The sequence below is a fragment of the Pipistrellus kuhlii genome, unplaced genomic scaffold (genome assembly GCF_014108245.1).
Source record: "Pipistrellus kuhlii isolate mPipKuh1 unplaced genomic scaffold, mPipKuh1.p scaffold_m20_p_3, whole genome shotgun sequence".
In the NCBI taxonomy this organism is placed as follows: Eukaryota; Metazoa; Chordata; class Mammalia; order Chiroptera; family Vespertilionidae; genus Pipistrellus; species Pipistrellus kuhlii.
The window spans coordinates 7,953,845-8,075,740 of NW_023425529.1; the positions used below are offsets into that span (position 1 = coordinate 7,953,845).

The following is a 121,896-nucleotide window of genomic DNA, read 5'->3' on the forward strand; positions in this document are numbered from 1 at the left end:
TGGTGAAGAGCCAAACTATTAAAATAGAAGGAAAAGTTTATAAACTTGCCCATATAGACTTTATACACTACATGTAAGAATTTACTGTATAAACTAAACTCAACTTTGCCATCACCATCTCTGTTTACTGAATAGTCCTATGACTTCACTTAATCTCTACAGATTTCCCACTTATTCTGGATTTTGTTTTTAACTAAAATCTTTTGCAACCTGCTAAACTGTTCCTAACATCTAAAGACCTTTGTGAGTTTCTTTTACTGTAGCATGAAAAGTTTCTTAAATGGAATACCTTCAATCTGAAACTTTTCAACTTTAGCTGGGTAAAGAATTGAAAATTATTGAAACTGGTTAAAGTCTACCTTTTAACACTTAGCCAACCTGGCATAAAAGAGAAACATGAGATGTATGTGGCGGTATTATCTCATCTTCCTCACAATCTTAAAAATGTAATACCTCAGAAAAGGAATATCAATCAGACTTCACCGAGGACAATGTCTGCTGCTATTTAAAAGGCTCGTGTGTCATCTCCAGCATAACATTTAACAGGCACCCACTGCCCTGGCTAGGTGCTCAGATGGTTGAAACATGGTCCCGTACACCAAAAGATTGCAGGTTCGATCCCCAGTCTTTGTTTCTTGTTCGGGGGGAGAACATGAGGCAACTAATTGATGTTTCTCTCTCCCCCTTGCTCCTTCTTTAAAAATCAATGAAAATATACCCTCAGGTGAGGATTAAAATAAAATAAAAGGCACTCAATTATTGTTTTAGTTCGACTCATGTTTGCAAATGGCATCTCAGTTATTTCTGACATTCAACACTGCAAACTAATGATCCTTCCCCAGGATTAGGATTTTAAGTTAATCGTATAGTTTTTTTTATATGAAAATAGCAAGCAACAGAAAGATAAAGAAGGTACAAAGGCAAGAGGGAAAAAAAGTCTTCATTTGGGATGCACGGAGAGGGGCCAATAATAATCATACTTCCAATTCCTTGCCTAATGTGCATGCAAATATTTCTTAAGATAGAGTCCATATACCTTATTAAAGGGACTCTAAAAAGGTTAATATGATATACTGTTTTAAAGTATTTAATTTTGAGGGGGGAAAATATTTTCAATTTTGGCCTGGCTGGCATGGCTCAGTAGTTAAGCGTCAACCTATGAACCAGGAGGTTGATGGTCAATTCCCGGTCAGGACACGTGCCCTGGTTGCATGCTTGATCCCCAGTGTGGGGCGTGCACCAGGTAGCTGATCAATGATTCTCTATTATCATTGATGTTTCTCCCCCTTCCCTTCCTCTCTGAAATCAATAAAAGTATATTTTTAAAAATTATACCTATTATGGTAATTCTGAACATAAACATCCAGGGGAAGTAAATTTTTGAAATTATATTTATTGTTTTATTATACATATTGTATTCTATTAGAACTGAGGAAAGGGAAGGCCCCACTCAAGTAACAAATTTGCCATCTTTTACAAAATGTAATTAGCACTGACAGTGTTATGGTTAGCATTTAATTCCTGAGATTTTGAACATTATGAAGTTTTCTGTGAAATTACAACAAATGCTCACACTAATTTTAAATTACAGTATGTCTGAAAAAAGTGAAAATAGCATTAATATGTTAGCAAAGAAAACCATCATCCAAATGTGTATATTAGGTATGAAACTCAAGCCCTGTTAACTCAGCACTTTAGTACCACGCTCTAACCAACTGAGCTAACCGGCCGGTGGTAACTCAGCACTTTAATAACATTTAAATATACTAATCTTTTCAGAGATTTTATTTCAGCTATGTGCACTTACTATAATTTATCCAGACTGTAGTGACACTATTCTGACAAAAGGCAAATAATAGCCTATCTCTTTCTTCTCAACTGCCAGTCCCCATAGTTAGCATGTGAATTCTACCTAGGATCGATAAAATAACTGACACGTGTGGAGATAATGAACAAAGATACCTGATTCTCTTGTAATTACATTTTCTATCCCTTTTAAATTCTATCCTTTTTAAAGGAGATGATTTTAGGGAAGTTAGAGGGGAAAAAACAGAAAAGCAATACTTTGCTAACGAAATGGTGACAAATTAAGTAGAATCCAATGCAAGATCATTCATATAAACATTTACAACAATGAAAATATAAATTATTAATTATGCAGCATGCTTTAGGGCCATTTCTACAGTTAGAATGAATTACAAATATTAAATGCCTTTAGTCCATTCACTGTCCATAATTCAGTAAGTCACCTTTATACAATTAAAAAAAATATTTCCTACCTATTCGTTTCTTCTGACTTTTAACGAGAAAGCGTTTATCTTGGGCTGGGAAAATGACCCTGACTATAACCATAAATACGGAGAGGGCATTGTACACCTTTTCCAAAAGCTGGAAATCAAACAACAACGTTAGAATTACTTACAGGATTTACCTGAAGAAATGCTTCATAGGCAAGTGCAATGGAAAAAAATATTTCCCAAAATGACGTTAGTATTACATTGTAAAGTTTTAAACTTCCTTGTTTTGATTGTAAATGTATGTGTTTTATATTAAAAGATTATAGGCCATGATTAATAACCATTTAACTATTAACTGACAGAAGCTTTACAAAAATAAATCTAGTAGCTTGCTAGGAGCTAAATTTACCCAAAATCTTTCTATACATTTTAAAGCAGTAAATGATTTATTAGAAACTTTATTATCACAGTGGTAATTTTTTTAAAGTCTACACAGTGCTTAATCTGATGTCTTAGATTATACTTGGTTTAAAGAAAAAGTCTGCCCAAGCCATCACCAAGATTTCAGTTCAACCCAAAGAAGAAGAAACCTGAGTTTGGATGTAAAATAAGCAATCATTCATTTTTCTCAGGTATAATACATAGTGTCTTCAACCCAAAGTGAAGCTTCAAGCAGAACTCTATGGCTTTATCTGAATTTTTTTTCATCCTGTGTATGAAGTAAATCTTAAATTTAAAGCGGCTGTTAGAGGTTAAATGTTCTCAAAGCAATGTAAACTAGTATAAAATGTCTCACCAAGACATCAGTAGCTCTTGTGAATCCCATGAAATTAACAATAAAATCAGTTTATACTGTACATAAAGGATATATAACACACTGTGCCTCGTCTCCAGTATCAAATCCATCTTGATACAGTCCTTTTAAAATATTAATATGTATGCTTCATAAATTTCAGGCTCAATTCCTTTTGTTTAAAATGTATTTACTGGCTGTACATAGCATATGCATTGAATTTCCAATGACTGGACAAATATGCAAATACAAATTCTAAACATTCATGTAGATTACAAGAGATCTGAGATGGCAGTTTAGGAATCTGGATTGGCCCTTTTATAGCTCCACTTCCTAGGCACATCTGGCCTAAAGTCCAGGCAAAAATTCAACTTTAAAGTCTCATTCTCAATTTGAGAAGTTGAGCCTTTGGAAGAATGGACTCCTCTTTAGAGCACTGCCTAGAGTTCCAAAGTATTGCCCAGCGGTGTGGCCCAGGAAACACCTCGTTAGCTTACTGACATCCATGTCACTGGCACTGGTAAGGACACATTCCGATGCTGTCACGGGCACGCATACCATCGGTATCATTTGACAACACGATCTGCAGGCCCAGTGCTGTCAGACAGGTCTCCATTGCTTGTTTTAATCTCTTCTGGAAGCATAAGTGAAAGTAACAATGGTCATATTTATGTTCATAAAAATTAAGTAAATAAAAATTGAGAAGAGCTGTATTGCTAAATTTCATATTAAGAAAATGCTGCATCTATCAAATATTTCTCTAAGATCACAAATTATATCCAGATTGCCTTAATTTTTTTTTACTGCTTCTTAGAGTATAGATTATGAGAAACAAGAACAGCATGGGGGGGAGGGGGTTCTCCACATTGCATGTATGAACTGCTATTACAGTGTAGGCTATTACACAAACATGGCTGCAAATTCATATATAATACTATCCAAACTAGATAACTTTTCATTAGTTAAATTTACTTTTAAAATCAATTATTTATTATGATTGTAATAAAATAAGTTCCTGGCTTCTTGTGTAAAATATCACATGCACATATTTCTGTAACAGTGAAAAACTGTGTGACTAATGTATTCAGCAACTATGACTTCATCCCTGAGCAACCTTTAACTAAAATAGAACAATCTAGCCACGTGAGTTATGTACATCAACCAGAAAGAACTCAGAGTTCCTTAAGTCCAAAGCAAGGTGTTCCACGGAGACAGAAGGTTTGTTTGTTTTGTGTTAATGCTTTAGGCCTTGGAGATGATGTTCTAGAAAAGCTGACTAAATTCTTCCAAATGGTTGGTAAACATTATCTTAGAACCGAAACATAACATATACATATTTTCATTTAATAAATACTATCTTCCAGGTAACAGCCTGAAATGATTTTTTAAAACACAATTATTTACTCGGTCTAGATTCCAAAAGTGCCTACATATGCTCCTTACCAAATAACTATTATTTAACTTATGGGAATAAGATTGTTGGTATGATTGGTCTATCCAATTCAATCACCTCTATTCAATTTTTTTTTAAATTATAAAATTTGACAAGATTAATAAAAACATTTTGATTAAATATGTTTTGATTTATGAAATACAAATAAAAAGTAAAGAGCATACATGAAAACTTTCAACTCAGTTACTTACTAATTTTGAGCTTCCAAGTGAAAAGGAAAACCTAAATTACTTTATTTCCATGAAAGAAAAAGGAAACATCCATTCCTCAGGGAAGACAACTGTTCCTAAATTTCAAATCTGAGAGAAATGTATCATGGTGGGTGGTGTTGGGGAGAGCGGGGAGAGACAGTGTCCTTAAGGGTGAAACACTGAGCAATATTCTTAAACAATAAAATATACAGATTGAGAAAAAAAGGGGGGGAAAAAAACCTCATGGATATGAACAACAAGGGGTTGAAGGAACATATGGGTGGGATAAATGGTAATGAAAGATTTGACTAGAAGTGGTGAACATACAAGACAGTATACAAATCATGTGTTGTGAAATTGTACATGAAACCTCTATTATATGTTAACCAGTATCACCCCAATAAGTTCAATGAAAAGGAAAAAAATTAAAATATATAAATACTTTCCCTCAGTCCTACATAGAACACAATGGACAGAATCCTTTCCTTCATGACTTGAGCTCATTACTATGACTACCGGTTATTATGGCTGCATTACACTCTGACTCCAAGGCTGGCTATGGAGAGCAGGAAGCTGTGCCCAAGTCACTAAATGGCCCTGTCACTTTATAACTGCCTCATCACCCATCTCATTCAATGTCTAGTTATCAGCAACTCTCGGACTCCAGCAACATTTAGTGTTTCCCTCCAAATTGTTCCTTCTCACTGATACAGGGAAGGGGTGAAAGATAAACAATGTTTGTTAATTTTATTTAAATTAAGAGATGAATGAAACTGAATATTGAGTTATTCCAGAATGAAATGCATTACTATGTCACTTTCTTTTCAGTTCCACAAATGACCCATGTAGGTTTTATATTTTAAAAAGACATTTCTAGTCTGAGTTATTTTTCAAAAGGTAAAAGGAGTTGGAAGTCTGACCAGATAAAATGGGGGATTAGTGTCTACTATTAAGGAAAGATTTATTGGTTTTTCCAAATTTAAGCCACTCACTGACCTTCCTTCTCTTTCTTTTCTTGGTTTTCTTCAGCTGCAGTCTTGTCAGCTCTGAAGAAAATTCTTGCACTGCTCAGTGAGAAATAGAGCAACTCAAATTCCTATGTAAATAAAAAAAACTTTGAAATGAAAGCTGAAAATGCTTATTATAAGCAAAATATCCAAATCATATTTAATGTTTCTGTTTTATTATTTCTAAAAAGCTCCAGTAGATATCATAAACAAGAAACTGAAATAACCCATCCACTTTTAAGATGAGTCAAATGGCTTCCAAATACCATTCATTTTAAAATATATTCTAATTACCTCTATTCATCTCACTTATTAAAATGGAGGTTTTCATATGATTTATGTTTTTTTCAGGTATCAAAAGGTCAAAGCAGATTTAACTATTACTCTTGTCTAACCTGTAGATAGACATCCAGTCGCTTCTGGGTGAGGTTCATGGTTTGTAGCAGTTTTTCATCTTGACTAGCTGACTGCACATTCTGTTGTTTGGCAACTGCTCTTATCTCCTTCAGGTACTTCTCTCTAACAGACTGGAACCAGTGAAGTGAGTCAAATTCCCGGTACTGATCCAAAAGCTTTAGAATGTAAGCCACACCTGCAGCCATGAGCAAGACCAAAGCAAAAAATAATGAGTATAGGAGTTGTGTTCTACCCTACCAATAACTACTGCTAACATTAAGCTAAACATTTTGAATTAATTCTCTTTTAAACTACATTTTAAGTGAATAATTCTAGAAATGAGGCTTAATTTCTCCTTTAAAAAAAAAAGGGCAAGTATAAAAAAATGAAAAGCAGGTCAAGCAAGAAGAAAAAATAAATGAGATGGCCATGAAAATCACCTGGAGACAACATATGGCTGTAGGGATGGGAAAGTTCCACTGCTAACTAGACCATGAAGGAAACCACTGGGAAACCAGGAAAACTAAACACAAGATGCTAAAACTGTAAATAAAGCCTATCTGTTAGTCCAACTACACTACGTGGTTAGCAATACTAAGGGAGCATGAATGACAGTTACAAACTACGAATGGCAGCTAAAAAAATAAACCATAAATACTGCTCATGAAAAACAAATTTACAAAGAGAACACAGATCTATTCTCTAGCAAATCATCTTAGGAGAACATAAAACAAGGGGAAAACAATTCCATTAAACTTACCCATGGCAAAGCCATCATCAGTAAAAGCAGCTCCAATTTTATTTTTTTTATTCAATTTCTCCTTGCAGCTAATGGAATGCTCTACAAAGTTGAGGGTCTAAAAAGATATGACAACATATTAGAAAAACAACTGTGCTAAAATATCTTCAGAACTCAGTTACCAAAACAGAGAATTCAAAAAGTATAAATAGGGTCTCTTCTAGATTTGAAACATTTGCCTCTTGGAGAGGTCTCAATCTGTGCAAGCATTTTTTCTAAGTTCTTTAACCAAGAGCCCTCCCCCTCAATCACTGTCTCCCCAAGCACAGTGCCATTAGAGTCACCATACAATATCATGCAGATTTCACACATGAGGACTCTGAGGCTTGAGAGGTTCAGTAACTGGTTGTCACTGAAAATTAGGCCTGTCTTACTTCAAAGCGTAAAGCGCTCATAACCATGGTGGTTCTTCTGCCCACCCAATTCATTCCAAAATACAATTATCATATTCTTAGGTGAAAAGGATGATAAAGAACATTATAAACTGAAGAACCAAAAGATAGATAACATTATAAACTGAAGAACCAAAAGATAGATATAGAGGCAGTTAAGCAACAAGCAGACTGTCAAATTACAGTGGGGAGGTTAGGGAGATCTGGGGGAGATAAGAGATCAACCGAAAGACTTATATACACGCATATAAGTACAACCAATGGACACTAAACTCTGGGGAGGGAGGGCATGTATAGGAGGGGGGAGGGGCAATGGTATATGTACAAAGATAATGATTTAATTTAAAAAAATTTAAAAAATAAAAATAAAAAGGATTAGTAGTCATTTGGGTAAACGAATGCCTAAAAGAGCGCTTCCCTAAATATTCAGCTCTAATCCCTCTCTAATCTTATCATTTATTCAACAAAGATTTGCTGATGCTTACTATATTAAGCACTTACGATTACAAAATGAATACCATCAAAAAGTTCATGCTCTCTAGCAGCGCTCTCAGCAGTGGCAGACATGCTATGGATCATGTATTGCCCAATACAGTAAGCCCCTAGATCACAGAACCAATGAGAGCACTTGAAATGTAGCTAGTAAAACTGAGGAACTGGATTTTTTATTTGATGAAATTCTAATTAGTTTAATTGGTTTAAGTAGCCACTTATGTCTACCTACATATAGTAGCACAGCTCTAAAAGGATAGAGATCTGTTTAAAATTATGATACAGTGTGATAAGTACTGTAATAGCTTAGACTGGAAACAAAGAATCAAGTTTCACTTTTATTGCTTATAAAACTTAGTTGGCAATTAACTACATATTTGTGAAACCTTTATCAACTGTTAATTTAGCGATCTTATTTATGTTTGTCTTTTTTCTGGAATGGATCATAAACTCAAGCACAGGAAGTGCCCTATACTTCTTTGCAGTGCTCTTAATCCACCTGGTTTTCTCCATCACTAAATTCTGACAGCTGCCCTGAAAACTCTCTTCCCCAGAGTCACAATGATTCCCCATTACTGTTTTCTACGTACAGCTGGAATATACTGCCTTCAAATTTAAAAAAATAATGTTTGAACTCATCCTAAGGTAATTTACACTGTTATCAAAGTATAACTAAGACAGGCTCCTCCAGTTTGACACTAACGTAAAGTTGGAAAGATAACACTTATCAGGTAAATATGTATATTTTGCTATATGATAATTATTGTGATAAAATAATAAATGTATAAAAGAAACAGAAAATTCATGAAGAAAAAAGCTGTCAATAGACCATCAGCTACTTTCAATGGCTATGACATGCAAGAAGATATGTTTAATTCAGGCAGCAATATAAAAGTCATTCCTCTTAAAGTTAATCAAAAGCTACTAGTACATCTGCTTAGTGATATTTATATTATAGATCTATTCATTTTAAAAGCAGCTTTATATAGAAACCTTTAGGGAAAAATAACACCACTAAAATATACTTCTCTAATTTAATTCCATTTTCCCCACTGAAACAATTGCTTTTATAATCCAATTCTGGGTAACTTGAGCTATTTTAGATGGAAACTATAGAATTAGAGCAGAATACATTATATGCCAGGGATCACCAACTGGTGATCCACAGACCACTTGGCAGTCCGTGAGGTTCAAAAGGTTTGCGACCACTGCTATATACTATTAGGAAGCACTAAAAATTTGTCGAGATGTTAGTATTTACTACTGAATAGTGAGGAGCTGTCCTCTAACACAATGCTAAAGAGATGTGGTAGAGCCCAGCTGGTGTGGCTCAGCAGTTGAACGTGGACCCATGAACCAGGAGGTCCTGGTATAATTCCCAGTCAGGGCACATGCCCCAGTTGCAGGCTAGAACCCCAGTAGGGGACATGCAGGAAGCAGCTGATCAATGATTCTCTCTCATCATTGATGTTTCTATCCCTCTCTCTCTCTCCCTTCCTCTCTCTAAAATCAATTAAAAACATTTTTAGGAGAGGTGTTAGACATAACTTCATGCTGTAACATAATGTGATTAAAGTTAGTCTACATTAATCACTTAAAATCCTTATGTGATATAATTCAGCCCCAAAATGATATATATGTAATGGTATACACTCAAGTAATTTAAATCACACTAGATTTCTCTAGCAGTTGTATATATATATATATAACTCAACACATGAGCTGCTGAGCTGCAGTGACTTGGCAGCTGTGGTTCTCAGGTGACACACCCGAAACCAGAGAGGAGAGAGCCGAATTCTGGGTTGTATCACCTGAAAACCCCTCACAATCCAGAAACCTCAGGGGATGTTAGAGAACATGTTTTGGCCCGATCCCCACAGGCCAGGCCAAGGGACCTCACTGGTGCATGAATCCAGGCGCCCGGCCTCTAGTTAACAAATAAGAATCTATCTTAACTATAAATAAATCTCATTCTGCATAGCTAGTAAGTAAAAATTCTGGCCACATTCACTGAAATCACATTTAGTTTTATCTACAACCAGAAAGACAATAGTAATACAATCTGTGTGAATTCTCTGCTGCAAAGACATTAGATCCACTTATTAATATTTTTAAAAATTCATTTTGAATACTAAAAATACTCACCAGGGGGGGAACAATGATATAGAAATTTCGGAGATGTATATTCTTTGGCCTTCGAAATTCTGGTGCAAAAACATCTACAAGCATTTTGAAATACTCTGTGCCTTCAGCAGAATTTCGTGTGTGATCACTAAGGACTGAATCCAAATGCCTAAAATGCAAAAAAATTATTTACTTGGTTCCTTTCTCAAAAAAAGGTGTGACTTTTTAACTCCATCTCTCATCACCTTAAATAAGAGCATATAAAAGTACAAAACATTATAAGACAATTTCTAAGTAAATTTTCTTAAAGGAGTTCAGAACAACTCATTTTCTCACTGACAGAAGCTGATCAGTATTACTTAATTAAACTTAGTCCTTAAAATAGATTATGTAGGGCATCTTGCACTTAAAATATTTTGAGTTTTGTATTTCTTCTTCAGACAAGGAGCCCTATAGAACTCCATTTCATTTCAATAGAATGCTCTTCATCTTAAATCCTTTCACTATTGCTTCTTCCCTACAATTCCTTACCGAAACTGAAATCTTGTTCTTTTTCAAGGACTTAGAATCAATCCCTTTCAACCTTCAAAAACATCAGCTGTTTTTCTACTGCATCCCTAATGTATAGCCACTACCACTTTCAAATTATTATCCCCCCAGCACTAGCAGGTAGAAGTCTCCTGAGACTCACATAATCCAACTACAGTATACCCAACTACTACCTAACTACTTCCTCCTATAAGCAGGCATCTTTACTAACCTTTTAACCACTACCCTACATTAATTTATCTTGGACTCTGAAACCTACTCCAGTTTCCCTCATGATTCTGGAAGATTCACTCCCCATTCAGATCATCGATTCATCATTATAGCCCCACAGAACTTAACTTCACCTGCCATGAACTTCCCTTCACTTAATGTTAGTCATCCATTCCTTTGCACAGATCTGGAGATCTTTTTTTTTTTTTTTTTTTTTTTTTTTTAATATATTTTATTGATTTTGTACAGAGAGGAAGGGAGAGAGATAGAAAGCTAGAAACATCGATGAGAGAGAGTCATCGATCAGCTGCCTCTTGCACACCCCCTACTGGGGATATGCCCGCAACCAAGGTACATGCCCTTGACCGGAATCGAACCCGGGTCCCTTCAGTCCCCAATCCGACGCTCTATCCATTGAGCCAAACTGGTCTCGGCCAGATCTGGAGATCTTAAAAGACAATATCCCACTCTGCCCTCAACGAACTGCTTCAAATATTTTTTAAAGGTCATCAATTTTGAAAAGAATAATATCACTTAGTAAGAGGTAAAAATGGTCTGATTTTCTTTGATATACAAGCCACAAACTTTTAATTATTTTAGGACATGTGATTTCAAATAGCTTGTTAACTGCTCTTGGCTTCTTTAATTTGAGAAGTAAGCTATCTAGCAGGATATTTCAGAGCAAATCTTTTGTATGTGTTGGGATCTTATTCTCATAAAAATGCACATATGCATTTTCCAGCATATTTTCTATTTTTATTTTTTAAAAATTAAGCCTATCAAAAAGTTAAAGTATAGTATAATGGGCACTAGTATACCTTTCACTAGTTCACTATTTAACATTCTGTCAACATTTGTTTTCTTTTATCATGAAATATTTAGAATGCAGACCTCATGTCACTTAGCCTACAAACACTTTCATGTGAATCTATTAAGAAATAAGACATTTCCCTACAAAGCCATATTATACCCAAAAATAAATATATAATACATGTACAAATTTCCCCAATTCCTCCTCAAATGTTCTTCCTTTGTCACTATTTTTTTTTTCCTTATCTATGATATGATTAAAGATCATTCACTGCATTTGGTCATTAGGTCTCTTTAGTCTCCCAACCTAGAATAGTCTTCTTGTCTTTTTTGTCTTTCATGACATGTGAAATTTGAGTCAAGCCTAGGTGTTTGGTAGAATGCCCAACATTCTGGATGACTCCAATGGTTTCCTCAGAATACATTCAGAATACTAAGCATTTCTGGCAAGAATACAACATAGGTACTTGCTACAAGTATTACATTTGCAGCAAGATGCCACACAATGTCAGTATGTACTGTTATTGGTGATGCTAAGTTTGATCATCTCTTGATGAACGTGAAATATAGCAATCTCTCCATTGTAAAGATAATTTTCCTCTTTGTTATTAATAAGCAATTTATGGGATAGTTTTTTGATGAAATACTCTATTCTCCAAAAAATATTTTAGAATTCACTGGTTTTTGTCTGCTTTCAAGTGATACAGTAGTGATAGCAAAATAGTGATTTCCTCCCCTAAATTTCCTCATCCCTTCTTTTTTAGTTAGCATTCTTCTGTGAAAAGGAACTTTCCCTCTGCTCCAACCTTTATTATCTCTATGACTCACGGTTTCTATTTTTTACTCAATGTATTAATGTATTTTATTCAACATATTACAATAGATTTTTATCATTATTTCTAAAATTCAAATTGTCTCCATCTTGCCTTTTCATGCCTAACTCAATAAACTGTTATAATCCTATATACTAAAAAGCTAATATGCAAATAGACCAAATAGCCAATCCATGATTCTCTCTAATAACTGATGTTTTTCTCTCGCCCCCTCTCCCTTCCTTTCTGAAATCAATAAAGGGTGTGTGTGTGTGTGTGTGTGTGTGTGTGTGTGTGTATCCTATATAATAAAAGGCTAATATGCAAATTGACCAAATGGCAGGACAACCGGTCACTATGACGCGCAATGACCACCAGGGGACAGACGCTCAATGCAGGAGCTGCCCCCTGGTGATCAGTGCACTCCCACAGGGGGAGCACCGCTCAGCCAGAAGCCAGACTCATGGCTGGCAAGTGCAGTGGTGGTAGCAGGAGCCTCTCCCATCTCTGCAGCAATGCTAAGGATGTCTGACTGCTGGCTCCAAGGGGAACAGGCCTAAACCATCAATTGGACATCCCCCAAGGACTCCCAGACTGTGAGAGGGCACAGTCTGGGCTGAGGGGACCCCCCTCCCAGTGCACAAATCTCGTGCATCAGGCCTCTAGTTATTAATAACAAAGCTTAGTTTTCTAAAGTATTTCTCAGTTCTGCATTCCCATCTCTCAAGTTTTAAATTATGTTCCAAAATCACAACTGACCCAAGTCTATAGATCTGCAAAGTCCAATAAGACAGCCATTAGCTATTTATTTACTTTTTAGTATATTTTTATTGTATTTAGAGAGGAAGGGAAAGGGAGAGAAAGGAAGGGAGAGGAAAAGAGAGAAACACCGATGGTGAGAGAGAATCACTGATCAACTGCCCCCTGCATGCCACCAGTGGGGATGGAGGCTACACCTGGGCTTGTGCCCTGACATGATCTGCTGGTTCATAGGTTGAAGCTCAACCACTGAGCCACACCAGCACCAGCAGGGCCCATTAGCTATTTAAATGTAAATGAAATAAAATTTAAAATTCAGTTCCCCAGTCCTGAATTATCTACATGACTCAAAATAGCCCTACTTCAAGTGTTCAAAAGTCATAAGTTTCACAGCTACCATACTGGACAGTGCTGGTCTAGGTTCAGGAAATGAAGGACTGGTATTCTACAACAGTGTAAGCAAATAAAAATACAAAAAAGTAAAGAAAAACAAAAAAAACAGGTGAAATTAATTTTATTAACCAGCTATTTGACATTTATTTCATACTTTACTCTTTGGCACATTTCCATTTGGACTAGCTATATTTCAGGTGTTCAACTATAGCTAGTGGCTACTATATTAAATAGTATGTTCTAGAACAGCCAACCGGTGGTCCATGGATCTCTGGTGGTCTGTGAGGTCCGAAAGGTTGGAGATCACTGGTTTAAGGAAAACTTTGGAGCAGCGGTCGCCAACCAGTGGTCCGGAGACCACTGGTGATCCATGAGGTCTGAAAGGTTGGTGACCGCTGTTCTAGAAGATTCCTTTTTATTGAAGTTGGAAAGGTCTCAAAATAGTGTAGTCCTAATAACAAACATTATATAAACTGAGGCCATAACTTATACAATAAAAAGTTACATGTTTATATATTAACCTCTAGTCTTTCTTCTTAAGTTTTATATAAACATATACTTTATAAATCTCCAAATATAGATTATTCCAAAATAAGATTACCTTGCCGCTTTTATTGTTTCTTCTGCAAGACCTTCTTCTTTTACTAATTCTTCAAAATTTATAATATCTTCAAGATCAGGCACAAATCTACATAAGAATTTAGGAAAGACTTTATGAAAGCAAGATAAATAGGTACAATTAAAACATACAATAGTACTGTGAGAATCTAAATTTTTCACAAGCCGGTTTGGCTCAGTGAAGAGAGCATCGGCCTGCGATTCCGGTCAAGGGCACATGCCTGGGTTGTGGGCTCAATCCCCAGTGGGTGATTTGCAGGAAGCAGCCGATCCATGATTCATGGATGTTTCCATCTCTCTCTCCCTCTTCCTTCCTCTCTGAAATTAATAAAAATATATTTTAAAAAATTTTTTTCAACTACATATTTGAAAAGAACTTTGCATTTCAATTATATTATGAATTTGTGAATCAGTGGGATCCCTCTGCCTGGCCTGGGGGATCGGGTCAAAACCAGCTTTCCAACATCCCCTGAGGGGTCCTGATTGCGAGAGGGTGCAGGCCAGGCCAAGGGACCCCACCAATGCAAGATCGAGGCCAAGGAGAGAGATACGGGAGGTTGGCCAGCCGGGAGGGACCATAGGAGGGCTCCATGCATGTCCGTTCCATCTCGTTCAATCCCCATCAGCCGGATCCCAGCAATAAGCTAACCTACAGGTCAGCTAACCTACCTAATGCCCACTGATGATCAATGCACATCATAGCAACTGGTCAACCAGTTGACTTTCTGCCCCCTGGGTGGTCAGTGCACATCACAGCAAGCAGTTGAGCAGCATTTGCATATCATAAGCATATCGTGCTTTGATTGGTTGACCAGCAGACCCATAACTGGGCACTTAGCATATTAAGCTTTTATTATATAGGATAATCAAATTTTAATTGTTAAAATAATGTAATCTTTAGAACCATTCATAAACTGTACTGATAAAATAAATTAACTATAAAAAATAACTATAACTTTAAGAGAAATAAAGATTTTCAAAAGTCTGTTGTAATCTCAAATTTTAAAACCTGTTAACTGAGCGGGACCTATAAATACATCAAACGTAAACAATATCGGGAACGGGTAGAACATATGAATACTTCCTGGAAATATATGTTGTGCCCTGAGAGGGACGGTATATATTTTTTGTAATCTTTATAATTGTTTGTAAAATTTATAATTTTTTAATTCAATGTTTCCATTTTTTTGTTGGTATTCTTTTCTATTTGTTTGTAATTTTGTATTTTCCTTTGTGCTTTATATATAAATAAACGAAAAAATATATATATCACTTATTTTAATTAAGTAGAAACAAAACTAATAATAATATGAAATTATGTCCTCCGGGCATGACGTACTGACACGTCCTAGTGAAAGAGTATGTGCCCATTACAGGTTGCGTAATTAAAAAGGGAACTCCCCGGTTAACAGGTTAAGAAGAAAAATATTGTAACTAGTAGAATTAATAGTTTTCTTCCATTTTTTTATAACAAATTACATCAACAAGAAAAAAACCTGTACAATTTTAGAATAGATTTAAGTAACATAAAAATTTTAAATGGAATAAACAAGGCAAAAGTGATGTTTTATCCATACCTTATGGCATTGCTGCTACAATGAAGGCCACCAGATCTTATCATTCGTACATAGCCCATAGCATTACCTTAAAAATTGCACACACACACAAAAAAATCAGATATTTATACAAATAACTCTGAACTCTATTCACCAGGAATATAGTTACATGTAGTAGTCAATTACAAGGTGTCCACTCCTTGATATCAAAAGATTCAGCCATATTTTGTTTCAGTTCTTGTTCCATAAAAATGAAACTTACATATTTGTACAATTAAAATATAAATATGCATACTTATATACATCTATATTAAATCCTTTAAAAATAAATATAACTCATTTGATAAACTAAATGCTGTTTACATCAAAAAGTTTTTACTATAATTTCTTCACTCTCATATTAAGTCAGCCTAACAATTATTTCTGTACCAACAGTCTAATCATGCTTGAAAAACTTTTGATAAGAAAATTACTCCAGTGAAAGAAAGCTAAGCTCACTCACAAATTAAGTTATTTGTATAAAATATTTAATATATGAGATAGATTCTTGGATCTGTACTTTATTTCCCAACACTGTGATTATAACTTACCAATTTGGCTGATGAGTTGCCTGAACTGATCAAGGTAGCTTTGCCCTTCTGGGGTTATTCCAAGTTTTCTGATGCCTCGATTGAATTTTTCTGCCCTTTCAAATGGATACTAGAGAGATCATTTAAAGACTAACTTTAGTAATAAAGACCCCTAAAGTATAAAATGCCTACCAAGTCAACCATGCCAATACCACTTTCCTGTCTAATTTTGTATTTCCATTGTGCTTAACAAATCACTCAAGTCTGATAAGAAATTTTATAGCACAAAGACTACCAATGTTCAAAGTCAGTATAAAATAATTTTTTTACATAAGCTAAGGGGAATAGTTATTAACATCATCAAACTCAAGTTTATCACCACCAATATTAGTCTCCCAACACCCAACTATTCTATCAAATAAATAAAGGAAACCAACTCCTTCCTAGAAACATTTGTTCAGAGATGTGTGACTGCATTTCTGTGGGCTGAATAGGTATTAGAGACTTAAATAAACACACTCTTCCCAAATAACACATATTGGCCAAGCTAAAATTTCTGATAGCTATCAGCAATAGGAAATTATTTTTCAAGTCTTTGGTGATTTGAAGATATAGGAAATGACTCATTTTATTAATAACAAAGGAAACAATTCTTATACAATAATAGCATGGTTATTTCTTTGTCTGAATACTAGTAATTTCTATTCCAATAAAAAATGAAAGTTAATATAATTATTGGATAACTATAATTTTATCAGTTTACAAGAAAGCAGTATTTTTCTGCTCTGACATTGAAGAAAATTACAACTAGTATATAAGACAGTTGGAACTCAGTAATGCTTAAGAAGGGTAATTAAAATAGTTCTGGATGTGGCAAATCAAATGTATGACCCAACTAAGGCTACTGATTCTCTATCCAAGTGGCTATGTGGCTCTGTATTGTTACCACTTACAATTCTTTACTTCACTGAGAAAACTCAGCCTGGAGGATGAAGAGAAAACAGCATACCTATAAATTGCTAGAGGCCTGGTGCACGAAATTCATGGTGGTAGGGTCCCTAGGCCTGGCCGATGATCAGGGCCAATCAGGGCCTTCCAGCTGCTGACTGCCGCCCCCTGGTGGTCAGTGCACGCCATAGCGAGCAACAGAACTCCCAGTCTCCTGGTTGAACTCCCGTGGAGACTTTGCATTTTGGCCTTTTATAGCTATAGGTAGGTTGGGATGTCAATTGGTATAGTATGTATCCAAATATTAAATACACATATTCTTTGCCCTAAAAATTTCTCTTCAAGGAATATGTCTTACAGATAAGGATGCTACCTATAGCAGTGTTTGTAACACTGAAAAATGATTAAAAAACAAAACACAAAATATTCATTAGTGGGAAAAAGTTTAATAAGTTTCGATATACATCTTTACTATCAACACTTAAAAAGAATGTGGTAGATTTTTATATGCATTGACATGTAATAAGCACACTGTAAAACATTATGTGTAGTATTACTCCATTTTTGTTAACCATTTGCTATACACACAAACAGTTGAACTGAACTGCCTTAAAAAGATTATGTAAAATACCTTATGATCATTTTGGTCCTTGATTTCTCTGAAAAATCGAATGTCTTTAATCAATCTGGATTTGATATGTTCATCATACATAAACTGGCTAAATATATAGAACTTCTTTTTCAAAAACTGGTATGTGAAGTTAACCTATAAAATTGGAAAAAATAATATAAAAATTAATTTAAAATCAATATTACTGAATCACAATTATTTATATCAAAGTCTAAAATTTATAAAGTCTAATTTACATTGGACCTGAAATATTTAAATAAAAAATTTTATTCCCTAACTTTATAGAGCTTCCTATGAATTCCCCTTAAATATGTTTACTACAAAAGGAAAAGAAATGGAAAATACTTTCATAATAGAACTAAGAGCTTTAGAAAGAATCACAGTATCAGGTTCAATACTCTTGTTTTTAAGTAACACACCAGTCAGAAGTTTCTGTTTCTCCATTTATAAGATTCCTTATTACTAACATTCATATCTAAAATGATACTGAAGACAGTAAACATGCAATTATTTATCATTCTGAGCATTCTTACATGCAAGTTATGTAAGACACAGTTCTCATCACGAAGCTTATAGTCTAACAGGAGTGACAGACATTTTAAACAAGTATACGTTAAAGAAATTATTAAACCTCAACTGCAATAATTTCTAAACTAAGAAGAGTAGGTACTTTGAGAATGAGTAACAAAAGGCATCAACTAAAACCCTGAAAAATTAAAATGTGAGCTGAGATTAAAGGCAAAATAGCATAAATAATTCTGACCTACAGATGGAAGTCCGGTACTAAATTCCGTCCCTACCACCTTCAAATACTAATATGTATGCCATTTTTAAGAGTCTTCATTTTCCCTTTTATAGAAATGGGTGCTTTCTCAGACCTTCTCATGGCTTAATTGCCTTTTCTCTTGATTGCATTAGTAGTAGCAATGTTAGTAGAAATAGTCTCTTCTTTATCTTCCTCACTCTTAACACTGGGCAACTACCGGTATGCCAGCCTCTAATCTTAATTCTTCTTTGGTAACTATATCATTATCAGACACCATTAATGTGATTAACTGATTAACAACTATCAATATATCCCCTGCCAGACTGTAATTACTAGGAAGTAGGAAATGTCTGCTTTTGTTACCCTAATGCCTAGCACAGTGCCTTACATGTAAAATATGTGCATAATTATATCTGTTATATGAACATTTGATAAAGAGTTTATTTATCCTTAACCTATTAACCGGGGAGTTCCCTTTTTAATTACGCAATGTACAACGAGTGCATACTCTTTCACTAGGACGTGTCAGTACGTCACGCCCAGCAGATGTAATTTGATATTATTATTTTATTTATTTATACTTAATAAAAATAAATGAAATATATATTTTTTCATTTATTTATATATTAAGCACTAAGGAAAATACAAAATTACAAACAAATAGAAAAGAATACCAACAAAAAAATGGAAACATCGAATTAAAAAATTACAGCCGAAACTGGTTTGGCTCAGTGGATAGAGCGTCAGCCTGCAGACTGAAAGGTTCTGGGTTCGATTCCAGTCAGAGGCATGTCCTTGGTTGCAGGCGCATCCCCAGTAGGGGGTGTGCAAGAGGCAGCTGATCGATGATTCTCTCTCATCGATGTTTCTAACTCTCTATCCCTCTCTCTTCCTCTTGTAAAATATCAATAAAATATAAAAAATTATAAATTTTACAAACAATTATAAAGATTACAAAAAATATATACCGTCCCTCTAAGCCTTAGGGCACAACATATATTTCAAGGATGTATTCATATGTCCTACCCGTTCCCGATAGTGTTTATGTTTAACGTATTTATAGGTCCCGCTCGGTTAACAGGTAAAATATTCAGACATGACCCTTACATGGATGAGTCCCTTATTTTAAATTTGAAACTCTGACTTTCTGGCTCATTTCCATACTAGTACACCACTAACATAGAGCTCCAATTGTATCACTTACCAACTAAATACTTCAATGGCTCCCCCACTATAGACTACAAAGGTCCCTATATAATTTTCTAGTTACATAACTTCAACCCCTTACTCCCAAATATGTTTATAACATTTTACTACTGAAGCATTCACATTCTTTTTTCCTCAAAAAGAAATAAATATGCCCTGAAAACCAGGCAAATTAAAAGGCTTCTCTTCTTCCACAGAAGGAAAAACAGCATACAAGTTCAAGTGATTTCTTCAAGTGACTGATGCCCATTTCGAAGATTCAAAATACTTTGAGTAATTGCTATTCTTATGGATATCAAATAATTAGTAAGCGCCCCCCCCAAAAAAAAATTACAGCAGCATGAATGATACTGTTATCAATGATTCCCTTTCCAAAGCAACTTTGAGAAAATATCAGACAATCCACGCAGACATATAAATTTATGCTGATGCTCTCAAATCTCTATTGCTTTTATGATGACCCTGAGATGGTAACATATTGTAAAGTGCATTTTGTGTCACAGAGCTTCTATCATATCCAACACAACTTTAGTGCCATATATTTTAATTATACCAACCAGAAAAATGGAAATTCCAATATAATATAAATAGGTGGTAGTGTATACTGACCAGAATATTCTATGAAAAAACTATTTTCCAAAATAACAAACTGAACAGTGGTCTATTACCCATCCAACCCCCAAAAAAGATTCTTACTGTTGTATTCATGATTCCTGTGCCATGTGTTCGAATTGAATTAGCAATATGCCGAATATTAATAGTGTTCAAATGTTTGTTATTGCTTGTTCGTTCAATAAAAATCTGCAATGAAACAAATTTATGCTAAATAACAACACAATACATAGCAATCCCTGATCAGTTATCAAAAATATTTCAGAATCTATTTCGTTAAATTTAATTGGAAACTTATTCAAGATAATACAATCAAAGCAAAGGAATAAGCAAGATGATCTCTAAACAATTATTTTTTGCTTTATTTAACCAATTTTCACAATTGGGAATCAATTCTTTACCCTTCAGCCTTCCTATTGTGTATCCACACACATTAAAAAAAAAAAAAAAAATTCTAAGACCAACTCACCTGATTGTTGAGATTATAGAGGTATCGAGACACAAATATATGAATGTTTCTCATAATTTCTAAAACATCCAGGCCCTGCAAAACAATCCACAAAGAAGCTCTATTATTATTAATTTAAGATAATAAGTAACACTTGTATTACTAGAGTGACTTACTATTTGTATTCATTTCCCAATATACACTATATATATACACTATATACATACACTACATATATACACTATATATATACACTATATATATACACTACATATATACACTACATATATACACTATATATATACTATATATATACACTATATATATACACTACATATATACACTATATATACACTATATATATACACTATATATATACACTATATATACACTTGTGCAAGGGGCTCAGCCCTCGCAGCTGTGGCGGCTTGCCTCGGCCTTCGCAGCCCTGGCTTCATCCAGAAGGTCGTCCAGAAAGACATCCGAACAGTCATTCCACTGTTCAGCCATTCGATTGATATACATATTATGCTTTTATTATTATTATAGATATTTTAATCATCACCCCAGGATTTTTTTTTTAAGAGGAAAGAGAGAGAGAGACAGAGAAAGAGAGAAACATAGATGTGAGAGAGAAAAATTGATCAGTAGCTTCTTGTACGCACCAAACCAGGGATCAAACCCACAACCTGGGTATGTGTCCGGACTGGAAATCAAACCTATGACCTCTCAGTCTATGAGACAACACTCCAACCAACTGAGCCACACCAGCCAGGGCTCCAATATCTTTTAATTATTTTAAAAAACAACTATGCAAAAGTATGAGCAAAGATTAAAAGAGCCTTCTAACATGTACACTCAGGACTATCTCCTGGCAGAAACCTGGCTGGTTATTATCTTATCCCTTTTATATACACAGAATCAGGTAAGTTTAAATATTCCAAGATCCATGACTCACAATTTCCCCACCATTCTTGAGAATATTTCTGTCTCCCCGGGATCTCTTTTTTTTTTTTTTTTTTTTTACAAAATAAACTCATGACCAGATTCTAAAAGGTAGTTAGGACATGTGATATTTATAAAATATGTACTACTTTTCAGATACTGTACAAGGTTCTTTATATATAATTCTCAAAAAAATAAGGTATTCTAAATTCCACACCTGAATAAAATGAAGCCAGGGAGTTCATCAAGGTCAAATAGCTTGGAAAAGGCAGAAGCCAGGGATTTTAGAAAGTCTAGTTCCAAATCCTTATGCTTCCTTTAATTACACTAGACCAGTGGTCGGCAAACTACGGCAATCTAATGAGTTTGCCGACCACTGACCTATACTCTCAATTCCAATAATTACAGGCTGTTGTTGTTCCTTGTGATTAAGCTCCTATCCTACTGGTCGGCAAACTCATTAGCCAATAGAGTGGCAAACCTCAGCTCTCCAGCCGCAGTTTGCTAATCACTGCACTAGGCCACCTTTAATGAACCCTTCGTTAAGAACGATTAAGAAACCTTCAGTCTCAGTTACTCCTCTAACACCACTCTAACACCGGATGGTATCTCATAAATTGTTTTAAGCCTTTCTAATTAGGGCTCAAAATAGCCCTCTGATCAAGTTTTCATTATAGCTTTCCTCATGTTTTAAGTTAAAACTGTGTTTCTGCATTCTTTTTCTGCTTGTTTGCTCATTGCTTCTCCCACTAGGCTGTAAGTACATAAGCTGAGGCTATTTCTATTTATTTTTTTTATCCCTAAACACAATTCAGTGCCAGCATGTATTCAGTAAATATTAAACATAAATACATGAATGAAAAGATATACCTACTAATTCCAGAAATGGTTCCTATATGTAGTGGGATGAAGGAAAAATTATGATCCTTAAATTTTGGAATAAATGTTTTTGGTACATATTATCTGGATTATCTTAGAAAAAATACATGTTAATTAACTGAAAGAAAACCTCATAAGATAACTGCCATATTAAAATTTGCTCACTGAATCAGTGAAGCTAAATGCTTCGGAGCACTCATTTTAAGAACGAATACATTTATAATTGTACTAGAGGCCCAATGCATGAAATTTGTGCAAGGGTAGGCCTTTGCAGCCCTGGCTGCTTCACGGGCCCCCCCTCTCACCCCCCACTCACCCGCACCTGCCTTCGCCTGGCGCTGCTCGCATCAGCAGCACCACCACCACCACCCCTCCTCCCTCCCCCCCCCCCCCCCTCAATAGATTGCCCTGCTGGCCAGTGGCCTCTTTCTGGGATGATTGTGGGGCAATGGTGCCCCCCCACCACCACCACCAATCACGTCACAGCTGTCTTGGCTGGCCTTGCATCAGTGCGTGTCATAGCGTGGTTGTCCAGACAGTCATTCTGCTATTTGGCCGTTTGGTCAATTTGCATATTACACTTTTATTATAAATAAACTTAAGCATTTTTCCTAAGATTAAAGTTTATGTATTATATCTTGGTTTATAATCAGTTGTGTGTCCTTGACTAAACTTTTTATAATTCTGCAGAAATCACCTGGATATCCCAGTATGCTTCTGGAAAGCTATATCAAAACCTACATGAACATTTACTGTGCTTCGCTTTATTGCACTTTCTACATTCTGCATTTTTACAAACTAAATGTCTGTGGCAACCTGCTTGGTCAAGTAGGTCGACCAGTGTCATTTTCCAACAAACTCAGATGATAGCTTATTATAGCAAAAAGTATTTTAAATTAAGGTATATACATTGTTTTCTTAAGACATATGCTATTACACACTTAGATTACAGTACAATGTACACATAACTTGTATATACATTAAGAAACCAAAAAAATGTGTGTGACTTGCTTTCCTGGGATATTCACTTTTATTGCAATGGTCTAGAATCAAACCTGCATATCTCCAAGGAATGCCTGTATTTCAAATGTTCACCAAAGGTTGAAGTGTAAACAGGAAGCCTATGGTAATTTCTCTCATAAAGCAAGTTACCATCTTAATTTTTATTCTTATGTATGAGATTTTATAAAGCAAATATTTTCTTAAAAAATAAAGATGTAATAATAAAGTTAAAAAAAGATTTCTTAAAGAAATGTTATGCTACAATCAGACTCTGCTAGAAACATTTTATACCATACCTGTTCCAGAGTCTGACTAGGAAGATGTGCCTCTGTCATAACCAATCCATAGCGCTGAGTAGCTAAATTTCTCATTTCACTGTAAGTGGCCCAATCATGAAGAGCTACTGTTGTAAGATTGTAGAATGTTTTATCTAGGTAGTGAGTTACATAAGCTAAAAGAAAAAAAAAAAAGTATGTTTTTTTCCCAAAAAATTTTAGATTCATGAAATGATAGAAAAGGAAGAGAAATGAAATTAAAAAAACAACCACCTGTCTTTGAACATTAAATTTCCTCTTTCTAAATAAGATGCTAGGAAAATAAAAGTACACAAACAAAAAGGAATTAAAGAATGGACTAATACTAAAAAGGATATAAGATCTAAGTTTCATTTTTGTTATTTTTTTTTTTTTATAGTGAGGGCAAAAAGATATAGAATATGACTTTCAGAAGGAAAGCAGAACACTCACCTCGAATGTCAATGAAACGATTGAAAAACCGAATTGGATTCAGAGAGAAAAAAAGGGCCAGGTCTTTCATTCCAACTTTGAAAGGGTTTCGGTCATCCAGCTTTAAATGAGTATGCACAGAAAGTCGCAGATCCTTCTCTATTTCTTTGCACAACTTGTCCAGCAAGTGCTATTCACAAAATAATCAATATCTTAATTTTTCAAAATAATTCAATTATACTGCTTGCCTATGCTTTAACCATTAGCATTTTATAATCAATGCAATGTTGAAAAATTTGTCAAAATGGTTTAAGGATCCAAGTACTCTATGGTAAAATACTATTTTTATTGGGAATGTGAAAATTACATTGCTCTCCATTTTAAACCAATTAGTTTTCTGCCCAGGAAGCAGTAAAACTCTTAAGTTTTTATTTTCACTAATACCTTAACACCCTTGAAAAAAAATCAAAAGCTAATGCCAATGGCTTCATTACAAGAAACATGAATGTATACTATAAAGTAGGGGTGTCGAACTCAATCAGAGAAGGGGCCAAAATCTAAAATCCAGCCTAAATCGCGGGCCGAATGGTTTACTGAACAGTCATAAACTGTCATTGTGATGGAAACGCAGCGGAGTGCAGTGATGACAGCGCGGTGTGGGCCACATTGCAAGGCCTGGCGGGACAGATTTGGCCCACGGGCCTTGTGTTTGACACATGTGCTATAAAGCATAAGATTTATGGGAACAAACAACAACAAAAAAATCTTGAGAAAATGGAAAAGAAATATTTCTAAAGCTTCCTTATAATAATCATTAAAAATCACAAAACACACTGAGCTAAAAGTAATGAATTAATAATCTTTTCTGGTCTTCTATGGAGTTCTAAATACTGTCATGTCCCATTTTATTTGCTAAATAATATTTAATAGAAGAAATTATGAAAAATTTCCCTAACTTTATCAAATCTGAATATGGTTTATATTGTGAAGTTTACTCATTTTTAATTACTTCCAAATAAAAATATCAATAGATGGAACTTTAATTTTAAAGATAACAGTGTTTATAATACTTCATTCAAACAGGGGAGGATATACTATATTGCATTTGAATTATTTCTACTACACAAATCTTTCAAATATATAATGTCCCCTTTTAGTCAGTAGCTCTCCAAATTAATTTAATAAAATATTGACAGCTGTCTTAAGTGTATTATTAGTAGCATTCAATATTCAAACTAATTTTGTATTTGCATTCTTCTAATAAACAGAATTTTAAATATAAATGTACTATTTACTAAAGTGAAGAAAATTTTCCAAATTTCTACTCTATATAAAAAATTAGAAAATAAAGACCAATTGAGCACAATAGTGACATTATAACTAAAAATGGTTTCTTTGCTCTAGAAAGTGATTTATAAATGATTTTAAGTATCTGAAAGCCTGCTTCAATCCAAAATGTTTTTCCAAACATTGCATTCCAAATACATAGTCTAAGTTTTTCAATCTCAAATATGATGTTACCTCATTTAAAATTTCCATAATTTCCTTGTCATAGCAATCCAGAAGTATTTCATAGGACTCTAAATGTCTTGAATGCATCATAGCAGGTACACAGTCCCGTAAAGCACTGAACATGTACTAAGAAGAAAATGAGAATGTGCATGAATTCATAAAAGCCAGGTCTCTAATCTAAATATTACAAAAGTTAATTATCTATCTTGAAAGACAAAACCTCACTCTGAAAGCTAATTGCTTTCTCTTTTTATACATGACTGTCTTCCTTTCCTAAATGAGTCAGCTTTTAGTCTCTAAAGTATACAAAAAATTCACATTCACTTATTCTTTCCTATTTTGAGCATTCAAATACATTTCTTTCCATACAGAAACACAAAGGTCTAAATAATTGTGACATAAACTAAAATTTTAAAAAATGAGAATGATTAGGAATATGAGGGGAAGTGTTAAATATATTAAAATTAATTTACTAAGTATTATATGAAATTTAACTATAGCCTGTATAAATGCTATTGAATATGCACACCAATGTATAAAACAGCATTAACAGTTAATTTTAAAATGATTTATTAAATCAACTGATCTATTTTAAAACTAATTAGAATAGTTTGTACAGTGATTAAAAAGTGATGGGTTTATTCTTCATTATCCTGTACTTACATGTAATCTGGCTGCATCAACGGCATTTTCATATACGTCATCTAAATAAATTGGGAAGACAGCTCGATGCCAGTATAAAAAACAACAGTCGCACTGTGCTTGCACTCTACAATGTAAAGGGATAATTAATGGGACCAAAATTGAAGTAGTCCCCCAAAACTAACTCCTTACTCGTTTTTGTGTCCCCCTACACACTTAACCCAGCGTTTTTCAACCGCTGTTCCGCGGCACACTAGTGTGCCGCGAGATGTTGCCTGGTGTGCAGTAGGTGCAGACAAGACAAGAATTTTATAATTTTTCACTATTTTGTTTACTTAATATTTCATAATAAAGTAATTATAAAATACTTTCTTTGTGTTTATTTGATTCCTATTCAAGAGAATTACTTTATATATAGTCAATAGAGGCACAGAGTTAAATTTTTTAACATTTTCTAATGGTGGTGTGCCTCGTGATTTTTTTCATGAAACAAGTGTGCCTTTGCCCAAAAAAGGTTGAAAAACACTGACTTAACCCAAAGTTAGTACAGAAAAGCTACAAAATGTTTCAAATTGAACAAAGGTAAAAAAATACTCTAATACTGGCAGTTTCAGAATTCTACACACATGCTTTATCTTTAAAAAATATGTGAAATACAATATAATTTTTAAATGGAAGATTTTAAAATACATTTTCAATGTCATCTTATGTCTACACTTACAATACTTGAATCACATGCACCTTTTACCTGCCTCAAAACTGAACAGCAAAGCCTTTTTAAAAACTGTGGCCAAAAGAAAAACAGAAACTAGTGATAGTTAATATGTCTACAATATTTGCAACTGACCAGTTCATACCTTATGGGGCAACAAAATGATCATTAAATATCTTATAAAGTAACCAATTCAGTATTTTTTCCTGCCAGAAGCCAGTTCCAGCATGTCATAATTGCAAGAGTTTCATCGAAAGGTTGATGGAACTTGGGGACTCAACAAGGGCTGAGACACATATTTTATCACCAGTTGGGAATGGCTAAAGGCATTTCCCCAAACCTGAAAAGGATGATTGCTTGCTGCCAAAGCTAAGAGCATCTTAATCTACATGTTATTGCCTCCTACTGGCCAAACACCTGAACAGCCGCAGGCTATTCCCCAAACTGACAATGAATTCTGTACCTAACCCTGGCCTTTGATGTGTATATTTCCATCTTGCCTTAGGACAAATTGTGTTAATAAAAAGCAAGGGGTCCTGAGATAAGGAGAACTTGGTTTCTTTAGCCAGGCTCCTCTAACCCCCAAAATGCCTTTCAAAATTATGTTAGTCTCTGGACTCTTATTTATTTTACACACAGCCCCTTCTAGATGCTGGATCAAGACCACCAGTGTTACAGAGATGGAATGTTAAATGCCACTAACTACAAAAATTTCTGCTTCTCAGAATAAAACTATTGTTGTAAATATGAACATTAAATGGAAATTGTGCTATAACCTTAATATGGCTGGGAATTAAAATTCAAAAGACTTTTCCCTTACTCTTTAGTTAAAAATAAATAAATCAAGCCACAGGAATTAAAAAATAAGCCTTCCCAAAATTAGTAACTGGCTACCAACAATGCAATTCAAATTCAGATCTCAAAATAAAATTACAGAAGACTATTTGACATGGATCTCTAAGCCTCTCACAAACAGATGAAGCCTTATGAAAAAGCAACTATTTTAAACGTCCACTATAGGTACCCATCACAACAATCACAATGAGCACCAGGGTCCTCCAAATGCTCTCACAGCTACAACATGTGGTCTCCTGTGAGTTCTTCCAGGAGCTATACCCTTACTATAGGACAAAGCTAAGGAAATATGATCCCTGGTAACAGTCTAATTCTAGTTATGCTCAAGAAATTGCAAAGAGGAACTAATGGTCTATCTGGGTTACATTTCTCCTCTTGATATGCTAAAAAGACAATTGATGTTTCATTAGCCCCACCATTTTTTCTTTTAAGATTTTTATAATTGACTAGTAGCCCAGTGCACGAATTTGTGCACACTGAAATTAGAAGAAACATTTTATTTTATTTTATTTTATTATTATTTTTTTTTAAATACACTCCATTGATTTTACACAGAGAGGAATTGAGAGGGACAGAGAGCCAGAAACATCGATGAGAGAGAATCATCAATCAGCTGCCTCTTGCACACCCCCCACTGGGGACGTGCCTGCAACCAAGGTACACGCCCTTGACCGGAATCGAACCCAGGACCTTTCAGTCCGCAGGCCGACGCTCTATCCACTGAGCCAAACTGGTCCCGGCAGAAGAAACATTTTAATATTGCTGTTTGCCCTTTGTCTATAAGAGGAGTCAACCAAATTCACGATTGGCAATGACAGATCAAAACACACAGGTGTGATTGGAACTAGCGAGAGAGTCAACTTAGCCTTTTATAGATACAGAAAAAATTTGCTTAATTAGATCTGCTTTCTGACTTAGCTAAATTTTTTCCAACCCAGTGAAGCACCACAACTTCTCTTTCAGGTAATTGTCAGAAACACAATAGTAAATATCAACACGAAGCAGATTATTATTGTAGATCACACAAGGAGAACAAAGAGTAAAATATTTCACTGCAGCAGCATTTGACCATATTCTGCATAGTGAGAAAACCTGAGGTCATTTTCAAGACCACCATTTCCTACTTTTTTTCAGTCGGGTCAAGCTTCTAAGCTTTCTAAACCTCCATTTTTCAGCTAATGAAAAGAAAATAGGATTCTACCGTGTTTCCTATCTACCTACTCTAGGACTTCTTTGAGGATCAAATGAGATGAGGCTTGGAAAACTCTTCCAGAAGTTTGGTTATTGTGTAAAGTGTTTGCACCTGGCTATCAAAAAGCAAGTCCCATTCCTGGACTGAAGAAACTGCAAGGAGGCTAGTCATTGCTAGGAAAAGAAAGCCAGGCATTGCTATGTGACATCATTACCCAGACAGAGATAAGGACACTTAGCACATTAGCCTTATATATATATATATATATATATATATATAGAGAGAGAGAGAGAGAGAGAGAGAGAGAGAGAGAGACAGACAGACACACACACAGTTTTTGAGAGAAAGAGAAACACAGATGTGAGTGAGAAACGATCTGCTGCCTCCAGCATGCTCCCAGTCATGTGCCCTGACCAGGAATCAAACTGGCAACTTTTTGGTGCACAGGACGACACTCAACCAACTGAGCTACACAGGCCAGGGCATTAACCCCATCTTTTGAGTATCATCATAAATCCCTACTTACCTTTCTCTAAGTTCACTGATAAGATCCAGCTTTTTCAAGACTACTTGAAGTGGAAAGAGTTCTTCATCTTTAAATGTTTTCTAAAGGAAGAGGAAAAAAGGCAGAGAAGTTGCAAAGTAAAAACAGGGTCAATGAGACGAAAACTATGAAATCTCAAAGCTCATTTTTATTACATAACTATTAGCAATACACTTACCAATTGTGTGCCAACACTGAGTGCCAAAGAAACAATAAGGCGCCTCTGCTTTGTGCTTGGTCCATTTAGAGTGTTTTCAGCCAAAACTAAAGCAGAGAGCACATCAAGACGCTGTTCGCTATATTTTTTGTCAGAAATTACTCTTTTCTTAAAGAGAAAAGAGGACATATTAGCTTTACTTCTGAGGCAATTAACAAAAATTCAAAAGGAAATCTCCTCAATAATCTTTTCCATGATTCACTTTAAGAGAGCTTCAACAATACTTTCCCTGTTGAGCGTCTCCTGACATTGTTGTGTGCTTATTTCTTATGTAACATTATTGATTAGCACTGTTAGAGACAGCAAATCTGTATCAGACATACTTTAAGATTTCCATTGTTAATTTAATAAGGAAATATTTTATTTTAAAAAGATACATCATAATTTAAAACTACATACAATATCATTTTTTAATGTGTTACTTTATTACAAGTTCAGAGAAAGATAACTCTGAGCACTCTAGTAAAAACCACAAAATACTGTGGAGATAAATAAACAAGAATATTATGTTTGAAGGAATGGAGTAACAAGCTGAACCAGAAAACACATAAAAAGCAACAGAAGAATAAATTAAACAGCTAATTATGCTGAATATATAACAACTTTCATACCTTGGCCACAGAAATGGAATTTAGAGCCTGATGTTGAAGGTGCTGTGTTATATGTGAAACTGAATCAGCCACAACCATGCTTCTCCTGTAGAACATATGCTCTATGGCCTAAAAAAGACCAGAAGTAGTCTTAAAAATTAACTTAAAACTTTTAGGCAAAATTACAGAATATTTTTATTACCTCGGGCTAGGTAAAGAACTTACGAGATGCAAAAAGCACTACCATAAAGGGTAAGACTGATAAATTTAAGTATAATACAATTAAGAATTTCTGTTCATCAAAAACCACTATAAAGAAAATAAAAAGGCAAGCCAAAGTATGAGAAAGTATTTGCCAAACACAAGAGATTAGTAGTTAGAATATTGAAGACCCCAAGTGCATGAAATATTAAAGACATGTAATTCAATATAAAACTGAACGAAAGACATGAACAGATTTTTCACAAAAGAAACAGTTAATTAAATTTTGAAAAGATACTATCATTAATAATCAGAAAACATTAAAATCATAATCAATATCATTTATATACACTAATTTGCCAAAAATAAATGTGCCTTATAATACCAATATTACTCAGTTGGGGAGCAATGGGAAGTCTAATATATTTTGGGAAGTAGCATGTAAAGTGATGTGATATAACTACTTTGGAAAATAATTCGGCATCATCTTGGAAAGTTGATCAGGTACATAACACAATCCACTCCTATATAATACCTCAGAAAAACTCTGGCACAAGTAAACCAAAAAACATATACAAAAATGACAGCAACCCAAAAATTCATCCACAGGAAAACTACACAGCAATGGAAAGGTCAGAACTACAACTATTCATCTCAGTATGGATAAGTTCAAATTCAAAATTTTGAGTAAAAAAAAAAAAAAGGAAATCTGTTTTTGTTCATCAGTTTATGTTCATCACTATATACCACAAATGAGTGAGATCATGTGATATTTATCTTTCTCTGACTGGCTTAGCATCAATCAGACCATCAAATCTCAGAGGGAAGGTAGGGGAGGGTAAGGAAAGGAGGAGATATCAACCAAAGGACTTGTATGGATGTACATAAGCCTAACCAATGGATACAGACAACAGGGGGGTGAGGGCATGAGTAAGAGGGGTTGGGGGTAGGAAAAACGAGGATAAGGACACATATGTAATACTTTGAGTTGTTTTTTATTTTTTTTATTTTTTCTTTAAAAAAGTCAAGTCAAAGAATACATGAAGAATTATTCCATTAATATAAACTTCAAAAACATATATTAACTGTACAATGAATGGTATATAGATTCATTCTTATGTGATAAACTAAAAAAACAAGGGAATGATAAGCATAAAATTCAGGACAATGGTTTCCTGAGGGGACAGGATAAGATGCAATCAAGAAAGACAACACAGGGGGCTTTGAAAATATAGATAATATTCTATTTCTTAATTGGGATGATAGTCTTTTAATATTTATTTTTAATTATGCTGATATAAACTTCTGTATTTATACTTCTTAAAAATTAAATATAGCTGATAACATTTTCTTAGAGGGAAAAAAAACTAAAAATCCAAAGGCACAATCTCAAAAAAAATCTCTATTTCCTAAGCTAACCTAAAAGGCATTACTAGCAGAAACTTACTAGTGTCTCTTAATTTCAATTTTTAAAAGAGGTTACGTAGACTCCTGCTTACAGGGGCTTTTATTTTAATTATATAGAGTAAGCTAAGAAATACTTTATCATATTTCCAGAAGTATACTCTGGTTCTAAATTTATTTGACCACTCCTATAAATAGACAGCTATTCAAATCACAAGATTACAGCACTTTCTCTAAATTACAAAATAAACAGCCACATCTTGGCTATCCTCGTGTGCATTTGAACACCACAAAATAATGGCTAATGCTCCATGGGTATTATTTTTTTAACTCATACAACATGCTTAAACTTCCACAAGTAAATCTTTACTAATACTTAGGCTATCTTTTCATTTTCCTTCTTTTCTGTCTCATTACATGTTAACTTTTAATATAGTTTCAATATATTGGCCATTCACAAAATATTAATCATGAATTTCTTTCAATGGCTAGTTCCTTTATTCAACTGAGAGATAAGTATACTTTCCCATAACTTGTTATTCTCATATAATCAGAATGTCAAATTTTAGAGAATCATCATAATTTAAGACTGAGGTCATTTCTAAATTATAATGGCAAAGTAAAATAATCTAAAACCTACCTTGAGAAGTTCAACAAGCCTGCATAATGCCTTAACTGAGGTTTTGGTCATTGGCTTTTGCATGGACATGTAGAGATTCATTGTGGTTTTAATAATATTACTAATACTGTATGCATATAAGAAGCCCTATAAAAATAAAACAGTGATTATAATCACACAAAAATATTTCATTTCTTCACAATTTCCATCTCTATGTAATAATTATTCATTAATTTACCAGTAACTAGTATTTCTAAAGTTCATTTTTTTTTTTTTTCCCACAGAGAAGGAGAGAGATAGAGAGTCAGAAACATCGATGAGAGAGAGTCATCGATCAGCTGCCTCTTGCATACCCCCTACTGGGGATATGCCCACAACCAAGGTACATGCCCTTGACTGGAATCAAACCCGGGACCTCTCAATCCCCAAGCCGACGCTCTATCCATTGAGCCAAACCGGTCTCGGCTCTAAAGTTCATTTTAAAGTCAACTCATGTGATTTCTAAATACTCTTCCCCACACAATGTTATACATTGTGGTTAAGTTTCAAGCAGCCCTTAAAAGATTTTTAATCTAACACATGCCAGAAGTTTAGTACTGTTGAAATTATAGTGTATAATCACAGTTAAAAGAATCCTTACATTAAAAAAAAAAATACTTTCAGGAAAATTCTTAGAATGTCAAGAAGATACCACTTCACCGTACCTTATCTGCCACACAAGAAGATAAAGACTCCTTCTGATTTTTCACAATCTTGGGTCTTATTCATTTCCCATTAGGAAATGGAACTGGTCATATCTATTGATTTATATCCTGAATTTGTGGTAACTTATGTATTTGGAATGTCCTACTATAAGACTGATGAATGTAAAAAATTAATTTCAGAGAATCATTATGCCTTAATCGTTTTAAAAAATAAACTGTTTTTAAAAATTAAAAAAAAAAAAAGACTTCTATCTGTCCGAGGCTTAAGACAAGAGCTGAGGACTCTCCAGAACTAAGAATTTCAAAATGTCCTCTGGCCAATAAAGAAATACAAATGTATTTCCCAGTTTGAAACCACTGCCCTTTCCTTTTCACCTGGCCAATACCCACAATCCACCTGCCACCATGTTCCCTGCCTACGCTGGTGCTAATCAGGACTTTCTCTCCTCCCAGCCCAGTAAGAACAAACTCTTGCCTACCCTTCTATTCATGAAGGAAGCACATGGGTCTTTTGAGGCTTAGAAAAAAAAAAAAAAAAAAAAAAGTGCTTATAAATCCTGGGAAACAGTAGGGCATAAGAAAATGGGACAAATATCATTTACATTTAGACCCAAAAAGGACACAGAAATAATAATGGAGTCTCTTTGACATAAAGGACCAAAAAAGATACACTTACAAGTCAGAGATGAACCTAAACTAGGCCATGTCCAAGGAGCTTGGCTGAAGCTGCATGCCAGTGATTCTGAACCTCTGTCTCCTGCCCTACCATATGTGAGAGATCAAGTATTCTCCCATCAGTAACAGTGGCTCACTAAAGGAGTGACTCTCAATGTTGGGTGGGGGCTTCACTGAACCAATAAATAGCTATGTGGTAAAAGGATGTGCTAAATTAAGAGAACTCCATATAATAAAGAAGTAATATGCAAATTAACCCTTACACCCTCACAAGATGGCTACCTACGACCAGGCCGGCAGGGGGGGTTAGTGAAGGATGGCAGAGGGGGTTAGTGAGGAACGACCAAACGACTGAACAGCAGGCTGCATGGGACAACCAGGCTGGCTGAGGGGTGCAGTTGGGAGTGACCAGGCCAGCAGGGGGGGCAGTTGGGGGCGACCAGGCTGGCAGGGGGGCCAGTAAGGGGTGATCAGGCAGGCAGTCAGGTGAGCAATCAGAAGCCAGCAGTCCAAGATTGAAAAATATCTTCAGGTGAGTATTAACAACTGCCGATTTTCGCCTGATCCCTGGGATCAGGGCCTAAACTGGCAGTGGAAGTTTCCTGGTGGGTCCCAGATTAGAGAGGGTGCAGGCTGGGCTGAGGGGACACCCCCTTCCATGCACAAATTTTGTGCACCGTGCCTCTAGTTAAGAAATGAGAGGCCTAAGAAAGTTGGCAATAAGACCAAAGCTTAGGGATTCATTCAGGAAAGAGCCATAACCTTTCCTTGTCAGCTATAAGACTATAACACCAGACTCTGCCCTAGAGCAACAGTGGAAAAGGTTAAAAGGCAGAAACAAGAAACAGCAAAAGCATAATTCTAAGGCAGAGAGAAAAAGGAGGGGCTATCTTTTTGGGGGTAAACAGAATACAGAATTCTCATGAGCTGTATCACACCACTCCCAGATGGTTAATAATTTGTGAAGGATCTATTCTATACACACACACACACACACACACACACACACACACCCAGCAACCAGAACAGCAGAATGACCAGAACGACCAGTGGCTATGATGTGCACTCTGGCAGCTAACCAGCCTGATCCAGGCCCTGATAGGGCCCCAACACCCCAAATGGGGGCGGGGTTGGCCAGCCAACTGCTGAGCCCCTCCACCCCCTCACTGGCCTGGCCTGATGGGCCCCCATCAGGATAGGCCAGCCAGACCCCACACGAATTCATGAAACTGGCCTCTAGTGTGTGTGTGTGTGTGTGTGTGTGTGTGTGTGTGTGTGTGTATATATATATATATATATATATATATATATATATATATATATATAAAGGATGTACAGTATTTTAAAAGTCTAAATGGGGAGGGAGATGTCTTGGGTCTGGTTTCTGTAAAAATCCAGGAAAAACATTTTTTAAAAACTTCTTGGAAGGCATTAAAGCTATCAAGAAAATAAGAATATAAGACCAAAATCTGGGAGAATAAAGTGAGATAAAATACGGAAATTATTTTAGTACTGCTAAAATCAATAAAAAGATAAATAGGAAACCCTCATATATTTAGAAATTAACAAATCTCTTTCCGAATAAGCCAGAGGTCAAAAAGGGAATCACAGCTCTAGCCGGTTTGGCTCGGTAGCACTGGCCCACAGACTGAAGGGCCCCGGGTTCAATTCCAAACAAGGGCATGTACCTAAGCTTGCAGGCTTGATCCCTGGCCCTGGCTGGGTCTCATGTGGGAAGCAACCAATTGATGTGTCTCTCTTTCTGTCTCTCCCCTCCCTTCAACTGTCTCTAAAAATCAATGGAAAAATATCTTCAGGTGAGTATTAACAACAACAAATCACAATAAAAAAGTTGAAATATTTTGAACTAAAGGATAATGTAAACACATACACTGAAACATATATACAGCAAAAAAAGTCACACTTTAAAGAAAATGTAAAGATTGAAATGCATACATTAGAAAATCTAGATTAATAAATTACAAAATAAATTAGTTAAACAGATCAAATGTAACCTAATCTATTTCAATTTAAAAAAACACACACACAAACGTATCCTCTCCTTTCCAATTTTTTTGAAGTGTAACTTCTGTGCATTACATTAACAAATAAATGAGACCCAAAATATTCCAAGTAAAAGGATGCAGCTACCTGTATAAAAACATTACATCTACTGGTGAGGTCTTCAGCAAATTTATCCATTCTCTGCTCTTTAGATAAAATAGATTCCATTTTCATCATCCATGAGCTCACAAAGACGTAGTAAGACTGTACATCTCTAACAAAGGAAAATATTGGGGTTACTCAGCATAGAAAATAAAATTTACTTCCATTTCTTCATATTGGTTGTAATATTTCCTTACAGCAGCCATTTCATCTTTCTGGTTTTCAAAATACAGATTAATTCATTCATTCAACAAATGTTTATTGAATGCCTATACAAGCCTATCCTAATAACAAAAATCAGCAATAAAGAAAATAGGCAAAAATCCCTACCCTCATGAAGCTTATATTCTAAAAAGGTGAACTGTATAATAAAGAAATCAATAATTAAACTCTCTAAAATGTCAAATGAGATGTGCTATAGAAAATATACAACTGTGAAACAGATAGGGACTGGGATAGTGGGTACAATTTTAAATACAGTGATCAAAGAGGGTCCATTGAAAAGGTGATTTTAAGGAAGATTTGAAGATGAATGGGTAATCCATGCAAATATATAAAAGAAAATTCTAGTGAAGTAACCAATGCAAAACATGTTAAAACAGGAAGTGTGTCTGGCATGTTCAAATAATGCCAAAGAAGTCAGTGGAGCACAGAGAGCCTGAATGAAAAGAAAAGGAGATCAGAGAGGTACAGGGTGGGGCTTGGGGGAGCAGGAAGAGTGGAGAGTGGAGCAGGCCTTATAAAGAGTGAGGACTTCAGTGAAAACTCACCAAAGGATCTGAGCAGAGTGACTTAACTTTGAAGAGAATCAATACACATTGGCTGATTTGTTAAAAGAAAACTATAAAGGGAATGGTGATAAAAGCAGGAAAACCACTTAGGATGCTACTGTGATAATGCAGAAGGGGATGGCAGCTTGAATCAGAATGGGAGTGGAAATGGTCAGAATCTATACTAATAAAAGGGTAAAATGCATATAGAGCCTCTTCAGTGAGTCTTCAGAGAGCATGGCTCTCAGATCTTCTGACTTCCTGTTCAGCTTCATCCAAGAATGCTGCAGTATGTGACCCTCTTAAAATGTGGCACCACCAAACTACAACTATGATCTGATCAATTAAGAATTTCGATGGAACTACTAATTCCTGTGGTCCAGATATTATAACTACTACTTACCATAACCTGAGTATAGTTACTAATGTATTCTAAGTATGTATTGGCATTTTTAGCAACTGAATCAAACTGTTAAAGAATATTAAGCCTCTGATAACTAAAACATTCACATTTTTTTTAATAACTGCTACTAAAGTTGATCCCTGTCTCCCCATCTTATTGAATTCATCTCTTTAATCTAAATTCCAAATTAGGTCTTTTTCCCTTCTCAACTGTTTCACAATGTATTAGAGCTCTGAAGACTCTGCCATTAGTAGTCCTGTCTGAATTGAGTTGCTATCATTTTCCACTGCCTTAATCACAGATTATGGGAGTACTAAGAGATGCTTTACATGATCTTCTAAATTTGATATACTCCTCCTTTCCCCATTGTACAGCACTGGCCCAATTTTTCCTCAATAGTCAAGCTCATCAGAAATTCAAGATCAACAAAAAGTGTGTAAGTATCCCTATTATCTTATAAACATGTCACAGAAAGAAGCTGTGTCTAACACATGGGCAGGTGGCAGAGTTCTATGTCACTTCACTTAAAATCTCCACCCAGGTCAGCATGGGATTTTAGCACTTGTGCTCAAGCAAGAATGTGCAGTAAATTTAATTGTTGATGCTGGATGATGAAAACACCAGAGTGCTTTATAATATTCTATTTTGTGTATATTGAAAATTTATAAAATTAAAAATAAGAGGTAAATACACAAGAAACTAAAAGTTTAAAGCATTCTTTTAGGGAAGACTAAGATATAGGGGGCTACCAGGCCCGGAGCAGCGGTTGCCAGGCTGGGAGCGGCCAGGCCCGGAGCAGCGGCTGCCAGGCTGGGAGCGGCCAGGCCCGGAGCAGCGTCTGCCAGGCTGGGAACGGCCAGGCCCGGAGCAGCAGCTGCCAGGCTGGGAGCGGCCAGGCCCAGAGCAGCCGGGTCTGGTGCGGCCAGGCCCGGAGCAGCAGCTGCCAGGCTGGGAGCGGCCAGACCCGGAGCAGCCGGGTCAGGTGTGGCCAGGCCCGGAGCAGCGGCTGCCCGGCTGGGAGCAGCCAGGCCCGGAGCAGCAGCAGCCAAGTCCAGAGCAACTAGGTCAGGAGTGGCAGTGACCAGACCTGGAGCAGCTGGTTGTGGAACAAACCAGAGCAACAGAGGCCAGGCCCGGAACACCTCGCTCCTCGCCTGCCCCTGCCCCACGGCTGCCTCTCAGACATGGCTGGAAACTTTTGCGGGAACTTGAGGGTCTGCTGAATCAAGTGATGAAGGCTTAGATCTGGATGTGTTGAGTTAGTATAGCACTGGGGTGTTGATCTGTGAGTGCCTTGAGTGGGGCCTGGATGAGGCTGGTTGACCTATTTGGAAATGTCTTTTGTGTGAAGTGTTATCATTAGGCATGTGGAGGTATTATTGATATGAGAAAATGCTAAGTATTAATAACTGATTTACTATCTGAAAAGGGATTTACTATCAGGGAAAGGGAGGGAGGAAGAGACTGAACATAAACTGTGCACCTATGGATGAGGACAATGGGGGATACAGAGGGGGCGGAGGGTGGGGTGGGAACCTGGTGGAGGGGGGAAGAAATGAGGAACCTTTGTAATAATATGAACAATAAAGATTGATTTAAAAAAAAAAAAAAGATACAGGGGCTAATTGTTTTTCCCCTTAAACCTTTAGTTTTAAACTTTTTAAATATGTACAGACATTACTTTAATAAGGAAAAGGAGTGTATCAAATTAAAGTCGACGCCTCCAAAAATCATCATTGAATCATGGACATAGAATATTTTAATGTCATCAAATGACATATACTCTAGATTGCACTTTAAACAAAAACTATTTAATGATCTGATAAAAAGTATGTGTACATATATATGTACACATGTATATACATGTATATATATATACATTTATACAAACACTTGTAACTCCAAAAAGCATAATTTGCCTAAATCTTAAAACTGACTTTAAGCCTAAAACCAAACTAAACAAACAAACAAAAAAACCTCCTATAAACTGCCCAACCTTTTCTCTGATAATGATTAAATATGTTTGATTTTATAATTGAAGTGGTTTAGATATATTTGGAATCATATAAGATTTTAAAATATAAACTAAATATTTCCATTATGGGTATACTTATTACACCTACTTGGTAAGTGATTGAGCTTTCTGCTGTAGGAAAGTATCTCTGTGTATTTTAATGGCTTGAAGACTTTTTCTATCTAGAAGTTTGGCAGCTGCTGGTATTTTCTGGATCAAAAAATTATCAGGAAACCAAATAATATTAGCAGTTAAAGTGATGGCTGGTACCTGAAATAGTAAGTATAAGGGAAAACAAATCATTAAGTGCAGTCTAAACAAGTTATTTAATAGTTCTACAATACACAATGAAAGATAATTATTTATTTTAAGGAAAAGTAACCATGAAAAATACTCATTAATACATTATGAAACAACTTATCTTACTATGGTACAGAGTTAAGACGTTCCTATATCTGGTACAGAGCATGACAAGGATTTTATCCTGCCTAAATATTAAACAACACACATATATACACACATACACACATTCTCTTTGATTTTAAGATGAATATATGCAAAAAAAAACAAATAGAAATCTTCATGATCTTCACTTTCACTCTATATTAGAAAAATATAAAACAAATAGGCAAGATGGTTGGGTTCTCATGGTCACATATTACTTGATTCTTAACATAAACTAAATTTTCAGATTTTAAGTCAGGTGCCACATCATGGAAATAACAAAGATACAAAAAAAAAAATTTATTTTTGATTCAATAATGAAAATGAGTGGCAACAAGAGGAAGAGAAAGAGGGTAGAAGGGCCCAATTTGGGGAAGGGAGGGAGGAGTGGGACATCTGTAATGCTTTCATCAATAAAAATAAAATTTAAAAATAAATAAAACAAAGAGCAAATGTAAAAGAGAGAAAATAGTTGTAACAGTAAGTTAATGTGTAGAAGAAAATGTGGAATAAAACCACTAATATATATTTATATTAAGTGGAATTATAAGTTATTTTCATTTACTATGTTACTTATTTCTGGAATGCTTGGAGATTTTAAATGAATATGTAAACAGAAATAGAATACATTTTAAAATATCCACTCTTATCCAAAATCTTTTTAATCTACTCAAATTGAAAAAAATAAAAGTTCCAAGTTCTTACCTTCTTACAAATGTCCAATAATGACTTATAAAACTTTTTATCAATAGTTCGAAAAATTTGAAAATGTAGTACAAACAGTCCACAAATTCCAATATACTTGTCTCTCTGGTCAATTTCAGAAGGCTCTCCTTATAAAATGATAACATGAGAGAAAAACAGAAAAACTATATTTAAAATCTACTTTCAAGAAAGTTCAACCTTTATAAACAAAAAAACAAAAAATGCACTTTACATTACCAAGTCTGGCTTCAACATTTGCAAAAATTGAGCGAATACTATGTGCAAATTCTTCTGCAAAAGTGCTATTTTTTGACACAGATACTCCTCCATTGAGAGAATCAAACTGCTGCTCTATACAGGCCTAGAGAAGAAGCATTAAAGAAAAGTTTACTCTTAATAATAAGTTATTAAACAGATTAAATACCCTGTGTGCAAAAAACATATATATTAATCTTTTTAATTTTACAAACACTGAAGTTCAGGTTTTTACTTTAATCTAGTATCTAAATCCTTCTGAATGCAAAATTCACCTGTACAATCTCACACACCCTGGAGCCCTCCCTCGGTCCCTCCTCAGCCCCAATCACCCCGACTGGGACTGGGTGAGACAAAGCCTTCCCAGCCGGCCAGCCCTGATCGGGATTGGGTGAGACGGCCCCCATCGGCACAATTGCGCCTGGGCAAGATGAGTCAAACAGGCCCTGGAGCCCTCCCTTGGTCCCTTCCAGGCCCCAATCATGCATCGGTGGGGTCCCTCGGCCTGGCCTGCACTCTCTAGCAATCCGGGACCCCTCGGGGAATGTTGGAGAGTAGATTTCGGCCCGATCCCTACAGACTAGGCCGAGGGACCCCACTGATGCACAAATCTGTGCACTGGGCCTCTAGTCCTATAATATAAGCCCATTTATTCTACTCTAATTCAGCTCTCATACCTGAAATATCATTCCATCAAGTAACTGCCCTTCTAGCTTCAGCAAGAACTTTTCAAATGGCTTTAGTTTTTCTTCCTGAATTCCAAATTTTGAAGGATTGTGATGGACAGATTTCAGTAACCTTGTGGAAAGTCAGAAGACCATAAGTTTGCCTAATAAATTTTTAAATTAAAATTTTTTCCAGAAATCAAAATTTTATATTTTATTTCTCTTTTGGTTGTATACATTTGAAAATCTGAACCAAAAAACATCCCAATACATTTATTTTTTAATCATGCTTTTTTTTATATTATCTTAAATTAAGACATCTGGTGTTCTCTAGATACCAGACATTTAGTAATACTAATAGATGGAATAAAATAAAATGTCTTGACTTAAAAAAAAATCCTGGAAGTATACAATGAAATAAAACCAAACTCAGGAAAAACAACTGTCACTTACATAGAACCCAAGGGAAAAATAATATGAGTCCTAAGGTAGTCAAGACTTAGGATGCCTGCCTGGCTGGTGTGGCTCAATTGGTTGAGCATCATCCCATGCACCGAAAGGTCGCCAGTTCAATTTCCCATCACGGCACATGCCTGGGTTTCTGGTTCCATCTATGTCAGGGCACATGCCAGAGGCAACCAATTGATATTTCTCTCTCCTCTCCCCTTCCTCTCTCTCTAAAATCAATAAAATATATTTGTTAAAAAAAGACTTAGAATGCTTTATACAAGTGTATCATACTTTCAAATAAACCCATCTGAAATTAAAGAATGGTTACTATCTTCATAAAAAACATCTGACCTGAGATCCTTCTAAATATATACCTTCAGGTCTTTTAAAGGATCTATACTATTTATATTTGTTTACTTTTACTAATACAAAGAGAATATTTTATTTTTTTTAATAAATCTTTATTGTTCATATTATTACAAATGTTCCTCATTCCCCACCCCCATTGCTCCCCTCCACCAGGTTCCTACCCCTCCCTCTGCCCTTTCCCCACCCCCCATTGTCCTCATCCATAGGTGCACAGTTTATGTTCAGTCACAAAGGGAATATTTTAATTGGCTCACCTTTTGTACATAGTCCAGTGGTCTTTTAATGTGATATGATTATCAATAATTTCATCCAGGGTAAGCAAAACTGTTAACAGTTCTCCCAAATGCTCATACATAGTCTGTCAAAAGACCTTTAATAATTACCATTTAATCACTAGTTAGAAGTTAAGGTTCATGTGGATTTTTAAAGTTCAACACATTTTAGCTACTTATTAAATTAGTTAAAGCAGTGGGTAAACCAGTTTTACTAAGCTACAGATGAAACTACAGATCCTCAGATGGAATAATTAGCTTTAAATATATAAACATTTTGCCCAATATCTCATCCTTAACTGTGGTATCATAGATTTGTTTCAATCTCCACTCAATTTGAAGAACTTACTCTGGGCTACTACTGGGAAAAACCAGGAGTTACACTAATGGTGGGTCAGTGATGCCTCATCAGCTTCACAAATGAAAGAGAACAAATTCAAGAAATAATCCTTTAAGAGTCTTGCTATACTTGTACTCTCCGATCATACAAACTCCAAAGTAAAATACAGTAAAAAGTAGTTTTACAGATCAAGTTAAATTACTTTTACCTGAAAATGAACTCCAGTTGTCTCTATAATTTTGGGTGCAACCCTATAATAAAATACACTGAAGTTAAAAAAATATGTCCTTTTTTGTCATAGTTCATTTTTATTTTAAGGAAAAGATACAGCAGCAAAAGCTCTTTGGATTTTAATATAAACTTATCTTTATTTAGACTTTAGTCCATAAAATTTAAGAGATCCAAGAAATTACTACCTTTTCTACTTTACCAAGAAGGAACTAACTTACTTATACATAAAGAGTCTGGGCTATACCCATCTCAGTGGGTAGGGATATGACAATATGTGGTCCATGTATAATCTTAGTCATTTAAACCAAGCCTAAGAGAGAGAGAGAGAAATAACAAAACTGATATTCATTTCTTTCTAAACTATTAGAATTCCCCAATTCCCAACATGTTATCCTACCAAACTGGCACTGAGGAATTAGTCTTCTATTCAGACAGATTTATTTCTGAGTTGTTATCCCTACTGAAAAAACAGTACATACAAGGATTACATCAAAATCAGAAGTCCCAGAATAATTCAATTTTACTTCCTACAATTTACTCAACAATAAATAATTTGAAGCAGTACTTATAGCCCTGATTGGTATAGCTCAGTTGGTAGGATATCATCCCATGCACCAAAAAGTTGCCAGTTAGATTCTTGGTCAGGGCACATGCCTGGGTTGTGGGCTCTATGCCCAGCAGAGGGCAGGCAGGAGGCACCCAGTTGATGTCTCGCTCTCACACGGACATTTCTTTCTCCCTTCCTCTCTCTCTCTAAAAGTCAACTAAAAATATGTTTTTAAAATAATGCTTGTATATCAAAGCACATATATTCCACAAGACATACTATCTTAAGATTAAACAATCAAATTTCATCTTTCTTGAGCAGGGCTGTGGCGGGGCCTTACAAACCAGGTCCTGAGTACACAGTAGGTACTGCAGGGATTGGGGAATCCACGCTCTCATTCCCCTGAGCCATGATGAGTTTCAATGAAAGGACAGAACAGAAATACCTGGCTGAGGGGAAACATGAGAATGAAAAACAGCTAACACTGTCTTGCAGTTTATACAAGAGAGCTAGGATGTAGCACGCTATGTAAGAACAATTAATGGATTAGGGGACAAAAGAATGGTACCTAAATAGTGATGAAACCTTGGCAAGTAATTCCTCTAGGCCTCAGTTATCTCTTCTCACAACTGAGAATCCCTAGTCACATGCCTAAACAAAGTTTATTGTAAGGTTTAATTAAGTAGTCATGTGCTTAAGCACAGAAATACAGTCTGGGAAAGGCATCGTTAGGCAACTTCGTCATTGTGCAAACATCACAGATTGCACTTACACAAACCGAGGTGATGGTATAACCAACTATACACTTAGACTATATGGTATTGCCTACTTCTCTGTAGAGGAGAAAAAATAATTTTCCCTCTATCTCTGGGTTCTTGGATGAAACATTCCTACAATTAAAAAACAAACAAACAGCCGGCACTGGTTTGGCTCAGTGGATAGAGCATCGGCCTGCGGACTGAAAGGTCCCAGGTTCGATTCCGGTCAAGGGCATGTACCTTGGTTCCGGGCACATCCCCAGTAGGGGGTGTGCAAGAGGCAGCTGGTCGATGATTCTCTCTCATCGATGTTTCTAACTCTCTATCCCTCTCTCTTCCTCTCTGTGAAAAATCAATAAAATATATTAAAAAATAAATAAATAAATAAATAAATAAATAAATAAATAAATAAATAAAAAACAGGTTTTATTTTAGTACAGGGAGCAAGACACTTACAAATGGAGATTCCCTTACAAATATAAATGCCTTTTACAAAGAGTAACTTTTTCTTGGTTTTCAGAGCTTCTCCCATGTCTGTTGTTTTTTTAAAAAATAATGAGCCTAAAATAATCCTTATGTCAAACAGACATACTTCAGGGCAGTGGTTCCCAATGTGGGGCACATGCCCCACAAGGGGGTAATTTTATTTTTAAGGGGGGGCAATTCAAGAATAAGTTATTAACAGTGAATCTTTTGCATTTCTTATGGTCCTAGGGGCCTCATATATAGAATATAAGTATATATTGAGACATATTTATACATTTCAGTTATTACGTTTTGAAACTTTGCTATTTTTTTCATATCACTTCACTTTTTTTTTTTTTTTTTTTTTACAATTTCTTCCTCTGTATTTCAACTGTCCTTTCGTTCTTTTATTTTTTTCTTGCAAGGATGCCATGTTCTTTGGAAGCTTGTTTAGACCAAGCTAAAGGCCTTTTAGGCTTCCTCCAAGTGACTAGGAGTTCACTTTTTTAATAATAAGAATTATATCCAAGGAAGACATCAGGATTTTAGAGATGCTTAGGCAGGGCATGGCCAAAAAAAGGATGGGAACCACTGATTTAGGGTGACAAATCATTCTTCTACAAACCTAGGATGTTATGTTCTGAATACTATAGGCAACTATAACACAATGGTAAATACTTGTGTAATACATTGTGCTATAACATTACTACAGCTACGTCACTAGTTTATAGGAATTTTCAGTTCCCTTATAAGTTTATGGGACCCATCATCATATATGCAGTCCATTGGTAACCAAATGTCATTATGCAGCAAATAACTATAGTAAGTGTGGAAATTTTTAAGTATAAATTATTAATCATGCAAAATAACTATTTTATGATATTAACAACGGTGAGGACTATGAGAATTTAATCATTTTTCTTTATTTAGGGCAGTAGTCCCTAAACTTGGAAGATCATTAGATTTACTCATTTTTTTCATATGGATTCCCACTCCCAAAGATTCTGTAATGAGTTAGGGAACCTTCAATGTAAAGGAGGGAGAAAAGGAGTAAGAAGAGAAAAGGTGGTATGTTGCATTTTTCAATATAATCAAATTTCTTTATAATTATTCTGTCCACATTCTCATTCAGACAGATAATGGGTTCATTCACAATGATAGGAACTGTCTCATTAACCTATCATTTTTCTATTAAACACATCAAGTAGTATTTAAAGAGTGTTCAAAGAATGCTAAGTGAATGAAGGAATGAATGAGTGAACAAAACACTAATTAAGGTAATTAGCTACTTTTAGAAAAACATTTCCTATATCTCTATTATAAGTGCAAAAAATATTTCTAAAATCCATTACTTGTTATTGATATAGAGGACAGCCAACTGATGGACTACATTCATCACCACTTCATAGCACCTCGTAACAAAACAAGACAGTTCCTGAAATGACAAGTTGGGTATATGTTAGAAAGTTGCTTTTTAAAGTCACCATTTCTGACTGAATTTTAGGCTAACAATGTTAAAAACAAAATAGTTTTCAAACTTTAGTTTCAGCCAACTTTAAGTATCCATCAAGCAATCAATTTTTAACTCATCTCTTACATCCCAAGGTCATTTCTACCTATCTGACCCATTTCATTTATAATTCTATTTTAAGTCTTATGTTTTACTCATGTAATTCCTAAATAACAGAGACAGTCTCATTCCTTCTTTGAATATCCACTGCCTAGCACAGTGGCTAACTCTCACCTGCTTCTTAACCCTTTGCACTCCGCTGTCCCCTCTCAGGGGACATCGGACATCGGAATTCTAGCATATCACTCGGATGTCCCCTCTCAGGGGGGACATTGCAGTTTATTAGTGATTATGGGGAATTGAGTTAATTCAACGCACGTGTCCGCCGCAAAGTAGCGTCAAGTAGCTGGTAGCCAATGTCCAGAATGGTTCAGAGTGCAAAGGGTTAATATATATCTGTTCTATCAAATGAAGAAATGAATGAACATCTGAATGAATGAAAAAGCACAAAAGCTGCCAGTTTTAGAAAGTATGAAAATGAGGAAAAGGAGTCTCCAGAAATCACTCTGATATAACTTCAAATGTTTACCTTTAACCTTAGTTACAAACAGACGCAGCACTCAGCAAGTGAAACAGTATATATCCCGGGAATACGTTTGTGATTAAATAACTAACTTGCATCTACCATGTCTCACACCTCCTAAAAATTTTTCAGAATCTCTCAACTTTTAAATCTATAGAAACAGATTGTATCCTAACATACTTAAAACTGATTAAACCTGTAACTGTTCTAAATGAACATGAGGGCAGGAATTTCTGTTGGTTTTGTGCACTGCTGTATCCCAGCACCAAGAATGGTTTGTAACATATGCTACACTCATAAAACATTTGTTGAATGTTTAAAAACAGAATTTTATGCCATTAAGATCTAAAAACAGTAACATTTTTTAAAATGAAAATAACGCATTTCAATTTTACTTAAACAGTCTAACTTTACATTTCTTAATAAATTTCTAAACATTTAATAAAAGCAGAGGAAATAGAAAATGTAAGACAATGAGCATAAAATAAGAAGGCAAAAACAAGTCCAGATATATAACAGACTATATAAAATAGAAATAGAATAAATTCGCCAATTAAAAGACAAAGATTTTCAAATTGTATTAAAAAAACAAAAATCCAGACAGATACAAGCAGCTTTAAAGAAACACAACTAGCCCTGGCCAAGAGCTCAACTGGTTAGAGCATCTTCCCAATACACCAAGATTGTGGGTTCAATCCCAGTCAGGGAACAAACAAGAATCAATCAATGAATGTTATGTATAGATAAGAGGAACAAATCAATGTTTCTCTTTATCTCTGCCTTCCTCTCTCTCAAAAATAAATAAATAATTTTTAATCACCTAAAACATAATGACACTGAAAGATTGAATGAAGAAAGATAAATCAAGAAAATGTTAACTCATACAGCTGGGGCAGTGGTATTAATATCAGACAAAATAGACTGTTTGCATTATTTCAGCTAATTACTATATATATTACTTATATATTATAATTACATATTATATACATAATAATTATCATCATAGTTTAAGAAAGTCACTATATGATAATTAAAAGATTCAATTTAGCCCAGCTGTTGTGGCTCAATAGTTGAGCATTGACCTATGACCGGGAATCAAACCTCTTGGTTCATAAGTTAACGCTCAATCACTGAGTCCTCCAACTCTTACATAACCAATTGTCGACATTAAATCTCCTCTTTTGATGTATCTTGTGTGAACTCTTTTCTGGACTAGACCTTGACTGACCCATAACATAATACAGGATAATTTCAACAAAATGCTCTCAAAATTAGGCCAAGTAGACCAAAAGATATAGTAAAGATACAAAAGATCTGAACGTTATACTAGCATTTTTGATTCAATGAAATAATCAAATCTGGTATCTAACCATCAGAACGTAGGTGGAATTTGGGGTATTTTTACCTCAGCTCCAATTTTTGCTTTTATCAGATTGTACAAGCATTTCTCTTTAATGGAGAAGAAATGTAAGTTATTTCATTCTTCTGAAAAAATTTAAGCCAAAAGACCTAGAATAACTAAAACTTTGCAGTAATATCTAAATTGAAACATTTGGTTAGCAAGTGAAGTTGCTTTAAACACCTCGCCATTGCTCATGTAACAGCTTAATCATCTCCATGAACAACTTTTCCTGGCATAAATGATCTCTTCTTACTTGGTACAAAGTTTAAATTATTTTAAAAGGTACAATCTCCTAAATTACAATACAATGTCAACTAAGTATCTTACCCTCACAGTACAAATTTTTAGCATTTGAAGGTTTTAGAAATTTTTTAATTATGTGTAATTCAAACTTTTCAAAGAAAAACCTCAATAAAAAGTAAAAAATCCATTACCTGTAAGAATGAAATAAATCTCCCCATTTGAATTTGGCAATCACCTTCCACCATACTAGAATCTGTGGCTTTAAAAGGCAACACGAAGAATTGTATTTCAATTGTTTATATATAAACTCAATCAACACCCAGAACTAAAACTATGATTTTTATACATTAGTACATTTTCTAATCTGTATAGCATTAACAGAATTTTTACATTGAAGAGAAAAATTAGAAAATCATTAATTACACAATTAAAACTAACCATCTGTTTCACTATTTAATAAATTCAAAGAAAATCCTTATATAGTTACAGTGCTTTATCCTATATAATAAAAGCATAGTATGCTAATCGTCCCCTCTACCAGTTCTTCCGGGAGTTCGATCAGGGAGTGGGAGGGAGACCAGGGGAAGGGAGGGAGACCCCAGCCTGGGGCAGCAGCAGGCAGCTGGGGAAGGAGTATCCAGCCAGCAGCTGCTAGGGACCTCTACCAGTACACGAATTTCATGCACTGGGCCTCCAGTAATTTATTAAAAAATAACAAATAGACTTTAGAGAACTTGCTGCTGCCTCATCACTCAGGTTATCTTATCACCTGTTCACCAAACAAACCAACAAAAAAATCTGTATGCTTATTTTCTCATACTAATAATTATGGTAGTCCTACAATTGTTAACTTTTTTGTTCATTTCAGAATCACAACACTACAATGTGAAATTTTAAAACTCACCTCCTTCTCCATAGAACAAGAGACCATTATAAAATTTAGTTTCAGCCTGTTTTAAAAAAATTAAAATAATTTTACAAGTTGCTCTTTTGTTTTTAAATTACTAGGCTCTCTTAGTTATCCAATTTATAATAAGCAGAGGACTACATCACTTATACACAATTTCACTCAAAAACTGCTTACAATTCAGATACACTCAGTTTATCTTTGGAGTACCAAAAGCATTATTTATAGTCAAAGTTATTTCTGGATTTCTTTACCCTTTACTTTGTACCACATCCTCACATTATTTCATGGAAGAATAGAAAGCAAACACATTATCAAAACGGTAGAGAAAAAAAAAAGATGAAAGTTTACCAAAACAGTAGAGAAAAAACAGATGAAAGTTTACCAGAGTTTTGATTGCTCAGGGGCAAGGAAACACAAGATATTTTTAAAATTCAAAGCTTTTTTTAAAAATTAGCCCCAGCCGAGCTGGTATGTCTCAGTGGCTGAGCATCGACCTATGAACCAGGAGGACACGGTTCAATTCCCAGTCAGGGCATATGCCAGCGGGTTGCAGGGCTCGACTCCCAGTGTGGGGCGTGAAGGAGTCAGCTGATCAATGATTCTCTCTCATCAATGATGTTTCTCTCTCTCCCTTCCTCTCTGAAACCAATAAAATATATATATATTTAAAAAGTAATTTTAAAAAATCAGTTCTATCTAGAAAGCAATTATATATGTCAGGTAATACAGACTTTGAAGGTATGCTCAAAGTGTTATTATCAGTAAAACGTTAGGCATTTTACCCAATTTCCCCATATATTCCTCACATATCTCCCCAGGTTGTTATACTAGTATTAACAGGGTTAACATGGTGTTTGGTACATAGTAAGTACTCCGACATTATTACTACTTTAAGTAAATAATTCATTCAACATTCAATAAATATTCAGGCACAATGTACACATATAAGCACATATTTGCTTTTAAAACATGTTTTTAACATCTTACAAATACAAATAATTACCTCATATTTTAATTTCTTGATTTCACAACAAAGTGCAGCATAAACTGTGATGACTTTGTTTAAGACCTAGTTTCATGAGTAAAGAAATTAAAAAATTATAAAAGTAAATTATAGTAGATAAATAAAGCATTTAAAAAAAAAAAGATTTTTAGGTTTAGAATTCTGTACCTTGTTTTCAGTCTTTATAAGTTCCAAAAGGGAAGATTGTTCATAAGGCAAAAGCTATATAAATAAGGAAAAGAACATTTCTTTTTAATGTGAAAAAAAAAACACTGAAATCTTAAATACACAAATTAAGACTAGCTCTATTCTATTTTATCTTGTGTTAGACCCTATACTCTATAATAGCACCATATCAGATAGGGAGTGACTACTAATGGGTAAGGGATTTCTTTTGGAAGTGGTGAAAATGTTCTAAAATTGGCTCTAATGCTGGTTGCACAATCTTGTGAATGCACTAAAAACCAAAGAATTGAATGATTTGTGAATTATATCTCAACAACTCTATTTGAAAAGTCAATGTGTGTCTTAGAACAATGTCTAGCACATAATAAAGGCTCAGTAAATTTTAGTTATTAAGTAGTAACAGCCTACAGTTACCACCTAGTAACTAAAATGAGAAATAACTACCTTGAAATGGAATAGAGGAGTGACCTATTTCATACATTAAAAAATTACTCCCACATTTAAGATTCCCTAAATAACATGAAGAGATTTTTAGAAAATGATGAAACTATTCTGTATCTTGATTAGGTATGAGTTACTTGGGTATATGTGTTTGGCAAAACCCATTGAAAAGTATATTTTAAATCTATGCATTTCACTGTATTAGTACATAAAAAAAAAATCTCATCTGAATATTCTATCCCAACCCTCTTCATTTTCTTATTGATGAGAGGGAAAAAAGCTACATCAAAGAGTTGGGAGTCCGTGTCATTTTGACACTAAAGGCTTTGAGTTTGTGTCACCCTTTAACCAGTTAACTGCCACAATATTTTGAATTTAATTTATAAGGTTCCGCCGCTTATGGCGTACAAATGGTTAAAACACACACACACACACACACACACACACACACACACACAAAAATACCTGTATGGCTTAGAGAAAAGGAAACTAACAATTTTTCTCCATGTTTCTTTTACTTCTCTAGATCCTAAATAATATATGCTCCATTTTTAGCAATTAAGTTTTCAAGATATAGCATGTCCTGAAAATGAATGCATAAATTTTTTTTAAAAATCAAACCTTTAATGCTATAGGATCAAGATTGAAATCCCAGACATCTCCAATTGAATCATCCAGTGCATCCTCAATTCTTCTCAATTGAGACGTATACTCCTCAAGAAATTTCCCATAATTCTTAAGCTGAACTTCAGCATGAATTTCTAAATTTAAATTTTAAAACAGTATGTGAGAAGCACAAAATTACAGTACATTTACTTCAAATAGTCTCTAAAGTCACAGCAAAGTAGATACTAAGCATTGTGAAATGTATTATTTTGGAACATCTTAACTTCTTGGAAATAAAGTTTCAAAGCTAAACAATAATTCAGTTTTCAATATTTTCCAGACAGATAATTTTAAATGCAGACGTTGCTATATAAAGAGATATATATCACTTTTTTAAAATTTTTTTTATTGATTTCATAGAGGAATGGAGAGAGAAAGAAACATCAATGAGAAACATTGATTGGCTGCCTCATGCATGCACCCTACTGGGGACTGGGCACTCAACCTGGGCATGTGCCCTTGACCAGAATCCAATCTGAAACTGTTCAGTCCACTGGCTAATGCTCTATCCACTGAGCTAAACCGGCCAGGGCAAAGAGATATATATCATTTTAAATTTAACTTGAAAGTATTATGAAAAAGTCATTGTTTTGTTTGCTCTATAATTTAGGGCTTTTACACATAAAATAATTCCTCAGACAAATCAATGTCCTGACTCTATGTTTTAGTCACAAACAACATTGGGGGAGGGAGGATGAATAAAATTCATGACCTGAATCAAGTGCAAAAATGTGTGTTGTCATTCGAGCAAAATTTAAAAGCGTAATTCTTAATTCTATACACAGTACATTGTTTAAAAATACACCAATATATTGTTTTTACAATGCATGTAGACCTGCTTCATCATCATATTATTCTGTAGTGTCCCAAATTCACCAAGATATTTTATTTTACTGTCATAATCGAGTTGTAAAAGCCAGTAAAGAACAGTTAGTATAGAATATTTTGTTGATATTACAAAATTTACAGACTAACAGATTCTAAAGAATCACTGGAATAAACTGAATAAAGGTATACGTCAATATTAATGCAAGTGAATATTCCACCCTACACATAAGAATCGATTACCTACTTATTACAAAGGCAGCAAATTCGATTCCAACTGTTTTTTAATATAAATAACTTTATTCAATCTCTGTATTCTAATAAAGGTAAAAATTTTCCCTCCTCAAATTAGCAATGCAAAGCAAACTTTAAGATAAAGTATCTTCCAATTTATAAAGGATAAAGATGTAGCTCCCCATCCTCCCTTATTTTGCAACTAATGCAGTCAGGTGGATCAATTTAGTTCATTAAGGTTCCCATCTCATTACAGCATTAACCTAGTCCTAGGCAATTTTGAAAAACAATTAGTCTAGATACGATTCACAGTCCAAAACTTAATGAAAGTCAGGCACGGAGATGAGAAGTCATTTCCCTACAGCTTAAATTAAAAACTGCGTAAGGTTCTCAAAGTCCCAAGCACACGTCTAAACTCTGTTACGTGGGAAATTACGGTAGCTGTATTCAACCAGCAAATGGGTTCTTAATGACAAAACTACAAAAACATGCCAATAAATTCCTCATGTAGTCTGCTTGGGAATTCACAAAGTTGCAGGCAACAGAAAACCTGTAATTAACGTTTAAGTTCCTTGTTGGTAAAATAAGGAATCGTTGTAAAAATCAGTAAAAGTTAAAAAGATGTGAGAGAACTGCATGGTGAGTCTTCAGAATGAAATTTTCAAAAACTCACTTACATGCTTATCTCTTGGAAAAGACTGCATTCTTCCTTTTATCTCTACAGCCCTAACACCTAGCACAGTGCCTGGGACATAGAAAATGTCTGCTGGATAAATCTGATCACTCTACTCTAAGGTGAACCATTTTTTCAAGCCCAATAACATTATTTTTATTCCAAGTCTTTGGAGGACGCAAGATTCCACCTGACACATAAGAATTCATTATTTATTCCCAAGGCAGAGTAGGGGACCTTTGTCCTTACAATTTCGTACGTGACCAGGTGCAGTTCCCTTTATTCCAGCCAATACAGAATCCTCTCCAACTTGTATTAATCTCAAGTGGAGTTTCACTAGCATCATTAGTTTGGCTTCTAAATTCTGCAGCATGGACTTTAATGGGGGGTAAGGGGCTGGTTGGGTGGGTGGGTGGGTGGGTGTGTGTGGGTGTTTTGCTGCACTTCTAACTTAAATCAGACAACTCGATTTTTCTGAAGCAACATTTGAAGCAGATTTGCTGCAGCATGGACTTGAACGTGAGGTGTGGGTGTGTGTGTGTGTGTGTGTGTGTGTGTGTGTGTGTTGCTGCACTTCTAACTTAAATCAGACAATTCGATTTTCTGAAGCAACATTTGAAGCAGATTTGCTGTAACTTGTGAAACCTTTCTAGCTGCCATGGAAACTGCAGGACATCACTTTCATCGAACGTAAGAAATGGCATGGGAGAGGATACATTGGCATTCACGTGGGGTTTTGTTTTTTTCATGTGAATTCTTTTTCTCTATACTGTATGATTATAAAAATAAAAAGGAAACACTCAAACTTCCAAAAAGTTGGCTTCGGGGGGGGGGGGGGGGAGAAAAAAAAAGAAAGAAAGAAAAAGAAAAAGAGGAAACCGAAACAGGAACCGGGACCTCAGCCTCTTCCAGAAGCGAAGGCTCCGAGGACCAGGCGAAAGCCCGGAGCGCCAGCCGCAGCCGCAGCCGCAGCCTCCGCTCGGGGCGCAGGGCCTCCCCCCGGACCCGCCCTCGGGCTGCAGGCGGCGGGCGCCGCTCGCCGGGGCACCGCGCGTTTCCCGGGAGAGTCACCGCCCGAACCCCAACCAAGCCCGGGCCGGGCCGGGCCGGCCAGGCCTGCCATTGCTAGGACCCCCCCACCCACCACCCAAACCCCGAAAGTAACGCTCGGGAGCGCTTCCTCTCACACCCCAAGGGGCAGAAAGTGCCCGCAACCACCGGGCTCCGCAGCAACCACGACGCAGAGCCCTCCCGCAGCAGCCCGCCGGGGCTGAGGACGGCGCGGGAGCGTCCACGCGCTGCTCTCTTACTCTGCGAGCCGTCATCCACGCGGTCGAACTCCCAGTCCGGGGACAGAGTCTCCACCGCCATCCCCGCGGCACCTCCCTCAGTCAGAGTCCGGAGCCGCCAGGATGACTACGGCGGCCTCACCCAAAGCCGCTGTCACGGCACGTGACTTCCGGCACTAGTCCCGCCCCCTGCCTGCGAGAGCCGGGAGGCTGAGGCCCCTGCGGCCGCGGGGGCCGCTGGGAAAGCGAGTCCTCCGCGGTGGCCGCTGGGAAAGCGAGTCCTCCGCCGTGGCCGGGGCAGCTTGCCCTGGCGGCGGTGGTCTTCGGAGGATGGATGCTGTGCTTACATGGGTCTCGCCACTGTTTACTTCTCGTCTCATGCCACACCGGTGCCCTCAGATTCGCCCTGCTGCGTCCTGGCCTTTTTAATACCTGGGGAGTTGTCCCTCAGTCTACCGTAGGAAGGGCAGAATGGATGGGTATGCGGGGGCTTCCCAGGAAGGCTTGGTCCTCTGGGAAGTCGCGGTGCAGGCACTTCTTCCAAGAAACCAGTATTTCCAACCCTCTCCCTGTTGCCACCATCAAAGAGCTTCCTGCTTTCTTCCTGCACATGCGGTGCGATTGCTCTTGAGAAAAAACTGCTGTGCAAGAGGAGTGACTTGACCAACACCAGAACGAGGAATTTTACTATTCTGCCCACATTGCATTCGCCCGCTCTCCACACCCTCTTCTCAAAAAGGCTGAGGATGGAAGATGGAGAAAAGCGCTGTTCAACGGGTGTGCTGTTTTGTTTTCAGAGAGGAAGGAGGAGAAAGAGGGAGGAAGGGAGGGAGGGAGAGAGACCAATAATGAGAATCATTAATCGGCTCTCTCCTGCACGCCCCCTACTGGGGATTGAGCCCGCAACCGAAGCATGTGCCCCAGACTGAGATCTAAATTTCGACTATAAACTCTGCCAAACCCCTGACTGACCACTAAACTATTGTACATTCAGAGAGTCTGCTGATATAGAAGTCAGGAGTCCTTGAGAAACATTTGCGCTGGTTACTGTATGTCATTTTTTAATCTAGTGGCGAAATTGGCCTTCATACCCATCAAGCTTCAGAATACAAATGATGTCAGGTCTTAGATTTTACTCTTTCTTTTCTGTCTTCACAATTTTTGCTACATTCTTTAGGTTCTGTATGGTAGGCCTTGGCAGCTTCAGGCTCATCTGCACACCAAATCTAGCATGAGAGAGAAAAGAAGCACACTTAACTGATAGTTCAAACAGAAGTCCCAGAATTACGTCTTGCTGGCCTTGATTAGCCTCACTGGGACGTTGTGCACACCGTAGAATCAATCATTGTAATTGAGAGGATGGGAGATGTGCACCAGTTGGCTAACTCTAGGTCCTGGGCTCCACCCCTGGGTCCCGAGGGATGGGAGATCTGAAGTAGTGGGCTGGTTTTACAGGAGTTCTTCATTTACTGCAATTTCTGGTATATTTAAGCATAAATCTAACATCCTACTAATTTCCTTCTATGTGTTTTTCTCCCCCCCCCCCCCCACCTATTCCATGTTCCTTTTTTCTCAGCTTTCTTGCCTGCTTTTGGATTGATTTGTTTTTTTTAAAAAAAATCATTGTTTTCTTGATAGTTTTATATTCTATTAATTTGGTAGCTATACATAGTATTACTATTCTTTTAGAGGTTATATTAGAAATTATAATATGGATCCTTAACTTATTAAAGTCTAACATAAATTAGTATGTTTATTATTTTTAAGACATTGCTATAGCTTTAGGACACTTTAAGTCCGCCTTCCCTCCCTAACACTCAGATACTATTGTTGTCATATGTTTTAATTATATGTATTTTTGAACTCTATAAAACATGTTAGAATTATTTTAGACAATATTAACTTGAATTGTCCTCATATTTACCCTTTCTATTGCTCTTCATGTCTTTATCTCTGAACTTCTATCTAGGATTATTTCCTTTCTGCCTAATGACCACTCATTCCTCCTAGGTCCCCAAACTTACCCAACAATTTTTATTGTTGTTTGTATGTTTTCATAAGATTTTATTATTGTTGTTGTTTTTCATATGGCTAATGCTCACTTAAATTCACTCGCATATTTGCCTTTTTTTTTTTCCCATTCCTTCCTGCATTTCCAGGCTTCCATATGGGTAATTTTCCTCCTGCTTAAAGGATGCTCTCTAATATTTCTTTTATAGTGTGTCTGCTGATGGCAAATTCTCTCAAGCTTTTGTTTCTAAAATGACTTTATTTCGTCTTCATTTTTTTCTGGTTATATAAATCTAGATTGGCAGTGCTTTTTTGTTTGTGAAACTCTCTAATTGCATCTGGTCTAACCTCTGATTATCAAGAGAACTGTACTTTTGATTCTTACAGAAGAAAATCTTAGTCATCATATTTCATTATATCTAGGTGAATGTAAACTCATTTTCTAAAGTTGGTGTATAGAACTATGGAACACCCATTCGAGAAAAATCCACACTCCTTGCCCACTCCTCCAAGTTTATACAGATCAGAACAAATAAAATGAATATCAGTATTTAGAAGTTTAAAAAGGCAAGAAATCACAAAACACTGCCGGGGAAATGGGTTGAATTGGCAGGGGACAGTTCCCAAAGCAAAACCCTGGATGTTTGCTGCAATTCTCCAAGCTTTAAGGAGGGTTCTTTTTCTTTCCCTCTTACCTTCCTAAATACACTCACTCATTTATTCTCTCTTTCAACAGCTACTTTTAAAGCTCTTCTTAATGATAGATACTGTAAGTCCTTATAAATCAGAACAGGGCCCAGTTTTCAAGGAGCTGCCAGTAGAAAAGATAACACGTACATAAATACCAGGAACCAATTGAGATGTCATAAGAGATGCAAAGGTGCAAAAATCCTTCCCAGTGCAGAGGAGTAAAGGATTACTTTGGGGAATAAGGATGTTAGGGAGAAAAGAATCAGGAAGAAAATGCCTCCAGGAGGCTGTATTTGAGCTATCCCTTTAAGAAGAGAAGGAATTTGGTGATGCAGAGTTGGAGACAAGTGACAAAAGCAGGTGACAAGCTCTTCTAGGAAGCATTATCCAAGGAGGAATTGGCAAGGGCTATGGTTAGGCAGGGTTACATGTGCAAAAGAGCAGTAAGAAATAAGAGCAATACGGGATTGCAGGTGGCTTTGCAGGCATCAGCTAAGCATGTCTGAATAGCAAAGGAATCTATCTACCTACCTACCTTTTAACTGACAATCATCTATTGGAGACTAGCTCTGTGCCAGGTCTTTAGCCATGCACTTTATACACAGACTTTAATTAAATTTTCCTATTCGACTGTGAGATAGGTATCAGGATCCTTACATAGCAAAGGTGCTCCCATGCCTTCAATTCCGTAACCCGATGCACACTGGCATGCCTGTTGCCTCCTCAGGCTTGTGTATGGATGTGACTTGGGAGTGCCCCATTGAACATGGAGCTGGATCCCTGTATACCTCAGAGGGTCTGAGTTCATTGGTAGAGGGCTTCACAGCCAGTGAGTACCTGGAACACCACTGAACCGAGCTAGCGGCCAGCGCAGGCCCCGCCCACTCTCACGGGATTGGCCACCGAGCCCTGCCAGCTGGAGGGGGCGGGGCTGTGGCAGCTGGGAGGGCGGGGCCGGAGCCGGGGCGGTCCAGGGGCTTAACCTTGCCAACCAGCAGCCAGCGCTGCCGCCGGGGGCTTAGAAGCTGCAGGCCGCGCCCGCTGAGCCACCCGCCCGCCTCCCGCGGAGCCGCCCTGCCAGCGCCAGGGACCAGAATGCTGCGGCGGGGCAGCCAGGCGCTCCGGCGCTTCTCCACCGGCCGGGTGAGTCCCGCCCGGGCCAGCCCCCCTGCTCCCACTCCGGACTGGTCGCCAGACTCCGGGCTGGCGCGCCGGGCGGCGGGGCTGGGGGTGGGCAGCGATGTTTCGATAACTAGAAGCCAAGATCATGTGTTTTTTTTTTAACTGGGAGAATACAGAAGAGAGTGGGAGGTGGGAGGAAGGAAGGGTCCCCCATATGGGGCTTGGCAAGCATGCCATTGTCTTCTATGAAGAAGGGCTTTGGAACTTCTAAGGTCTGGCTGGGATTGACGGCTGGGAACAGTTACTTGGCAAGGGGCAGAGTCTGGGGCTTCCTTTCTTTTAACCCCTTTCAATCACGAGGTCCCTGGTAAGGAACTGGACGGAGACCATCTGCGGGAGGAGAGCACTGTCAGGTCAGCCAGGTCCTCCCCCGGCGGCCTGGGAGGCGTGAGAGCTGCCAATGGGCTCGCAGGGCCCATTCAGAGAGTGGCACTCGCTGCTCGTGGCACTCACTGCTGATGGCTGCCAGCTCTGCATTCCCCAGCTGCAAGATTTCTAGGATTACTAAGCGCTGCAGAAGCAGCCACCCTGGGACACTCGTACGTTGTAGCAAGAAGCAAGCGCTGGCCCAGCCTTGGGCCTTGGAATTGCATCAGCACCTCCAGAAATGGAAGCAGAGCTGACACGTTGCATGGGGCACTCACTGCCTTCAGCCCTTTTTTTTTTTTTTTTTTTTTTTGAGGGGGGGTGGGGGGAAGCGGGAGTTCCAGAGAGATGCCACCTTGTATCTAAGTAGACTACAAGCTGTTTAGAGAAGAGAGGAGGGAAAAAACCATCCATCCCACTTACAGTATCTCTTATTAGGAAGGGCGTGTTCGCTGTGTTTACAAGAATTTGCTTTCGATTCATCTCCTTTGCCAAAGCCATAATTGCGTGTGTGCAGATTCAAATGGAAACAGTTGGGAGCTGGGGGGACGACTCCAGTAGCACCAAGAACTGATCCAAAGTGGCTCAAGTGGAAAAGCGTTTTCCTCCAGGCAACACCAAATAATGAGCATTCGCTCTACCCCAGGCAGGCAGCTCTAGTTACTTTTGGAAACATTCATCTTTTTAAAAATACAGAAAGAGAATGTGCTCTGACAGAGCTTTTGCTTGTTCTCTACAGCAGGGCACTGGATTCATCCTTAACTTTCTCTGGCCACGTGGCACATGGGGGATCCAGGTTGGATGTTAAGAGAGCAAGGGCCCTGTGCCACCAGCCGGTTTTATTGGCCTCCTCTGTCAACACCTTTCATTGAATTATATTTTTTGGAGAGCAAAAAAAAAAAAAAAAAAGCCTTGAAGAACGAAAATATTATTACAATAACTAGTGGCCTGGTGCACGAAATTTGTGTGTGGGGTGGGGGTCCCTCAGCCCAACCTGCACCTGCACCCTCTCCAATCTGGAACCCTTTAAGTGCAGGCGTCCTCAAACTTTTTAAAGTGGGGGCCAGATCACGGTCCCTCAGAGAGCTGGAGGGCCGGACTATATGAACTACTAATTCCTACTGTAACACCTCGGCTGCGCTCACTGCCCAAAAAACCTGGCGGGCCGGATCAGACTCCTCTGCGGGCTGCATGTGGCCCTCGGGCCATAGTTTGAAGACCCCTGCAAGGGATAATCGGCAGTTGGACATCCCTCTCACAATCCAGAACTGCTGGCTCCTAACCCCTCGCCTTCCTGCCTGATTGCCCCTAAACTGCTTCTGCCTGCAAGCCTGTTTGCCCCTAATTGCTCCCCTACTGGCTTGATTGCCTCTAACCACCTCTCCCTTGGCCCTGCATCTGGAACCCAGGATTTCCTCCTCCAGCCGACCACAGGCATCCAGCATCTGGGCTTCCCATCCTCTGGTCAGCCAAAGGTGCCCAGGCAGGCTGCAGCCTCAGGGGATAGTGGGCAGGTGCGGGGTGAACGGCTTCTCCATCTCCTAGGCCACAGCCAGCTGCAGGTGCTGATGCCTGGGGCTGTGGGGTGGGCGGCTTCTCCGTCTTCCCTGGGATGCAGTGTAGGCGATTCTCTGGCTGGCTGCGGCCTGGGATCATGGGGCAGGCAACTTCTTCATCTCTCAGGCTGCAGTCAGCCTCAGGTGCTGGGGCCCAGTTTCTCCAACTCCCACAGGCCCAGAGTGGCTGGGGGGGGGGAGGGGGGAGGGATGCCGCCATCTTTTCAGGGTAATTTGCATACTCACTCTAATTGGCTGTTGGGTGTAGTGGAGTGATGGTAATTTGCATGTTTCTCTTTTATTAGTGTAGATAGGGTTTTCATAAGATTTGACTAGTAAAATCTGAACATCCCAGGTGGCAAATAAAAACAAAATCATGTGTGTGGGGAAGCACCAGGCTCGGTGAGGGGTCAGGGGCCTGAGTCTGACTCTACCCAGGAATACACATGGTAGAACAGTGACATGTGGCTGGGGAGAAGGCAGTTTTGTGGAGGGTTTTTTGTTTTGTTTTTTTATTGATTTTTTTATAGAGAGGAAGGGAGAGGGATAGACAGTTAGAAACACCAATGAGAGAGAAACATTTATCAGCTGCCTCCTGCACACCCACAACCAAGGCACTTGCCCTTGACTGGAATTGAACCTGGGACCCTTGAGTCCACAGGCTCTATCCACTGAGCCAAATTAGTTAGGGCGAGAAGGCAGTTTCTTCAATGGGCCAAAAGGAAGACATGGGATAAGTGAAGAATTCAGTGTTTCTTGCTCCATAGAAAGTGAGAATTGTTCAGAATCAAGGGCAGGTGGTGGGAGTGTAAAATGGTACAGCCATTTTTGGAAAACTGGCAGTTTTTTAATCAAGTTAGACATTTTTATGGCTCAGCAATTGCACTCCTTGGTATTTACCCATGAAAACTTTTATAAACACTAATGACTTTATGAATGGTTATAGAGTCCTTGTTTGTAGTCACTAAAAATGGGAAATAACTTAAATGTCCTTCAGTTGGTGACAGATAAACAAACTGTGATATATTCATCCAAACAATGGAATCCTACCCAGAAAAAAAAGGTGAAAGGGGAATGGACTACTGATACATACAACATGGATGAAACTCAAATATGTATGCTCAGTGTAAGAAGGCAGACCCTATGGGCTTCCTATTATATAATTCCATTTAGTTAACATTTGAAATGAGTAACACTTAGTGATAGGCAAAAGGTCAATGATTGTTGGGGGCTGGAGATGGGGGAAGGATTGACTACAAAGGGACATAAAGGACTCTTGATTGTGGTTACATGGCCGTATGTTTGTCTAAACCAACAGAACTACTAGTATATGCTCAAAATGGCATATTCTGTATGTAAATTACACTATCATTTAGAAAAAAAGAAGAAAAAACACAACTTTTTAAAGCAAAATGGAGGAGAGAATCTTTCAGATGTGGCAAAATCCAAGGGGAAAATTACTTTATAACATTTCCTGTTGGAATACTTTTCCATTCTTTGTGGTTTTTTTTTAAATTAATTTTTAAACTATATTTTATTGATTTTTTTACAGAGAGGAAAAGAGAGGGATAGAGAGAAACATCGATGAGAGAGAAACATCGATCAGCTGCCTCCTGCACACCCCCTCCTGGGGATGTGCATGCAACCAAGGTACATGCCCTTGACTGGAATCAAACCCGGGACCTTTCAGTCTGCAGGCCGATGCTCTATCCACTGAGCCAAACCATCCTCGGTGCATTCTCTGTTTTAAAGAAATGAATTTAGAGCCCTAGCCAGTTTTGCTCAGTAGATAGAGCATCAGCCTATGGACCAAAGGGTCTCAGGTTTGACTCCGGTCAAGTGCATGTACCTTGGTTGCAGGTTCCTTCCCTGCTCGGGCCCTGGTCTGGGCTCATGCAGGAGGCAAACAAGCAATGTGTTTCTCTCACATCAGTATTTCTCTCTGTCTTGCCCTCTCTCTCCCACTCTCCCTAAAAAATCAATGGAAAAATATCTTCAGGTGAGGATTAAGAAGAAGAAAAAAGAGAGAGAAAGAAAGAAAGAAATGGACTTAGACATATTTATTGATTTCAGTTTAGTGAAATGACTGGATCTTTTTTAACTAGTGCAACTACCTATATATATAGAAGCCTAAGCAACTGTTCCAACCGAATGGCCAGAATCACCTGAATGACTAGTCAACCAGTTGCTATGATGCACACTGACCACCAGGGGGCAGGTGCTTAATCCAGGAGCTTAAGTCAGTGCACTCCTGCAGCTCCTTGTGCCCCCCTCTCCCCGGCCAGCCGGCCTTCCCTATTGGCCCTGATTGAGGGGGGTAGGGGAGAAGGCAGGGGCAGCCAACCAACCTCCTGCAGTCCCTCCTAACTTCCCTTCCCACCAGCCAATCTCCCATACCCCACACCCTCCCTGTTGGCAGCAGCCCCTTCCCCCCAGCCAGCTGGCCAACCTTCCTGGGTCCTCCCCCACTCTTCCAACCCAACCAACCAACCTCCCACAGCCCCTCCCCCTGGCCAACTAGCTCCCCCAATAGGCTTCTATCACTGGCCAGGCTGAGGGACTCCACCTGTGCACAAATTCATGCACCAGGCTCCTATCATAGTAATAAAACCCTTTGTCAGTTACTATTGTCCACTCTGCTACCTGGCTCACTGCTCCTTAATTTCTCCTCATGGTAGGGATTAGTTGTTAGCCCTCATATTTATTTTACTTCCTCTGCCAGTGTCTGGAACAAGTTTGGCTGGTGGCTGTGGGTTCATGGCCTGATTCCAGGACCTGAGGTGATCTTATGAATCAGTGAGAGGTTGGACCCTTCTCCGCCTCCTGGAACCAAGTACTGGTTTTATACTCTTAGTTCTAGTAACCACGTCCTTAACTTATTTCCTTATTTCCTGACCCCCGCTTTGGTGTCCAGTTCGTTTTTAGAACCTCCACATCCAACCTCAAACCCTGTTAGATGATGTATTATATCCTGAGCACTAAATGCCGAGGAAATTATAATGACAATGTTGATATAGCACTTCGTATGCTATTTGACTCTGAACTGCATCTTAACTTCTCTGCTTTCATTTCTTTATCTTGTAAAAATAGCTTAGTAATGCTTATCTCCAAGAATCACTGGGCAATCAAAAGGAAGTGATATATATGAAACACCTGGCATATCTTAGGAGCCTGTCAAACTGTTGGTGAATATTTACACCCCTTTTTTTGGATCCAAATGCCCCAGGGCGAAATCTTTTTTCTAGCTGGCAGACACACACCCTCCATAAATCAGAGATCCTCGGACACTGTGTGCCTGTGAGTCACTGGAGAGCTTGTTAAAATGCAGCTTCCGCCGAGACCGGTTTGGCTCAATGGATAGAGCTTCGGCTTGGGGACTGAAGGGTCCCGGGTTGGCCCTCCATTCTGGGCATCAGCATTCTGTTTCAAGCCACAGCATTCATTATAGGGTTTGATTCCGGTCAAGGGCATGTACCTTGGTTGCGGGCATACCCCCAGTAGGGGGTGTACAAGAGGCAGCTGATCGATGACTCTCTCTCATTGATGTTTCTAGCTCTCTAGCTCTATCCCTTCTTCTCTGTTCAAAATCAATAAAAATATATATTTTTTAAAATGCAGCTTCCAGGGCCTGAAATCTCAGTACATCTGGGGTGGGGTCTCAGAATCCACATTTTTAACATACTCGCCCAGCTGGTTCTGCCTACACTGTCCGTCAGTCTTCAGATTATACTTGGAGAAATAAGAGTAAGGTAAAATATCCTAGTCCGGTTTTCTTTGGAATTATGCTAACTCATTATAAACACATTTAAAATATGAACCATTTCTCAGTGTTGGAAACTCACCTTTGTAACTTCAGCTTTAGCACTGAGCTCAGACAGTGATTTGGTGAATGCAGTCTTTCCAAAGAAACTGGCATGGTTTCCTTAAACACTGTCTCTCTGGAGGCGTGTTGAATCTGAATCTGAACTCCAAATAGTGGATGACAGCTGACATTTGAGTCAGCTCAGGTTCTTGGCTCCTTTGCTTTAAGAGTAGTATTTGAGATGCTTCAAAATATCTGGCATTGGTATAGCCACCTTTTGTAAGATAGCCAAATGTAAGTTCTGTTTCAAGCCACAGCATTCATTATAGGATTTAAAGACACAACGTTTACAGAACATTCAGATTTTTTGATGTGAGAAAATGAAATAGTCACACGGGTTCCGTAGCAGAGCTAATGTTTGTTTGTGAATATCTGTTAGATGTTGAAGCTCTAGGCTTTTTGGGGATAGAAACTTCCGCTGGCCCTGGAAGAGGATTTTTAAAACCTCAATTGCTTAATTATCAGCTCAATTACAGGGAAGGTGTGAGCTTGTACACTGTTAAGTTCATGCCTAAAAAGGCGACCTATGAACCAGGAGGTCACTGTTGGATTCCAGTCAGGGCACATGCCTGGGTTACGGGCTCAATCCCCAGTGTGGGGCATGCAGGAAGCAGCAATCAATGATTCTCTCTCTTCATTGATGTTTCTCTCTCTCTCCCTCTCCTTTCCTCTCTAAAATCTATCTATCTATCTATATTATTGTTGTTATTATTATTATTATTATTATTATTAAAGAATGTTCCATTAGATCAATCCAGGTTTTAAGCACAAATGAATTGGATCCACTTACCAAGGATTTTGGAATTCTGGGCTTATGAAAAAACAAACATACACATAAAACAGTTTCAAAAGCACATAAGTAGTAAAAGCTTTAAAACATTATTAAAGCTTTTACTTAAAAGCACTTGGTGTCAGACACTGCCCTGAGCCTACTGCATATTAAAGTCGATGTACCTCAAAATGGTATGATGTTGGTGACATTATTATTCTCATTTTACAGATGAGGAAAAAGAAGCAAACAGAAGTTAGTTACTTGCGTAAGGCCACACAACTAGTTAGGGGTGGGTAACACTAGGTTTGGATCTCAGGTAGTCTAGGTTCAGTGCATGTCAGTAAAAAATGTATTTAGTAGATTGTTGAGCCTTTTGCTGTCCTCAAGTCATCTTAAATGATTAAAAAAATTACCCACATGTCTTCCGTCCATGCTCACATCTGTCATCACTGAATTATTTCACAGGTTTATTTCAAAAACCAGCTGAAATTGGCCCTTATAGGTCAGAGCCTCTTTGGACAAGAAGTCTACAGCCACCTCTGCAAAGAGGGCCACCGGGTGGTGGGCGTGTTCACAGTTCCAGACAAGGATGGAAAGGCTGACCCACTGGGTGAGTGTATCTTGGAACAGCTGGATCAAGGACTCTGAACTAGACTTTCAACTGTTCAGCCTGGGACCCACTCAGAGCCATCATCTCTCATTAGCATTTTTTTTATTATTGATTAAGGTATCACATAATTGTCCTCATTCCCCCATTCCCATTCCAAACCCCTCCCCACATATGCCCCCACCCCCCTGTTGTCCATGACCACTGGTTAGGCTCATATGCATGCACAAAAGTCCTTTGGTTGATCTCTCTCCCTTACCCCCACCTTCCCTTACCTTCCCTCTGAGGTTTGAGAGTCTGATCGCTGCTTCTCTTTCTCTGGGTCTGTTTTTGTTCATCAGTTTATGTTGTTCATTATTTCCTCTAGATGTGTGAGATCATGTGATTCAAGAAATACCTTGTAAGAACCGAAACTGAGACAAGCCATAATGGTTATGCTGAGAGGCAAATGAATCAGTCTGTAGTGAGTTCCTTTCTGGGCCAACAGTTCTTTTGAGTCCCAATCTCAATGTCAAACACTTCCTTATGTGTACATGTCAGCCATGATAGTTCAGATCTGGTTGGTGGACAAATGGTGGTGATGCAGGTCCGACCGTCTCTGGTTTGGTCCTGGGCATCCTTCAGCGACACGCAGCTGTTTTTCTATACTTCACTTACTTGTCACAGGCCCGGAAGACCCAGATTGCATGCCTACCTTCAATAGGCTTCCACAGGACCTATTGAAAGCCTTGACTGGCCAAGTCTATTGACATGGTGGACATAGAGTCAAAAATTCTCCCTGCTCTGTGGGTCCCAATACAAAGAAATTCTGTTGTACTGAATTTCTCCACGTATCTCCATAGTAATCATCAGAGGAATTTCCAGGCCTATATTTTTTCTGAGTTTACACTTGTGACTTTTCAAAGAATAATACTTGATGCAGAGATGCCAAAAGGAATACAAGGAAGACCACACCCAATCATAGATACTATTGTGGGATCATAAAAAGGCATTTATTTACCTCAGAACAAATTATGGCTAGGGCTGCTGCTTGGTGATTAAGGTGGATAAAGAAGTTAGCCATCCTCAGAACAAACCTGCAGTGTGTTTCTTTGTTGTTGTTGTTGTTGTTGTTGTTGTTAATCTTCACCCAAGGATTTTCCATTGATATATATTTTAGAGAGAGTGGAAGAGAAAGGGAAGCATCGAAGTGAGAGAAACACAGATTGGTTGCTTCATGCAGCACCCCAGGCCCTTGACTGGGTGCTGATGTATTGGCACCTGGCTTCAAATATTTAAAAAGAACAAGCAAGTGTTCCTTAAATGGCAGGATCAGTAAGGGAAGTACAAATTTTGAACCATAAAAAAAAAAAGGCCTCAGTTAAAATCTCAAAATGTTATCTAGCCACAAACATTTGAGTTTACACATTTGCGTTAACTATATAGATAAAAATCACATTAGAAAAATGAATGGTTCATAGTAAAATTGTAGCAGGTCAAATCCTGGCCAGAATCTAAGTTGTTCTTCCGCCATGTTTTATTTGTACATGTTTCACAAAGCTATAAAATTACAATGTGTAACTCTACAGCAGTATGAGATTACAACTACAATTATTTTTAGTGAAGACAATCTTCTCTTTCATGCTCAGCTATGGCTGCAGAGAAAGATGGGACCCCAGTGTTCAAGTTCCCTAGATGGAGAGTCAAGGGCAAGACCATAAAGGAGGTGGCCGAGGCCTACAGATCCGTGGGTGCCGAGCTAAATGTGCTTCCGTTCTGCACCCAGTTCATCCCCATGGATGTCATCGACAGCCCAAAGCACGGCTCCATCATTTACCACCCGTCCATCCTTCCCAGGCACAGAGGAGCCTCTGCTATCAACTGGTGAGATGTTTTATTTTACTTGTATTCTTTTTATTTTTAATTGATTTCAGAGAAGAAGGGACAGGGAGAGAGAGAGAAACGGAAACATCAATGATGAGAGAATCATTGACCAGCTGCCTCCTGCACGCCCCACAATGGGGATCAAGCCCACAACCCAGGCATGTGCTCTGACGGGGAATTGAACCATGACCTCCTGATTTATGGGTTGCGTGCTCAACCACTGAGCCATACCAGCCAGGATGGGGAGATGTTTTTGATAACAGAGAAGATGGGCCTATTCCTATTGCACACAATCTTTCTGTTTTTTACCTAAGTGTCCCTTCTTGCCCAGGTGATCAAGGAAGTAGGTATGCTTAAACAATTGTGAGGTCCTGTGTGATTGCTACTGTTGCATGAACGCCCCTGAGAGTTAGAGGTACTGCATAAGACAAAACAGCATTTCCCAAGAGTGGTCTGTAACCAGGTTACAAGAATGGGCTTCAACTAGGTTTAAACAAAGGTGCTAAGATCAGACAAGCTTGGTTATGCTGGATTTCCTTATAGCAGGACTTGTTAGAGCTTGTAATGTTGGCATCATAATCTCCCGGAGGGAATCTGAGTACACAGTGTTCCCAAACTTATTTGATCATAGAGCTTTTTTTATTTTGCATTGACATCTCAAGTACATCTCAGGAAATGCTGAGTTTCCTGAAATTATCTTTATTGCCTGTCTTCCCCCACTCAACTTTAAGCTTCTTGAGGGAGAGACTATGGTCTGACTGTTTTATTGCTGTACTTCCCAGAATCAAGAACAAAGCCTGGTACACTGAAGGTACCCAATACCATGGGTACATCATGTTGTGGGCCTTGCCCACTTTCTCTGCCTTCTTTCCTTTACCTGCACATCTCCCAGATATCTCTCAGTTTGATGTTATTGAATAGACAGAAAATCTATACTTAGTATAAGTGTGATGAACATTTCATTGTATTTAAAGTCTAATTACATACATTGATTTCTTTTTGCTCTTTAAATAGTACTGTAATGCATATCTGTGTATTTAAACTTGTTTTTTTTTTTTAAAAAAAAAACTTATTTTATTGATTTTTTACAGAAAGGAAGGGAGAGACATAGAAAGCAGAAACATCGATGAAAGAGAAACATCAATCAGCTGCCTCCTGCACACCCCCAACTGGGGATGTGCCCGCAACCAAGGTACATGCCCTTGACTGGAATTGAATATGGTACCTTTCAGTCCACAGGCTGACGCTTTATCCACTGAGCAAAACCAGTTTCGGCCTTAAACTTGTTTTTTGTGTTTTGTTTTGTTTTTTTCATTTTACATTGCTTCTACACAGAGAATCATGGGGTCAAAATATATGAATATTTTCAAGGATCTTGGTAACATAAAGCCAATTCCACAACATTTCTGAAAAAAGTGATTGATTGGTTGATTTATTTAGGTCTGGCTTGATTAATTGCTCAGAGAAGTAAAAATTATTTTGATCATGGACATGGCTGATCTACCACTTCATGCTCAGTCTATATTAGCCTGCTCTCTGATATGATTCTATTTGTCCACAAGCCCAGTTCATATGTATTATGAACTCCCATAGGGATGGCATTTTCTCTTAAGCTAGGCTTTATAGAGCCCAAAATACAAATCCTAGTTGAATTAATCAACCATCTTTTACTAGAATTTATGCAGACTTCTAGCTTATTCCTGTGTTGCACAACTTAAATTAACAATCAGTTCTCCTCTTCACACTGCACTAAGCATCCTTAGTTTTATCTTCCATTATTTTATTCTGCCTAATAAAGGGTCAAGTACAATGTAAGAATTGAACCCCAGTGGGTAAAATTACTTGATGCTGCTGTAGAAAGCCGACACCAGGTAGTCAGTGAGTGGTAGTAATGATGGTCTCTAATACCTTTTTTAGTAGACTGTAAGTCATTAGTATGTGTTAACAAGACTAGAGATGTATGGATGTATAAAATAGCAGTGCCATTAAATATTGCTTTTTATAAATAAATAAAAATTGTTAATATCTTACAGCCCAGTGGTGTGGCTTAGTGGTTGAGCATTGACCTAGGAACCAGGAGGTCATGGTTCAATTCCTGATCAGGGCACATGCCCGGGTTTCGGGCTTGATCATCCGCAAAGTGAGGTGTACAGGAGGCAGCTGATCAATGAATTATCTCTCATCGTTGATGTTTCTTTCTCTCTCTCCTTCTCCCTTCCTCTCTGAAATCAATAAAAAAAATTTTTTTTTTAAATCTCACAGTAGCTTCATTCACCATCAACTCTCCATTGTAACTACCTTGTGCTTTACTATCACTAATTCAACATTTTATGATACAATTGACCAAACTTTTCATTTGAGACTCTTTATTTTCACAGGACTCTAATTATGGGAGATAAGAAGGCTGGATTTTCTGTATTCTGGGCTGATGATGGTTTAGACACAGGACCCATCCTTCTTCAGAGGTCATGTGATGTTGAACCCAATGATACAGTGGATGCAATATATAATAGATTTCTTTTTCCTGAAGGAATCAAAGCCATGGTCAGTACGTTTACGCCATCAAGAAGAATTTAGTAAACCTTTAAATTTTGAAGTATTTTTCTTTTTAGGAATTTTTACTAAAAATGCAAATCCAAGTATAATTAAATTTTATATTTACCAGTAGGATAGTGTATTTAGAGTGGATATCTGAACTTTAAAATTTCTAGTCAATGAAGCGGATTTGCTTTTCTGAATGCAATGATCAAATGGATGAACTAGCAATCAAACTGTCTCAATTATTTTGCCAAATACTTGAATCTCCAACTCTGTTTATAACACTAATTGTAAAGAAGTACAAAGAATCTTAAGAAATTTTGCTAAGTAATTTGAACTTCCTGTAAAAGTATCTGAAATCACTCTACATAATGAGGTGAAATTTGGTGTTGCTCTATTGTTCAGATGTGGTCAGAACAGGTACCTCACAAAGAAAAACTATGTTAGCCTGTAAAAGTATTGAACGATAATTTTACTGTTATTTAATGTTTTCCAGAGTTTGATATGGTAGAAGTAGCAACACAGAGGTGGACAGTAAGATGATGTAAAGCATCAGCCCTTGATTTCAGAGGGAGGAGAGCAGTATTCTGTTTGTATCATTTAATGATTTATTGATACCAAAGTTCTCATTCTATCACTTATTTATTGTGTGACAATGGGCAGGTCACTTGGCTTCCTTATCTATAAAATCTAGATAATACTACCTGATGGATAGTTGTTGTGAAAATTAAATGGCATTTGTGTAAAGAACCTGGCATATGATAGGTGCTCAAAGATAATAATTACATAATACAATCAAAATAGTGTTGTATGTGTTCAGTTGCATTTTTTCAAATCTGGCTCCTGTACCCAAGCCCAGGTGATATTACAGCCTGAAGTGGGCAGAATGAGTGAGCTGTAAACTTGTCCTTATTCCCAGGTGGTTTGCTCCATGTGCTCTTGGGGAGGTTGGTCAGCAGCTCTGAGTGGTTAGAGTGAAATCTGAGAACGTGAGCTCACATAGGCCTCCCAGTGAAAGAGCGAGGCTCTCCACTCAAGACAAACATAAATGTAAATATAACGTGGAAGAGCATGTAGGACACATCCCAAATGCAATCAAACGCATGGGTAGATGTTAACTTTTTAAACTTCCAGGTGTCCTAAACTAGAAAACGAGTTGAATTACTTACATATAGCAGTGTATCGCTGTCTGGAATCACCAAGAAGAGAAGAAATAACCCATCATGACTTATTGTACAATAATATACCTGAAATCTCCATTGAATCACTTAGGGGAGGTTGAAATTTGTTTAAAGAGGAAGTACAGAGTTGATATGGGCAGTAGACAGACTTGAATGCAGATCTTTCTTCTGACACCCATAGGCCATCTCTGCAATCTTGAGCTAGCTGCTTAACTTTTCTAAGACTCCGTTTCCTCATCTGTGAGAAAGGAATACTAGTATCCACTTTGCAGGATGGGTGTGAAGTTGCCAGGGTTATTTCACATGAAGCAACTACCACACTGCCTGGCACATAGACAGATCTGCAGAAATGCTAGTTATTATCATAGTCTGACTCTCTGGACAGATTAATAAGCAGTACTTCTGCAGAGCAGAAACTTCAGCTAAACAGATCGCGCTGTTGTTGCCCATTGGGCTGTAACACAGGTCACGTTTCCGGCTTTAGGTGGAAGCTGTTCAACTCATAGCCGATGGAAAAGCTCCTCGGATTCCCCAGCCGGAAGAAGGGGCAACGTATGAAGGCATCCAGAAAAAGGAAAATGCTGAGGTATGTATACCAACAAAACTCAACCACTTATATGGCCCTCAACCTTTGGCTCCCAGTGTACTATTTTTTGGGGTCCAAAGGCAGATCTCCAAGCCAGCCAGCCCAACCACCCCTACTTCTACTTCTGAGGGACAGAAATGTTTCCGTTGCCTTTTACACTGTCAACATCAAGAGGTTCAGCCTGCTGAAACCGGTTTGGCTCAGTGGATAGGGCATCGGCCTGCGGACTGAACGGTCCCGGGTTCGATTCTGGTCAAGGGCATATACTCTGGTTGCGGGCACATTCCCAGTGGGGGGTGTGCAGGAGGCAGCTTATCCATGTTTCTCTCTCATCGATGTTTCTAGCTCTCTATCTCTCTCCCTTCCTCTCTGTAAAAAAAAATCAATAAAATATATATATAAATATATTTTAATTTAAAAAAAAAAGAGGTTCAGCCTGAGCTTTGTGCTTTCCTAGATTTCTTGGGATCAGTCTGCTGAAGTTTTACATAACTGGATCCGAGGCCATGATAAAGTCCCTGGCGCTTGGACAGAGATAAATGGACAGGTATGTTCTAGGGACCACTTTCTTTTCTTTTTTTTTTTAACTGGTTTGAATGTTTCTTATGTTAACAAGGCCTTTATTGAAAATACTTTCCCTATGGTTTCCAGAATATTATTTTGTCCCATCACATCATTTCCTACTCAATCCTGGACCTGTTGACTAGAAATCACGTTTGTCCTGTGCATTGCAAGGAAGCTAAAGAAGATTCGCCCATGTCACTGGATTTTTTTGATCCCTTATGTTTTCCATCACCCACTGCAATAATTAGGTCAACTTTGCAGAAACGTTTGAAAAATAGACCTTTGCGCAATAACCCAGCACCTTCCAGGGTTTTAAAAGTGAAGAATGTTACTCGTGCAAGTCAGAATCTGATACCAATTAAATGGTGACAGCTTTGCTATAAATAAATAAAAATGCTCTTCCACGGCTAAGAAGGGAGGCGGCCACAGTTGACAGGTCCCAAAGACGCATGGGGTAGGAACCACTTTTTTTTTTTTTTTATGTCACCATTGTAAGAGGTATGACACATAAGTCTAGGCTTCCTCTGGGCTTCCCTTGGTCATGTGGAGGGTCTGTGATTCTAGGGATATGTGACCTGCTGAAGGAAACACCCCCTTCTTTACTCAGCCCACAGAGAGCATTTGCTGTGGAGCAGACAGTAGGCACAGCCCCTGCTCTCACGGTGCCTGCCGTTTTACGGAAAAGGCAGAGAAGTGAATAAACACACATAACGCAGTAAGACCAAGTGCTATACGTCCCTGAGGCCCAGATTCAGGTGTGTCAGGAAAGGCTTCCTGGAAAAGCTGACTTATTTGATTGCACGTTGAGAAAAGGTCACAGGTAGAGAATAAGAAAAGGAGGTGAAGACCCAGGGACAGGAGAATGTATTACCCCAAACTCGCAATGAAGCCGGAGCCCCAGGTGAGAGGCAAGGGGAGAGATGAGGCAGGGAGGTGGGCTGGACCGGAGCGGGAAGGGCCTTCTCAACTGGGGAATCTCAACTCTGGTTCTCAGGTTGCACCTCTTCAAAAGAAGTTTCCTGTCCTGCTCACACGTCCAGCCTGGTGAAGTTGAGGGTCCCTCCTCTCTGTCCCAACAATACCCTTCCTACCTGACACAGTGTCTCTTTATTTACCTAGCCCTTCTCTTCCACTAGTCTATGAACCTTTTAGGGATAAGGGCTTCACGTTGTCTTGATAAACTCAGCACTGAAGCAGGGTTCTTAGTGCATATGAGGTGCCAATAAAAATATGTGGGATCACGCCCGGCTGGCACAGCTCAGTGGTTGAGCATCGAGCTATGAACCAGAAGGTCACAGTTCAATTCCCTTCAGGGCACATGCCTGGGGTGATGGCTCTATCTCTAGTAGGAGACAGCCAATCAATGATTCTGTCATCATTAATGTTTCTATCTCTTTCTCCTTTTCCCTTCCTCTCTGAAATCAATAAAAAATATATATATTTAAAAGTAATAATAAAATAAAAAATATGTGGGATCAAGGGAGGAAGTATAGTGCAGTGAGTGTGGAATGTTTCAGTTAAAATTCTGGCTCTCTACTATTTGCTATGTAACCTGGGGCAGGTTACCTTCGTGTACCTTGGTTTTCTTATTGTAAACTGGAATAATAGTGCCTTCTTTATAGGTTATGGGTTGCGTGAAGATTAAATGAGTTAACACAAGTTAATTCATTTAAGTGCTTGGTCCCTGCCAAAAGTATTCAGCAAATGTTAACTTTATTGTCCTCAGTAAATGACAGAGGATAGTAATCCTATAAAATAAAGAGGTAATATGCAAATTAACCCTCATGCCCTCACAAGATGGCTGCCTACGACCAGGCTGGCAGGGGGTTAGTGAGGGACAACCAAACGACTGAACAAGCAGGCTGCATGTGGCAACCAAGCCAGCAGGAGGAGAGGGGGAAGCAGGCCATGAGGGGTGACCAAGCCAGCAAGGGGGGTCAGTTGGAGACAACCAGGATAGTAGGGGGGGAAGTTGGGAGCAATTAGGCTGGCAGTGGGGGCAGTGAGGGGTGACTATGCCAGCAGTGTGGGGCAGTTGGGGGTGACCAGGCAGGCAGGCAGGTGAGTAATGAGGAGCCAGTGGTCCAGGATTGTGAGAGGATTGTCCAACTGTAGGGGATTAGGCCTAAACTGGCAGTCAGACATCCACCAAGGGGTCCCAGATTGGAGAGAGTACAGACTGGGTTGAGGAGACCACCCACCCCACCCTGGGCATGAATTTTACACACCGGGCCTCTAGTAAAATTATAATAACCAATCAGTTAATAACGAGTTCTCTTGGTTACAGTCTAGATCCAGTCCTATTTCCATGATCTCACCCACAAAACACCCTGTACTTCCCATCAATAATCACAATATATTGGAATACACCCCTCCCCCCCCCCAACACCTCCATTCCCCTCAAAAACTCTACCTCCAGCCTGCAAAGTCTGTGAGAGCTTCTCATCTCATTCACCTTTGCATCCATGTGAATAAATGATAAATGTTCTACTCATGTTTTCTGGGTGTGGGACATTGTTTTAAACTCTTCAGTCATAGAGTTGCAGACTACCTCTTGCTCTGTGTAATTTCTACAGATGCTTGGTACAATCTCTCACATTGGGGTGTCTGACCTTATCAGGAGTGAGAATTCCAGCATTTCTGCAGGGAGTGTTGTTCGTACACACCCGTTCAGAGCTGCATCTTCCCCACCTCACACTCTGGGTTTGATCTCTTTATTAGATGGTCACATTCTATGGCTCTTCGCTGCTGAATAGCCCCGTGCCGCCTGGAGAACCACTGGAGATGAAAGGTGCCAAGAAGCCTGGCCTGGTTACCAAACATGGACTGGTTCTCTTTGGTAACGATGGGAAAGCAGTGAGTGTTCAATGTGGTCACCTGTAAAATATACCCCCCCCCCCCCCGCGCTTTGTTTCCTTCTATACCCCAAGCTATTTTTTTTTTAAATATATTTTATTGATATTTCACAGAGAGGAGGAAGGGAGAGAGATAGAGAGCTAGAAACGTCGATGAGAGAGAAGCATCGACCAGCTGCCTCTTGCACACCCCCCACCGGGGATGTGCCCGCAACCAATGTACATGCCCCTGACCGGAATCGAACCTGGGACCCTTCAGTCCGCAGACCGACGCTCTACCACTGAGCCAAACCGGCTTCGGCCCAAGCTATTTTTTTAATTAAATATTTTTATTGATTTTACAGAGAGGAAGGGAGAGGGAGAGAGAGCCAGAAACACCAAATCTGCTGCCTCTTGCACAGTCCCCACTGGGGATGTGCCCGCACCATGGTACATGCCCTTGACTGGAATCGAACCTGGGACCCTTGAGTTCACAAGCCGACACTCTATCCGATGAGCCAAACCAGTTAGGGCTACCCCAAGCTATTCAGGGAATATCTTTCCCAAGATAATCTGACCTTGCAGTGGGATGTGGGAGGCTCAAGACACCTGTGCCCATTTTTCTCTGTTTTTCACACCTTGATGTGCTTGGATGAGAGCAAGGCTCCCAGGATGGCACCAAGGATCTGAACAGTCAGCGTTGCAATGCAATAGAAAGAGCATGGAATTTAGTCAGAAAACGGGATCTGAGTCCCTGCTCTGCCATCTACCGGTCTTGGGAAGGATGCTTCTCCCTCTGGGTCTCAGTTTCCCCACTTATGAAACAGAGAGAGTAATCCCATCTGTCTGCCTTCCCACTGCCAGAGTCTGGGAGGATCAAATGAGTCCGATGTGGTCCTCTTGTAGATGCTCGTTGCCTCTGCCTCACCAGGCAGGTGCCCTATGCCTGGGAGCATGGGCTCTGGCATCAGTGGGCTCATGACAGCTTCTCCATGAAGAATGCAAAAGGGAATTCGCCACGTGACAGACATTCTCTGCTAGCTTGCAGGGTAGATCAATTATTAATATTGCAGGCTTCAGAGTCCAGCTAGTTCTGGGTTGTAACCTCAGCTGTTACTTACTAGCTGTGTGGCATTGGGCAAATTACTTACCCTCAGTAACCTCACTTCCCCATCAATAAAATAGAGCTAATAATGGCACCTGCCTCCATTAGGAGTTATTAGATTAAATAAGATACTTCAGCATATGCATACTAAGCATATACATACATACATGTACATGTTGGAGTAAATGTTCAGATGATGGCAGTGGCAGTGGTTATAGTAGATTTTAGTTCAAATATCCACATCAAATGTCAAGTTTCAGGGGCTTATTATCCATTTTGAGATGTATCTATGCCTAGACTTACCTGTCTCCTTTCTTTTTTTCTTTTTTTTTTTTAATACTTCCAGTCTTTATTTATTTTTTATTTTTTTTAATATATTTTATTGATTTTTTTTGCCCCCCTCCCTCCCTCTCATACATACCCTCCCTTCCCAGAGTTTTATGTCCATTGGTTGTACTTAACTGTCTCCATTCTGCTGCCATTGTTAAAATACTATTTCAGTCCCTATACACATAATGGTAAGTCGTCTTCATCTATATGTTTGCATCTGCCAAACAATCTACTCCTTAAATATATGATTCCTTCTTCCACCAACCGCACTTTGGAATTGTCCGAACCCTTCACTCTCCTCCTCCTTTTGTAGCTGATGGTGAGAAATCTACAGTTTGAAGATGGAAAAATGATTCCTGCCTCTCAGTACTTTTCAGCGGGTGAGACAGCAGTGGTGGAACTTACAGCCGAAGAGAAGAAGGTGGCGGAGACCATCAAGGTGAGCATGAAATGTCCGCACTATTTCTCCTGTCTTGGAAAAGGGAAGCATTTTTGTATGTGGTGCCATCAGTACTCCAAGTAGTGGAGATGGAAGTGTATTTCCTCTGTTTTTTTTTGTTTTTGTTTTTGTTTTTTTTGTATTAGCTACAATAAGAAGTCAACCCCAACATTTATAGGCGGATTTATTTTCCACTCACATAAATCATCCAAGGCAGTTTCAGGTTGGCATAGGAATTAGGGGAAAAGCTGGAACAAGAGGATTAGGGTTTGACGTATTCAGGGACTCAGAGGTTCTGCTGTCTCCAAGGGGGGTCATCTCCATTCCAGACAGCCCAGAGGGCAAAAGAGCATAGAGAATTGTGTGAGGGAAGTTTTTCAAGGGCCAAGGCCGGAGTGCAGATCCCTTCTACTCAGATTCATTGTCTAGATGACAGTCTTAAAGCTGCATCTAACTTGAAGAGATGCTGAGGAGGGAAGTCAAGTATCCAAGATGAAGAAGAAATCGGTTTGCTGAGGAGCCAGATATCTCTGCCAGGGTTCTACATGGTACAGCCCTCATAAAAGTTATTCTTATGGCGTAGGTCATCTGGGCTGGAATTTTAAGCAATGTTCCTGTTATTGAAGACTCAACAGACTTCTTCAAATCTGGAGCAAGTTCAATGGATGTTGTCAGGTAAAACCACCTCCTTATTCATTCACATCCGTCCACTAGGGATTCTGAGTGTGACTTTGAAAATTAAATCTAACTCCCTCATTCTGGATGTTATTACTTTATCTTACCTGTCTGCTATGTTTCTCTTCATCTTCTTTTGTTTGGTGTATTTCTAAGATCAAACACATATATTTGTTTCCTTATCTTCATTGCTATCCAGAAGTAATTTTCATATTTCCTATATTCCCAGAAAAGCAACCCTTCTAATTGTTTGTTTTCTTTACAAATGTATCTTTATGTCTCTTAGCTGGTTTTCCTCTAATTTGACATTGGAATTGGGATGTTCCAGGTGAAAATGTTAATCAGGAATTTCTTTCATAGTCTGATCCAGAAGGATACCTGACCTTGGTTACACTTCAAAATAGTTTTTTCCTATCCTCCCAAAATGCCCAATAAGATCTATCTAGAATGAGGATTACTTGTGGGAATAAAGATCATCAAACTACAGTCAGAATTTCTCTACAGAGGATTACAGCAAGTTGAAAGGGCTAGAGTACAATTTTGGCACAAAGAGTGTATCAGGATCCTAATAGTGGAGAGTTGCAAAGGTGTTGTTTTTATTTTATTTTTATTGAGTTCAGAGAGGAAGGGAGAGGGAGATAAAGATAGAAACATCAACGATGAGAGAGAACCATTGATCAGCTTCCTCCTGCACGCTCTGCTCTGGGGATCAAACCCACAACATGAGCATATGCGCTGACCGTGAATTGAACTGTGACCTCCTGATTCATAGGTTGATGCTCAACCACTAAGTCAAGCTGGTCAGGGCCGGAGTTGTTTTTTTCTTTGACACTATAGTCACGAACTAAACAAGATAAACAATGTCACTCCTCTTGACACAATCTTTCATGTCAGCAAAGCGAGTGTGTTCTTGACAAATATTCTGTTTACTCATTTATTCATTCATTTACTTAACAACATCTATTGAACACTTATTATATATCAGGAACAGTTTTTTTCAGTGGGATATACTCATCAATAAGACAAGATCCCTTCATTCATGAAGCTTTTGTAGTTCAGTAACCAAAAATGATAATCTCAAGAGCAAACGATTTTTTAGCGAAAGTCAAGAGTTTTGTTCCTCGAATTACAAATTTCTCAGCTATGACTCATGACTTCCCAGAAATTTCTAACACACCCAACTAAAGATTTCAATACTATACTTTTAGTACTTTTTTTTTTTTTTTTTTTTTTTTTGCCAGCAAAATACTCTTGCAGGAATTACCCATTTCCTGTTTGAGTGTCTGGCTTACCATAATCATCTGATATTATTATTTGGAACTACCAAGGCATCTCATCTCTTTTAGAAGATAAATGACTGAACAACAACTCTGGTAGGCTTTCTATAGTGCATCTAGTTCACTGTTGCTGTTCAAGAAACGTTAAATAACAGCTGCATTTTGAAAAATCAGCAGTGAGCTGAAACCGGTTTGGCTCAATGGATAGAGCGTCGGCTTGGGGACTGAAAGGTCCCGGGTTTGATTCCGGTCAAGGGCATGTACCTTGGTTGCGGGCATATCCCCAGTGGGGGGTGTGCAAGAGGCAGCTGATGATGACTCTCTCTCATCGACGTTTTTAACTCTCTCTCTCTCTCCTTTCCTCTCTGTACAAAATCAATAAAATATATTAAGAAGGAAAAAAAAGAAAAATCAGCGGTGAAAAGTCAAAGGATTGGAAAAGATTTCAGATATTATATTGACCTATGGTTCTATTGTAATTTGTACCTACATTAACCATGTGACACAAATGTTTGTTTTATTCTTACACGTAATCTATAGAACATATTCTATAATATGACCTGTATGTCTCATAATCTTTACAATTAGGAAATTTCCTTTATTTTATTACTCCTTGACTACATTTGAAAGAAAAGGAACTGACTTTATGAGCTTCTTCTTATCTTGCTTGTATTCCAAGTAATTAAAATATTTTTGCTTTGCTTTCTTTTCTCTGTAGGCATGTATACAGAATTGCCATTGTCCTTCCACACCGCTTTTTAGTTTTTTCTTCTTCTGTTCTTATCAGTTTTTTTTATTACTACCGTAGAAGACTTCATAAGGCATATGTAGGCATGTGACATGTTTTACTTTGAAACAACTTGACAATGATAATTACACAACTCCCCTAAATCCTCTAACACATGTAAGTAACAGGAGCTGGTTCTTACTTTAAGGCTGGTGGAAGAGATCAGACAGAAATGTGGTGGGCTTCAGTTACAGAATGAAGATGTCTATATGGCCACCAAGTTTGAAGACTTCATCCAAAAAGTCGTGAGGAAACTGAGAGGAGAAGATCAGGAAGAAGAGCTAGTAGTGGATTATGTAAGTCTATGGTGTTTAAAATCTAAATCATTAAGATTCCTATACTGCCGAAATCGATTTGGTTCAGTGGTAGAGCGTTGGTCTGCGGACTGAAAGGTCCCAGGTTCGATTCCGGTCAAGGGCATGTACCTTGGTTGCGGCCACATCCCCGGTAGGGAGTGTGCAAGAGGCAGCTGGTCAATGTTTCTCCCTCATCGACATTTCTAGCTCTCTCTCTGCCTTTCTCTCTGTTAAAAATCAATAAAATATATTTTTTTAAAAAGATTCCTATACTATTAAAAATGCTATATATTTCATCCACTTGTTTTTAAAGTAACAGTTATATTAAGATATAATTCGGCCCAACCGGTGTGGCTCAATGATTAAGCATCAACCATTGAACCAGGAGTTCATGGTTCAATTCCCAGTCATAGGTATGTATTGTGTATATAGGGAAAACATAGTACATACTAGTATAAGATTTTGTGTGCACATATATTCTCACTTCTCTTGGTATATATTTAGGAGTCACATGGTTCACCTTTTGAGGAGCCACCAAACTCTTTTCCACAATAGCTACACCATTTACAATCCCACTAGCAATGTAGAAAATTTAATTCTCCATGTCCTCACCAACATTTGCTATTTTCTGTCTTTTCTATTTTTTCTGTTCTAATTGGTGTGACCTGGTATTTCATTGTGGTTTTAATTTCCATTTCCCTAATGACTAGTGATGAACACCTTTTCGTGTGCTTATTGGCTATTTGTATATCTTCTTTGAAGAAATATCTATTCAAATCTTTTGCCTATTTTTCAATTGAGAGTTTGTCTTGTTAATTTTTGAGGTTTAAGAGACCTTATATAGTTTCACCCTAATCAGATAAATGATTTGTAAATATTTTCTCCCATTCTGTGTACTTTCTTTTTACTTTTTTGGTGGTGTCCCTTGACACACAAAAGTTTTAAAATTTGATTAAGCCTAATTTATCTATTTGTTTTTTGTCACTTGTGCTTCTATATGTTTTATCTTATGCCTTTTTTTTCTATTCTGTCTTTACTGCTTCCTTTTCATTAAATGGATATTGTCTAGTGTAACAGTTTAATCCCTTATTGTTACTTTTACTATTTTTCTTATTATTTTCCTACTTGAGGATTACAATGGACATTTTTGCTTAAAACATTCCTATTCAGATTAGTTCTAACTTAATACCAACAGTATAGAAAAACTGTGCTGTAAAATACTCTGCTCCCTAATCTGCAGTTTTGCTACTATTGTTATGCAAATTACAACTTTATACATTATAAAGTCACCAACATCATTTTATAATTACTGCTTCATGCAGTCATTTTTTATATTTATTCTGACTTTTGTATTTACCTTTATCAGTGTTCTTTATTTCTTCATGTAGATATAAGTTACTGTCTTGTGTCCTATCATTTCAGCCCGAAGCACAGCTATTAGTACTTTTTAAAGGGCAATGTGATAGCAAGGAATTCTCTCAGCTTTTTTTCTTTTGGGAACAACTTAATTTCTCATTTGTTCTTGGAGGGTATTTTTTGCAGTAAAGTGAATTTTTGGTTGACAGTCTTTTCTCTCAGCACTCGTTAGCTGATTGTGGAGAGTACCATTTAGGCAACACATGTAAGAGAGAGAAAGTGGGAATGGGGAGGAACATAAGGAAAGAAAACTCAAAATGGCACCAGTGTAAAAGGAAACCTATTGATCCAGGCAATTTCAAGGCTTAAATGAAAGCAGTGGCTGCACTCCATAGGTGTTGCCACTAGATGATGCTGTTTCCATTACCTGGAGGTCTTGCGAGTTATTGTTTCTTCATCTGTAGGGAAAAAATCAGATCTTAAAGCCTAGACTCAAGCACTTCCATCATCACAGATGCCAACCTCCTGCCTCAGTAGCCAACCTGAACACCATGAGGCCCAGATCTTACATATGCTTGTCTCTTTGGAAAGGAAGAACGAGAATCCCAGGGGCTTAACTTCTCCTTCTGTACTAGTGGATACTTCTTTATTGCTAGTCAGTATCAAACGAGTAAGCACAGAAATCCACTGAATCTATTAATATAACTCTCTCTTAGGTTTCCAAGGAGGTCAATGAAATGACAGTAAATATACCATATCAGTGTTTCATAAATGGACAGTTCACAGATGCTGAAGATGGAAAGACTTACGACACTATCAACCCAACAGACGGCTCTGTGAGTAATGGCTCAGTGGGCATAGTGACCACTGGTTATAGTGACCACTGGTCGTGGATTTTTAATTTATACACAGTTGTCAGACAGACAGTCTCCAGAAGTTACTTTATCCTATCACTCTGCCTCCGAACACTTCTTATAAATGTACTTCCTGTATTCTTTTCAACTATTTCATGCCGGTCATGGCTACTGTTAACTACGGTAGCCTATTTTATAGAATGAATATTTATGATGAATTTTGACAGATCCATACCCACATCAGAGGCACACCTACACGATAAAGCTGTGGGGAAAAATTTCAAACTTTGCAAGCTCCGTGGCAAGAAACTCAACTTCCAAGGCACTAGAAGAAATAGTTGTAGTTTTCCTAAACGAGTCTTTCCATAATGTAGTGTGACATGAGAAATACCAAATTACAGGCTCACAGTTTTCATGTTAAAATTGTTTTTTGGGGGGGTCTCCTTTTTTTGTTACTCTACCACTGGATGTATTGGGTTTCCATCATAAAATTCTCTGGATTTTATGATATAATATATTCATTCAAAGAAGCATATTCACGTATCTCACTGTAAAATAACCTTCAGCCTATTTTGACTCATCTTGCAATAGACCATATGCAAAGTATCCTATGCTTCTTTGGTGGATGTTGATAAAGCAGTAGCAGCAGCCAAAGATGCCTTTGACAATGGTGAATGGGGAAGAATGAATGCAAGAGAAAGAGGAAGGCTGATGTACAGGTATGTCCTTTTAAACCCAGTTAGAGGGCAAGGAAGCCATGTCTGTGAATGTTGATATTGACTATAATAACATTGCCAAGATTTAAAATATTTCTTCAAAGCATACTAACATGCACCTATTATGTAACATGCCTTCTGTTGTTTATATATCACACAAAATTCCATGCATGTGCGTTCCCAACTTTTGCGTTATTCTTCGTACCATTCAAGGTCTCGGTAGAAAAAGAAGTTTAATAAAAGATTGTTTACCAAGATGTAAGCAAGGTCAAGGGATAATGAAGTACCCAGGCGAGGGTAGCAGCAGAGGGTAGCTGCCACTACTCCAGGACCGAGGAAGGGGCTGGTACTAGATTCCGGTAAGGTCTAAAGCTATAGAAGAAGACCACATTGTGGTGGTTTTGGTTGGGGGACACAGCAGCTGCTGGACCGCAGCCCATCTCTAAGACAGCCAGGGGAGACCAATTCCCAACCACTTTTGCCTCTAGTTCACCAGTCTTCTGGGAGTGCCGCCCTTTGGACTCTCATTGGCCAAACCCAGCAAGAGGGCAAGAAGCCAAGTGATGTAGTCTATGAAGGTCATGCTCACAGCCACAGAGCAGAGTGGAGAATGAATGACAACCATAAATGGAGAATACCCAGCACCCTGTTATTTTCTTTTTAAAAAAAAATACCCAAAACCGGTTTGGCTCAGTGGATAGAGTGTCGGTCTGCGGACTGAGGGGTCCCAGGTTCGATTCCGGTCAAGGGCATGTACATTAGTTGCGGGCACAACCCTGGTATGGGGTGTGCAGGAGGCAGTTGATCGATGTTTCTCTTTCATTGATGTTTTTAGCTCTCTATCCCTCTCTCTTCCTGTCTGTAAAGAATCAATAAAATATTTAAAATATATATTTATTTTATTTTTTTAAATTTTATTTTATTTTTTATTTCAGAAAAGAAGGGAGAGGGAGAATGAGATTGAGAAACCAATGAGAGAAAATCCTTAATCTGTTGTCTCCTGCACACTCCCTACTGGCCTCCTGGTTTATAGGTCGATGGTCAATCACTGAACCATACCAGCCAGGCCCTGTGATTTTCAAAGATAAAAATTAAACTTCCTTTATGTGTAGGAAACAAAAGTAATGAAGGGAAATACTAAGGCCTGAAAGGGTATATTATAAGTTGATAACTGAGTACGTCAAGAATATTTAATTTGCCAAAAATACCCAAAACTGGTTTGGCTCAGTGGATAGAGCGTCGATCTGTGGACTGAAAGGTCCCGGGTTCGATTCCAGTCAAGGGCATGTACATTGGTTGCAGGCACATCCCTGATATGGGGTGTGCAGGAGGCAGCTGGCCGATGTCTCTCTCTCATCGATGTTTCTAGCTCTCTCTCTCTCTCTCCTCTCCCTTCTTCTCTGTAAAAAAATCAATAAAATATATTAAAATCTGATCATAAATTAAGATTTTTACCTACCTAAGCCAAATAGCTGACCTTGGTCAGAAGATCTCTTAGAGCACACGTGTCAAACACAAAGCCTGCGGGCCAAATCCGTCCCGCCAGGCCTTGCAATGTGGCCCGCTGTCATCACTGCACTCCGCTGCCTTTCCATACAATGACAGTTTATGACTGTTCAGTAAACCATTCGGCCCACGATTTAGGCTGGATTTTAGATTTTGGCCCCTTCTCTGATTGAATTCGATACCCCTATCTTAGAGTATGATCTGGGAGAAACACTGGGGTCGGGGGTTTCATCCCTGACTTTGGGACGGTCCAGAGGGGAGACAGCTCAGACAACTACTATAGGAAAGCCAGTAGCCAAAGTGAACAAAAAAGATGAATTTTTACTATTTCCTAGACATTAGACAGTCCTAGACTTATCGTCCCCCAGAAATCGGACACCGAACAGAAATCTGTTGTGGTGTCTGTAATTTATTCCGTCTATTTCTAGCTTTTCCTTTTCGGTTAGTGTTGGAAGTAATTCTGCACCAGCCAGAAATCCTCACGTGTTCACGGATTCTCCAGGGCTGTGGGTTGCACTCTAACATCTCCCTGTATGTTCATGAAATATCCACAAGCCCACTGATTCCTATCACTGATCTCCTTGGCTCAGTCACTGTTCTACCTCTTGTACATTTATGAGGCAAATGGTACAGGCTCCCAACACCCTCTGCTTCTCTTGTAACTCTTCTTTTTTTTTTTTTTTTTCCAATGTATTTATTTATTTATTTAAAAATATATTTTATTGATTTTTCACGGAGAGGAAGAGAGGGATAGAGAGTTAGAAACATTGATGAGAGAGAATAATCGATCAGCTGCCTCTTGCACACCCCCTGCTGGGGATGTGCCCGCAACCAGGGTACATGCCCTTGACCGGAATCGAACCCGGGACCTTTCAGTCCGCAGGCCGACGCTCTATCCACTGAGCCAAACCGGTCCCGGCTGTATTTATTTATTTTATTAATGTCTGCTATTGTGGCATTTATTAAATTCTTTAAAATGTTAAATTTGTTTTCATTCTGCTTCTTTTTAATAATTGTTTTTATTTATTTATTTAAATTTCTTTACTGATGAAGATGTTACACATGTGTCCTTATTCCCCCATTACTCTCCCTAACAACCCCCTCCCCCCCACTCAAGCCCTCACTCTCTTCTCTTGTAACTCTTGAAACAAATGCTTTACGACATTACATGCTTAATGTCTGTCTTCTTATATTCTCCCTGAGGACAGAGGCCTGGTCCAGTTATGTTCGCCTCTGAATTCGCAGCCCTTAGGAGGGTGCCTTATACAACATAGGGGTTCAATCAGTATTTGTTGGATGGATTTCTTTTCACTGACCATACAGACTTGCAGACCTCCTGGAAGAGAACCAAGAAGAGCTGGCAACCATTGAAGCCCTCGATTCTGGCGCGGTCTACACCTTGGCTCTCAAGACTCACATTGGAATGTCTGTGCAAACGTTCAGATATTTTGCTGGCTGGTGCGACAAAATTCAGGTGAGTGCAAATGTTGTCTCCATATAGATCCTTCCGAAAGGGAAAGGGGTGGACATTTATGAGTTAGTAAGGACTCTGTGTCATAGCCACCCCTTGTGGAGGAGTCCAAAGGTGGGCAATCAGGACTAGTAGGTGAGTTGAAGGTTCCCTCTCTCTCTGCCAGGTACTCTCTCTCCTGAGTACCCCGTGATCTTCACTTTTGGGATTGTCTCAGGATAGTCACTGCAGTGCCAGCCATTTCAGCAACATTCTGAGCAGGAAGAAGGAAGCTGTGGGAGGAACAGTAAAGCAGCCCTTGTGTGAGCTGTGCTCTTTTCCCTCTCGATGCCTTTTGCTTACATCTTCCATTGACCATCCCTGTCCTCCATGAAAACTGGGCAAGTTTTTTATCTGAGCACTAGTGGCCCAGTGCATGAAATTTGTACATGGGGGTGAGGGCGTGTCCCTCAGCCCGGCCTGCACCGTCTACAATCTGGGACATCCCTCTCACAATCCGGGACTACTGGCTCCTAACTGCTAACCTGCCTGCCTGCCTGATTACCCCTAACTACTCTGCCCGCTGGCCTGATTGCCCCCTAAATGCTCCCGCCAGCCTGCTACCCCCAAGTGCCCTCCTCCCCCGCTGGCCTGTGTTCTTTCCCAACTGCCTCCCCTTCCAGCATGCTTGCCCTCAACTTCTCTCCCCTGCCAGCCTGATCACCCCCAGCTTCCCTCCCCTGCAGGCCTGATTGCCCCTAATCACCTCTGCCTCAGCCCTGCCACCATAGCTTTGTCCAAAAGGTCTCCCAGTCTAATTAGCATTTTACCTTTTTATTATCACATGTGTCAAACACAAGGCCCGCGGGCCAAATCCGTCCCGCCAGGCCTTGCAATGTGGCCTGCACCGCGCTGTCATCACTGCACTCCGCTGCGTTTCCATCACAATGACAGTTTATGACTGTTCAGTAAACCATTCGGCCCGCGATTTAGGCTGGATTTTAGATTTTGGCCCCTTCTCTGATTGAGTTTGACACCCCTAGTATAGATAGTGCCATCCCCATCCTTAATAAGGAACAAAGGAATATCGGGCAAGCAATTAACCTTCTCTATCATGCCAAGAAATTGGGATGGAGGTGAATAAATTAGATTTATGCTTATTCTCCCGTGCCTCGATTCTTTCAAGAAATTAATAGAAAGTTCCTTTCTTGATGTGGATATATTTCTTATCAACTGAACACTGTCTTTTCCTCTAAGCTAGGGGGGAAAAAGAGAGGCAGTGGGTTCTTTGAGATTAAAGAGAACAACTGTTAAACCACCTATGATATCCTCAAATCTCATCTATTCTGAAACAGATTAAATTTTACTCATTTCAAAGAGTACAATAAGGATCCACCTCTCTTGTTCCTTAGGGTTCCACCATTCCTATCAACCAGGCCCGTCCAAATCGCAACCTGACCTTCACCAAGAAGGAGCCACTTGGGTAAGACCAGGGAACCAAGTGTCTCCGGGCGACTTAACGCCGCTTCGAGACAACCCAGGATGTCGACTTTCTCCCCCCGCAGCGTCTGTGCCATTATCATCCCCTGGAATTACCCGCTGATGATGCTGGCGTGGAAGAGCGCGGCCTGCCTGGCAGCGGGCAATACCCTAGTGCTCAAGCCAGCGCAGGTAAGACGCCGGGGGCTGGCCGCCTCCGCCCCTGCCCTCCCGGCTACTTAAAATCAGAGACAGGCACTCTTTTGCAACGTTGCTGTCATTATGTCAAAACGAAAGAGAAACATAAAATGAGCCCTAATGCCGGCACCGGTGTGGCTCAGTGGATAGAGCGTCGGCCTGCGGACTGAAGGGTCCCGGGTTCGATTCCGGTCAAGGGCATGTACCTTGGCTGCGGGCACATCCCCAGGAGGGGGTGTGCAAGAGGCAGCTTGTCGATGATTCTCTCTCATCGATGTTTCTAATTCTCTATCCCCCTCTCTTCCTCTCTGTGAAAAATCAATAAAGTATATTAAATAATAAATAAATAGATAGATAGATAGATAGATAGATAGATAGATAGATAAATAAATAAATAAATAAATAAATAAATAAAGGAGTCCTAATGCAGCCCTAGAGGAAAAGCTCGGTGCTGATCTAAGGGACAGGACAGAGTCTGAAGAAGGTCACTGCTGTCTGCTTCTGCCCAGGTCACGCCCTTGACTGCTTTGAAGTTCGCAGAGCTCTCTGTGAAGGCAGGCTTTCCCAAGGGGGTAATCAACATCATTCCGGGCTCAGGTAAGCCGCCAAAAGACCCTTTTCACTCCAGTTAATGAATGGTGCGGCGGTAGCCGAGTGGCTGTTTCCCCACGGGAGTCTGTCCCAAATTATAACTCTATTAAACCTAAATACTGTTTACCAAACAGTAACTTAGGGATAAATATACTGCCCATGCCCTAAAATCTTAAAATGGAAACATAATGGTGCATGAGTAGGGCGGAAGGGGGGGGAGAGAGGGGTAGAAATACGTAGTACAGCATTGTAAAACTACCCTAAGGTGGCCCATTCCAATTTTTAAAAACTATTTTGGAAGTTTAAAAACAACAACGAGGCTTGCCCATCTTTTGGGATTGGGGGGAGAGGGGATGACAGTTGCACGAAGGACATTATTTAGATTTTTTGCCAGTTTATAATTAATACAGAAAAATGTAAAACTAAGATTCTAATGAGAGTGTAGAAATCTCCTTCAATGAATTCAAAACCACCCCGGCCATCAGAACTTGACGAATGTTTTAAATCACGTTTGTTCCCCTAATTCCATGGTCAGCAAACTGTGGCTCGCGAGCCATATGCGGCTCTTTGGCCCCTTGAGTGTGGCTCTTCCACAAAATACCATGGCCTGGGCAAGTCTATTTTGAAGTGGCATTAGAAGAAGATTAAGTTTAAAAAATTTGGCTCTCAAAAGAAATTTCAATCGTTGTCCCGTTGATATTTGGCTCAGTTGACTAATGAGTTTGCCGACCACTGGCCTAATTCTGCAGGTGGCGTAGCAGGACAGCGCCTGTCTGAACATCCTGACATCCGCAAACTTGGCTTCACCGGTTCCACTCCTATCGGCAAACAGATCATGAGGAGGTACTGGCTTCCATATGTCCGTTTGTTGTAGATGCTGCCAAACCAGGTTTTGTTTAGCTTTTGCTTCCTGGACTAGGGTGCTTTGGGAGGAGGAAAAATCGCCTCAGATGTAGAAGAGAGATCTACTTATCACTGCAGGGCATCGGCCTGTGTGCATGTAATAAAATACCTTCCAGAGGGTAAAAGCCCACAGTCAATAAAACTAGAGCCATAGTGAAATTCTACACCCGACTGGCCGCTTTAACAATCCAACACAAAACATTTTCTGTACTAGGTCTGTGGCCCAAATTGTTTTTGGAGCCTAAGTAAGAAACCAAAAAGACATATAAACAACAAACCTGGATTATTAATAAAATAAATTTCTAAAAAGCAGTAACATTGGATTTAAAAAAAATTACAAATAATCTCCCGGATTAGTGTGACTTGGTTGTTTGAGTATCATCCTAACTGATACTTAGGTTGTAGGTTTGATTCCTGGTCCCTGGTCCAGGTGTATATGGGAGGAAACACTTGATGTTTCTCTTTCACATTGATATTTTTCTCCCTCTCCCTCTCCCATCTTCTTTCTCTAACAAAAATCAATAAAAAAACATATTTTAAAAAATTAAAAATAAAATTTTCAAATAATCTGCCCAGCCAGTATAGCTGAGTGGTTGAGTATCAACCTAGGAACCGGGAGGTCATTGTTGAAGTTGAAATCAGGGCACATGACCGGGTTGCCTGTTCAGTCTCCAGTAGGGAGAGTGCAGGAGGCAGCCAGTTGATGATTTGCTCTCATCTTTGATGTGTCTATCTCTCCCTTTCCAATCCTCTCTCTGCAATAAATAAAAACATATTTTTTAAAATGTTTCATTGCAAATAATCTAAATATTCAAAATAAGGCTATGGGTAAAGGAAGTCAACATAACAGAATACTGTGCACTCATGTTCATGGAACATTTTAATAACAGTGAGAAGTGTTATTAAAATGGTAAATGGAAAGGAAAATAAGCTATAAATTGTATATATTGGGTGATTCCCAACTATGTTAAATAAGGCAAACGCTATGGTTGGGCACAGACCAGAAAAAACTATATCAAAATGGTAAAAAAAAAAAAAAAAAAAAAAAAGGAAAAAAAAAAGTCATTGAGCCATGGAATTGATCCCCCCCCCCTTCTTTCTGCATTTCTTTAAAGTTTGAAAATGTTTTAAATAGTACTGTAAGAAAGGGAAAATGCAGCACATATACTAAAAATGTTTTAAATACTACTGTAAGAAAGGGAAAATAAACAATTACTTCTAAAAATCTATATATTTTTTTTTTCTTCTAGTGCTCTAGTGATCTAGTGGCTTGAAGCTAAATTCCTTGCTAGGCCTTTATGTAACCAAAATTATTATACCTAAGTAATCTGAATTTACCTATAAGGATCTTTAGTCATTTACCACAGAATTTAAAACAAAACTTTCAGTCGAAATCGGTTTGGTTCAGTGGATAGAGTGTTGGTCTGTGGACTGAAAGGTCTCAGGTTCGATTCCAGTCAAGGGCATGTACCTTGGTTGCGAGTACATCCCCAGTAGAGGGTGTGCAGGAGGCAGCTGATTGATGTTTCTAGCTTTCTATCTCTCTCCTTTCTCTCTCTTTAAAATATCAATAAAAATATTTTTTTAAAAAACTTTTATTATGGAAAGTTTCTCATATATTCAAAGCATAAAGAATAGCATGATGAACTTCCATGTGCTCACCACCCAGCTTCAACAGTTATCACCATTCAACCATTCTTGTTTTGTCTTCCCATAAGTTTCTGAGTATTTCTGAGGCTCAATTATGTTTTCCATGCCAAGTGGTAACTTATGGTGGAAGAAGAGAGAGAGCGAGACTAAATGCTCATTTCCCATTTATTTTTCTCTAGTGCTGCGAGCAACTTAAAGAAAGTTTCTCTAGAACTTGGTGGCAAATCCCCGCTTATAATATTCAATGACTGTGAAATTGACAAAGCTGTGCGAATGGTAAGAGAGTGGGTCAGATCCAACTAAGTGCCTATTTCTAAAACACATTTCACCTCATTGCTCATCAGAAATCTTGTTTCTCCAAGTATACAATTTGTATTTATTTACAATACCCTGTAAAAATGTAAACATAGAAACTTTAATCTTTATTAATTAGAACCAAACCAAAAAGCACAGAGAAGAAGAAATACCAGTCAAGGACCCGCTTGGTGGGTTGTGCGGTGGACAGGCAGGCAAGGTGCCCAGAGGAGATAAGTCCGTGGATCATGGCAGAGGGAAGCTAGTCATGTCACTGGGAAGCTCAGCCGAAACCCTCAAGTGAGATTGAGCCTTGTCTAGTCATTTCAGAAACTGTCCCCTTTATGCTTAGATCTGGGAACACTAGAGCACTTTATTTTTTAAAATGTCTTTATCATTTGTTTCATGTTTTCAGAACTTTGGGGCCAGGGAGGCTTTCCAGACATTCATGATGTATACAAACGAATGTAGACATCTCAGCAGCAAAATCTGACATGCAAGCACTACATTTAAATGTATAATCTAGACTTTCTGCAACACACAATCTGTCCTCCGTGGTATGTTCTTATTGTTACACACGTTTTTGCTAAGTGCTCAGGGACCAAAGGAGGGAAAGGAGAAACAAATCCTCAGAAAGCATGCTAGATCAAAGCGGGGTATCTCAGCAGAGCTCATCACGGGGTCGTGTGTGTCTGTGCCCTGTTGTCTGCTGCCTTTCACAGCGTCTATTCTCGGTACGTGCAATGTTATTACAACCCCCACTTCCCAAGCAATGTTAACACTCTTTTCTCCTCTGCTGCCCAAGGGCATGGGAGCGGTATTTTTCAACAAAGGAGAGAACTGTATTGCAGCGGGGCGGCTGTTTGTGGAAGAATCCATCCACGATGAATTTGTGACAAGAGTGGTAAGGCGCCTTTTATAATATATTGGCTCCATGAGTCAGACAGAAATCGCTTAAACTCAAAGAGTGCTTCTGAATTTTAGTGCATTTTTAGGTGCTGTGCTTATAGATTTTAAGAAAACAATTCGGTCCTTATCTTTTCGAGCCACTTTGTGACATATTTATAGGTTCAATTATAGAATGTCTAGACTTTGCTTCCCTCCTGCTCCCCAGGAGGAGAGGGGGTGAGGGGTGGAATAAATTGGCCATGAATTGGTAATTGTTGAAATTGGGTGATGGGTACATGGAGTTTTATTATATTGTTTGTCTACTTTTATATGTGTTTATAATTTTTCATAGTAAAAAGTTATAGGTCTGTATAAACAAAGCCTGTAAGAGCTGTTATTACCTATACCTGGCTCTGCATTTAGCATCTATTGGATCCATGACACTTGAGGTTTTTATAAACCCCTAAATTAACTATGTGAGATACACTGTTCAATCCTTACAAACACTCAGTTCACAGTTCACAGGACAAATACCATATCCTTCATCAAGATAGATGAAAGAGAGAGAGGTCAATAGATAGAAGCCTACTATTGATTGGTCATGATTCTGTAAATATACTAATAGACTAAAAGTTGTTTATAGAATTATTAAGATTAATTCTATGACTAAAATAAACTCTAAACTAAACTACATTATATTATTATTAGAGGCCTGGTGTACAAAACACATGCATTCAAGGTGGGGTGCGGGGGGTTCCCTCAGCCCTGTCTGCACCCTCTTGCAGTCCAAGAGTCCTTGGGGTGCTCGCCAGCTGTGAGCCCAGCTTCTAGCTGAGCAGTGCTCCCCCTGTGGGAGCTCACTGACCACTAGGGGGCAGCTCCTGTGTTGAGAGTCTGACCCTTTGTAGTTAGTGTGCATTATAGCAACCAGTTTTTCTGCCATCAGCCGGAAACTGTCTTTCCCACATTCCCCAAGGGGTTCCGGATTGCGAGAGGGCGCAGGCCAGGCTGAGGAACCCCACCGGTGCACGATCAGGGCCAGGGAGGGATGCAGGTGGTTGGCCAGCCAGGGAGGGACAGCGGGAAGACTCCAGCGTGTGTCCAGCCCATCTCACAAAGTCCGGATCAGCTGGACCCCAGCAGCAAGCTAACCTATCAGTCGGAGTGTCTGCCCCCTGGTGGTCAGTGGACATCATAGCAAACTTTTACTATATAGGATGATAATAGTAAACATGCTGAAACCGGTTTGGTTCAGTGGATAGAGCGTTGGCCTGCAGACTGAAAGGTCCCAGGTTTGATTCCGGTCAAGGGCATGTACCTTGGTTGTGGACACATCTCTAGTGGGGGGTGTGCAGGAGGCAACTGATCGATGACTCTCTCTTCGATGTTTCTAACTGTCTCTCTCCCTTCCTCTCTGTAAAAAAATCAATAAAATATATTTAAAAATAAATAAATAAAAATAGTATTTGTAGCTTGTTAAAACTGAGTAGTTCAGAGCTTAACAAAACTATAGTATTTGGTGATTGTGTGCCCCCGGGCAAGTCACTTAACCTCTCTACGCCTCAGTTTCTTCAGCTGTAAGAAGGAAATAATAAATACCCATTTCTAACACTGCTTTGAAGATGAAATGATGGCCAACCTTTTAACAGCTTAGTATAACACCCACCACATGGTAGAAGCTCAGTCAAAGGTACCCATTATTATTACTAACAGTCTGTTGTGTTTTGCAAACTGGGTGACATTCAGGTGGAAGAAATTAAGAAGATGAAAATTGGTGATCCGCTCGACAGATCTACTGATCACGGGCCCCAGAATCACAAAGCCCACCTGGAAAAGCTTCTTCAATACTGCGAAGCGGGTGTGAAAGAGGGCGCCACCCTGGTGTACGGGGGAAGGCAAGTTCCCAGGCCAGGTAAGACCACCTCCGAAGTTCACGCAAACTCATTGGTCAACAGAGCCAAAGACCAAGAGTACAATGATTGAAATTTCTTTTGAGAGCCGAAAACCGACTTCTGCGCATGGGCCACCAAATTTCAATTGCACTGTACGTGCGCGCCTGCACGTGGTATTTTGTGGAAGAGCCATACTCAAGGGGCCAAAGAGCCACATGTGGCTCTCGAGCCACAGTTTGCTGACCATGGACATAGATGGTAACAGCTTTTATAGCAGCACCATCTTGCCTCAGAAGTCAGAAGAGCCGAAACCGGTTTGGTTCAGTGGATAGAGTGTCACCCTTCTAACTGAAAGGTCCCAGGTTCAATTCCGGTCAAGGGCATGTAGGTTGGTTGCGGGCACATCCCCAGTAGGGAGTGTGCAGGAGGCAGCTGATCAATGTTTCTCTCTCATCAATGTTTCTAACTCTCTATCCCTCTCTCTTTCTCTCTGTAAAAGTCGATAAAATATAGTAAAGAAAAAACGTCAGAAGAATTAACGGTTAGCTCCTGTCCTTAGCGGTGCAGTAAGCAAGGGTAATGGGTGTCTCTGTTGCTCACAAGCTGCTGATCTTTCTTCCCGGCGCTGTGAGATGGCATCTCAGCCAGCCGAGCCTGGGAACGAGTCGTTTTTCTTGTCTAAGGCAGTACTTGTTACTGAAATACACGAATGGGTCAGTGTTGTGATACCCGAAAGGAGAAAAAGACAGACAACTGCAAAAACTCGTGTTTTACTCCTATAGGTAGATTGTGTGCCAACACCCTACTCTGAAAATTGGTAATTACCAGGGAAAATTTTCAACATTTACCATGCGTTTAACTGAGTAGGTGATAAAGGAGACGTTTTTATTTTTGCAAAAGGATCCCTGCTAATAATCTAGAAAAATATAATAGGATAAAAAAATTTACCATCCTAGCTGGTATATCTCAGTGGGTAGAGCACCCCTCCCACAACCCCCCTCCACACAACCCTCCCATCCCCCTACTCATCCCTGCACTGAAGGGTCACGGGTTCGATTCCCAATCAAGGGCATATACCTGGGTTGCAGGTTCAAGCCCTGGCTCCAGTCGGGGTGAGTGCAGGAGGCAACTAATCGATGTGTCTCACATCAATCTCTCTCTCTCTCTCTCTCTCTCTCTCTCTCTCTCTCTCTCTCTCTCTCTCTCTCTCTTTCCTTTTCTTTCTCCCTCCCTTCCAGCCCCTCTACAAATCAATGGGAAAAATATTCTCAGTGAGGATTAACAAAAATAAATAAATAAATCACCAATTTGCACTCCCTCATTGAAAGAAATAATTGATTGCCAGGACCGATTTGGCTCAATGGATAGAGCGTCGGCTTGGGGACTGAAAGAAATAATTGATTCAGGCAATGATCATCAGAGAGGCTAAAGTTATTAGGTAAAAGGTTGATGGGGACCTGAGCATTTGTGTTTTTTGTTTGTTTGTTTGTTTTTAAACTGATTCACTGAAAATTTTATTGAAAAGATCAGTAAAATTGGACTGATTTCTTTAAAAGAAAGAATGCAGATTATCAAAATTAGGAATGAAAGGGGGACTTCAGTACCAATCCCATAGACATTAAAAGATAATAAGATAATATTACGAACAACTTTATGTCAATAAATGTGACAACTTACATGAAATGGGTAAATTCCATGAAAAATACAAATTTCCAAAAGTATCCAGAAGAAATGAAAATATCTAAATTGATCTGTATCAAGTAAAGAAATTGAATTAGTAAGTTCTATTTTCCACAATGAAAAGTTCAGGCCCACATGACTTCTCACTGGTGAATTCTGTCTAACACTTATGACAGAAATAATATCAATTTTTCACAACCTCTTTTTAAAAATAGTGGGAAAGGAACACTTACCAACTCATTAATGAGCTCAGTATTACCCTGGTATCAAAGCTAGACAAGGACATCACCAGAAAAGAAAACTTCAGATTAATATCCCTTATGAGCAAAAGCAAAAATTCTTAACAAAATAGAATCCTGCAGTAAATATATATGTATCTATATGAAGATTAGTAAATCTTTTTTTTTAAATCAATCTTTATTATTCATATTGTTACAAAGGTTCCTCATTTCTTCCCCCCTCCACCAGGTTCCCACCCCACCCTCTGCCCCCTCCCCATCCCCCATTGTCCTCATTTATAGGTGCACAGTTTATGTTCAGTCTCTTCCTCCCTCCCTTTCCCCGATAGTAAATCCCTTTTCAGATAGTAAATCTGTTACTTAGCATTTTCTCATATCAATAATACCACCACATGCCCAATGATACATTTCACACAAAAGACATTTCCAAATAGGTCAACCAGCCTCATCCAGGCCCCACTCAAGGCACTCACAGATCAACACCCCAGCCCTATACTAACTCAACACATCCAGATCTAAGCCTTCATCACTTGATTCAGCAGACCCTCAAGTTCCCACAAAAGTTTCCAGCCATGTCTGAGAGGCCACCGTGGGGCAGGGGCAGGCAAGAAGCGAGCTGTTCCGGGCCTGGATGCTTCGGGCCTGGCCTCTGTTGCTCTGGTTCATTCCACAACCAGCTGCTCCGGGTCTGGTCACTGCCGCTCCCGACCTAGTTGCTCTGGACCTGGCTGCTGCTGCTCCGGGCCTGGCTGCATCCGACCCGGCTGCTCCGGGCCTGGCCGCTCCCAGCCTGGCAGCCGCTGCTCCGGGCCTGGCCGCACCCGACCCGGCTGCTCCGGGCCTGGCCGCTCCCAGCCTGGCAGCCGCTGCTCCGGGCCTGGCCGCACCAGACCCGGCTGCTCCGGGCATGGCCGCTCCCAGATTGGCAGCCGCTGCTCCGGGCCTGGCCACACCAGACCCGGCTGCTCTGGGCATGGCCGCTCCCAGCCTGGCAGCCGCTGCTCCGGGCCTGGCCGCACCAGACCCGGCTGCTCCGGGCATGGTCGCTTCCAGCCTGGCAGCCGCTGCTCCGGGCCTGGCCGCTCCCAGCCTGGCAGCCACTGCTCCGGGCCTGGCCGCACCAGACCCGGCTGCTCTGGGCCCAGCTGCCCCGGGCCTGGCCGCTCCAAGTCTGGCCGCTCCCAGCCTGGATGCTCCGGGCTTGGCTATTGCTCTTCTGGACCTGGCTGCTCCCAACCCGGCTGCTCTGGGCCTGGCCTCTCTGGGGACCTGAGCATTTGTAAGATACCAAAGTATCACCCCCAAGATTGCTTCCAGCAGAGGGAGAAAAACACGGCTTTATAATGGAGGGGTCAGGTTGTCACCACTCAGAACCGCTGGTCAGTCTTAGCAGGGAGAGCAAGGCGACTGGATACCTGTGTCTCCTATCAGATGCAGTGGGCAACACCACCTGTCAAGTATTCTTGCCCAAAATAACCTGAACCGGACCATGCCTGTAGGTCAAATTTTCCATTTACATGAAATATAGGGGATAGAAAGAACAAATTAAATATTACCCCAAAGAAGCAATGACAAATCTAAAATGCAAGGTATTCTATACAGCAAGTGACTGGGTCTGATAATACATCAATGGCATGAAAAATAAAGGGCAGGGATAAAGGGGAAACATTTTAGATTAAAGGACACAAGATATCTAACAATCTAATACAACGTGTGGAATTTATTTAAATCCTGAATTGAACAGGTCAACTGTAACAAGATCTTTCCAGACAATCGGAAATGGAAGTGTAACCGATGAATAAGAAATTAGCATGAACTTGTTAGGTATGCTAATGTATTGTGCAGTGTGTAAGAAAATGTCCTTATTTTTAGATTTGTACTGAAATACTTGGAGGTCAAAGTTGTAATCTCTGGAGTTTCCTCTAAGATATTTCAGCAAGTAAAAAAAATGAATCAAATCTAGAAAATATAAATAATTATTTTACTATTCATGATTCTATATGGTCTATTTTTACATTTAATTGAAATGCCTGTAATAAAAGCATTATACATATAAGAATCCAGGAATGTTAATGCCAACTAGGAGAATGAAAGTTTTCTTGGTTTCACTGACCCAAAGAGAAGAAAAAGGTATGTAATGTAATTAAATAAGAACTGTTCATTGATGATTAACCTAAAATTGACGTTCTTTTCCTCTGTTTTTCAAATAGGCTTTTTTATGGAACCGACGGTGTTCACAGACGTGGAAGACCACATGTACCTGGCCAGAGAGGAATCCTTTGGGCCCATCATGGTCATTTCTAAATTCCAAAACGGGTATGTTCTCTGGGCACCATTGAACGAGTTTTGACTATATACGTTGTTGGTTTTTTTCTTATTATTATGATTATTCTGCCATTGAGCTATATACAGAGCATAAAAAAAGCAATGAACATGGAATTCTCTACTATAAGAATAGTTGACTTAACTATTGAGAAGAGAGTGCTAACTAATGTTGAATGAAATATACTTTTGCTTCCTAAATTAATGCTGACATGGGATTTTAGCTGACCAAATTTTCGTTTTTGTACAGTTGACACTTGAAATGTCTCTGGAACAGGTAAATAACTGAGAACAACAGAACCAGTTTTCACATTTACATTCCTAGGGAAGGCAGCATCTGTGAAGTCTGATTTTGTCCAAACAGGACTGCTGCCTTCCTAGGGGATTATGCCCCCAAAGCCTCATATTCAGCTTCTTATAGAAACAGCCACAATCACCATGTCACCAACTGTAAACGGTATCCTGATTTGTTAGAGCACATGGAATTTTCCAGATTGTCCAGCATATCAAAGAACGCTGTATGATAACTGAGCTCCTCTAAGAATGATCAATACCACAGACTCATGATACACTCCACAAAATCCTTCTGAATTCTAACTTTGGATTTCCTTCAACCAGCGATAAGCTGGAAAGAAACAGAATGTAACGTTCAGAAGAATTTCTTGGTCTTTAATAGACATTATAAAAGACTTTGAGGGACACTAAGCTATAGTGAGTAAACGTGGACAAATGGATTCAAGGATGCCATTCCCTTCCTTTCGTTATAAGCTCCCCCACGGATAGGCCTTGTGTTAAACATGCAGATAGAAGAGGCCATGTTTTGGGGACATAGGCCTAGATAAGCCATGGTTTCTGTCCTCAAGTAGCTTACCATCTAATGGGAGACAGACCAGGATATGGGCCAAGGGCAGGATTGTGGCGGGGTCTCTCTTTTCCGAGTCCAGCACAGAGAGATGATCTGGTCCTTCAAGTAGAGGAGCTGGGGATTGAGAAATAGAAGAAAGAAAGAGACAAGACACAAAATGAAAGGAAAAAGCTGGGAACTGGGTGGGACCGCTGCCCTCTTCTGCTGGAGAGAGAGTGACCCATAGCTGATACGGTGTGTTTATTTTATACCCCCACATACCAGGAAGTTTCACCAAAAGTCAAGACAAAGGAGATCATTTGCATTTTTTTAAAAATATATTTTATTGATTTTTTACAGAGAAGAAGAGAGAGAGATAGAGAGCTAGAAACACAAGTGAGAGAGAAACATCGACCAGCTGCCTCTTGCACACCCCCAACTGGGGATGGGGATGTGCCCACAACCAATGTACATGCCCTTGACCGGAATCGAACCCAGGACCTTTCAGTCCGCAGACCGACACTCTGCCACTGAGCCAAACCGGTTTGGGCTGCATTCTTGTTTTTTTTTTTTGTTTTTTTTTTTAATATATCTTATTGATATATTAAATTTTAAATTAAATTTATATTAAATTCCGGTCAAGGGCACATATGTTGGTTGCATGCTCAATCCCCAACCCCAGCGTCTCTCTCACATGGATGTTGGGGGTTGAGCATGTAACCAACATACGTGCCCTTGACTGGAATTTAATCTTTTACAGAGAGGAAAGGAGAGGGATAGAGTTAGAAACACAGGTGAGAGAGAAACATCGATCAGCTGCCTCCTGCACACCTCCTACTGGGGATGTGCCTGCAACCACTGTACATGCCCTTGATCGGAATCAAACCTGGTACCCTTCAGGCCGACTTTCTATCCACTGAGCCTAACTGGTTAGGGCTGGGGTTTTTTGTTTTGTTTTGTTTTGTTTTGTTTTACATACGCTTGAACAGTTCATTTATAAAAACGTATAGTAAGCAGGTTAGCAATCACGTGCTCCTGTTTCTGGCACAGAGAGGGGAATATTAGAACATCATTGGGAGCGTTGTGCCCTACATTTAATGAAGCTTTATGTCTTCCTAAAAACATCTCAGGGACATCGATGGAGTGTTGCTGCGAGCGAATAACACGGAGTACGGCTTGGCCTCGGGGGTGTTTACCAGGGACATAAACAAGGCAATGTACGTGAGCGAGAAGCTGGAGGCAGGAACCGTGTTCATTAACACCTACAACAAGACAGACGTGGCGGCCCCGTTCGGCGGAGTCAAACAGTCCGGCTTCGGCAAAGACCTGGGTACGCTTCGCTGTTCTCCTGCGCGATCCTTTGTGTCCAGTCAAGTCTGCTTCATGTTTCATGCAACACCCATGTACTGTGTGTGTTGTTCTTGTTGTTAATCTTTGCCTGAGGGTATCATTCCATTGATGTTTGGAGAGAATGGAAGGAAGTGGGGAGAGACAGAAGGAGGGAGAACATCCATGTGAGAGAGACACTGGGGTTGGGGATTGAGAATGCAACCAACATACGTGCCCTTGACCGGAATTTAATCTGGGACCCTTCAACCAAACCAGCGAGGGCCCATGTACTATTTTGAAGGGCATTCTGGGTTTACTGGGCACTAGGTTGTTTGTTTTATTAATCTTTACCCAAGGATATTTTCCCCATTGATTATTTATTTATTTATTTATTTATTTATTTATTTATTTTTAGAGAGTGGAAGGGAGGGCAAGGGGCAGAGAAAGGAAAACATTGATGTGAAAGAGGCACATCTATTCATTACCTCCCACCTGCACCCTGACCTTGGCTAGGGCTTGAGCCTGCAACCGAGATTCGTGTCCAACCAGAATCAAACCCAGGACCCTCCAGTCCGCAGTCCAATGCTCTAGCCACTGACCTAAAGCAGCTAGGGCAACTAAGTTTTTGTTTGTTTGTTTGTTTGTTTGTTTTTAATATTAAACAGTTTTTTGAACATACAAAAAAGTGCACAAACAGAGTGGGAAAAGTGTTTCCTTTAAAAAACATATATTAGCAATGAAAGCAGAAACCTCTGACAGTATCTTTTAACTAAGATAGGTTCATTTTTCGGTTCTTGTTTTTACTTGACATTCAGCATGAATTTGGCTTAGTGTTCATGGGAACCAAGACAGGAAGGATGGGTGTGGGGCAATTACCAGCTATCTCCGAGTTACTTGGCAAGCTTTCAGAGTCAACACTGCAACTGGCAGGGGTTTCTGGGGATTTGGGAATTTGGATTTTGAGTTTGTAGAAAGCCCTAAGTATCATTCATGATGGGCAGTGACACCATCACATTTAAGTAGTAGCTTACTCTGAACGCTAAACCAGGAGGCCTGTTCTAACTACTTTACCTACATGACCACAAGCAATCTCACAATAGCCCTGGGAGACAGGTACATTTATTATTTTTATTTAATGGATGAGGAAAACAGGGGCTCAGAGGGGTTGGGTAACTTGCTCAAAGTCACACAGCCAGCCACTGGCAGAGAATTCAATGCCAAGCAATCTGGCTATGGAGCCCATGTTCTTACTCCCACAGTCAGTCTAGCACGATATTTCAAAAACTGAAATATTTGTGATTTACTGACATTATAGTCCACTAATATATGTTTGGTTGATTTTGGGTATTTTTACACTTTTCTCTTGATGACTTGGGGCAATGTATTTGCAGCAATGAAGGTAGCTCTCATTTTAAATGCCATTGAGATGGAAAGTCTTTTTTTTTTTTTTTTAATTCGTGTCTTTAATCCAGCTTTCATCCCTGCATCCAAATCACAATGGGAGATTTTTTTCGAGAAAATACAATTATAAAGCAAGGAAAATGTCCACTTGTCTTATGGTAGAGTATAGAGGCCCAGCTTCAGGTCTCTGTTTTATTATAACAGAATTTGCCTAATAGTTTCTCCTCTCCCAATTTTAAACCCCCGGAGCCCGGTGGCTCCCTGTGGCACATTGGATTAGAATCACCAGGGAGCTTTGAAAAATAACAAAGATTCAGATGTAATTGCTCTGGGGTGTGACCTGGATCAGGAGTTTTATTTTTTTTATTTATTTTTTTAAAAAATATATTTTATTGATTTTTTACAGAGAGGAAGAGAGAGGGATAGAGAGTTAGAAACATCAATGAGAGAGAAACATTGATCAGCTGCCTCCCGCACACTCCCCTTTGGGGATGTGCCCGCAACCAAAGTACATGCCCTTGACTGAAATTGAACCCAGGACCTTTACAGTCCGCAGACCGACACTCTATCCACTGAGCCAAATTGGTTTGGCCACCTTAGGATGTTTTTATTGATTTTCATAGAGAGAGAAGAAGGGAGAGGGGAAGGGCGGGAGGGGGGGAGGGGGGAGAGAGAGAGAGAGAGAGAGAGAGAGAGAGAGAGAGAGAGACACACACATACACAGACATTGATCAGCTGCCTCCTGTATGCACCCTGACTGGGGATTGAACCCACAACCATTTTGGTGTACAGGATGATGATCCAACCAATTGAGCCCTGGCAGGGGCTAGACACACTTCTATAGAGTGTTTCAGAGAAATCAAGAAATTCAAATCATGATCTTGAGACAATGGGGTGGACTAAAATGAAAAACTTTATCTACTCTCAAGAAAGGGACTCTCAAATGCTTGAAAGGCTTTGGATGGTATCCTGTCCAAGACAGGATGGCTAATAGGGTCTGGGAGCCAGAGGTGAAAGTCCACAGAAAGTGGCTCCTATGATATTTAATTTCCCCTACTTTATAAAATAGGGAAGATGAAGTATGATGTAGGGCAGAAATGTTTCAAATGACTCAAACACTGAACAGTCCCCAGGTTGCCACATAGCCCAACAGCCAGCACACTCAGTAGCAGCCTACAGGGAGGCCAAGGACCAAACTCCACCTGCCTCATTTTCCATTTTAAAGAATACTAGAGGCCCAATGCACAAAATTTGTGCAGGGGTGGGATCCCTAGGCCTGGCTGGCGATCAGGGCTGATTTGTGGGGTGACCCACTGGCACCCACCTTGGCTGCCTGCTCACTGGCTCCTGGATCAGGAGTTTTAAAAGCTCCCCGGGGTGATTCTAATGTAAGGTTAGAACCCTTGTTTTAGCTCAACTGTCAGAAATCACAGACTCATTAGTGTTGCCTGTGGCATTCATGCCCTTAACTGCTAGAAGTTGATGATTGTCTAGCTCAGAGTAGGAACAGAAAGCAAGGCCTATTTATATTTGCCTGGATGTGGCTTTCTCTGTTCCCAAGAAAACTGCATTTTCCTCATCTTTAAAATACGATTCGTACCGAAGACTATAGGCAAGTGTAACAAAATGCTAAGTATTGATGTATGTAAACATAGAAAAGATACAGTGAAAATCTGGTTATAAAAGACAATAGTGGCCAGTTTGGCTCAGTGGATAGAGCGTCAGCCTGAGGACTGAAGGTTCCCGGGTTCGATTCCAGTAGGGGATGTGTACCTTGGTTGCGGGCACATCCCCAGTGGGGGGTGTGCAGGAAGCAGCTGATCGATGTTTCTAACTCTCTCTCCCTCTCCCTTCCTCTCTATAAAAAAATCAATAATATATATTAATATGTATTAATATATAATTATTAATGTATATTGAATATATATTAATATATTTTTTAAGAGATTAAAAAATGGTTCCCCTGTACAAGGCATCTACCATAAATGGAGCCTCTAGGACTGGCAGTTGCTCCGGTGTCAGTGAGTGAGAGATGAGGGATTTTTCGGGCCTAGGGCATAAAGACTTCACACACACTGTACACCCAGGCAACACTAAATGTCTAAAATAACTCAAGATTAAAGCAAGTGTGAGAAGAAAGGATGAAATCAAGAGACACAGTATGTGCTACGTGAAATGAGTCAGTTAGAGAAAGACAAATACCGTGTGACGTACTCATATGTGAAATCTAAAGAACAGTGTACGTAAACAAACAGAAACAGGCTCATAGATACAGAGGCCAGCCAGACTGATGGCTGCCAGAGTGGGGGAGGGCGAGGGACCAGGTGAAAAAGGTGAAGGGGTCGAGAAGTACAGATTGGTAGTTAGTTACAAAACAGTCGTGGGCATGTACAGTACAAAACACAGAATATCTATTATGATAAAAGTGTAATATGCAAATCGACCCAAGGGCCAAACAGCAGAACGACTGTCGGAACAAACACACTATGACACGCACTAGTGTCAGGCCAGCCAAGGGGGTGAGATGCGATTGGTCGGGGGAGGGGAGGAGAAAGAAGGAAGGGGGCTCTGCCATTGCCCCACATTCACCTTGTAGAATGTAGAGGGAGGCCCAGGCCACCTGGCCTGCAGTACCGCAGCAGGTGGGCGGGGCCTCCCTCTGCAGGGTGATCGATTAGGGGGCTCCAGGACTGCAAGTGGGTGCAGGCTGGGCTGAGGGACACACACACACACACACACACACACACACACACACACACCACCCTCCCCCAAGTACATGAATTTCGTGCACCAGGCCTCTGGAAGTCAATAATATTGTGATAACTATGTACAGTGCTAGGTGGTACTGGAAATATCGGGAGGGAGAACACTTTGTAAAGTGTATGATTGTCTAAACCACTGTGCTGTACAACTGAAACTAACACAAAATATTACACATAAACTATAATTGAAAAAAATATTTTTAATGAATAAAAACACTTTTTTTTTTTTAAAAGATAGAGACACAGTAAACGCAATGGTGGGGCCTACACCATTTTTAATTGAATGAGAATCTGTAGTTTCACAGAATCATCAGGCGATTCACAGGAATTTTAACGTTTGAGCAACACTGGTCTGGGCCACATTCTATTTGCTTAGTGACCTAGACACCCACACCTGTGTCCGAAAGTCTGGTGACCTCACAGCCACCTGTGAACACTGTCCACCAACAGTTTTTCTCTCCCCTAGGTGAGGAGGCGCTAAACGAATACCTCAAAACCAAGACGGTGACGCTGGAATATTAGAACAACGCCACGACAGGAAGCCCTCAGCAGACAGCACTGCTCCTTCGTTCTCGACACACTGAAGAGGGCTGCCACGAGCCAAAAATTCACATGTGGGCCATGAAGACCATCGGCCACATGTCTGAGCACTACACCTGTGCCTGAGCTATACGCCTTCTCCTAGTATATCTTATTTTGAAATAAGATATATTTTTGTGACGTTGATGTTCTATTTTTCATTCCCCTGTGATGGGTGATCAACCCACAAACAGTTCTTGAGTACCTACTTGGGTACAAGGTGCTATATTATGTCCTAAAGTATATATAAAATGTAATGATATGATCTCTGACCCCTAATAGTTTACATTCTAGTCAATAGCTTTTTTATTTTTTCGGGAGCGGGGAGCGCTTATCTGGGATTTGAATCCATCAATAGCTTTTAAATTTTATATGATACATAGGTGTGGGCAAAAGTAGGTTTACAGTTGTAATGCAAATAAATAACAACTAATACAAGAATAACTGTTTTTGCATAGTTACAACCATAAACCTACTTTTACCCACCACTATCGTGTAAAGCTTTTGGAGACTGATCTTGGTTCCCATCATCCCATCTTACTAGCTATGTAACTTATGCAACTTCTCTGAGCCTCGGCTTCCTGATCTGTGAAATGGGTAGAGTAATGCCTCCCTCAGGAGCTTTTTGATGGGGACTCAGTGCAATACTATAAGTAAAGCACCTCACCCTGTGCTTTGTCATGGCAAATATTCAATAAAAGTTAACTGTTTCCACCATCACTGTTTAATCAATATGTTGAGATATATTAAGTAGATGGATTAATTCATTTGCTGTCAACCCTTTTCAGCCACCACTGGCTCCTATACTCTTTCTCTCTCTCATCCATGTCCTGACACAGTGCCCGAGACAGCAGCACTAGAAGATGCCACAGATGAAAAATAACAATGGCCCAGGGCAGTGGTCAGCAAACTCCTTAGTCAACAGAGCCCAATATCAACCGTATGATTAAAACTTCTTTTGAGGGTCAAATTTTTAAAACTTAAACTTCTAGCGCCATTTCTTCAAAATAGACTCACCCAAGTCATGGTATTTTGTGGAAGAGCCACACTCAAGGGACCAAAGAGCCACATGTGGCTCAAGAGCCACTGTTTGCCAACCACGGGTCCAGGGGGAAGGGGTGCCTTCCTTTCTAAAGCTCACCCATCTTTCTGAGGACATCTTGTTTTCCATTTTCTATTTACTGGTCTTGCTGCTCGCTGGCTGTGTGATCTTGGGCAAGTGAATGACCTATCTCAGAGGCAAGATTTGGAATCTATAAAATAGGTAAAGTCCCTGTCTCATTAGGCATTGGAGGGATCCAATGGAATCATCCACATAATACCCTTAACAAGGTGTCTGTGCTCAAGAAGTGGGAATGAGTACAACTCACACCTTACTCATAGATTTCATTGTCTGTTGTCAGACAAAAATAAATAGGTAAACGATCACCATTCTTGTATGACTAGAAAATAGGCAGAGCAATTCACTCTTATTATTCCTCCTTTTAAAGTAAAATGTCTGCAGTCACGTTGGCTTTGCAGAAGCCCTAAGGGAATAGTTGTGACTATGAAGACTCTGGCAGCCTACCATCAGGGGACGGTAGGAAATCCATAATCAGTAAGCAACAATAACAAAATCAAAGACGAAAAGCACTCCAAAGGAAGAGTATCAGGTGATCCTGGCATGATCCACAGAGTGAATATTGTTTAAAAGCACTTGTTATTTATAATACGGCAGCTCATCTACCATCCGAGCTTGGCACAGCTGAAGTTCTCAGTTGGAATGAATGTTCTCAGGGTTCATATCTGAATAAATGACAAAGCCCTTATTATAAAGGAACCACTTCTAAATGCAGTGTTTGAACTGCTTTCATATGATTTAAAATATCATGTTCCCAAATATTTTCATGATAGAGGAGATGGCAAACAAAAACATGCCTGTTCTTCTAGGCTAATTTTACCTTCTATTGTGACTCTCAGTAGCAGTGTTTTTAATCTTCTTTGGGCCATACCCTTCCTTGAGAATTTGATAAAAAATGGAACCCCTCTGTTTCACTTCTACTCCCCAAGTTCACTGCACACACATAATTCTGCAAATGTCCTCCCAGGTTCCAGGCCTCCCGAAGCCCATGCTCGGGCCTCAGATTAAATGCTTTTTTTTTTCCACAGTGAGTTCTAAAGTTCTTACTGGCTGGAGTTTTTACATCGGACTGTTGATCAGAATCAAAGGCTCCATGGAATTCATAAAATGACCAGTGAATGTGAGTTGGGACCTAATGATCCACAGACTACTGGGTGATTTAATTAACACACCGAGTAATTAAATTATCACCGAGCCTTCAGATCACTGATTATTTTGCTAAAAGATGAAGCTGAGATCTGTTTGTCATTGAACTGGGGAGGTGCAGACACTTGAAGCAGTTATACATTTCTTCTAATTCCATTCCCCCAGGCCCTTCGAAAGCCGCCCTCTTAACCAGCCTCCCTGGCCTTCCTACCCCCAAGTTGGCCAAAGTGTCTCGCTCTACGCTCCCACTTGTCTGGAACATTCTAGTAGTACTTACCACTTGTTGCTAAAATTATTTGCCTCCCTAACCAGATAGGAACACCCCCTCCTCACTCCAGGATTGGCATTCTGTCAATAATAATAACAAAAGCCTGAGTGTTGACCTATGAACCAGGAAGTCAAGGTTTGATTCCCCATCAGGGCACATGCCCAGGTTGTAGACTTAATTCCCAATGAGAGGCATGCAGGAGACAGCCAAATAATGATTCCCTCTCATTATTGATGTTTCCTTTCTGAAATCAATAAAAAATATATATAGTATTAAAAAAAAACACTAAACTAAAAAACATTATCTGCAAGAGCTTTTGTGGAAATAGGTGGAAACCAGATGAGGAACCAAATTTGGTTCCCCCATACCACCCTCCAAGAAAATAATAGCTATTGGAATATCATCAGCTATGAGACATTATGGATAGGGTGGCTTATTATTACTACTTTGCAAATAATACCCAAGTGGATTTTTAAATAATTAAATAATACCAAATTATGTAAAACAGGAAGGTAAGACTACCATAAACTCTTCATACAGAAATAACCAGATATCATTTGAGATTTCCAGACTTTTTCTAGGCATATATTGTTTTACAGAATCAATATAAGTGTACATGACTTTGTTGCCTGCTTTTTCAATTAATCATCTGTAAGCATCTTTCCATGCCCATAAATGTTCCTCTGCATGTTTGGTGGCTTTAGCTTACTATTATAATTTGAAAGAGCCTTGTTTATACTAATGCTCTCTATTGTTGGAATATTTACTAGTAGGTCTGCTTTTTGCTATTTGAAACATCACAATAAAACATGTATAAATTTGTGAACAAAGTCATAGTTATTTAATTGGATAAATCCCTAGGAGTGGAATTTCTGTGTCAAAGGATGTAGGAATCTTTTTTTTTTTTTTTTTTAATATATTTTATTGATTTTACAGAGAGGAATTGAGAGGGACAGAGAGTTAGAAACGTCGATGAGAGAGAAACATCAACCAGCTGCCTCCTGCACACCCCCCACTTGGGATGTGCCCACAACCAAGGTACATGCCCTTGACCGGAATCGAACCCAGGACCCTTCAGTCCGCAGGCCGACGCTCTATCCACTGAGCCAAACCGGTCCCGGCGGATGTAGGAATCTTTAATCTTATCAAGTTTCCTCAAAGTTTTTGCTCCCATTATGTATTAATAGAGGCCCATTGCACGAAGATTTGTGTAAGAATAGGCCTTCCTTCCCCTGGCTTCACTCCTGGCCACCTGAGAGCCTGTAAGTCATCGCTCCAGCTGGAGTGCTGCTCCTATAGCTCCCTCCACACCCTGCCCTCCCTGTCATAGCAGGCGTCCCGCCTCTCCCAGCTGCTCCACGCCTGCATATGCAAATTAACCCAACATCTTTGTTGGGTTAATTTGCATACCCACTCCTAACTGGTGTCACAGAGTTATGGTCAATTTGCATATTTCTTTTATTAGTATAGATTTCTATACCCTACATTTACTATTCTCAGCATATTATATTAATTCATTAATTCCTTATTAAGACTCCTCGAGGGACACTATTATTCCCATTGACAGATGGAGAAACTGAGATGTGGCTGGGCTGGGATCTGATCCAGGCGGCTTCAGAGCCTGTGCTCCCAGCACAGTGACTAGCAGGCCAATGATGATGGCCAGGTGTGTGACTGAACTACCCATTGTGAAGCCTTAGGAAATCTGCTTAGTATTTCCATGCCAGTTTTCTCATCTGTGGAACAGGTATTAGCAGAATATCTCATAAGGTGATTTTAACAATAAGAAAATTTGTCTCAAAACAAGAAATTCAGCAACAGTTCAATCTAGAGTTATTCAATGCAGGGACTCGATGTCCTTGCTTCTTGTCTCTGGTGTCCTTGGTGTGCTGACTGTACCTCAAGAGTTGACTCCATTTATTGCTACTAGAAGGGAATCCCAGGAATCATATCAGTAATAAGTATCCAGTTCTTTCTCTAGAAAGGACCCAGCTCCTCATGTGCCTCCTTTTTAGGAATGATAAATACTTGCCCTTCTCAAAGTCTACTAACAAGACTTGGCTCATGCCTTATTGGGAAGGTTCACGTCCCACACCCATACCCAAACTAATCACTGGCAAGACTTTTCCATGAATGCATGGTGGGGAGTCAACCGTAAAGATTCCAACGTTAAACTTTTGAGAAAAGTCTACCAATCATATTTCCCCCCCCCCCCCCAAGCTTATGAACCACTGATATTTAAGATGAATTACTTTATTGACATAAAGAGAGAAAAACAGTTTAATGAACATTTATTTTACATTCCAACCGAATGAAAGGCACTAAATATGCTAGGCACCGAGGAAAACACAGATGAAAATAAGACTCATCATTTGTCCTTGTCTTTCCTACCATAATAGTGGATATAAGCACAAGAATACAAACCACAAACTATTTTGCAAGGCAATTTTTTTTATAATATTTGATGCACAATTAAAGTGTTATGAGAACAGACGGCAGATTCATTCAGAATGAAATCTTTGTTGCAGAGACCATTACACGGAATTCTGCGATTTCTAACTGTCGCAGAGCCATAGACAATACACTACCCCACAAGTTTGAAGAGAACATTTCATCAACCTCAGCAGAAACAGAGCTATTCTCCCAGTGGATGCCATCATCTCTCACCTCAGCATCCAGCAGAGAGCACAGGGTCAGATCAACCAAAGCACAACAGTGGCTTACTTTCCAATAGACAAACTGTTTACAAACAAAACAGCTTATTAATGAAGGTATAACATACATAGAGTGCATGAATGTTAAATGTACAACTCAATAAATTCTTATATACATATGAATGATGGCAACTCTCAAAAGTAAAAAAAAGAAAAACAGTGGCTGACACACAGAAAGACCTCAGTAAGTAGATGTTTCATCTGCTGATAAGTAAGAAATACAATCTTGGTTTCATTGGCATTTCTTTGATAAATGTGGTTGAACACTTTTGTTACTTGTTTACGTCCTGTGGTCTTCTATTGATACATTTTTTAAAAAATGTTTTTTTTAATTTTTTACTAATTTCTAAGACCCTTGTTTATACTAATGGCACTCACTCTGTCTTATGTTGTAAATATTTTTCCCAATTGGTCCCTTGCCCTTTAAATGTATTTGCCAACTGTTTTTATATTTATGTGGATAAACTTTCTATTTCTTTTAACTTGGGGCTTTAATGTTCTGCTTTTTAAAAAAGTTTTTGCCCAATTACATTATTAAATATCCCCCATTTTAGTATGAAACCCCTATAATTTTCTTTCTTTATATTTAAATCTTTAATCCATGTAGAATTTTATCTTAGTACAATGTATGAGGCTAGAATCTAACCTTGTTTAAAATTAGCCAATCCTGCCAAAGCCAGTTTGGCTCAGTGGTAGAGCATCGGATTGAAAAGTCCAAGGTTCAATTCCGGTCAAGGGCATGTACATTGGTTGCGGGCACCTCCCCAGTAGGGGATGTGCAAGAGGCAGCTGGTTGACGTTTCTCTCTCATCGACCTTTCTAGCTATCTCTCTCCCTTCCTCTCTGTAAAAAAACCAATAAAATATATTTTTTTAAAAATTAGCCATTCCTAGCATTGTACATCAAATAACTATTACATTTTATACTTGATTAAAATGACATATGTATCATATAGTAATTGTTCATGTTTTAATTTTTTCTTCTGTATCATAAAAATGTGCAGAGGACCTGAATTTAGTTAAGTCCCTCAACTGTATAGGAAGCTTAGTTCTATTATATGCAATAGCCATGGCAGGAGAAAAATACTTAAATTGTACATACTAGTATGTATTTTTAGACTGACCAGTCTTTTACTGATCATTCAGTCTTTTTCTGCTTGGATATGTATTTCCTGTAAAGTTACACCTTCATATCCCCTGCCTGGAGTAGCCCACCTTGGCTTACAATGTCCTCATACACCTGTTCATTGATGTATTCAGTGCCTACTGTATACCATGCACCATGCTAAGTAGTGAACCAGGCAAATGCAACTCTTCCCATAATGTACCTATAGCATAATAAATTATCTGGTAGAAGACAATCTTTAAATATTTACACTAATAACTCATCACAATGTGTTTGGTGCTATGAAGAATAGCACATTACCCTTCCCAGCTTAGAAGTTCTATTTCCAGATCTGTTCGTTTCTTCCTGCATCCATGAAGCACAATCTGGGAGATCTGGTTCCAGTTTCCAATGGGAAATACCAGAAAGAACCTTGGGGATTATCTTCAGAGTATTTACAAGGCTGGTATGAGGAATAAGAGAAAAATATTTGAAAGAGAGCTCTAAAACATTAAGAGGACAGAATACCCATATCCTCAGCAAAGCCAGCCCCATGGCAGATGCGATCTGAAACAGTTTAACAAGGTCAGAACTGAGCAGAGTCAACTTCAGTGGACCATTTTTGGCTTTGAATGAGAAAACAGCTGTTATCTTTTTTTTTTAATTCTGTTTTTTCCTGTGGTGTCCCTAGTTTCTACATTTGATAGGTTTCAAACCATGAACAATTGTGTAGCTGAGAAAAAAATTTGCTTTATGAAAAAAAGAAAAAACAAAACATCAATTTTTCCAACCAGTACGTTTTATAGCCATCGAGGAACTGCAGAGGTACCAACAGTGATGAAACCCAGAGAGAACCAGATTTCCAGCTCAAACTGGAAACAAATATATTTTTAAATAAGAGGACATATGCCTGAGGGCAGCTAAATCTAGATAATTTTTTTTTATTATAAAAGGATTTCTCTTAAAAATTTCTTCCTCATTTTGATGCTAACAAATAAATTTGATGTTATAAGAACAAACAAAATCCACCTAGGTTTTTTATCCGAGATAATTTAAAATGAACAGGTGACTCATATTTTTAATTTAAAATAAGTTTGAAGCTCTAGCCAGGTAGCTCAGTTGGTTTGAGCATCATCTGGATATGCTAAGGTTGCCAGTTCAATCATGGTCAGGGCACATATAAGAATCAACCAATGGGTGCATAAATAAGTGGAACAACAAATTAATTTTTCTCTCTCCCTTAAAAAAAAATCAATAATAAAAATAAAATAAGCTTGATATGTCTGAAGTCTATGCTGAAGAAAACAGTTGCCAAAAAATTCACTCATCACCCAAAATAGTTCAGCTTTCTAAACTGAATCTCTTCAGCTTGAGATCAAAGACCGACTCCTCTTAGAAGATCCCCCAATGCTACCAATTCCAACTACTTAAAAGTCAGCTTCTTTTTCTCCAAGAAACAAAACACATCCGACGTGACATGAAAGCACCATCTACCTGAAATGCAAAATAACCAGCAAGCCACATTCTTTCTCGCAGAATTAGCAGGCGTGAATCCCCTGCATCTTGGATAATTTATTTCACTGTCTCTTTTTTTTACTGACAGGACTGTCCAGGACTTCTATCTTGCCTTTCCCACCTTCCGAACGAGGAAGCCTGATATTATCTACGGTGACTTCAGAAGAGCTGCTGTCATCTTCGTCCTCTGATTCGGAACTGTCCTGAGAATCCTCTTCAGAGCTGTCCCCTTCTTTTGAATCGGACTGATTCATCTCAAACAAGGCCACATCCTGCAGAAACACCACATGAGAAACTTATTTCCCTAAAAAGGTACAATAAAACACTGGGAACAACCAACATTTAGCACAAGACCGAAGCACAAAGGACATGTTGTTTTTCAATTCTCACTCCAAGATATGTTCTTATTGATTTTTTATAGAAATAGGAAGTGATAGGGAGAGAGGAAGAGGGGGGGAAAGGAGAAGGGAGGGAGGGAGAGAGGAAGAGGGGAGAGGAAGAGAGAGAATATAAATGTGAGAAAGAAACATCTGGTGGTTGCCTCCTCTAAGCACCCTGACTGGGGATCAAACCTGCAACCCGCGTATGTTCCCTGACCGGAATCGAACCCTCGATCGTTCAGTGCATGGGATGATGCTCCAACCAACTGAGGCACACTGGCCAAGGCATAAAGGACGTGTTTTTAATTCAATATGGCGCTTTTATTCTTTTAATTGACAGAGTCCACCACAATGATCTATATTTACTCTAAGTCTAAAAGGGTCCCCACGCCCAGCTACCGTGTTTCCCCGAAAATAAGACCTAGCGCATGGAAAGATAAGATATCCCCTGAAAATAAGACCTAGCGCAACTTTGGGAGAAAAAATTAATATAAGACACTGTCTTATTTTCGGGGAAACAGGGTAGTTTGGCTCGGTGGATAGAGCATCGGCCTGCGTACTGAAAGGTCCCAGGTTCGATTCTGGTCAAGGGTATGTACCTTGGTTGCGGGCACATCCCCAATAGGGGGTGTGCAGGAGGCAGATGATTGATATTTCTCTCTCATCGATGTTTCTAACTCTCTATCCCTTTCCCTTCCTCTCTGTAAAAAAAATCAATAACAAATATATATTTAAAAAAATAAAAAGGCCCCCATAACCCAATTCTATATGCCCTGTATATACACTTTCATTCAACAACTATTAACATGAGCCAGGCACCACACCAGGTACTGAAGACTCAACAATAACAATAAAATCTTTGCCTTTGTGGAGACTTTGTTTTTGAGCAGAGATTGGCAGCCTACAGGCCAAACCCAGCCTGCCACCTGTCTTGGTTTAACTCATGCACTAAGAATGGTTCTTATATTTTTATGTGGTAGAGGAAAAATAAAACCAAAGGAACAATATTTCATGAAACACGAAAATTATATGAAATTCAAACTTCAGTGTCCATAAGTAAAGTCAGTAGAACTTGCCTATTCATGAAGTCTCACCTACAGCTGCTTCCAGGCTACAACGGCAGAGATGATGGTCAGGAAAGAGACAGCGTGGCCCACAAAGCCTAGACCCGTGGTCGGCAAACTGCGGCTCATGAGCCACATCAGCTCTTTGGCCCCTTGAGTGTGGCTCTTCCACAAAATACCACAACCTGGGCACATCTATTTTGAAGAAGTGGCGCTAGAAAAAGTTTAAGTTTAAAAAATTTGGCTCTCAAAAGAAATTTCAATGGTTGTACTGTTGATATTTGGCTCTGTTGACTAATGAGTTTGCCGACCACTGGCCTAGAGTATTCATTATCTGGCCCTTACAGAAAATGTTTGCTGACCTCTGTTCAAATAGGGAAAAGACAGACAATCAACACTTACATATATAGCATAGTGCAGGAGAAAAGAAAGAAAAATAAAGCAGAATAAGGTAACAAGAGGGTCACTGGAAGAGGTGACGATTGATAAGAGAGACAGAGAGTCAAGATGCAGAAGTCCAGGGAAGAGCATTCTACAAAGAGGGAAAAGGCCTGGAGTAAGGGGAATAAATGCAAGTGCAGACAATGAGGGGACTAGACAGGAGGCAGGGTCAGCGAGCAGCTGGAGGCAGGATCGCATAGGCCTGGAAGGACTTTGAATTGATCAGAAATGAGACAGGAAGCTCCTCTGTTCCCAAATGGTGGGCCACACACACTGTGAAGAACTGACTCTAGGGAAGAAAGGGTGAGAGCAAGGAGACCTGCTGGGAAATTATTCCCGGAGTCCAAAGGGGAGACCGTGATTATTAGGAACAGGGGTGGCAGGAGTGGAGCTCATGCCAAGTTGGATGAGAGATATATTCTGGAGTAGAGCTGACCAGATTTGCTGACGAATTAGATGTTACCAACAATGGTGTCAGCTCTGTCCAGACTCGATTATTATAACAGAATTCCAGGGCAGAAATAAGGCCTGAGTCTAAATTGAGACCCTTTTCACACGTGGCTTATGTAATATGTTCTGTGAGATAATGTATTCTATTAAACTTAACACTAACTTTTGCATTTTCAACTATGATTACTTCTTTGGAAAAAAAAGAAAAAAGAAAAACCCAGTTAGGACATTTACTAAATGAATGCTTGAGGATAGCAAATATATTATATTTGACTTAGAAAAGCCCTCTTAGGACTCTGTATTATTTAATCCCTCAACTTCACCCAGGGAAGCTTGCTAACCTATATATAAGATCCTTAATCATTAAATGGCCAAGTACCTCTGCAGACTAGAAACATGAGCTGACTTACCAGGAAGAAAAGTAACTGTGAAATGAAAATGGAAAAGTTCTCGCCCTTTTTAGGTGATGAGGCATGCTGGCAATTTTACTATATGAAATGAAAACTAAGTATAGTTACCATTTGTATAATGTTTCCAAGACTCTCATCAATATTTTCAATATTGAAGTGACCGGGAGGTGCAGCTGCCATTTCTTTCCTTAGCTTCTCATTCGCCTGAGCCATCTGTGGGAGGAAGGTCTGTACCTGGTCCAATACTAAAGAGAGAAAACATAGTTTATCAAAACTTACATTATTTGCCCAAAGTCCAAATTGTAAAATCCAGTATTTTCTCTAAAACATTTGTGAATTTAATAGTAAAAATTATAATTTAGCCAAAATCGGTTTGGCTCGGTGGATAGAGTGTCAGCCTGAGGATTGAAAGGTCCCAGGTTCGATTCCGGTCAAGGGCTTGTACCTTGGTTGCAGGCACATCCCTAGTGGGGGGGTGTGCAAGAGGCGGCTGATCGATGATTCTCCCTCATCGATGTTTCTAACTCTCTATCCCTCTCTCTTCCTCTCTGTAAAAAATCAATAAAATATATATTTTTTAAATTATAATTTAAAAATTTTCATATTCCTTTCATGTAAAAAATCTCCATCCTCTTCTGACTTCCTTTTTTTTTTTTTTAAATATATTTTATTGATTTTTTACAGAGAGGAAGAGAGAGGGATAGAGAGTTAGAAACATCGATGAGAGAGAAACATCGATCAGCCACCTCCTGCACACCCCCCCACTGGGGATGTGCCCGCAACCAAGGTACATGCCCTTGACCGGAATCGAACCTGGGACTCTTCAGTCTGCAGGCTGATGCTCTATCCACTGAGCCAAACCGGTTTCGGCCTGACTTCCTTTTTAAAAAAATATATTTTTATTAATTTCAGAGAGGAAAAGTAAGGGAGAGAGAGGTAGAAATATCAATGCACACCCCTTACTGGGGACCTAGCTCACAATAGGGACATATGCCCTGACCGAAATTGAACTGTGACCTCCTGGTTCATAGGTCAACACTCAATTACTGAGCCATACCGGTTGGTCCTGTGATGAACACAATTCAGCAATTATTTACCAATAATTTGGGTTTTTCATATATCCCCAGGGCTATAATCTCCTAGAACAGCAGTCACCAATCTTTCGGACCACTGGTTGGCGACCGCTGGCATTCAACAAATAAGCAAAAAAGGAGGCCCTATGACTTAATAGTTAAGTGCATCAGGTGTGGTATCAGACCAACAAGATTATTACCGTAATAGAATCCCAGTTCCACCCCTGATTATCGGAATTGCCTTGAGCATGTTAATTAAATAGCATTTGTTTTTACCATCTATTCCCCTTTCTTTTAATAACAAACTCCTGCCTCTCACCCTGGATGTGCCTACATGCTCTGCAACCTGAGCCACCATGAGTTGGTTCAGTGGCATACACAGTGACACCATGAATTAGTCAGGACAATAAGAGATCACCCTGAAACATGGTTTGAAATGCTCGGGGTGGGGGTGGGGATCCTCCTTCTGAATGACTGAGCGAGCTGCTGAGTGTAAGCCTGGAGCTGCTGATAGACTGGCCGGCTTGCTAGACGTGGGAGAAGAGCCTGTTCTAGATGAAGCCAACACCTAGGAGAGAAGAGCTAAGAGATGCAGATGTATATGAAATCACTGGTTTTTGCCCAATAAAATGAGCAACATAACTTCCTTCCTTCCTCTCTATTTTCCTTCCCTTTCCTCATCATCCCTTCCCCTCCCTCGATCTCTCTTTCTCCCTCCTTTCTTTTCTCTCTCTCTCTCTCTTTTTCTTTCTTTATTTCATATTTAAGGAAATCTGAGTTGGATTTTAGTCATTTACAATAACAGGAATCCTAACTATTACATTTAATTTAATCACTGGAAACCTCAGTTTACTCATCTGTAAAACAGGGGTGGTAACTGCCAGGCATTGTGCTAGGAACAAGGGAATCAACAAACATGGGATAACAGTTTCTTTCTCTTATGAGGCCCAGCACATCACTAGCTCTCAAAACAGTCACTGACACAGCTACACAACAGGTGGCAAAATGTCCAGAGTACGAGAGAAAAGAAAACGGTGGTAAAGGTCCAGAAAGGGCAAGCCCGATGATGTGGGTCAGGAGGTCACGGTTCCATTTCCGGTCAGGGCACATACCCAGGGCTTCGGGCAGCCGATCAGTGGATCTCTCTCATCACTGATGTTTCATCTCTCTCCCTCTCCCTTCCTCTCTGAAATCAATAAAAATTAAAAAAAAATAATAAACTTTTTAAAGTGAATTACTGATGTTATATGAATAAAGTCCAAGTGTGGTACATAGTACTTATGAAGGAACAATTAATGACTATAATTGGCTCTTATGTTACGAGTAACATTTACCATTTAAATAATTGTGTCTAATTTAATAGAATGTGGTGGTGTTTTCTCATACATGTATATTAAATTTGGGCTCAGTAACTTCTAAAAAAAAAATTTCCAGAGATTAACAGGAAGTTTTAAAATATATTTTTCAATCCCACTATACCTCCTCCACCTCACCCACACCCCTCCCTCCTGCAATCACCACACATTAATTTTGATTTCCAAAAATACATCCCACAAAGAGTTTTTCTGGGAAAAGTTATTACTGTCTTAAAGCAGGAGAATATGTAAGGAATTCTATCCTTAGGCATAGATTTCACAATGTAAATCCCCAAGTAAGACTTTCTCCGCTGGACTCTGGTTTAATATCTGACCACAAGGCAGAGACGAACTGATTAATTAGGCAGAATTTAAATCTGGAAGGGAGGGAGGGGAAAGGATACTTACAGGGACTCCTCTCTATCCGAACTGTTTGAAGACTGGAATTCTTTCTGGAATTAGGCTTGGGGTTGATGAGCAATCTGTCCCATATACCTGAAAACAAACACACACACACAATTTATTATAGGGCATTAAGAAACAGGAGCCAGTCAGCAAACTTCCTGTGACCATTCTCAAGTCTTGACCATCCCACATTTCCCAAAAACGCTTTTAAAAAGAGAAGCACCCCAAGATCCACTACAACATCTTAGTTCTTCACATGAATTCAAACCTGTACATCCTATCTTCCCTTTCGTAAGCCTGTCTCTGTGTCACCGGTGCTGAGTAAGTGCACCCTAAACCGTGCCTTTCTGGATCAGAAATCCACCCGTGGCAAAAGCTGCTCTGCCATGACAGCATGGAGGCAGTGGTGGTTCCGTGAGGCCACTGGCTGTGTTACATCTGGCAAATCCCTAACCTTTTTGAGCACTGGTTTCCTCATTTGTAAAATATGGCAGCCTGGTTAGTTCCCCTTCGTTAAAGATGCCCACCCTAAACAAAACTGTCCTCTGGAGAAGTTGTACCTCCACTCCATCTATTCCGTCTCATTATTCATCACTCCTCCAATCCCTGCAAAATCCCCTCCCTCGGGCACCCAAATCCTGTCTGCCCACAGAGCAGAGCTCCACAATCATTCCCCGTTTCCTACTTTAGGCCTAGCAACTGGATTAGCATCAAGAGCTTGGATTCTGGAGGCAGACCTGTTGGATTCAACTCTGTTTTGTTCTTTTCCAGCCATAGGATCTCTGGCAAGTTACCTGTATGATATACACCGTGACTCTGTTTCCTGGTCTGTAAGCGGAGATAACAGAGCCTTCTGCACGAGGCCTTGTGAGGATTAAATTCTCTCTCAACAATTCTATAGCTACTACTACAAAATGGGGGATTGAAAACATAAGCAACTCCCCTCGAGTCCCACAGCTAATGACTCGTGGGGCTGGGATTCGAGTTCGTGATTTTTAATTCTCTAGTATGGGGTCTGAAATCCCGTGTGGATTCCATGGACCTGCCCCTCTACAAGAAAGCGGCACTATGCCGAAACCGGTTTGGCTCAGTGGATAGAGCCGACGGTTTAAGGACTTGAAGGGTCCCAGGTTCGATTCCGGTCAAGGGCATGTATCTTGGTTGCGGGCACATCCCCGGTAGGGGGTGTGCAGGAGGCAGCTGATTGATGTCTCTCCCATCAATGTTTCTAACTCTCTGTCCCTCTCCCTTTCTCTCTGTAAAAGACCAATAAAATATATTTTTAAAAAAAGAAAAGAAAAGAAAGCGGCACTAAGGACTGGTTCTCTGATTGAGGGGGAGAGGAGGGGGGGAAGGTAGTGGGAGGGAGATGGTGGGGATGGTGGGATGACCCATAACAATGATCTGCTCCCGACAAGCCAACTGCTTGGGCCCAGAGAGAGCCTTAGGGGAGGTGCATGCTCAGGCGTTGGACAGAATGGGCGCTCCATGCCGCGTGGAAAAGAAAAACCACACACCTCCCACCCACCCACCCCCGCCCCGGCCCCCGGCCCCCGGCCCCCGGCCCCGGCCCCGGCCCCGGCGCCGGCCCTCCACCCGCCATCCCTGCTGTCACCCGGGGCCCCCTCCGGGACGCCGGGCCTGGACACGGCCCCGCGGCCCTCCCGGCCGCACGTGCGCGCCCCCGCCGCAGCCCCCCGCCCGTCACCTCCGCGGCCGCCGCTCCCCGCCGTCAGCAGCTCCCGGGACACCGAGACGCCGGGGCCGCCCTCGGGGGACGAGGAAGAGCCCGGGCTGCACTGGAGTTCGCCGTCGACCTCCATGCTGCTCGCGAGGCTTCAGAGCCAGCCCACCCACGCCCGGATGCAGGAAAAAGACTTGGGCAGGGGCGGGGCCAGGGTCGCGATTGGAGAAAACTAGCTGGTGGGCGGGGAGAGGGGCGGAGCCTAGGCCGGTGGCGAGGGCGACCCCTGGCGGAACCTAGAGGTCTTTGCAAGCGTGGTTGTAACTCTGGAAGCCCTGTCCTTGGAGAACTAATGGCAAGGCTCCTCAATTTTTTTTTCTTTTTAAGCTAAACAAATTCGGATGTGAAGAGAGCACCACGGGCTGCTCTCCTCTTTGTTCTTAAAACAATTTTTTTAAATTGTGGTATTAAAAAAAACCATAAATTTTACCATCTTAACCTTTTTTTAAAAATATTTTTTATTTTTTTAAACATATTTTATTGATTTTTTATAGAGTGGAAGGAAGAGGGATAGAGAGATAGAAATATCGATCAGCTGTCTCCTGCACACCTTCTACTGGGGATGTGCCCACAACCAAGGTACATGCCATTGACCGGAATTGAACCTGGGACCTTTCAGTCTTCAGGCTGGGGCTCTATCCAATGAGCCAAACCGGTTAGGGCAATCTTAACCTTTTTTAAGTGTCCAGGTCAAAAGTGTTATATCCACAGTGCTATATAACAGATGTCTAGAATGTTTTCACCTTGAACAACTGAAACTGTGTCTATTGAGCAATGCCTTCATTGTCCCCTGCCTCCAGCCCCTGGCAGCCACCTTTAAATTTCTGTTTCTATTAGTTTAACTATTTCAGATACTTCATATAATTAGAATCATAGAGTAATTTTTTTTTGTGACTTACGTATTATACTTACTATAATGCCCTCAACATTTATCCATGCTGAAGCATGTGACAGGATTCCCTTCATTTTAAGGCTAAATAGTATTTCATTCTATGCATATACTACATTTTCTTTCTTTTTTTAAATTTATTTATATATTTTATTGATTTTTTACAGAGAGGAAGGGAGAGGGATAGAGAGATAGAAACATTGATGAGAGAGAATCATCGATCAGCTGCCTCTTGCACCCCTCCCACCAGGGATGTGCCTGCAACCAAGGTACATGCCCTTAACTGGAATCAAACCTGGGACCTTTCAGTCCACAGGCCGACACTCTAGCCACTGAGCCAAACCGATTTCGGCACAT

The 121,896-nt window shown here is 39.4% G+C and overlaps 3 protein-coding genes, 1 long non-coding RNA gene and 1 other non-coding gene across 16 annotated transcripts; 2 read left to right on the forward strand and 3 right to left on the reverse strand.

The window, feature by feature from the left end:
• Positions 1-1,770: 1,770 nt before the first annotated feature.
• Positions 1,771-55,186, reverse strand: WASHC4 (WASH complex subunit 4). 10 transcript variants are annotated; one of them, XM_036458528.2, is made up of 33 exons: positions 55,030-55,186; positions 51,943-52,082; positions 50,863-50,916; positions 50,695-50,760; positions 49,686-49,731; positions 48,973-49,040; positions 46,396-46,478; positions 43,251-43,293; positions 42,685-42,788; positions 41,624-41,744; positions 40,929-41,052; positions 40,692-40,819; positions 39,652-39,812; positions 36,341-36,467; positions 32,832-32,957; positions 30,608-30,715; positions 29,958-30,104; positions 29,762-29,841; positions 26,498-26,603; positions 25,844-25,960; positions 24,344-24,512; positions 23,894-24,048; positions 20,793-20,867; positions 20,408-20,512; positions 17,740-17,874; positions 16,182-16,290; positions 15,613-15,679; positions 14,019-14,105; positions 9,906-10,053; positions 6,838-6,934; positions 6,077-6,273; positions 5,671-5,770; positions 1,771-3,664 (listed from the first exon to the last, which is right to left on the reverse strand). In XM_036458528.2, the coding sequence occupies exons 1-33, from the start codon at positions 55,088-55,090 to the stop codon at positions 3,597-3,599; spliced, it is 3,522 nt and encodes a 1,173-aa protein (XP_036314421.1). In that variant the 5' UTR covers positions 55,091-55,186; the 3' UTR covers positions 1,771-3,596. The 10 variants fall into 10 exon arrangements, with proteins under 10 accessions (XP_036314421.1, XP_036314424.1, XP_036314422.1 ...); XM_036458531.2 differs by lacking the exon at positions 32,832-32,957; XM_036458529.2 differs by lacking the exon at positions 20,408-20,512.
• Positions 55,187-58,672: 3,486 nt separating this feature from the next.
• ALDH1L2 (aldehyde dehydrogenase 1 family member L2) lies at positions 58,673-106,181 on the forward strand. Of its 3 annotated transcripts, XM_036458534.2 has the most exons (23): positions 58,674-58,851; positions 65,912-66,056; positions 67,682-67,916; positions 70,295-70,460; positions 72,120-72,221; positions 72,679-72,768; positions 75,507-75,641; positions 77,368-77,493; positions 78,077-78,168; positions 80,381-80,528; positions 82,601-82,720; positions 83,330-83,457; positions 86,284-86,434; positions 87,823-87,893; positions 87,976-88,081; positions 88,597-88,684; positions 89,428-89,521; positions 91,411-91,507; positions 92,331-92,429; positions 94,160-94,325; positions 98,435-98,540; positions 100,521-100,720; positions 105,349-106,181. In XM_036458534.2, exons 1-23 carry the CDS (start codon positions 58,804-58,806, stop codon positions 105,402-105,404), a joined length of 2,769 nt encoding a protein of 922 aa, XP_036314427.1. In that variant the 5' UTR covers positions 58,674-58,803; the 3' UTR covers positions 105,405-106,181. The 3 variants fall into 3 exon arrangements, with proteins under 3 accessions (XP_036314428.1, XP_036314429.1, XP_036314427.1); XM_036458535.2 differs by lacking the exon at positions 92,331-92,429 and having other exon boundaries at positions 58,673-58,851; XM_036458536.2 differs by lacking the exon at positions 75,507-75,641 and having other exon boundaries at positions 58,673-58,851.
• On the reverse strand, positions 73,109-73,240 carry LOC118731051. The gene has a single exon (XR_004991752.1). It is a non-coding gene; the product is annotated as a small nucleolar RNA SNORA24 (small nucleolar RNA).
• A 3,327-nt stretch (positions 106,182-109,508) lies between the features above and the next one.
• On the forward strand, positions 109,509-112,568 carry LOC118730518. The gene is made up of 2 exons (XR_004991499.2): positions 109,509-111,388; positions 111,603-112,568. It is a non-coding gene; the product is annotated as an uncharacterized LOC118730518 (long non-coding RNA).
• NOPCHAP1 (NOP protein chaperone 1) lies at positions 112,477-120,787 on the reverse strand. The gene is made up of 4 exons (XM_036458548.2): positions 120,615-120,787; positions 118,910-118,996; positions 116,182-116,318; positions 112,477-113,600 (listed from the first exon to the last, which is right to left on the reverse strand). Exons 1-4 carry the CDS (start codon positions 120,727-120,729, stop codon positions 113,391-113,393), a joined length of 549 nt encoding a protein of 182 aa, XP_036314441.1. The 5' UTR covers positions 120,730-120,787; the 3' UTR covers positions 112,477-113,390.
• Positions 120,788-121,896: the final 1,109 nt, after the last annotated feature.

Coding starts and splice junctions, on each gene's coding strand:
- ALDH1L2 (XM_036458534.2), top strand. CDS start 58,804: ATGCTGCGGCGGGGCAGCCAGGCGCTCCGGCGCTTCTCCACCGGCCGG. Junction 88,685..89,427: donor CAACATCATTCCGGGCTCAG/GTAAGCCGCCAA, acceptor CTAATTCTGCAG/GTGGCGTAGCAGGACAGCGC. Junction 89,522..91,410: donor GGCAAACAGATCATGAGGAG/GTACTGGCTTCC, acceptor ATTTTTCTCTAG/TGCTGCGAGCAACTTAAAGA.
- WASHC4 (XM_036458528.2), bottom strand. CDS start 55,090: ATGGCGGTGGAGACTCTGTCCCCGGACTGGGAGTTCGACCGCGTGGAT. Junction 43,294..46,395: donor GTCCTCTATATCAATAACAA/GTAATGGATTTT, acceptor ATTTTATTATAG/GGTTGCACCCAAAATTATAG. Junction 26,604..29,761: donor ATCAGTGAACTTAGAGAAAG/GTAAGTAGGGAT, acceptor TTTACATTGTAG/AGTGCAAGCACAGTGCGACT.
- NOPCHAP1 (XM_036458548.2), bottom strand. CDS start 120,729: ATGGAGGTCGACGGCGAACTCCAGTGCAGCCCGGGCTCTTCCTCGTCC. Junction 118,997..120,614: donor GGGGAGCGGCGGCCGCGGAG/GTGACGGGCGGG, acceptor GTTTGTTTTCAG/GTATATGGGACAGATTGCTC. Junction 116,319..118,909: donor TCGGATAGAGAGGAGTCCCT/GTAAGTATCCTT, acceptor TTCTCTCTTTAG/TATTGGACCAGGTACAGACC.